Below are 143046 nucleotides of genomic sequence, written 5' to 3' on the forward strand. Positions count from 1 at the left end.
ATTGTCTTCCCACCACACGTGTCTGCTGGGAGTGAGAAACTCTCTTTCCAAGAAGTGACCTGTGCTGTTGCCCTTGTAGAAAGAGCAGGGGACATAGGACATTCAGAGACATCAGCATACAGTCTTCCCCTCAGAGAAGTTAGTGGGAAAGAGGGAATTAGACTCTGGATGTGGCAAAGATTTGAAAAAGGTGCCAGACCCTCAGTGTTTCCTGGCAGAAAAGCTCACTTCTGAGACTGAGCAGCTGATCCTAGGGCCCTGAGTAAATATAGGAAGAGGTGGAGGTGGACATAGTCCCTGAAACCCTCTACCACAAACACTCAGACAATCCAAATATTCAAGATAGGAGAGTGGTGACACACACTGTGATGCATTCATGGGTGGAATGCTGTCCAGCTGTTCAAAAGCACCATGTTTTAGAGACTGCTTAGTGGCATGGAGCAGTTTGTATCATCTAATATCGAGTGGAAAAAGTAGACTGTAGAACGGTGTACTCAATTTGATACTAATTCTGTTAAAGAAAAAGACAAGAACCAGAACAACCGTTTTATGTGACTCTTATTTTCACCTTTATCTTATCTAGTTTTTTCTATAATTGAAATGCATTCATTTTATAGGCAGAAAACAATTTAGGTCTTATGATTGTTATAAACAGCAAACACTATTAGGCATCGTGGTCGAGGTGAGCTAGCAGTTTAATAAAACAATTTCCTTTTCTTCCAGGGGACACAGGTCAGCCACACTGTGCAGCCTCACTTGAGGTCAGGTGTGGCTGTGTGACTGTCCCCACAAATGGGATGTGAGTGGAAATGCTGTGGGCACCTTCCAGACCAGGCCCCTAACACAGTCCTTTGCTGACCGGGTAGACTCCTTCCCTTCCAGGGTTTGATGCAGGTGAACATGGGGAACACGGATGCCATCTTCAAGGGACTGAGCCTAGTCCCTTAATCATGGGTTGACCATGTAATGATTGTCCAAAATGGGACACTTGAGAGAAAGAGGGGCACCACTCACCAGGAAACTCATTTTGGACTGTGTCTGAGCAAGAAATAGACTTCTGTTGTGTTAGTCACTGAAATGCTCAAGTTTATCAGTTAGAATAATTAAAGTTATCTTAACTAACACATGGACCATCTTACTGAAGGGTAACTTTTTCTGAATTGTAATATTTATAAAAATAAAATTATTTTAATCAGTATACAGTTTAAAATATAGAATAAATTAAAAAATAGAAAGAAGAAAAATATCATCCTTAATCCCACCCAACTGACCACTATTAACAGACGTTTCTCCATGTAGATTTTTTTCTATGTGTATTTTTATCTAGATGTGATCACAATATATTTAGTTTTTCAACCTGTCACTTAAATGATTCAGCATAAATATTTCCCTCATTTTATTAAAAATCTATTGCTGAAAATCATTTAAGGATATCATTCATATTTAATTAATAGGCTTTTAAGTTATCTAAATAATACAGAAAAGTTATGAAAATGAATATGTTGGACTAAAAAAACCTACAAGAAAAATATAAATATAAACAAAGATATGATTGTAGTATATATGGATCTTTAACTAATTAGGCTTAAACATACCTGGTGAATATTCTTCTCCACAAAAAAATGTAATTCAGTCTCAAAACTTTCAAGTTCCCATAGTGTTCACTGCTATGAAACTTTTCAAAAGCTCATCCCCAAATTGGTGCTGAATGTTGGCATTGTTTCGAAGGTTTGACTTTTGTAACAAATCTGTAAGGAATAACCTTCTCCGCTTCTCTCATTGTGCTTGAAGGCCAGGTGAAAGACGCCTTTGTTCCTTTTTTCTTATGAACCTTTGTGCACAAGGTCCGAAAATGCCATTTTCTCAATGTCCGTACTGAACGTAAGCATCATTATTTTTGTAAATCCCTCCTGATTAGCTAAACAAAAATTTATTAACATTTTAATTAGCATTGATTAATAAGTGAGCTTCTCCTTTTTTCCAAATGTTGATTAGTTCTTTTATAACTTACCTGTTAATGTTCTTAGCCCAGTTTTCTCCAGCAGTGGATACTGTCGACGTTAAGGGCTGAGGAATCCATAATGAGCAGGTGCCATATTGTACCATTTTCCTATTTTGGAGATTAATTCTGATTCCAGTTTGGGGTTAATTATTAAATAATGGTGTGATGAACATATTTATTAAAACACACACACACACTCCTCTACTTTAGACCTTGAGTAAGAATAAGTCCTAGAAGAAAAATGACTAGATCAAAAGAGAGAAATAGATATAAACTGACTTAGAATTCATTTTAAGGAAACAAGTACCATCAAGAACAACCCAGTCTTCCTGATACTACAGGCATCAGAAGGTCATCATTTTCCTTCCTAACGTGTGTCATACTATGTTAAGTGCTCTTATCAGGTGAGAAGGGGAATTGACCCACCAGCCACTGTCCTTCAAGGCCACACACCCAAGCCCCTGGTGGGGAATATCCCTGTCTACTCTCTCGCTGGCTCTGGCTTACACCCTGGGGCTCCATGGAGCTCCTCATGGCTGACGTTCTGGGGTCCATTTCTTTCTTGTGACGGCTTCTCCCAACAGTGTTCTTTTTATCGCTGTGACCTGAAGTTGTCCCCTGGCTCCTGCCCCTTCTACTATTCACTTGCTCATCTCCACACGTGCATTCAGCTCTTCCTTCGTGCCTCTGTGGCGCTTCTGCTGGTGCTGTGGGTCCCACAGAATGCTTAGTGGATGGACATGGGGAGTGTCTTGAAGGAAAAATAAGCTTTCTTTGCTTTTCATCTTAGTTTTCAATGTGCTGGATTTTCCTTTTCATGTCTGTGGGATTTGTTTGTTATTCTTCTCCATGATGGTTCTTCTCTTTTTGATGTTGGTCCCAACTGATTCAGTGTTTGTCCAGCTGTAACGAATTTGTTGCATTCTGTCACATGCAATTTATCGGTGGTGCTGTTTGCAGGATACGGGACACTAAAATAAGATCATCTGGGTCATAATTGGTGATGAAAATAATAAATGACCAATCTTTAGATAAGAAAGATAGAGCGATGTTTATTGAGCTGTTGCTGAAGACTAGCCCGGAAGTGCTGTCTCCATCAGGGAGGAAAGCTCGCCTGAGAAGTGTGGTCACAGCATGGCTATAGACCATTTCACAACCAAGAACATACATGAAGCAGGATAGGAATGCAATTTTTTCCAAGTCACAAGGATATGTTTTTCTGCAGTTTAGCACATACATAATAGGTCAACTTGACCTTGGACCTCTGAGAAGAAGAGATTATTTTCAAAGAACTGCTGGTATTGGAGTCAGAGAAAGGGAGACATTCATTCTTGTCTTTAAAGAATGCATTCTTGGGCCAGCCTGGTGGTGCGGTGGTTAAGTTCCCACGTTCTGCTTCGGGGAGCCCAGTTTGGATCCCGGGTGTGGACCTAAGCACCGCTTATCAAGCCATGCTCTGGCAGGTGAACCACATATAAAATAGAGGAAGATGGGTACGGATGTTAGGTCAAGGCCAATCTTCCTCAGCAAAAAGAGCAGGATTGGCAGTGGATGTTTGCTCAGGGCTAAATTTCCTCAATAAATAAGTAAATAAATAAAATAAAAAATGCATTCTTTGCTTTGGGAAAATGTTTGAAGCAGATGTACAATGTTTGGTGGGTCAGAGGTCAGGCTGCTCTGGGGAAAACAAGTTTTAGGTTGAATCATGGTTAAACCAGAACAGCTTCACCACATGCCTCAAGATGTGAAAGCTTCTTGTTATTCTTACTATTTTCATCACACTGAAGGATCTGGACTTGAAATGTGGCATTTTGTGCATTTGTGGACTGGGGCTCATGCCTTCTACATGTCAATAAATAAAGATACTGCTGCCCAGGTGGCTCTTTCCTCTCTCCCTCCATCCTGGCCGGTCATGGGATCCCCTGAGCACAGACTGGGAAACTCAGGACCTGTGGGTCTTGAAGTCTCCTCCAATTTCACACTGCCCTTCTCGAATCAAACAAGATGACTCATGTGACACTCTAATGTGCAATACAGATGAAATACAGAGAATTTAATTATTTTCAAGGCAAGATGTCTTGAGGATTCCAAATACCACTCCATCTGCCAAACTGACCTGCCTGGGGGAAGGGGAGGAACCAGGAGAATTTAGAGGAAATTCCCCTCCATGTAAGTTTCCAAGTATCAGAGACACATCCTGTTATGTGTCTGGCACAAAGAGAGAGATCAGTAATTGACTTATTGATGGACAGCCAAGTGGTACTTTCTGGCCCAATAGCCCTAGAGTCCTCAGGCTCACTGAGCTGCCATAACCCAGGTTGCCAGCATGGGGAGACAGGCTAGGCTGAAAGGGGCTGAGGCTGCTGAGCGACTCCACAGGACATTGTAGATATGGCCCTGGGAATGCTAGGCTTGATGGAGGACCTGAACTGTCTCTGCTCAGGTGGGAAGTGGGTACTGGGTCCTTTGATAGGCATCAGGTGGGCAGGCAGCTCAGGCATGACAGGGACAAGCCATAGAGGGGAATTCACATGGGACTTTGGGAACTCAGTTAAGGAGATGAGAGAGAAGCTGGCTCAAAACACGGTGGGCTGGAAGGGAAAGGAGCTGGTGGCCAGGGCAGTCACATGGAAAACAGACGCTGCTGTGGGACAGTCAGCCAGAGAGGAAGGTTGAGTGAGTTCAGTTCTGGGCCCAGGGTAGGGCAGGAAATGGGACCAGAGTGAGGCTGGAGGCCATCATGGCAGCATCTGAGCATCAGAAGCTGCAGGTGGTCCTGGCTTGGGAGAAGCTGCCCCACTGGAGACAGAAGCCCTGGAAACAGGAAACTCAGTGCCCACGGCCTGGCCCCCTGGCCTCCTGTCTCCCTGGAGTTATTCGCCTTCCACTGCCCTGCTGCTCTCTCTGCCAAATTGTCAGGGTGTCGGTGATGGTGGTTGATTTAGAGAAGGTAAGAACTTTCTAAAGCCCAGGGAGGAACATATTTTGGGGAAGAAGATCATCCTTTTATCATGGGCAGCCTTCAGACTCAGCCCTTGCACAGGGCTCAGCACCACAGATGTGTGACTGAGAAAGGATACAGCATGGGGTTTAGGGGGAAAGAGAGCTGGAGGAGATGGAGGAAGGACAGCCACAACTGACAGCAGAGGGCTGCCTAGAGCATGCTGTTGCGTGTTGAAAGTGGTTCAGTGAGTCAGTGAGACTTCAGTCACACTCGCTAGAGATCCATTTATTACGGCCCTGCAGTCCCACTGCCCGCCCCATGGGAGTCCTGCCTCTGCCCCAGGAAAGATGGTCAGGCACAGAGGAAGGTCAGCCTCCTGCCTGCTGTTAGAAGTGCTTCATTGTTGACTTTATCCAGGGCAGAAAGTGTGAGACCTTCACGAAGACTCCTGGTGGGGTCCTGTTGTTTTGTCCATAGGAGAAAATACCCTGAATCAGCTTGTTGCAGATGAGGGGGCCTCCGGAGTCCCCCTGGGGGCAGAGAAAGGAAGGACTGAGTTGGCCATCTCGTGGTCCTGCCCTACCCTCCCACCCAAGGGTCAGTGGTCTCCATTATGGGCTATGTTGGAGAGCAGGGCTTGGGCGGGCCTTGTCACCTCCCTCATCCCAGGCCTCCAGCCTGGTTCTGACTGTTACATGCAGCTCCACCCAAGCCAATGCTTTCTCTCTAATCCTTAGGGAAATTTGGGTGAGAACCCTACTGTGGGGTGACTGATCCTTCCTCACCCTGCAGCCCTGATCTGCTCTGGGGAAAAAAACTAAAGACTGCATTCGTGGACCCAGGCTGCCCAAGCTCTCAGGCTGAGGCTTGAAGATATGGCCACTCCCATCCCCCAGAGCTCCCCATTTCTTCTCTCCCCAGGTCTGTCTTGGTGGATGATGGAAACCCTACCTTGAAGCTGTTGTTCATCTTCTTCGGGTCCCCTACACAAATCTGGGTGGCCCGGTTGCAATGGTGGGGGAAGTGGGAGTAACAATCATCATCCTTCTGCACAGTCAGCTCCACCTCCTGCAGTGTGTTGGACACTCTGTCTACTGGGGAGACTTTCCCCCAACTGGCCACACTGCACTCCTGTCTAGGCTTCACCTGGGCCTTGCCCCTGGGCAGGCTGAGGGGCTGCACAGCTGTAGTCTACATGGCCTTTCTCTCCACTGATGGGAAGAGGCAAGAAAGTCCAGCTCAGCCATGGGCCTCCTCGGCCTGGACACTGTGATGAGGCTGCAGTGACTTCCCTCTCCCCTGAGCCACAGGGACTAGTCAGTGGGAGGGGAAGCAATCTGGACCCAGGGGAGCACGAGCAGTAGGGAGGTTCCCTTATCTTAGTAAAATGATGTCATTGGAGAGGTTCTTAGGATTATAGTCTGGGTGGCGGATGGCTTGTCTCACAGTCATGACCTGCTGGGTCTTCCCCTGCTTCTGGATGTTGTGGGCCCCAAGGGTGACACTGATTAATCTGCATAGAAAGTAGAGTGAGGTGGTGGGGTGCATGGAATCAAAAGAGATCCAGCCCTGGAGTCATAAAGGGCGGATGACATGGGGCAGGGCAGGGCTGCAGCCAGTGGAAATCAAAACAAGAGGAGGACTGGCACTGAGCGACTGTGTCCCCTGTGCTTCTCAGTGACATTGAGGGTAGGTCACCTGGATGCTTTCTCTAGCCCTCAAGTCATATTGTGAAAATACTCTGAGTATGCCTTTTCACACTAATGTATGCTTTCATCCTCCCCAGCTGCTTCATTTGGCCAGTGTGGTGTCTGTTCTCAACTGAGTCACTTGCTCTCACATCTGATCCTCTGACTCCAAAGCTTACCTGTCCTGTTTCTCACTTTCCATGGACCAGTCATGGTCTCAGATGGCTCGTCTCATCAGCTCTCATGGCTGTGAGTTACCAGGAGCTGGGGGAACTACCCTGGGCTGCAGTCCCTGGGCAGAGGGCAGGGGTCCCTGTAGGGGTCTCAGGAGGTGTCAGTTGTCTGCGGCCCTCACCTTCCCCGGCAGTGAGCAGCCATCAGAACAAAGTCCTCTCGCATGAGGACACCGCCACACCTCTTTTTGTTCTCAAGCAGAAACTGAACAAATGCCATGTAGGGGCAGGAGTGGGGCTTGGCCTCATGTCCTCTGATGATGTCCTCTGAAAGAAAAGACTGGAAGATGGGCTTTCTGGGAGCAGCTGTGGTCAGGAGAGAAGGCTCTGGAAGGTGATGATTGAGGGTGGGGTCTATAGTGCCCTGCTGCCACTGGAGAGTGTCCTCCCACGTTCTCCCAGTAGGAGAATAACCTTTTCTAAATGTCAAGCCTCAGAACCTCCTGTGAGAAAATGGACGACAGTGCTTGTTGTCCCTGTCCTACTTCAGACCATGCATGGAGGAGATCAGAGCTGTCTTCATGATGGTGGAGCCCAGCAGATCGTGGACAGGGTTCTTCTACGCCGTCTGTCTCAGTGAGTCTCCCAAGCCTGCTGAGCCTCTGCTAATGTCTCAACTGGTGCCCGTTTCTAATAATCTGTCCGTGAGCTTCTGGTGCTGGATTGTCTACAATCTTCATGTCCGAGGGTCTAACCCGTCCTAGGATCTCAGTAAGCCTTTTGTGGCTGCATGAATAAATGTCCTTCACTTAGCTTTCTGCTGAGGTTTGGTGGGGATCGTGCTGGTGGGATTGAAGGCCATTGGCCTGGAGAGGGGACACTGTGTGGAGCAGTCGATGGCCTGAGACGGCAGGGGGAGGTGGGGCTGAAAATGTGCTGCCCAGGACCAGGGCAGAGCCACGGCAACAGGGCGCCCTGCATGCAGTGATCCAGCAGCTTCAGAGATCAGCTGCTCCCTGGGCTTCTCTCCTTGGTGGGGGTGAGGGGGTGAAGTTTCCAGGAAATGAAACTGAATCTTAAGCTGGGTCCAGGACAACTCTCATTACCACACCCGATTTTTCTGAGCCGCCCTTTCTTGGGTTGGAGTGAAGGATTTTAGCTACTTGTCATTTGTAGCTTCCCATCCTCTGCCAAATGCCTTTCCATGAACAACCCACTTCCCAGGTGATAAGCGAGAGGCTTACACACTAAACCTTCTAGTGAACAGCCTTCCTTCCTGCCATCCTTTTTGAGTGTCTGTGAAGCATCGGAATTATTAGTGTAGGTTTGGGATAGAGGCTGGTGTCTAGAAACTTCTTGGGCTCAAACTGAGGAAAATCCCTGACTGTGCCGGGCAGAAGGGTGAGGAGTCTGGAGGGTTTTGTGAGATGGGCTGGGGTTTCCTGAATGGGGATGGTCACTCACCTGTCCCAGCCTCAGGAGGCAGAAGAAATGCTAAGAAAAGCAGGAGTGGCTGCATCTTTCCTGAAGGTGTACCAAAGTCACAGCTGTTGGTATTACTTCCTTCCAGACAAACAGTCCCCAAGGGGAAGTCAGGAGTGGTGGCTCAAGACCTCACAGACCTCCTACACCGGTGCTCCTCTAGTTTTCTTGTGTCATCTGCAAGGTGGTTTGTCAAGTTTCTCTGGCTTGGGATAGGTGACAGTAGCACTGTCACCAATGACACTTGCACTCCCAGTGCTGTGTCACAAAGTGAAAGCAAGAAGAAAGAACAAGAAAGTGAAGCCTGTGCTGCAGCCAGCAGAGGAGCTGGACCCCGGAAGCCCCTCAGTGACTGAATGAACAATGTCTCCATTTCTCAGCTCTTGGCTCTTTTTCCATCCTGACGAAGTCATGAATAACTACTTGGGAAGCTTGCTCTAAGGACATGAGTGAGATGTCTCCTGCCCTTGAGAAGATGGCGGTCGCCTTGAGTAGACTGAGACTCTGTGGTTAGAGTGTAGGCCAGGAGGGGCTGTGGTGGGGGTCTGCTTGGTGGTGGGAGATAGTCTGGACCTTCCTGAGGGGCATGTAGAGCTGGACACACACAGACCCCCCCAGTGGTAACCTCACTGCCTCTCTGCCCACAAGTCCAGCCTTGTATTTTGGAATATTTAGAATCCCCTCTTTAAATGTAAATATTCTGTGACAAAGAGAGCTTCATTTATCCCACAATTTTGAATAAAATCTTGGACTTGATATTCACTGGACCAAAACAAACCATCATTGAGTCCTTCAGAATTAAATGCCTAAGTAGTTTATGCTTGAGATATTGAGCACCCCTGGACCTGAGCGGGGGATTGTTCCACCCCAATCAGAGTGTCTGTTTTCTGAGGAGGGAGTTCCCCTTGAGAAATGCTGGTTCCTGGTGACAGATGATGGGGAAATGGGTGCTGATCATCCTAATAATCACTATCCACTAAGTACTCTCTGTCCCGGGTCCAGTGAATCATGGCTCTGATGTGCCTGGGCCTAACAGAAGTATTTGCCAACAGATTATCCCACCATCGTCTCCAGTATGATGACAGATGAGGAAGTAGTGGAAAAGAAGAGATTATGAATTCTAAACAGCCCAATCCCACTTCTGTTACAGCAATGGAATGTTATAAAGACAAAGAAAAAGAGGGGAAGGCAAGCTGCTTAAGCACTAATGATGATCTCGAGGAGGTGAAATTCTTGGGAATTTTAACCTTCTTATTTGTCTGTTCTGCCTTTAACTGTCTTTCTCTGATGAACATGTGTTACTTTTCTATCCAGTAAACATTGTGCCATAGTCGAAGCACACTCATCACTGGCAAACATTCAGCAGACGACTTCTTTCTAGTCCAGCCTTCTCTAAGGTGGATAATTTAAAAATGAGTTTACTTTTCTGAGTCCATTCTTATATACAAGATTCAGAGATTGTTGACAAATTTAATCCATACGCTATAGGCTCTAGCACATTTTGGTGAATAAAGAAAGAATTAATGATTTCCACTCTAAAGAAGGAAGTTTAGTAAGTCCCTGGCAGCCTCCACTCCATCCTCCTCTACCCAGTGCATTGCTGGCTTCTGCCCCAGAGAAGATGGATGGATCAATCCCGGAGGTAGTTTTTGCCTGGGGTAGAAAGCTCAAGGTCCTTGTGTGGACAGGTGAAAGTTTCCCATTCTTTTTTCCAAAGGAGACAATGTCCTGAGCCACCTTCTTTCACACAAGGGAGCCACTGGGCTCCCCCAGTGGGCAGGGGAGGAGGGGCTGAGCTGGGCCTTCTCCTGCTCCTCCCCTCCCTTATGCCCTGCTGTTAAGGGGACTCTGTTTGGGGGCTGTGAGTGAGATGTGGGCCAGGACAGCCTTTGTGCCCCTCTTTGGTTCTGGGAGCCCAGCCTGGCCCTGACAATTCCCTTCTTCTCTTTCCCCAGGAAGACTTTGACAATAAGTGGCTGTGGTAGAGTCTCCTATCCCTGCAGGGTAACAAGACACCAGACTGAGTTGGTGACAAGGCTGAGTACACAAGCATATAGCTAGTTCCCTCTGCCCCAGATCTCCTCAAGCTTGGCTGTATCCCAGGCTGGACATGGACAGTGCTGGGGATCTCACCTTAAAAAGAGTCTTCCTCTTTGTTGGGTCCCCAAACATATCTGGGTGACGGTGTTGTAATGGTCTTTGTAGTGAGAGATGCATTGCTCATCCCTTTGGATATCAAGCTCTACTTCCCACAGTTTTATGGCAGAGGGAGTGTTCCCACCAAGGCGCTCCCAGTCAGCCACACTGTACACCGTCCCTAGCTTTGCCAGCAATCTCCTCCTGGGCAGCCTGAGGGGGCTCACAGAGGCAGTCAGGTTGGCCATCCTCTTCAAGCTCAGGGCAGAGGAAAGGAATTCACAAAGACTCCAGGGACTGTCATGGGGTTGCCTTCTCCACAGCCCTGAGACAAGTGAAAGGGTCATACTGGGAAGGAGGGACAGGAATGAGGTCGTGGGGGATGCAAAACCTTAGGATTAAAGTGTGCAAGAACCAGCAGAGCAATGTGCCCTACCCTTAGTGACACAATGTCCTTGGAGAAATTCCTAGGCTTGTAGTCTGGGTGGGGGATGGCTCTTCTCACAGGGATGACCTGCTGGGTCCTTTCCTGCTCCTGGATGTTGTGGATCCTCAGGGAGAAGTGGGTTAAGCTGCACAGAGCAGAGTGGGACGTGCAGTCACAGGAGATGCACCCCAGGAGCCATGAAGGAGGCACGAAGGCTTGGGACACGGCAGGACTATAGTGGGGAGGAATTACAGGGGTGGGGCCCTGGGGCTGAGCATCCCCGTGTCCTCTGCTTCTTGGCATTCCATGCTGGGTGGCGGTTCCTGGAGCAGATCCCGGGTGCTCAGTCAGATGCAGACCTTGCCTGTGTCTAAGCAAAACTGTGAATTTCTCCCCTGTGTACTCTGGGCATGGAGCACAACCTCAGCCTCCTCCCGATGCAGCTTTGACCAGCCCGTCTCTTCCACAGGCCCCTTGAACTGACCTGTTCCTCTCTCCCCAAAGCTTCCCTGTCCTCTGAAGGGCTCTTCAGTCTTCCTAGTTGGCTCACTGAGAAGGCAGTTCTCTGTGAAGTGTCGCCAGAAGGGTGGGGCCACATGCTGCTTCTCACCTTCCTCGGCAGCGATCGGCTGTCAGCACAAAGTCCTCACACACAAGGAAACCCCCCGCAGCTTTTTCTTTTCTCTGGAGTCTGGATCAGAAGAAATGCCAGATAGGGACAAGAATAAGGATTGGCCACATGGCCCCTGATGGTTTTCCCTGAAAGAAAATTCTACCCTACTTGTTGTGCTCATGGAGTCACAGGGTGGAGCAGGGAGATGAGGACAAAGGAGACCAGGGCGGAAGGAGTTGGGGTGGCAGGTAGTGCGGTCTGCAGTATCCAGCACCAACCAAGTAGAGGGTCCTATGCGTTCCTGGAGTGGCAAGCCTGGCTTGCCTGGTGACCCTCCAGACTCAGATTCTCTCTCTGACAAAGAGAAGAGCAGTCCTCATTCCTTAATTCCTGCTGCAGACACAAGTGTGGCAGACAGGAATGGTGTTTGGAACAAGCGTGGAAGGCCTGTTGGATCCTGGAAAATCCTTTCCCTGATGTTCTCTGGGTCCTCTCCCCCTCTTATTTTTCAGACCTGACTGGGCTGCTGGTCTGTAATGTTCGGAACATGAGCTCAAGATGCTGGGCTGTGTTTGCTCTGTATCTGCTTGAGCCTGACAGGTTGTAGGTGCCCAGTAAATATCTTGTCTGCCGAAAGGAATGGCTCCCAGTTAGCCTCTGAGGAGGGTAGGTTGGGATAATCCTGGTAGGGTTCTGAGCAGCAGGAAAGATGGAGCCTGCCAAAGCTGTTGTGCCCATTGACTGAAAAATTCCCAGAGAGAACTTGAGAGTGATCCAGCCGAACATTAGTTTAAGGGAACTGAGATGCCGCCAACTCTGGGATCAACTGGATCCTTAGTTTCTTTCCTGGGCAGCATGGGAGTGACAAAGCTTGGAGAAGGGAGTGGATTTGGAGGATATGTTTTAGGACATCGAGTTAGAAAGCTAGTGGGACCTACTTTGATTTCAGAAGTCAGCCCCTTTCTCCAAGCTGCCCTTTCCTCGGGAATTAATTATTTCTCATTCCCAGCTTCCAATCTCCTTCCAGAGGCCTTTGTAAAAGAACCCACTTTCCAGATGACAAGGGTAGGGCCTGGGGAGGAACAGCACCCACTGGCCCTTGTGGAGAACAGTGTTCCGCCCTGCCATTCCTGCTGAGTTTTCATTATGCATCAGATTTGCTGGTGTTTGAGGGATGTTGGACCTGGAGTTCAGAAAGTTCCTGGGATAGACCAGCACTAGGATGTGTCTGAGTGCAGCATCTGAGCAGGGCTGAGCCAGTGTGGGATGCAGCTGGGCCTCTGTTAGTGGGGACAGTCACTCACCTACCTCTCCCCTGTAGGACAGAAGAAACGCCACCAGGAGTGGCAGTGGCTACATGTCCCTAGGAAGGCTGACCAGCTCACAGCGGCTGATGCTCCCTCTTTGTCATCAAACTCCAAGTGTCTCCTCAGTGTTGTGGCCATTATCACGTAAGCTTCCCTCTGAATGCCTCACACTGCTGTCTGATCAAGTCCTTGGGCCTGAGTGGAGCAAGAGCTTATCAGTCACCACACAAGCACTCGTAGCTCTTGTCTCAGTGCTGATCATAGTCACAGAAAGCAGGAACTGCCGGCTAGAAGTGGGGTGGTTGGAGATATTGATCAGCCAGTAGCAGGTCCCTGAGCCCCAGCAACCTGAGTCTTGTGATGATAGATCCAACACTATCTTCATTTCCTTGGCTCTCTTTGGCCCTCATTATCGAGGACGATCATTTATGGAGGCCCCTTTCTGTTCCATGTGAGACTTGGGAGTATTGAGATGAGATTCCTTGCTTCTAGTGGAGCAGACAAAACCATCAGTGATCAGACAAGCGTGGTGAAGATGGTGGTTAGATGCATGGACAGAAGGTGTGGCCATGGCTGAAGAGGGCTTGTTCCATTCCTAAAGAACTGAGTGGTTTAAAACAACAGCAACCACAGTGATTTTGCCCACGAATCTGTGTTTTGCTCTGGGTTTAGTGTGGATGGCTCCCCTCTGCTCCCCTTGGTGTCAGCGGAGGCTTGACGCTCGGAGGCCAGAATCACTTGAAGGCTCGTTCACATGTGCCCAATGGTGGTGCTGGCTGTCCACTAGGCACGTTACTTCCTATCCATGAGGGCCTCTCAAGTAGTCTCTGTGCATGGGACTCTCGGGTCTTCCTCGCAACGTGATGCTTGGCTTCCCCAGAGTGAGCATCTCCCAAAGAGCGAGCCAGGCAGAAGCTGTGTTCTTTTTATTACCTAGACTTTGAAGTCATAATGCATCCATTCTACCCTATTTCCCTGCTTGGGGCAATCAAAAGGCATCCCTGGCCCCAATTAAATAGGAAAGGGCATAGACCCCGCCTGTGAGGGGAGGAGGGTTGCAGTCCTTTAGGAAGAGCCTGTGGGATGGGAGATACACAGAGGCCGTCCCAGCAAAGCACAATGTGTCACACTGCTCTAGGTGCCTGTAGAGTTGTTCAGAGGCTCTGATGTCTCTAAGCCCAGGTCACAGCCTTTGATTGGCTGGAGTCTGCTCTGTCCAAATCCTGTGTCCTGAGAATGGAAGAGAACTGATTCTCCCCAAAGTTATACTCCTCAATGAATTACTGATACCACGTGAAATGGGAACGGATGCCAGGGAGTCACAGCAGTATTCTCTCACCACTGCCCAGAGAATGACATCTCTGATATCCCAGTACTGTTCTCTACAAGAGTTCTCTTGATTATCTCCCCATAATGGAAAAAGAGGAGTGAGTCATGGAATTGAAAATTCTGTTGGTTCTAAACATGTTCATCCCAATTCTCTTAAAAAGCAATAGAACCTTAATTAAAGAAACAAAGCACTATCTCAGTGGTGACTCTGGAATGGGAGCCACAGTGAACCAGAGTCAGGTATTCAAGCCATGCCTGTGTGGAGTTGGGAAGGTGCTCACACCCGGCCTCCCTCCTGTGTGGACACCTTACTCACCCCACATTAGCTTGGACACCCTGCACTGGCCTGTGTGGCTTGGGGAAGTCAGAATACATGTGAGATAAGGATGGTAGCCCAGTGCAGGGAGTGATGCCCAAGTTGGGTGCGCAGGGTGTTCACACAAGGGTCTGGCCTAGTAGGTGGTATCAGAGCTCAAGTGGGGAGACAAGGTCCTCTACAGGGGGGCAGGCTGGTGCAATTTGTCAGAGCAGGCTGCTTAGGGTGAGGTGGGCTTTGACATGAAGGTGCTGCTGATGTGGAATGTCAGAGCCTACACGGAGGAAGGAGGGGACCCACTTAGGGGAAGATGGGGATGTGAGAGATTTGTTAAATAAATCTCTGTGGGGATTAATCTAATAAGTGAACATAGTGAGGCTAATGATTAGATGTTTAGAAATTAGTTGGTATTGATAATATGAATGTTAATTTCCTGGGTTTCGTGGCTGGAATGTGGTTATGTACGAGTGTCCTTGTTTGTAGGAATTACACACCAAAGTATTCGGGAAGTGACAGAGCACCATGTCACTAACTTTACTCTCTAATGGCTCAAGGAAACAAAAGTTCTTTTTATTGAACTTGCAACTTCTCTGTAAGCTTGAGATTGTTTCAAAATTAGAAGGAAATCCTTAGCTTTCACATATACAAACAACCATCAGTTTGAAGATATAACTACAAAGAAAATCTGCTATTGTAGTAACAAAAACCCAAGATGCTAGGAAAAGCTTAACCAGAATTGTGAAAAATCTATTCTAGGAAAACTTTTAAATAGTCCTAAAAACACAGAAACAGACTTGAGAAATAGAAAGATAGTCATAGTTCTCAGATAGGATGGATCTACACCAAAAAAGTATAATTTCTCCCCAAAGTCATATATACATTTAAGGTGATTCCTATAAAAATATCATCATTTTTCCTAATGTTGCACAAGTTCTGGACAATTTCTAAATTTACCTGGGAAATAAGCAAGCAAGATTAGCTAGGAAAATTGTGACAAAAAGAAAAAGTACTAGTAATGGAGAGGATTAACCTTGTCAAATATTAAAAACATCTTATAAAACTTCTTTCCTGAAAACAGTGTGGCTCTGGCTCATGAAAAGACAGAGACCAATCAGACAGAACAGAAAATCCAGAATCATCCTCAAGCACATATGGAAATGTAGTTTTTCATAAGGTGGCATTTCAGATCATTGGGGAAATGATGGATTTTTAAATAAATGACACTGGAAAGACTAGACAGTGATTTACTAAGAGATTAAGTTGGAGTCACGTTTCATGTAAACCACCAGAGTAAACTCCAAATAGACAAGATATTCAAATATACAAAATAATACCGTACTTGCACTAGAAATAAACATGGGTAAATTCCTTTATAAACTTAGAAAATGGAAGTCCTTTCTAGAAATGACTCTAAATCCAGAAACATTAAAAGAAAAGATTGATAAATAAACTTTGATATATAAATAAAAATCTTTTTTAATTTGTACGTTGAAAAGCACTGTAAGCAAATTCAAAATACAGACAGCAAACTTGAAAAAAAAACTTTTGCAGCACATATCACAATTAAAGAGCTAATCTATCAATATATAAAAAAATCTGAAAGTTCAGAAGAAAAAGACCAAGACCTGATAGAAGAATGGGCAAAAGACAAGACAGTTCACAGTAAAATATAATTAAAACATAATGAAGTCTTAGCTCACTCATATTAAGAGAAATGGAAATAAAATATGGAAAAAATGGAAATAATAATTCTACCAAGACACTCTATTTTATCTCGTAGCTGGCCAAAATTCTAAAATTAAAGAGCGCACTCCATGGGCAAGGCTCTTTTCTTTGGATTGGTGTTGCAGGACATGTCTTTATTTTTCCTTCTATCATTTTACTCTCATCCTACCCATGTCTTTATATTTGAATATCTCCTGTGCACAGCACACAATTGGTCTTGCAGTTTTTATACAGACTGACAATCTCTGCTCTTCAGTTGGAGTGTTTAATCTGCTTACATTTAATGCAACTACTGATAGGGTTAGGTTGAAAAATATCATATTGTTATTTGATTTCTATTGTGTGATATTTGTTCTTTTGTCCTTCTTTTCCTGTCTTCTTTTGTTGTATCTGATTTTGCCTTTTTTATTGGTTTTTGGTTACATCTCTATATAGTATTTGAGTGGGTACTGTAGGATTGCAATACGCTTACCTCACATATCACAGTCTACTTTGAATTAATGTTATACCACTTCATATAAGAATATTGTAATAAAATATTTCCGTTTATCCTCCCTCCCATCCTTTGTGTTATTTTTGTCATACATCTTGCTACTATATTGGATAAACCTTAAAGCATTTTTGCCTTAAATAGTCGTTAATCTTTGAAAGAAATTTACATAAAGTATTTTACATTTGGTCACATTTACACTTCTTTATTCTTTTTCCTTCCTTCCTACGATGGGGATCGTTTCCCTTCAGCCTGAGGAAGTGCTTTTAGTCTGTCTTGCAGTGCAGGTCCGATGGCAACAAATTCTTATACCCTTGTTTTTCTGAAAATGTCTTTACTTTGCCTTTATTTTTCAACAATATATTCACTGATCATAGAGTTCCAGAAAGAGGTTGCCTATTTCTTTTTTCTTTCCAAACATTTAGAAATGCCATCTCACTGTCTTCTGACTTCCATCATTTCTGATGAAAGCTTATTGTTAGTCTTATTTTTGTTTCTGTAAAAAAGGACATTGCTTTCCTCCCTGTCTACTTTCAGCCTTTTGTCTTCATCTTTGTATTCTTTTTTTTCTGAAGAAGACTGGGCCTGATTTGACATCTGTGTCCATCCTCTTCCATTTTTTTGTATGTGGGACGCCTGTCACAGCATGGCTTCATGAGTGGTGTGTAGGTCCACGCCTGGGATCCAAACCAGCAAACTCAGGGTCACCGAAGCGGAGTGCAGAAACTGAACCACTGCACTGCTGGGTGGGCCCCTATCTTTGTTTTCTACCAGTTTGACTATTATATGCTTACACATGGATTCCTGTGCCCTCCCCCAGGTTCACTGAGCTTCCTGAATCTGTGGATGAGGAATATAGTCTAGCAATAGGCCTATGACGAAAATAAACCAGTGGCTGCACTTCTTTTATGGTGAAATGTGTTTGTTGGACAAAAGCAGTGCTGTGTGGGATAGTAAGACAGGAAAATAACCCTGTGAGTTCTGTAAGTCCGCAGGGGGAACCGGCATAAGTACGGTGGTGGGCAAGAAGGAAGAGCCATCCGAAGACATGATCCCAAACAAATTAGCAAGATCTCACTTTCCTTTGGGCCTCTCTGCCCCAGGAGCAGGTCTGGCGGTTTTCTCCCTGCCATCCTGGGACCCAGCTCTTCTGGTGGGTCTGGAGGGAAGGAAGGGAGATGGGAGTGACTTTTGGTGAGTAGCAAGGTCTCCTTGAGTTCATTACAGAGATATTTTGTTTATTTTTATTCTTAAATTTTTGTTACAGAGATGTTGAGAAACAGAAGGATAGTTTCCTCAAATGCAGGGGTGGGGCAGGGGATGCTTCCACAGACAAAGGAGGTTTGAAGGAATCAGCATGATTAGGGGGTTTCCCCACCCCCATCTAAATGTGCCCCTGAGCAGACTTCAGCTCACCAAGGGAGGCCTTGGAATCCTTGTCACAGAATGCCTGCACAGCAGCCCAGAGGTCTCCTCTCCAGGGAGGCATGTGAGCAGAAGCTCAGCTCTTGTTCAGGGATGCCAGGAAGTCATCATGGGGCGGGGGTTAGACAACATGTCAGGGCTCTTGCTGGCCTGGCTGTCAGGGCGCCTGGGCTCAGTCCAGGCTCTGTTCTAACTCTGTGGTCCCTTCAGTCGGCCACTGCGCCCTCCTGGGACTGTGTCCCCCCTCATCTCTCACAGGAGGAGGACCTGCAGCAGGGTCCTCAAACTTGTATCCAAACCACAGAAGCATTTCCTCAAGTAAATGTCATATCTAAACAAGATATGCATGTGGCTGGGCTACTTTTTTAAATATTATTTTTGTTTTGCTTTTGGCATTTTCTGTTTTGTCTTTTTCCATCAAGGAGCCAGGTTCTTAGTATGTCTTAGATACAGAGATATTTTTTCAGCTCCAGATCGGAAGCTGCGTGTCTTCACTGCTCTCCCCTTATGAAAGTGCCCTCAGTCATGAAGAGATTGTGTTGCTGCCTGTGTTGTGCACAACAAGGTGGGAAAGGTCGTGCCTGAGAGGATTACATGATCCCAGAGTATGTACCCCTTGTGGTGAGAGGGTAGTGCTGTGTGTGTTTGGAGCAGGAGCTCAGAGCTGGAACGTATGCTCAGCTCCCAGGTCGTGCCCCATATGAGCGGAAAGCCCTTGGAGAGGTGGGTGCTGGGTGTGTTTTCTGAGGTGAGCCCAACACAGGGAGATCCTCACTCAGCAAAGGATCCCGAACTCCATGTGTGGGCTCCAAGCCAAAAACCTCCTCAAGTCAAAAAATCTGGGTGGTCCGGAAACTACGGATGCAGCAATAACCACGGTGGCCCTAAGAGGAGAGGCCTTTCTCCATGTTTCCAGACCATGTGAATCTCCCTGATTCTGGTTTGATTCTCCGCAGGCAGGAGGTACAGTAACCACAGGGACCAGCTCTCCAGCCAGTCCAGTTGGATGGGTGTTTAGAGTCTGACTCTAGTTGCCTTCAAGCAAGTATGTAATGCAGTTTTTCCTATGATCTGAATCTGTACAATGACATTCCTACCTCTGACTTTAAAGGCAAATGAAGGTAAGGCTGCCCTCGCTGCCCTTCTCCCTCCCTACGGGCTGCCCTCTCCTCTAGGTGCAGACGATGCTCCACTGGACAGAATTGGGTGACTTCATCCCTAGAAACTGAATGACTGATGCAATTTCCAAATCCCACGCCCTGCTGTCCTAGAGTCACACGTGCTCATGCTCACACGGACTGTCACCAGCCATAGAAACAGAACGCAAGTACTTTATTCCTGTGGATTTCCCACGAGATCTAGGCCATGTGCACTCATGTGAAGAGGGAGAGAGAGTTACATTATTTGGGTGAAACTCCCACTATCAGTGTCCTCGGGTTCAGATGACAGAGTCTGTATTAGGTCCACTGTGGATCCCCAGTGCCAGGCACTTAGGAGCTCAATCAGTGTGTGTTTGTTTATTGATTGAAAATTTGTGCTTTCCAGTCCTACTGCAGAGAGGGTAGGGCTACTAACTCAAAAGGCTGAGACAGCTGTATGTGGGCAGTGAGGGGTCTTAGCCTAGAGGCCAGCAGTGAGTAAGAAGGACAGGCTGAAAGGGACTCAGTCTACCAAATGACCAGGTGGCCAATGCACCCTGAGCACTTGGGGGGTCACTGGGCTGGATGTGAGGGGTTGAGTTGGCCTTGCCAGGTGAGAGATGGGGCAGGAGTTCTGGAGAGACAGCCTGCCTGCTGTGTCCTGCATGAGTCCCGCCTGTTGCCAGCACAAGCCTGATTCCTTGTGGCACTCCTTGCCACAGCATGAGCTGGGCTGGCATCTCAGGGGAGAGACCCTGCTGGAACCACACGGAGCTCTGAGTGTCCTAGGCAGGAGGGCTATAAGGAAGGGGTCAGCTCAGATCAGGCTTGTGTGGAGGGGACAGAAGTTAGTGGACACTGAGATCTCTCAGTGGAAAGCCGGGATGGAGAAGAAGGGGCAGCCAGGAGACTGGAGGGCAAGCTGGGCTCCAAGGTCACAGGAGGGCAGGGAGGAAACTCAGGCTGGGTGAGAATGAGGAGCTTCTCCAGAGACCCACCCTGACTCCGCGCCACGTCCCTGGCTGTGGGAGAGCACTGTCCTTCTCAGGCAGCCTCTCCCCTCCCCAGTGTGGGGGTTGTGCCATTGAGCTTCAGCCCCAGGCTTGCGTGCTTGGTGTTCGGGACCCATGGTGTCATCCCCCTTCCTCTTTGCCATATAACACAGGGAAGCAGGTAAGAAGTTTGCCCTGAGCCACAGGACGAGAGAGGTTCATGTTTTCCCCTGATGATGCTCAGCTGCAGCCCTGGCAGAAGGGCAGGCCCAGAGAAAGGTGTGGGTCAGCAGGAGCTGGGGAACAGCTTTGCTTGAGGTTTGGGGAAGGTGGTGGGAGGGGCAAGAGGAGGAAGCAGAAAACAGCAGATTTGTGCCATTGGCCTTCTAAGGACAGAGTTAGTGCCTGTGACTGAGGGTCAATGAATAAACGAGAAACCAGCCCTTCCCGCTCAGCTAAGAGACTTTTATTTAGTTACTGGTGTCATTCTGGATCAGCTCCAGAGAAAGTGGGCTGGTTCCTACAGTTAGAGGCTTTTCATGGTTTTCTTTCTTTTTTTTTTTTTTTTAAAGATTTTAGTTTTTTCCTTTTTTTTCTCTCCAAAGCCGCCCAGTACATAGCTGTATATTCTTAGTTGTTGATCCTTCTAGTTGTGGCATGTGGGATGCCCCCTCTGCATGGCCTGATGAGCAGTGCCATGTCTGCGCCCAGGATTCGAACATGCAAAACCCTGGGCCGCCGCAGTGGAGCTCAGGAACTTAGCCACTCTGCCACAGGGCCCGCCCCTTCATGGTTTTCTTTATCCAGGGCAGGAAACTCGAGACTTTGGTGAAGGCCTGTGGAGGAATCCCGCCTATTCGTCCATAGGAGACAATGCCCTGGATCACGTTCTTACACACGAGAGGGCCCCCGGAGTCCCCCTGTGGAGAGAGAGCAGGGAGGACTGAGCCCATGCTCTCCTGGGTCCTGCCCACCTGCATCCCAAATGCCCTCTCAGTGAAGGCCACCTGGCCTGGCCTCCATGTGGGAGATCAGAGAGCAGGGCAGGCCCCTGTGGGCCCCTCAGCTGCCCAGTCCTGACCCTGGATGTTGTCAGGACTTCATTTCTCTCAGGGGGCGGCTCCCTCTCCTCCCCGCTCTCCTGGATCCTCCCCCATGAGGGCACTGTGGGACCGTGCTTCTGTCTACCATTTAAGGACATGGAAGCAGGGAGGTGAGGCCGACACTCAGCGTGGAAGGTGAGCCATTTAACCAAGATGGGAGCCAGCTCTGAGGAGCCACCTGCTTTGACTGCTGCACACCCAGGGAGCAGTTTTCTAACACCTGTGCCCAGTGTGGAGCAGAGTGTTGAAAATTCATCTTCCAGATGGAACATGATGTCTGGATGCATCTCAGGCTCCTCGTGGGCTCCCAGAAGGCCTGTGACTCCCCACTTTGGCTTCTCCCCGCTTCTCTTCCCAGGAGAAAGATCAAAGTATAGAGGGTGAAGGAGTGAACCCCTCTCACTGCTTGGGTTTGAAAGTTCCAAAACACCCCTCTCCCCAGAGCGAAGCTAGGTAGATGCCCAGTCTCACCTTAAAGGAAGACTTCTTTTCCTTCGGGTCCCCCACACACAGCTGAGTGGTACTGTTGTACTTTTGTAAGTAGGATTCGCACTCCTGGTCCTGCTGCACGGTCAGCTCCACCTCCTGCAGAGTGTCTGATGCTCTGCCATTTGGAGCGACTCTCCCCCAGCCGGCCACATGGCACACCTCTCCGGGCCTCACCTGGGCTGTGCCCCTGGGCAGGTTGAGGGGCCACACAGCTTCAGTAAGCTTGGCCCTTCTCTCCAGCTGATGAGAAGAGGCAAGAAAGTCCAGCTCAGCCACTGGTCTCCTGTCGCCTGGACACTGCGATGGGTCTGCACTGACTTCCCTCTCCCATGAGCCACTGGGACTAGCCAGGTGTCCGGGATGTAGAGGAGGGGAGGGACAGGTGCCAGTGGGAGGGGAAGCAATCTCGACCCAGGACAGCAAGAGCAGCGGGGAGGTTCCCTTACCTTTAGTAACATGATGTCGTTGGCGAAGTTCTTAGAATTATAGTCTGGGTGGGGGATGGCTTCCTTCACAGGGATGACCTGCTGGGTCCTCTCCTGCTTCTGGATGTTGTGGGCCCCCAGGGTCACCTTGATTGAGCTACACAGAAAGCAGGATGGGGATGCGGGGTCTTGGAATCAAAGGAGATCCAGCCCATGAGCCATGAAGTGCAGGTGACAGCTGGGGCAGGGCAGGGCTGCAGGTAGGAGATTGGAAACAACAGGAGTACTGGGCAGTGGGTGACTCTGAGAGGGGATTCTGGGAGTTTTCTCAGCCCTCAGGCAATATTGTGAAAGGACTCTGAGTTTGTCTTTTAACCCTAGTGCATGGTTTCATCCTCCACAGCTGCTTCATTTGACCAGTGTGGTCTCTCTTCTCAACTGGGCCACTAGCTCTCATCTCTGACCCTTTGACGCCAAGGCTTGCCTGTCCTATTTCTCACTTTCAGTCACCAGTCATGCTCTCAGATGGCTCCTCTCATGAGCTCTCATGGCCTTGAGTTCCCAGGAGCCGGCGGAACTCCCCTGGGCTGCAGGCCCTGGGCAGAGAACTGGAGTCCCTGTAGGGGTCTCAGGAGGTGTTCATGGTCTTTGGTGCCTCACCTTCCCCAGCAGTGAGCAGCCGTCAGAACAAAGTCCTGTTGCACGAGGACACCGCCACAGCCGTCCTTTGCCTCTTCAACCAGAAATTGAACGAATGCCATGTAGGGTGGAGAGTGGGGCCTGGCCTCATGTCCCCCGATGATCTCCTCTGAAGGAAAAGTCTTATCTACTTGTGCACACCCAGCGAGTCCACCAGGCATGTGTCACCTTGACGGCAGGACTGCTGGGCATCTGGGAGCCCGAGATGGCCTGGAGTTGAGAGGGGCTGGGGTGGGGCTTTCCCTCTAGAAAAAGGAAGAGGAGCAGGCTTGGCCTGTGAATCTGTCCTCCACAGATAATTGGAGGTGAGCATATGCATATTAGGGACAGCAAAGTCCTAGAGGCTCCTGAGAATTCCTCTCCTGACTTTGCTTTGTTTCAAGAGCCTTTCCAAGGCACTGTTGCCCTGTGATGTCTAGGATGATGCTGATTCCAGTGGACAGGACTTAAGTTTAGGGACCTAGATGTTGTCATAGCCTGTTTTCCATGGCCCGACACAGAGTGGGTGCCCAAAAGCTGTTTCTTGGCTGCATGAAGGAATGGCCCCCAATGGGCCTGAAGGAGAGTTTGTAGGGCCAGCGCTTGTGGGATTCTGGAAAGCAGAGAAGTTCAGGTCCACAAACAGTGGCTCCATCCTGGAAAGAAGGGAGCTGCTAAAGGCCTGGGAAGAAAAGCAGAGCTGGAGAAGGGACTGAGGGTCCTTGGGACTGAGCAAGGCATCAGCAGTCCTCTGGGGACAGTGGTCCCACCAACTCCGGGGTCTGCAGAGCTCAGACTTCTCTCCTAATCAGATGCTGAGGGGAGCATCTGTGTCATCCCAGACCTGGAGGCCAGGCCCACTCTGCCCTGTGCAGGGGAATTGATTATTTTCTCTTTTCCAGTTTCCCTCCCTCTGCCATGCACTTCCAGTTAAGTTCCACTTTGCAGATGGCAAACGTGGGGCCTAGGGAGGGAATAGCACCCACTGGCTGTTCTTGAGAACTGCCTTCTCCCCTGACATTCTTGTTGGTAGCTTATCCAGCATCATACATGGGATTCTGAGGTGGGACGGGAGCTGGGATAGAGAATGTTGCTGGTGGATAGATGGATCAGGGATGTGCAGAAGGGGCAGGAGATGTGTGCCCACTGTGTTTGGGGGGAGGGGTTGGGCATCTGAGGGTGGAGGTGGTCACTCATCTGCCTCTGCCCCAGGGGGCACTAAAATGGCCAGCAGGAGCAGAAGAGGCTGCATCTTTCCAGGAAGGTTGCCGAGGTCAGAGAGGCTGGTGCTTCCTCCTTGCTGTCCTTTAACCCCCAGGAGAGGAAGGATGTACAGATGGGATCAGTGACCTCAAGTCCCCCTGTGGTTGTGTGGTGCTTCATCAGAGATGGCTTTCTATGAAACCTTCCCCGCCCCCACTCCTGCTGCCTGATTATGTCCTCTGGATGGTTATGTGAGAATCATGCAGTGACCACACAAGAACCCACAGTGGATGACTCAGGGCGGACCACCTGTTGCAGCCTAGAGCAGGAACCCAAGGGTACAAAGTGGAGACTTTGGGCTGTGGTATCAACCAGTACAGGTATTGGAGCCCCTGAAACCTGAGTCCCCAGTGATAGAACCACCAATGCCTCATTTCTGTGTTGCTAAGTCCATCAGGATTTCTTCAGCAGATGTGTGTTTGAGTCCTTCTCTGTGCCATGACCAAACGTAGTGGAGATGTGTCTCCTTCCCTTAGAGAGCTGTCTGTCTGGTGGAGGAGAGAGAAGCATCAGTGACCAGAGCACAGTATGGGAAGGGCCATAGCAGAGGGATGCAGAAGATGAGAACAAAGCATGGCCACCATCTACCAAATCCATGTAGCAACCTATTCATCAGCACTGCTTCCTTCCTAGGGGATTTTTAACATCTTTTTTAAGTTACAAATGCTCAGAGTGATAGAGTCCGTCTCTCTTGTCCATGTCTTTAACAAAAGTCCTACACTTGACATTTATTGGCCTAAATTAACAAATCGTTATGACCCTAGGAATTGAACCCACTAATTGACTCAAGCCTGGGTCAGTTTCCTTTGGGTAGGCTGGAGTCAGTCCCACCCAAACCACACGGACTAAGACTGGGAAAGGGCTGAGTCCCCAGAGGAAGTTCAGATGACTACATTGCCGATACCATGTGAAGTGAGAAAGCTTACCAGGCAACCAAAGACCAGTAATTATCCTTTGAGGATTCTCTGTTCTCCGTCTAGAGAGCCACACTTCTGATGGAGCCGGCCCGACACGTAATAGACTCTCATTTGCTCAACAAACTCTGCCGATGATCTCGCTATGATGGAAGTGAAGGAGTGTTATTTCTAAACAGCCCAAGCCCAATCCTGTTCGGAGAACAACTAAGCATATCTGAGTGCTTAGGGCCTGGTGATTTAAGTTTCCCTCTGTACATTTTCTGTATTTTACAATTTTTGTACGAAGAATATTCTGTATCAAAATACCTTGATTCCAGTGTAAATATTCTGTTTATCAAACCAAGTACATTTATCAAACCTCTACCTTTTTGCACCTAGCTTACCCAGTAGCAGACATTTTAAAAATAAAATCACTTTTCTGATTATAGTGGTGATAAATGTTCATTAAGAAAATTTGGAAAGTAGAAAGGAACAATGCCACTCCTTTTCCTCTCACCAGCAGACAGCCTGTTACCATGAGCAGTGCATTTTAAATACTTGGGATCATATTATATATACAATACAGTTCTCTTTTTGTCCTCATTTAACTCAACAATTTAAGCATCTTCCTATGCTCCTAAAAATCTGGTAGTCAATATCACTATAGTACTTCTTTCCCAGATACTAAAGAATTCAACATGCAATTATTTCCTAACATTGTTGGAAAATTTTAAAAATAATTTAAGCTAAGAGGAAACAATTAACATTACCTCATTTCCCATCACTCATTGATAATCATCTTTAATGTCTTGAAGTATGATCTAACATATTTTTCTCTTGTGTACATCTGAATTTTTTAAAATTAAAAGGGAATTATGCTAAACATAAGTCTACGATGCTTTCTTAAAAATTGAGGTGAAATTCACATAACATACAGTTAACTATTTGAAAGTACAACTCAGTAGCAGTTAGTGCATTCAAAATATTGTGCAACTACCACCTCTCCCTACTTTTGAAACTTTTTTTAACACCCAGAAGAACAACCAACCGTACCTGGTAAGCTGTAGGTCCACAGCACAGTGAGTACCGAATCACTTTCCCTCCTCCCTCTCCCACCCCCGGCCCCGCCCCCTGGCAGCCTGTAATCTTCTATCTGTCTCTATGGATTTACACATTCTGGATACTTCATATAAAAGGAATCAGGCGGTATTTAACCTGTTGTATCTGGCTTCTTTCACTTAGCATAATGATTTTGAGGTCCATCCAAGCTGTGGCATGTATCAATATTCAATCTTTTTATAGGTAAATAATATTCCTTTGTATACATATACTCCAATTTATCCATGCATCTGTGGGTAGACATTTGGGTTTTTCTCACCTTTTGGCTATTATGACTAATGCTGCTATAAATATCTGTGTAGACATTTCTGTGTGGATCATATGTTTTCCTTTCTCTTGGATACACACCTAGGAGTGGAACTTCTAGGTCATATGGTAATCCTATGTTTACATTTTTGAGGAACCATCAAACTTTTTACCTCAGTGGTTGCACCATTTTACTTTCCCACCGGCAATGTACAAATGATCCCATTTGTCCATTTCTTCGCCAAAACTTGCGATTTTTCTTTCTTTCTTTTTGAATATAGCCATTCAGGTTGTTATGAAGTGATATCTCACTGTAGTTTTGATTTACATTTCCTTAATAATTAATGATGTTTGTATCTTTTCCTCTGTTTGCTGGTCATTTGTATATGTTGGAAAAATGTTGGTTCAAGACCTTTGCCCATTTCTTAATTGTTTCTCTTCTTGTTGTTGAGTTGTAAGAATTCTTTACATATTCTGGATACTAAACCTTTATCAGATACCTGATATATAAACATTTTCTCCCATTCTGTAGATTGTCTTTTCACTTTCTTGATACTGTGTTTAGTACACAAAATTTTTTAATTTTTATGAAATCCAACTGATGTATTTTACCTTTTGTTGCTTGTGCTTTTGGTGTCAAATCTAAGAATCCAGTGCCAAATCAGAGGTCATGAACATTTACTCTGTTTTCTTCTAAGAGTTTTATGGTTTAAGCTCTGATATTTAGGCTGTTGATCCATTTTGAATTAATTATTGTGTATGGAGTTAGGCAGGGATCCAACTACATTCTTTTCATGCAGTTATCAGGTTGTAACAGCGCCATTTATTGAAGATATTATTCTTTCCCCACTGAATGGTCTTGGCACCCTTGTCTAAAATCAATTGGCCAAAGATGTTCAGGTTTGTTTCTGGGTTCTCAATTCTATTGCATTGGTCTATATGTCTATCCTTATGCAGTACCACACTGTTTTCAATTGCTGTAGGTTTGTAGTAAGTGTGTTTTTTTTTTTTTTTTTGAGGAAGGTTAGCCCTGAGCTAACACCTGCCGCCAATCCTCCTCCTTTTTGCTGAGGGAGACTGGCGCTGAACTAACATCTGTGCCCATCTTCCTCTACTTTATACCTGGGATGCCTACCACATCATGGCTTGACAAGTGGTGTGTAAGTCCACACCTGGGATCTGAACTGGTGAACCACAGGCCACCGAAGCAGAATGTGAGAACTTAACCACTCTACCACCTGGCCAACTCCAGCTTTGTAGTAACTTTGGAAACCAAGAAGTATGAGTCCTCCAACTTTGTTTTCCTTTGCCAATGTTGTTTTGGCTATTTGGGGCCTCTTGCAATTCCATATGAATTTTAGAATTGGCTTTTCCAGTTCAGCAAAAATGGCCTTCAGAATTTTGATAGAGATGGCATTGACTCTGTAGATGGCTTTGAAGAGTATTGTCATCTTAACACTGTGTGTCTTCCAGTCCATGAACCTGGGATGTCTTTCTATTTAATTATTCTGTCTTCAATGTTTTTCAGCAATGTTTTGTAGTTTTCAATGTATGATTTGTTTACCTCCTTGGATAAATTTATTCCTAAGTATTTTATTCTTTTAGCTGCTATTGTAAATGGAATTGTTTTCTTAGTTTCCTTTTTGTATTGTTCATTGCCGGTATACAGAAACACAGCTGATCTTCTACCCTGCACAATTTTTAATATATTTGTTAACTCCTATTCAATTCCACTCCCTTTTATGTTGTTAATGTCACATATTCCATCTTTATACATGTGTGCCCATAAGTTTTACAATTATTGCTTGATGCATTTATTATTTGATAAGTGTTTATTATTATGCATTTATGTATTTTAAATCATATAGGAAACAAAAGGAAGAGCTAAAAACCCAGAATAGACTAATGCTAGCTTTTATATTTATCTTTGTAGTTCTTTTTACCATTTGGACTCAAGTTGCCATCTAATGCCCTTGTTTCTGCCTGAAGGACTCCCTTTAGCATTTCTTGTGGGGCAGGTCTACTAATGATGAATTCCCTTAGCTATTGTTTATCCGGGGATACCTATATTTCTACATTTTTTTTGCAGGGAAATTTCACCAGATATAGAATTCTTGGGTGACAGGATTTTTTTCCTTTCAGTACTCTAAATATATCATCCCACTGCCTCCTGGCCTCCAAGATTTCTGACGAGAAATGGGCTGTTAATCTTATTGTGAATCATCTGTCCATGATAAGTCACTTCTTCTTGCTGCTTTCTAGATTTACTCTCTGTCTTTGGCGTTTGACATTTGATTACAGTGTATCTCAGTGTGGATCTCTGAGTTTACCCTCCTTGAAATTTGTTCAGCTTCTTGGATTTGCATATTCCTATGTTTCATGAGATTTAGGACGTTTTGGGCCATTATTTCTACAAATATTGTTTTTCTGATCTTTTCTTTTTTCTCCTTCTGGGACTCCCATAATGCATCTGTTAGTATTCTTGATAGTTTCCCATGGGTCCCTTAGGCTCTGTTCATTTTCTTCATTCTTTTTTTCTTTCTGCTCCTCAGACTGGGTTAATTTCTTTGGCTTGAAAGTTCATTGATTCTTTCTTCTGCCTGGTCAATCTATTGTTGAATCCCTCCAGTGGAATTTTCATTACAGCTATTGTACTCTTTAGCTTCAAAATTATAATTTCTGTATATCTATGGATATTATCCACTTTTTCATGCTTTGTTCTTGATTCTCTTTAGTGCCTTTCATAGTTTCCTTTAGTTCTTTGATATTTTAAAGACAGTCAATTTACATTTTGTCTTATATGAACAATGTCTGGGCTTCTTCAAATTATTTTCTGTCAATTTATATTTTTCCCCCTGTGAATGGATCATATTTTTTTTGTTTCTTTGTATTTGCAATTTTCCAGTGAAAACTGGGAATTTTGCATATTGTAATGTGGGAGCTCTGGAAATAATGCTGTCCCTCTGCTCCAGGGATGGGCATATTTCTTGTAGAGTGGTACAGTTATCCATTTGTTTAGTGACTTTTCCAAACTTTTTTGCAAGGACTATATTCCTTTTTTGTGTGGTCACTGCAGTCTCTGTTACCTTACCTCTATCTAGTTGTGTCTGAGAAAACTGCTTCAATCTCTGTCAAGACAAGAAGCAGAGAAATATTTCAGAGTACAGTTCATGGCTTTAGGTGGTGTTTGAAGTCTCAAGTAACAAGTCAGTCCCTTGATAAGACAAGGCATGACAGGGTCAACAGAGCACAGCATTAAGGAACGTTTATTTGCTCTGTGTCTGTGGGGTTGTTGCTCATTCTCCTGACTTGAAGCTAGAAAACTTCAGGGCTTTATGTGCACTCCAGCCCAAGACGCCTCTCCTCGGAATTGCTAGAGATCCTATAATTTCACTAATTACTCCCTTGCTTTAGTATATTTGGAAAGCACCAGCTCCTCACACAGGAAGGAGAGTTTAGAGGAGGACATGAAACCCCTGAGTCTCAGGCCCTGCCCTTTCCCATCTTCCTCATTCCTGGCCCTCACCCTATTTGGGTTGGTTCTTCAAGAGTCAGGCTAGGGCCCTGAACAAAGCCACCTTGACATGCTAGACTGATTAGGCAGAGAATGGAGTGAGTGGGAAATTCAAGGAAAATTTTCTTTTAACCTCAATGGCTAGTCAAATGGCCAAGGTCATGGAGGAACACCTCCCAAATCCAGAAGTAGTAATACAAATTTAAGGGAGTGGAAAGATTACTGAGGTGGCAGACATGTGGAAAAGCGTATAATACAGGTGTCTTCCCAGAAAGAATCCTACCTGGAAGAAGCCTCAGTGGAGAGACTAAATTTCTTCTCAGATTTGACCAAATAGAGACAAACTAAAAGATGGTGAAAAGCATTTGTGACTTGTAATTTTAAGAAGCTGTGTTGAAGTGAAAGTTGATAATAAAAATATATCTAGAAAAGAAGATATGATTCTTCAGTTTGTTGAACAAATGAGATAATAATAGCCAGTGTCATAATGTCGGCTAATATTTATTGATCACCAACCACAGATCCTCACCCCACCATCTGAGTTCCTACCAATGTTTCTTCCATTTCTCAAATGAGAAAGCTAAGACCCTGAGGAGCTAAGGGACTTGTTCCACATGACTCAGCTCATGAGAATGGAGGGGGACTTGGCATGAGAATGCAGGGATCTGATTCCAAAGTCTGGGATCTTGCCCACACCTCTACAAGCTTAACCATTTCATACAGTGTTCAAGGAATCCAGGGGAAATTTAAGGAGGTGCTGAGGAGTAAAATTTCTGTGTATATCTTTACTATGTGGCTCTAGTTCTCTTAGAAAAGAAAGGTCCCTCAGTGTCCACCATACTGTGATGGAAATTCCATCATATTGTGATGGAAAAGGTCCTTGAGATCACACACTCCCTTTGCTTTTAGTCTTCATTCTCCTGATTTTCTTCCCCAATATGTAGGAGAATGTCATGCTTGGCCCATGAGGGGCAATCCCCTTGGGCCTTAGCCTCTTACCAAATCACATCTAGTACTTATTGGACATGGGCAAGGCCATTCCTTGCAGCAATGACAATGGCACAACGACATGACATTCCTGCACTCATACATGGCATTTGAGTCTGCTGCTATAAACCACTTTCCCTGAGTCTGATCATTCTCTTAAGTTCTGCTTGAAATCAGAACCTACAAGCGTAAAGGGCCGTAGCTGATTTCTTTTGACCATGAGACTCAGCCATGCTGTTGAGAAGAGATTCCTGCCTCAGGTAGGAGTTGTCTCTACTTAACTATTAGGAAGCTGGGATGATAGTCAGAATTTCTGGGGTGTTTACAGGGCATCAAAAAGAGTTTTCAGGGAAAGACATGTCAGTAAAGGAGAACCTAGGTTATGTGTGGGAGTGGGGAAGATTGTACTTCTCTTTTGCCTCTGTAGTGATAAGGGTAAGGGAGAGAGGGCAGGATTGGGGAGAGAAAAATGTCTATTAGACAGACATAAATTTATGATATTTCCAGAGTTTTGGTAACCACTAGAACACCCTTCAGTTTCTGCTTGTTGCCTACTCTAATCATTGCCCAGCCACCAACAAAGAACAACGTTTCGATGTTGGGTTGGGGATAATTCAGTAAAAATCTGGTGTGGTTCAATGTCCAGGGTGATGAGTAGACAGAGGACTATAGAGGAAGGGGGAGGAGAAGTGGGCTTGGGTGAGAACGGTGTGCCCACCCCCTCCCAACTGGGGACAGGTGTTGACCGCACTTCTGGGTGGGAGCAGGTTGGAAGGGAGTGATGTTCTGGGTTGCGATGTCACTTTTAATGTGACCTTGGATCACACTCAAGACTTCTCTCCCCCAAATCCCCACCTGAGGGTCTTTAGCTCCCCAGGAACTTTGCCCGCCAAGGCCATTTCCCTTCCCCAAAGCGTTCGTTCCCACAGGGCCTAAATGTCACACCTTGCCCTTCTGGAGTGAACGAGTTCTTTTTTCTCCCATCTCTCTCAGGAGCTAGTGCTGTGAGCTTTCTTACCACATCTGTGCGGGATGTGGCAAATGGTTTGGTTTGGGGTAGGTAAGAGTGGTGCTGCTGAATCATTTACCAGAACCTCTAGTATACAACTGCAAAATTGGTGGGTCTTTCTCTTTCTTTCTGTCTCATAGTTCAGAGTAGGTATAATTAAGTGTTGGGTTTGCAAAATATAACTCACACCTAAGAATTCTTGTGTCACATCCCCTATCTGTCCTCCAGTCTTGATATGACATCTCCTAGTAGTAGGGTCCCCACCCCCCACTGCTATTAAACTTCTATTTCAGACCAAGTACTAGGAAGTAGCACTGGAACCACATGCGGGCAAAGCAGAAGATCTGGACCATTCTAGCCAGCCCTCCAAAGGCTGCACATGAGAAATCAGGCATTGCAGAAACCTTCTGGGCCACTGAGAGCATTTTACCAATGGAACTGCAGAAGGATAATTTACTGAGATACGAAAGACTATTGTTCTGTCTGTACTCTCTCTGGCTTAATTTGCCAGAACCTCCAGTATATGCATGCCAAACTCTAAACATTTTTAATGTTGCCTTGTCTCAGGTTCCTAAGCCTGGAAAATGGAGGATGGATCTGTTACTGGACCACAGTTAATTCATCAAGGCATTGAACTTCACCATTGATGTTTTTAGGAGTCAGCCTTCTGGCCCCCCTGGGCTTCAAATGTTAAGACTTTGTGCAGCTATGAGCATCTTAAATGCCTACACATAAATACCCACTCATGAGTGACGCTCGATAACTCCTGAGGAGATAATGGGGACCAGAATGAGTGTGCTTAGGATTGGCTTGTGTCTTTGGCTGGGCCCTTGCCTCCCAGAAATCTCATCTTTCCTGAAGTCTCACGGGGGCAGGGAAGTTAGACTTTTTTCTTGACCCCATGGAGGATATAACAGATAAGGGGAGGAAAGCCTTGTCCCAAGAGGGTGCCAACCCTGGGCTCTGCTGAGTGTCCCAAAAGAGAGGGTCCCCAGTGGTAAACCAACTCCCAGCTGACGCGTGTATGAAAAAGATGGGGGGGGGGGCGGTGTGTGCATCATGCTATCTGCAAATGGGTCTTTATTTGGTAGGTGCTTTTTAACACAAATACAGTTTGGGGTACATCAGGGAAGAGAGAAAGCCAAGGGCATTACCATGAATCCACACCTCACTATGTTCCCAGGCATATGTGATTCATATATGTGATCTCACTGAATTCTCCACTTTTGGCATGGGCATTCTCAGGAATCACATTGTAAAATGAAACAGACCCAGAGGAATTAAGTGGTGTGCTCAAGGTCACATGGTTACCGAAAGTGTGTACACACACATACACACACAGCACGCGTGCCTGCCCAGCTGCAAACTCTCTTTTGTATCACTCTAAGAGGTGGTGGAAGCCACAGCGGGCAGATGTTAGCTCAGGAAAGGAGAGTGTTCTGACAATCAGAGTTCTCCTAGAATGGCTGCTCAGGTGGCCCAGGAGCTTCCTCTCCAGGGAATTGTTGCAAGAGAGGCTGGCAAACATCTTCATCAGGGGCCAGTGAGGTGATCTTGGTCAGAGACATAAGATCAGTTTTAAGACTTCCCAGCTCTGAGCCTTTATCTCTCAGTTGGGAGCGACCTGACCTGCAGGTTAAGAGCCTTGAGTTGCTGCTCAGTTATATCAATTTCTGGCCTCATTGTCCTCCTCTAACATAAGAACATCAGGCTACAGCAGAGGCTTTGTAAGCATTGTTAGCCATAGAAATCTCTCCTCAAATGGGTATGTATGTGCCAGGGTAGCTTTTCAAAATCATATATCCATACCTATACCTGTATGTATACGTATGTACATAGACACACGTATGCATATTTCATATATGATACACAATAAAATATATGCCTGTCTGTGTGCATATATATTTGTGTGTGTTTGTGTGTATAATCCTATATTTTTGTTTGTTTTCTTCCCTTCCTTTTCTCTTTCTGAACATGATCTTGGAACATCTTTGCTTCTGGAGGATTTTCGTCCCTCGAACAAAAGCTGTGTGAAGTCAACTGTTCTCCCTGTGTCACGAAAGTGGCCACGATCATTAAGATATTCTGCTACAGAGGTCTTTGTGGCAATAAGATGTGAGAAGGGATGCCTGCCAGGGTGACAAGAACCCAGAGGGAGACCTTTACCGCATGTGAAAATGAGTCTGGTGTGCGTGTGTTTTGGTCGGGGGACGTTCATCTGCCGCTGTGACTGGACTGAACTCTACAGCCAGATAAGCATCAAGATAAGGCACCCAGATAAGCATCAAGATCTGGGAGGGGACGGCTGGCCTGCATGCCCGGCTACACGGACCAGGCCCATAGGACCCAGCATCAACACAGAGGCTCTTATCACACACGTGGCCTCCAAGTTAAGAGCTAGCCAATTTTGAGGGTCACTGTGACCTTGAATTCTAAGGGTGGAGCATTTACCATGGTGGCCTGTGGGTTGGAGGCTGTTCTTCATTTTTCTGGCACCATGTGAGCTTCCCTGATCTGGTGTGATTTAAGGAAGCTGAGGAACTGGGGTATGTCATCCATGTCAGAGTTTGTACTGAACTTTTTACCCATAGTGCACCCTAGATGTGAACCATAAAGAAATGGCGGCCCTGGTTGTGTTTTTCCCCCTTGTATCTCTCCTTCATCCAGAGGTGGGGCTCCACTGACCACAGAACTGGAAACTTCATTTCCAATCCCAAACACTGCTGTTCTAGAGACAAATGTGACAGTTCACGTGAAAACTGGAAGTGGTAAGACACGTGAATTTTGTTATTCTCCGACAAGATGATTTTCACTTGTTTGGATTTCCCCCACAGATTCAGGACAATCTGACCAGCCTGGACAAGGAAGGAGACTTGGAAAATTCTGATGAAAGTCCTTTGGGCTGTAAGTTTCATGGGGCTATGAGTGGTGTGTGCCACGTCCGCTTCTGAGCCTCCTTTGTCTGGCACATAGCGGGTGCTCGATATTCCCTTGTTTGTTGATTGATGGCAATAGTAGTGATGTTCAGCCCCTCTGCAAAGACTCCCTCCCTTATTCAACTGGCACCTATAGCCCAAGTGGGCAGCAAAGTCCTAGGCCAGAAGCCAGGTTACCACAGGTGAACAAGAGACAGGCTGAAAGGGGCCGAGGCTGTGAGTGAATGGTCTATGAGTCAGTTCTAGCCCATAGGGGCTGTGGGCTGGATGTGAGGAGTTAATCCAGGAAGAGGTGTGGAAAAGCATCAATCTGGGTCATAACCCAGCAAGGGTTTGTGAGTAGGTGGAGGGAGGTGGGAGAGAGGAGGATGCAGAAAACAGCGGAGAAACGTAAGCAGAGGCTAGCCTGCGCACAGCTGCTACCCAGTGACTGTTGTTCAACAAATAAAAGAGAAATCAGTCATTTCCATCTAGTTATTAAGGCCGTGGCAGCCTCCATGCAGGGAGGTCTGCACTCTTCCCCAAGAAAACGGTCAAAGATGGGGCTCTCATTGATCTCTTTCTCCAGGACAGGAAGCTCGGGATCTTGGTGAAGACTTGAAGGGGTTCCATTTTTCATCCAAAGGAGACAACGCCCTGGTTGACATTGTTACACAGGAGGGGCCCCCAGAGCCTCCTTCAGGCAGAGGAAGGGAGGACTGAGCTGGCCTCCATGTGTTCCTGCTCTCCCCGTCTCCCTGGCGTGGGTGGTCTCTGTTTGGGTCTGCATGGGAGATCAGAGGCAGTCCTGGTGTCCAACCCTGGCCTCGAGTGTTCTCCCAGCCTGACCCTGGTCTATGCCCTGCCCACTTCTGTGAGGCTGTACCTCTGGAGCTGCTGCCTGGCTTTGGGTGGCCATGCTCTCACACAGGCGCGAGCCTGAACTCTGTTCTCTGGGACTAATCCCTAGCTTGAGGCTGAAGAGCCTTGGAGGAATGGCCACCGTTCTCTTCACGCAAAGGCGTAGTTTAATACCCAGTAGCCACATGAGTGACAGTCCTGAGTGGGTGCCTGTCTGTACTTACTTCTGTCAGAGGGGGCGGCTTTTTCTGAGGCAGCTACCCCAGGGGACTTGATTTCCAAATGCAAACTTCCAGATGAGGCGCTGTGTTAGTTTCCTATGGCCACTGCAGCAAATTCTCACCAACTTGATGGCTTAAAAGGGTGGAAATTTATTCCCTCACAGTTCCGGAGGCCAGAAATCCAACATCAGTTTCCCAGGGAATCTGTTCCTTCTTCCAGCTTCAGGAGGTGCATTTCTTGGTCCATGGCCTCTTCTTTCATCTTCAAAATATACTAAAATATAATTGAAGGAAATACAAATAAGCCAAGATAACAGGAAAAGAATAGCATTATCTAATATTCACCAGCTAGTTATAACCACCAACAACCATTTGGTGTACATTTTAATAGGCTTTTTACTATGCAAATTTGTATACTTTGTAAAATAAAAAAGGGATAATGCTACACATAAGATTTCTTCCCTTGTTTTATTGAGATATAATTGACATATAGCATTGCATATGTTTAAAGTATACAGCATAATGACTTGACTTGCATATACTGTGAAATAGTCATCACAATGAGTTTAGCTACCATCCATCATCCTTCTAAGGTGATTTGTCTTGGTCTCTGTGGTACAGGGGGTGCTTCAGCCTTGGTCCTCTGTTCTAAGATTTTCTCAGTGGTGTCTTGTCTGTGAATAGTTGTTAGTTGTTCATCTCGTGAGGGGGAGCAAAGTCGGGAATGACCTATGTTGCCATCTTGGTGACGTTACTCTCCCGCACATGAGATTTTGTACCTGCTTCTGTTACTTGGTCATCTATGACTGTCAGGAAATCCTAGTCATCATTTCAACAGCTGCTTCTATTTTGTCATTTGCATGTGATATATGAACTTACAACAATTTACTTACTGATGCTCTTTTTGCTTTATTTCAAGGTAGCTCTCATTTTTAAATTTTTGCTAGTATATACCATACTGCAATGAACAACCTTTAAGTACTTGTCCTATTTTCCAAGAATAAGTACGTAAAGTGAGTTTGCTAGTTCAAAGCATACTTGTATTTTTTTTAACTTATTGCACACATTAGCAAATTGCTATCTAAAAGGATAGTACCAATTTATGTACTCTATATCAAGAAATTTCTACAGCAGTTTCTCTTCACCTATGCCCAAACAGAGTATTGTCATTTTTTAAATTGTTGCTGGTTCTAATAATTTTCTCTTTTGGGAGTGAGAGGATGCAAATTCCCAGTTAAGGTTTTTAGCATGGTTTTCTGTAATGTTCCTAAAAATCATATTTATGTTTATATCATACTCCATTATGTGGATTTACCATAGTTAATGCTTTCCACTTTGTTAATTAAGTTGTTTCTCATTTTTGACAATTTTAAATAATATTGAGATGAGCATCTTTGTGCTCAAAGTTTGTTGTAGAAACGTGTGAACGTGTGAGGGTGTGCATGTTGGTTTGTGTGTGTGTGTTTCACACTGTTTTCAGGACATATTCCCAGTAGCAGAAATATTGTGTCGTATTGTTACCGGCCAAGTTAGGGTCCTCTGCTCACTGCAAGACATGCCAATAGTCAGGAGGCAAAGTGGTAGGAGAGAAAAGATTCCTTTATTACAGCTTGCTAGCAAGAGGGAAGATGGAGGACTAATGTCCAAAAGAATCATCTTACAGAACATAGACTACAAGCTGCTTATATAGGGGATTGGTCTCCAGGTGGGGAAGGTGACTGGTCTCTGGGTGGGACTGCCATCTGATGTCCAGGTGGGGGCAGACATGTGGTCCCAGTTCCTCACACTCCTTTGTTTTGTTGGATATGCATTAGAGAATGGAGCCGTGCCCTATATCCTGATCTTTCAGTTGTCATTGATGATGGCTATCAGCATAGGCTCTCTGTCTGGGGCTCATCATATTCCTAAGGAACTCAAAAGAACAAAGTTATCATCTTTTTTTTTTGTTTTTGAAGATGTTTAGCCCTGAGCTGACTACTGCCAGTCCTCCTCTTTTTGCTGAGGAAGCCTGCCCCTGAGCTAACATCCGTGCCCATCTTCCTCTACTTTATATGTGCGACGCCTACCACAGCATGGTGTGCCAAGTGGTGCCATGTCCGTACCCGGGATCCTAACCGGCAAACCCTGGGCCGCTGAGAGGCGGAATGTGCGCACTTAACTGCTACGCCACTGGGCCGGCCCCCCACAGTTATCATCTTAAAGCGTCAGGAAGGGGCCACAAAATCTAGAGAGTATGCCTGGGCTAGTGAGTCAGAGGTCATTCATAGTTACAATGTGGTTTCTTTTCTACAATATGGCTTCCCTTATGTCAACCTTGTGTTGACCTGGTATCAATATAATATAAACATTTTAACGAATGATATTGAATAATTGAACTGTTTCTCCTTGCTGCTGGGAAACTTGCTAAGGAAAGAAGAAGACATCCAGAATCCTGGCCCATTAACCACTCTCTGGTTTTTGCCCTGCCACGGTCATTACCACAGTGAAATACCATTTCATCATTGTACTTCTCATCCCTGGGATCTCACCTTTACACAGGTAGATGGGGCCAGGCTTCCCATCAGGTGCTAGCAATCTATGGGGAGGAATAAGAGGCTCAACCCCTCCTCATGAGGACCAAGGTGTGGGTGGGGGCATTTCCGTCCCCTCTCCTGCTCCAACCTTGGTCCCACGTCTACTGGGTCAGAACACTCCCCTCAGCAGGTTTCTCAGGCCTTTCTGTTTCCCTTTTCCATTGCTTGTTGCCCTGGCCAGGAAACGGTAGTGGTTTTAAATGGAGTTAGCCCCTTGGATACTCATAGATTTTTCTAAGTGGTACAAGATTGCCCCTAATCCAGAAAAGGGAATTTTTGACATTCAGGAAGAGGATAGGATCCCAAAGTCAGGAAAGTGTTTGCACACCAGATTAGATTAGCTTTTTGCAGGAATCCTCCTCTGAAGAAAACCAACCTGGGATGAATTTGAAGATTGCTCACTCAGGTTAAACTATCTTTTCTTTCAGTGGCAAGAGTCCACTAAAATGTAGTCATTGAACTATTTTTGGTGATTTTGTGAGGTAAAGAGTAACTGGCAAAATGATAGGGCAGTGATGAGGTGAAATAGTTTTAATTATGTCCTTCACAAGAGAAACCGAATCAAGGTTGGTTGAATAAATACAAAAGTAACACCCTGACTTCCATCTTTAGTGATAGCAGGCCAGGTTATTTGGACCAACCCTCTGAATCAAAAAAATTTAAGGGAAAAAAACTTTTTATGGCATTGACAAACTGAAGACACTGAGGGACTGTCAGGATAAATTTTGGATTTAATTCTGACACCCGGAATGGTAAGCAGAAGTCAAGACAACCCAAGCTGGTTTTGTCATGAAGGTATTTGCAATGTAAACAATTGGGCCTTCTGTTTTGGTGATTTCTTGGGGTAAGAGGGATAAAAGTGAAGGCCCTGGGTTCAACCAATATGGAGACTCAAGTAAGAAACTCTCCTCATGTTAATCTGGGGCCCCCACTGGCTGTCCTTTAGCATAACAGTGAGCAGAACTAAATCTACCCTCCACAGATAAGAGAGCCTTGATACTGAACAATGCAGAAAAATGGAGAAAAGGGAAAAACAACCAGTTTCTGAGAAGTTGTGACCATGGGCAGCCTTCCTGAAGATTTACAGCCTAGGGTCTCATTGGGTCTCCAGCACTGGTCTTGATTTTCAGGTGCTTTGGAAGGGAAATGCCTCCAGGGGCCAGGCAGAAGCTATTGCAAATCCTCTCTGAAGACGATACCTTTATTGCAGGCCTTGAGAAGCCTGCCACCCTTGGCCTCTACCCACTACACATGTAAAATCTTTTAAAAAGTATCAAGCTGCACATAATCAAAATATCAAAGAACACATGAAAACGTGACACCGCGAACGACAGCCAGCAGAAATAACTCTTAGTAGGGACAGATCAGCAACTGTGTACTTGAGATTTTGGAATTATCTTGCACATATTATAATACAAACTTAAAAATGACTGGAGCAGGCCCGGCCTCATGGCCGAGTGGTTAAGTTTGGGCGCTTCTCTTCAGCGGCCCAGGGTTTCACTGGTTTGGATCCTGGGCGCGGACATGGCACCGTGCTTCAGGCCATGTTGAGGTGGCATCCCACATGCCACAACTAGAAGGACCCACAACTAAAATATACAACTGTGTACTGGGGAGATTTGGGAAGATAAAGGAGAAAAAAAAAGATTAGCAACAGTTGTTAGGTCAGGTGGCAACCTTAAAAAAAAAAGAAAAAGACTGGAGGGAACAGGGAAATATGAAGTGTCATTCGTGATTGGATAAAGATCCAGATAGATTTTCTAAATATAAAAAACGAAATTGTTACCGAAACCAAAGTGGGTTTCCTCCTGGCAAGTGAAATCAGACTCTTCACCAGAAGGAATTGACTCACACAGTAAGGTGTATTTGCAGCAAATGGGAGACCATGAGGAATCATTTCTGGAGTCATGGCAGCCATCCCTGAACAAAGGGAAGCAGGGACTTTTATTTCAGATGGAGAACGGGAGTTTCAAAGGGGAGAGGTGGATGGGGAGGCCCGGGTGGTACAGCAGTTAAGTTTGTGCGTTCTGCTTTGGGGGCCTGGGGTTAGCCGGTACGGACCCCGAGTGCAGACCCGAGTGAGCACCATTTGTTAAGCCATGCTGTGGCAGGTGTCCCACATATAAAGTAGAGGAAGATGGGCACGGATGTTAGCACAGGGCCACTCTTCCTCAGCAAAAAGAGGAGGATTGGTGGCAGATGTTAGCTCAGGGCTAATCTTCCTCAAAAGAAAAAATAAGGCAGAGGAGAGTGTTCACTTGTGCAGGCTCAGATGGAAAACATGCTTCCGCATACTGCAGGTTAATAAGGCCTAAGCTCCTCCTGGAGAGCTCTTAGCACTTCAAATAAGGCCAAGGTCATAGGCATAGGTCTCCTAGTGAGGCTTGGTCTGGTTCAGGGTGATTGGTTGCATCTCCTTAACATAACAAAAGGGAAGAAAAACGATTTGGAAAAACAGTTAAATGCTTTCAACTCCCCCTCAACCCTGGAATTCCTCAGGGTAATTAGTCCTGACAAAATAACAACATTAAACAGGAAGTGGGTAGATTTGCTTGCACATTGAAGACAACAGAAAAGAGGATTCTTAAGTGGAAGAAATATCTGAAGAAATTATTAGAGTACCATACAGCAAAAACAAAACTAGCCTAGTAACTAGACACTATTAAAGAAAAATCAACATTCTTTGTGTAAAATGATAATCACAATTTCTAATGTGTTAACAAAACAGGGTAGAATTAAAATCCAAAATTTGGGGAGAAGGTAAATGAGATTAAAAGTTCTGCATTTCCTGCATTTTCAGGGAGAAGGGTAAACCTGTGATTAAATTAAGTCTTTGATAAGTTGTGGAGACATCCTGAACTTTTATGTAACTGCTAAAATACTACGAACAATGCGCAACTTCCAAATGGTAGAAGGGAAAAAAGGAAACGCAAAAAGTAGTCCATCCAAGAAAAGGTAAGAAAGAAGAGGGAAAAAACCCACAGAATAGTTGGGAGAAATGCAAAACATAAAGTCAGAGTAGACTTAAAATCAAATGTATCCATAACTACGTCAAATGTAAGCATCCTGAATTCAAAGAATATCAAGTCAGCTGTGAAAACAGACATAAATGTCTGCTTTGTGCAATAGACAGGTGTAAAATGTTGAAAGTCAGAGAAAGGAAATGGATCTACCATCATTGACAGTAACCGTAGAAAACCATTGTAGGTGTATCAATACCAGAGAAAAGTGACTTCAAATCAAAAGTGTCTGTGAAGAGAAATGGGGTCCTTTCACAACGATAAACAGATCAATCATCAGGAAGATGAAATGATTTTAAATTTTAATGCACCTATTATATGGCCAGAAAATCTATAAAACGAGAATTGAAAGAACTCCAAGGAGATAAATAAACCTACCATCACCTCAAGAATTACGACGGTAAGTTGACCATAAAAGAATTCCATAAGGATATGGATGATGTAAAAAGAACAAGGAACCAACTGGATCTAATAGCATATTTAGAACATTGCATCCAATATTAAGATATTTTTAAAATACACACAAAACTTTTGCCAAAATTGATCATATATTGAGCCCTAAAGCAAATCTTGAGAAACTCTCAAAATGCAAATCTTTGGAATATTTTCTGGCCACAACATAATCAAGCTAGAAATCAATAAAATGGTAACTATAAAAATCCTCATAATACTAGAAAAAAAGAAATACACTTTTAAATAACCCACAACTCAAAATAAAATTTAAAAAGAAGTAGAATGTTATGAGTTGAATAATACCGATAACAGTACTTATTAAAAATTGTAGCATGCAGCTAGAGCAGGTAGAGAAATCTTATAATCTTAAAACTCACATATTATGGACAAATTGAAATGGCAAGCCATAGGATATATTGGAGTATCTGAGGAAGCCATTTGGTATAAACCTAATTCGACCTGACCTTGTTTTTTCCAAAAGGGCCTGACTGTGACTATTGAGTACGCATTGCATATCTGCCTTAAAACATTTCCTATGGCAAGAACAAAGGCCCTTGAGATAAAGGTGCAACTTCCCCCCACATTGGCATTTCCTTAAGGATAAGAATCTTTCCTTAGGCTAGGAACTGATTGCTGCACTCACCTTTGGCTACCCAGCTCACCTGTGACCACCCAGTTCCAGACAGCAGACCTGCCACCCTGCTGTGTTCACCAAGACAGCAGACCTACCTGCTGTTTCCATTAATCGCTGTGCTGACAGAGCAGTATCACGACTATTGTAAAAGGGACATTTCAATCACATGTGAAACATCCTGTATGGGTGTATATAACCACTCTGTGAACCCCACTTCTTTGGTACCCTTTCTTACTTTGGGAAGAAAGGCCCCCGGCTATGGTCCTCAGATTTCAGCTCAGAATAAACTCACCCAAATTTTCATTTATAGATTGGTTATGGATTATTTTCATCGACAGTTCAAAAAACTGAAATTATTGGGGTGATCATATATCCTCAGAAGTTAGGAATTAACACATGAATAAATTCAATGAAGCGGGAAAAGCAATAAAAAGTAGCAGAAGTTAATGAAATAGTAGGGCAACATACAACAGAGAGATTTAATAAACAAATATTAATGATTTGAAAAGGCTGATAAAATTGACAAGCCTCTGAAGAAACTAATCATGAAAAAAAGAAAGGAAGTGCGAATATTTAAGATCAGGAACTAAAAAGGGAATATTTTTACAAAGCTGCAGACAATTAAAAGATAAGGCAAGAATATTATGAAAAACTTTATGCTAACACATTTTAAATTTTAGACAAAATAGAAATATCACTGCCTAACACATTCTCGAGAAGGAATTGCCACATTAGGTAATACTGGAGTTATCAGAGAAATTGCATCAGCCATCAAATACTTTCCACATAGGGAACTGACCTAGACAGCTTCCCTATTAATTTCTACCAAAATTCAAGGAAGGAAAGCTATTAATCTACAAATGCTTCCAGAAAAGAGAAAAAGAAGGAACGCTACCATCTTGTTTTATAAGGCTGGCATAACCTTGACACAAATAACAGGAAAAGAAAGAAAACGTGCAGGTCAACCTCATGCACGATTCATAGACAGAAAACACTAACAATATCAACTCTCAAAACTAGTCCAACAATACGCAAAAAGCTTAAAGCATCACAGGCAAGTTAAGTTTACACTAAGAGTGCAGATGTCACTTAAACTTAGAAAGATCGACTAATGCAATTTCCCACTCAAACAGATATAAGAGAAAAATCATATCGTTATCTCAATAGGCAGAAAGGCATTTGATGAAAAACAACATCCACTCATGATAAAGATAACCTTTTATCACATCAAAACAGAAAGAAATTTGCTTAATCTAATAAATGGTATCTGTAAAACCTACAGAAACTGTTTAACCAACCCCTCATCTAATAAGATAACCAAGGTTTCCATCCTTCCCGCAAGACTGTGAGAAAGCCCTTCCCTCTTGGCTGCTTTGCACACAGTGTGCCATCCTGGTGTTCGCCCAGCTCTTTCCCTTGGGCAGGCTTGATTCTGGAAATGACCCCAAGTGGGATCCTTTCAGGAAGTGTATGGAGATTCAGGGGGGAGATTATGAAGAGTTGATCCGAGGGAGGGAGCAGGGCTGGGCTGCAAAGGGGAGGGTTTGCAGCACTGCTGGCTCTTTTTCTACCTTTAATGCCCCTTCCCTGGGCCTGATGCTCTGACTCTCATGTTGTTCCTGTATTTGGGGCCCTGGGTTCCCTTGTTCAGGGAAGATCATCAGGGCACAGAGGCCGAGCTCCTCTCCTGCCCTGAGAGGGCACACCTGCAAATGACGCTAAGTACTGGGTCTGGGAGTGAGAGAGGTCATTGTGATGGTTGCTCACTGAGCTGGATGGAGAAAAAGCTTTGGCTTCTCCAGGTTTTGGGCAACAAGAGTCAAAAATTGACGGATACAGTGTTGGGGTAGCAGTTTGAGCTCAAGGGATCTGTTCATTTTCAAGGAAAACTGAGAAGGGAGAACTGATATTCCCAGTTATTCTGGGATATTGTTCCCTGTGGATAACCCCCTTTAGGCCCTCTCCCCAGGAAGAGTTTGTTCCTTAGTCCTTACTGGCCTGGACCAGACTCTCTCAGTCACTCTCTCACTTACTGATAAAGCCCCTTTTCCTTTCATGACTAAACCAGCTGTGCCCACTTTCTCTCTCTCTCTCTCACTCTCTCTCTCTCCCCTTTCTTACTCTTGTTGATGCCCCATCTTTACCAGTTGCCCCTCCAGTTTTGGTCTGAATAAAAGAGTAAGTCCCATGAGGCATGAAACTTGGTTCCCTGAGGGACAACTGAGGAGCCAGATCATATCAGCCAGCCAGCTACAACCTCATCCCAATGTCCATCATGCAACAGATGAAAGACAGCAAATGCCAAAACATTTACACTGCTGAAAGCCCACTAATTTCTGGATTTCACACTTCCAAATCCTATACAAGATTTGCTCTTGCTTGGTTCAGAGACACTGTTCTTCACAAATGCAGCTCTGTCTTAGCAAGCACTCCATTCAGATTTGTTTCAGACATTGAATGCTCTTCTCTTCCTGTGACACACCTTGCAATTGTTCTGAGAACTTCCATTGTGTTGACTAAGCTTGCTGAGAAACTTGCCATTTTTTCTTAGCAGCTTGCTGTGAAGTAGTGGCCAACTGTCATAATGTCACATATCTCATTGCATTGCATCTTTCCTTGACCTAATCCTTTTTCCTCACAATCGTTGTCAGCCTTGCACCTCCCAAATAAATTGTTCCCACATAATCTTTGCTTCAGGCTCTGCTTTCTATAGGAGTTACAACAGAACAAAGTGGGAAAGTACCATTTTTGGCATTTCTTCCTTGTATCTCAGGCTGGAAGTTCAAGTTCAGAAGGAGCCTTCTCACAGATAACAAGGAAAATAATCCTCCTGGGTATCCTTCCATTACACTGTTTTCTCCACATGGGATTCCTTTCTGGCAGTCTTGGGATATTTCTCCCCTCTGTTTAACCATAGTTTATGATGGAAGGTGTTTTCCTATTCCTTTTACGAGGAGTTTCTGGGAAATGAACCAGAAATTTCACCTAAGTGCTTTCTATTTAGGTAGAGTAAAGCCAGCATGGCAGCCTTACAAAGAGCAATCTGAGATTCTCAGCCTCACTGAGGGAAGGAAGCATTACTTGGGCCTTCTAAAGGCAAAGCATCCATGGGGAAAATGAGACATCTATATTAGCAAATACTTTAGTAACAAGAGAAGAGTGGGGCTCAGTCGTACAAAGTCACCAGACAAAACTATTGGCCTCAAAAGGAAGCCCCTTTGTGTGTGAGAGTTGGGGGCATTGAGATGAGATTCCTTGCTTCTGATGGAAAGCCAAAGCCATCAGTGATCAGATAACGGTGGTGCGTTGTGGTCAGGTTTTAGTGTGGACAGCTCCCCTTTGTTCCCCTTGGAGTCAAGGGAGGCTTGATGCCCGGAGACCAGAATCACCTGAAGGCTCGCTCACACATGCCCAGTGCTTGGTGCTGGCTGTCCGCTTGGCGTGTCCCTTCCTCTCCACAGGGCCTCTCAAGTAGTCTCTGTGCATGGGATTGTTGAGTCTTCCTCGCAACGTGATGCTTGGCTTCCCCAGAGTGAGCGTCTCCCAAAGGCGAGCCAGGCAGAAGCTGTGTTCTTTTTGTTTCCTAGACTTTGAAGTCATAATGCATCCATTCTACCCTATTTCACTGCTTGGGGCAATCAAAAGGCACCCCTGGCCCCAATTAAATAGGAAAGGGCACAGACCCCGCCTGTGAGGGGAGGAGGGTTGCAGTCCTGTAAGGAGAACCTGTGGGATGGGAGATACACAGAGGCCATCCCAGCAAAGCACAATGTGTCACGCTGCTCTAGGTGCCTGTAGAGTTGGTCAGAGGCTCTGATCTGCCTAAGCCCAGGTCACCGCCTTTGATTGGCTGGAGTCTGCTTTCTCCAAAGCCTGGGTCCTGACAATGGAAGAGTGCTGATTCTCCCCAAAGTTATTCTCCTCAATGACTTACTGATACCACGTGAAATGGGAACAGATGCCAGGGAGTCAATGCAGTATTCTCACACCACTGCCCAGAGAACGACATTTCTGATAGCTTGGTACCATTTTCTAAACGAGTTCTCTTGATCATCTCCCCATGATGGAAAAAGAGGAGTGAGTCACGGGATTGTAAATGTTCTAAACATGTTGTCCCAATTCTCTTAAAAAGCAATAGAACCTTAGTTAAAGAAACAAGCACAATGTCAATGGTGAGTCTGGCAGGGGAGCCACAGTGAACCAGAGTGAGGTGTCCAAGTGGTGCCTGTGTGGGGTGGGGAAGGTGCTCATGCCAGGCCTCTCTCCTGTGTGGACACCCTCGTCACCTCACGTTGGCTCAGACACCCTGCACTGGGCAGCACAGCTTGGGGTGTCAGACTACCTGTGAGGTGAGGATGGCAGCCCAGTGCAGGGAATAGGTGCCCAAGGGGTGAGCAGGGTGTTCACACTAGGGGCTGGCCTAGTAGGTGGTATTGGAGCTCAAGTGGGGAGACAGACAGGAGGCCAGGCTGCTGCCATTTGTCAGAGCAGGCTGATTAGGGTGAGGTGGGCTTCGGCATGAAGGGGCTGATGATGTGGAATGCCAGAGCCTACATGGAGGAATGAGGGGACCCACATAGGGGACGATGGGGATGTGGGAGATTTGTTATATAAATCTCTGTGGGGATTAATCAAATAAGTAAACATATTAAGCGTAATGATATGAAGAATATCTTAGAAAGCTTCTTTCTTGAAAACAGACAGGCACTGACTCATGAACAGACAGAGAGACCAATCAAACAGAATAGAAAATCCAGAAACATTCCCAAGTACATATGGAAATGTAGTTTTTTATAAGGGGGCATTTCAAATCATTGGGGAAATGACAGGCATTTTAATACATGATACTGGATCAACTAGATAGTGATTTGCTAAGAGATGAAGTTGGAGTCACATTTCACACAAACCACCCGCAGAAACTCCAAACAGATAAGAGATTCCAATATAAAAAATAACATCATGCATGCATTAGAAATGAACATGGGTAAATTCCTTTATAAACAGAAAGGGGAAAGCCTTTCTAGCAATGACTCTAAATCCAGAAACATTAAAAGAAAAGATTGATAAATAAACTTCAATATATAAACAAAAAAACTTTTTTAATTTGTACGTCAAAAAGCACTTTAAGCAAAATCAAAAGACAGACAGAGACCTTAGAAAAAAAACTATTGCAACATATACCACAATTAAAGAGCTAATCCATCTAATATATAAAGAACTCTGAAAATTCAGAAGAAAAAGATCCAGAACCTGATAGAAGAATGAGCAAAAGACCAGATAGTTCACAGTAAAATATAGTTAAAACATAATGAAGTCTTAGCTCACTCAGATTAAGAGAAATGGAAATAAAATGTGGAAAAAAATGGAAATAAAAATTCTACCAAGACAGTCTATTTCATCTCATAAGTGACCAAAAATTCTAAAATTAAAGGTCACACTCCAGGGGCAAGGCTGTTTTCTTTGGATTGGTGTTGCAGGATATGTCTTTATTTTTTCTTCCATCATTTTACTCTCATCCTTTCCGTGTCTTTATATTTGAGTGTCTCCTCTAACAGCACAAAATTGGTCTTGCATTTTTTATCCAGACTGACTATCTCTGCCCTTCAGTTGGAATGTTTAATCTGCTTACATTTAATGCAACCACTGATAGGTTTAGGTTGAAGAATATCATATTACTGTTTGATTTCTACTTGTGTGATTGATTTTTTGTTCCTTTCTCCTTCTTTTCCTGCCTTCTTTTGTTGTATCTCCTTTTATCTTCTTTATCAGCTTCTGCTTAGACCCGTATATAATGTTTTAGTGGTTACACTAGGATTGCCATATGGCTCCTTCACATGCCACAGTCTACTTTGAATTGATGTTATACCACTTCAGTAAGAACACTGTAGTAATGTATTTCCATTTCTCCTCCCTCCCACCCTTTGAGTTATTTTTGTCATACATTTGGCTACTATATTCCATAAATCCTAAAGCATTTTTGCCTTAATAGTCATTCATCTTTGAAAGAAATTTATATAAAGTCTTTTATATTTGGTCACATCTTACACGTTTATTCCTCTTTTGTCCTTCGTGCCTGCAATGGGGATCGTGTCCCTTCAGCCTGAGGAACTGCTTTTAGTCTTTCTTGCCCTGCAGGTCCGATGGCAACAAATTCTCGTACATTTGTTTTTCTGAAAATGTCTTTACTTTGCCTTCATTTTTAAATAATATATTCACTGAGGATAGAATTCAGATATAGGTTGCCTTTACCTTTCAACTATTTTGAAATATCATCCTGGTGTCTTCTGACTTGCGTCGTTTCTGATGAGAGTTCATTGTTACTCTTACTGGTGTTTCTCTTAAAGTAAGGTATATTGTTTTCCTGTCTGTCTACTTTCAGCACTTTGTCTTTATCTTTGTTTTTTTTTTTCCTGAAGAAGATCAGTCCTGAGCCAACATCTGTGCCAGTCTCTTCCATTTTATATTTGTGGGACACCTGCCATAGCACGGCTTCATAAATGATGTGTAGGTCCATGCCTGGGATCCAAACCTGCGAACCCTGGGCCACCAAAAGAGAGTGCATGAACTTAACTGTTGCACCAGTGGGTGGGCCCCTATCTTTGGTTTTTACCAGTTTGAGTATTATGTGCTTGCATGTGGATTCCTTTGCCCTCCCCGAGGTTCACTGAGCTTCCTGAGTCTGTGGATGAGGAATGTCGTCTAGCAATAGGCCTATGATGAAAAGGAACGAGTTGGTGCACTTTTATGGCGAAGTGTGTTTGTTGGACAAAAGCAGTGTTGTGTGAGATACCAAGACAGGAAATCAACCCTGTGAGTTCTATAAGTCCACAACGGGGGAACCAGCAGAAGCACGGTGGTGGGCAGGAAGGCAGAGCCATCCTGAGACATGATCCCAAAAGAAATTAGCAAGGTCTCACTTTCCTTTGGGCCTCTCTCCCCCAGGAGCTGGCCTGGCAGTTCTTTCCCTGCCGTCCTGGGACCCAGCTCTTCTGGTGGGTCTGGAGGGAAGGAAGGGAGATGGGGGTGGGTTTGGGTGAGTAGAGGCATTTCCAGGAGGTCATTCCAGAGATATTTTATTGATTTCTATTTAAATTTTCATTACAGAGGTACTTGAGGAACAGAAGGATTGTTTCCTCAAAGGCAGGGGTCGGGCAGGGGACACTTCCACAGGCAAAGGAGATTTGAAGGAATCAGAATGATTAGGGTGCTTACCACTACCATTCAAATGTGCCCCTGAGCAGACCTCAGCTCACCAAGCGAGGTGCTGGAATCCTTGTCACAGAATGGCTGCACAGCAGCCCAGAGGTTTTCTCTCCAGGGAGGAGTCTGAGCAGAAGCTCAGCTCTTGTTCAGGGATGCCAGGAAGTCATCACGGGGGGCGGTTAGACAATACGACAGGCCTTTTGCTGCTCTGGCTGTCAGGGTGCCTGGGCTCAGGTCAAGCTCTGTTGTAACTCTGTGGTCCCTTCCCTCGGCCACTGCCCGCTCCTGGGACTGTATCTCTCCCTCATCTCTCACAGGAGGAAGACCTGCAGCAGGGTCCTCAAACTCGTATGAAAACCACAGAACCATTTCCTCAAAGTACATGTTACAGTGAAACTAAATATGCGTGTGGCTGGGCAACTTTTTAGATATCTTTATTTGCTTTCAGCATTTTCTTTTTTGTTTATTTCCACCAAGGAGCCAGGTTCTCAGTATCTCTTAGAAGCAGAGATATTTTTTCGGCTCCAGATCAGAAGCTGTGTGTCCTCACTGCTCTGCCCTCATGAAAGTGCCTGCAGTCATGAAGAGATTGTGTTGCTGCCTGCTTTGCACACAACAAGGTGGGAAAGGCCATGCCTGTGAGGATTACATGATCCTAGAGTATGTGCCCCTTTGGTGAGAGGGTAGTGCTGTGTGTGTTTGGAGCAGGAGCTCAGAGCTGAAACATATGCTCAGCTCCCAGGTTGTGCCCCATATGAGCGGCAAGCCCTTGGAGAGATGGCTGCTGAGAGTGTTTCCTGAGCTGAGCCCAACTCAGGGAGAGCCTCATTCAGCAAAGGAGCCTGTACCCTACCTGTGGGCTCCAAGCCAAAAACCTCCTCAAGTCGAAAAATCTGGGTGGTCTGGAAACTATGGATGCAGCAGTGACCATAGTGGCCCCAAGAGGAGAGGCCCTTCTCCTCTTTTTCCAGACCTGTGAACCTCCCTGATTCTGGTTTGATTCTGAGCAGGCAGGAGGTCCAGGAACCACAGGGATCAGATTTCCGGCCAGTCCAGTTGGATGGGTGTTTAAAGGCTGACTCTAGTTGCCTGCAAGAAAATATGTAATACAGTTTTTCCTACCATCTGAATCTCATGAATGTCATCTTATCAGTACAATGACATTCCTACCTGCTACTATTCTTTTTTTAAGATTGGCACCTGAGCAAACATCTGTCACTAATCATGTTTTTTTTCTTCTTCTTCTTTCCCTCGAAGCCCCCCTGTACCTAGTTGTATATTATAGTTGTGGTCCGTCTGGTTGTGCTATGTGGGATGCCACCTCAGCATGGCCTAATGAGCAGTGCTATGTCTGCACCCACAAGGCGCACAGGCAAAACCCTGTGCTGGGGAAGCTGAGCCTGCAAACTTAACCATTTGGCCCTGGGGCCAGCCCTCCTACCTCCCACTTTAAAGGGAAAGAAATGTAAGGCTGCCCTCAATGCCCTTCTCCCTCCCATCGCGCTGCCCTCTCCTCTAGGTGAAGACGAGGCTCCAGTGGACAGAGTGAGGTGACTTCACCCCTAGAAACTAAAGGACTGCTGTCATTTCCAAATCCCACACCTGCTGTTCTAGAGTCACACGTGCTTACGCTCACACGGACTGTGACGAGCAATAGAAACAGAAGGCAAGTACTTTATTCCTGTGGATTTCCCACGAGATCTAGGCCATGTGCACTCATGTGAGGAGGGAGAAAGGGTTACATGATTTGGGTGAAACACTCTGTCACTGTCACCCAGGTTCAGATGACAGAGGCTGTATTAGGTCCACTGTGGATCCCAGTGCTGGGCCCTTAGGAGCTCACTCAATGTGTGTTTGTTTGTTGATGGAAAAATTGTACTTTACAATCCTACTGCAGACAGGGCTAACTGCAAAAGGCTGAGACAGACTAGGTGGCCAGTGAGGAGTCTTAGCCTAGAGGCCAGCAGTGAGTAAGAGGGACAGGCTGAAAGGGACTCAGGCTATTGAGTCACCAGGTGACCAATGCACTCTGACCACTTCGGGGGACACTGGGCTGGATGTGAGGAGTTGAGCTGGCCTTGCTAGGTGAGAGATGGGGCAGGGGTTTTGGAGAGACAGCCTGCCTGCTGTGTCTTCCATGGACCACACCTGTTGCCAGCACAGGCCTGGTCTCTTTTGCCCCTTTCCAACAGGGCATGAGCTGGGCTGGCATCTCAGGGGAGAAACCCTGATGGAACCACAGGGTGCTCTGGGTGTCTTAGGCAGGAGGGCTAGAAGGAAGGGGCCAACTCAGATCAGGCTTGTCTGGAGGGGACAGGAGTTGGCAGACTCTGAGAACTCTCCGTGGAAAGCAGGGATGGAGAAGGGACAGCCAGGAGACTGGAGGCCAAGCTGGACCCCAAGATTACAGGAGGGCAGGGAGGAAACTCAGGCTGGGTGAGAAGGAGGAGCTTCTCCAGAGACCCACCCTGACTCTGCATCAGCTCCCTGGCTGTGGGGGACAAAGCTCCTACTCAGGCAGCCTCTCCTCTCCCCGTTGTGGGTGCCTAAGCAATTGAGCTTCAGCCCCAGGCTTGCCGGCTTGGTGTCCGGGACCCATGATGTCATCCCCCTTCCTCTCTGCTGTATAACACAGGGAAGTAGGTAAGAAGTTCACCCTGAGCCCACGACCAGAGAGGTTCATGTTTTCTCCTGATGGTGCTCAGCTGCAGCCCTGGCAGAAGGGCAGATCCAGAGAAAGGTGTGGGTCAGAAGGAGCTGGGGAACAGCTTTGCTTGAGGTTTGGGGGAGGTGGTTGTGGGAGGAGGAAGCAGGAAACAGCAGATTTGTGTCACTGGCCTTCTAAGCACAGAGTAGGTGCCTGTGAATGAGGGTCAGTGAATAAACAAGAAACCAGCCCTTCCTGCTCAGCTCAGAGACATTTATTTAGTTTCTGGGTGTTTCTGGATCAGCTCCAGAGAAGATTGGCTGGTTCCCAGATTTAGAGCTTTTTCATGGTTTCCTTTATCCAGGGCAGGAAACTCGAGACTTTCGTGAAGGCCTGTGGAGGAGTCCCGTCTCTTCGTCCATAGGAGACAAGGCCTTGGATCACGTTCTCACACACAAGAGGGCCCCCGGAGTCCCCCTGTAGAGAGAAAGCAGGGAGGACTGAGCCTCTGCTTCGCGGCTCCTGCCCACCTGCATCCTAAATGCCCTCTCAGTGAAGGCCGCCTGGGTTGCCTCCATGTGGGAGATCAGAGAGCAGGGCAGGTCCCTGTGGGTCCCTCAGCTGCCCAGTCCTGATCCTGGACATTGTCCCAGCTTCATTTCACTCAGGGGGTGGCTCCCTCTCCTCCCCCAGGTCCCAGATCCTCTCCCATGAGGGCGCTGTGGGACTCTGCTTCAGTCTACCATTTAAGGACATGGAAGCAGGCAGGTGAGGCTGACACTCAGCATGGAGGATGAGCCATTTAACCAAGATGGGAGCCAGCTCTGAGGAGCCACCTGGTTTGACTGCTGCACACCCAGGGAGCAGTTTTCTAACACCTGTGCCCGGCGTGGGGCAGAGTGTTGCAAATTCACCTTCCGGATGGAACATCATGTCTGGGTGCATCTCAGGCCCCTGGTAGGTTCCCAGAAGGCCTGTGACTCCCCACTCTGGCTGCTCCCCTCTTCTCTTCCCAGATGAAAGATCAGAGTCTAGGGGGTGAAGGAGTCCCTATTGCCTGGGTCTCCAGGTCCCGAAACACCCCTCTCCCCAAAGCTGACCTAGGCAGATTCCCTGCCTCACCTTAAAGGAAGACTTCTCTTCCTTTGGGTCCCCCACGCACAACTGCGTGTTACTGTTGTAATTGCGTAAGTAGGATTCGCACACCCGGTCCTGCTGCACGGTCAGCTCCACCTCCTGCAGAGTGTTTGACACTCTGCCATTTGGGGTGACTCTCCCCCAGCCGGCCACACTGCACAGCTCTCCGGGCCTCACCTGGGCTGTGCCCCAGGGCAGGCTGAGGGTCCTCACAGCTGCAGTCAGCTTGGCCTCTCTCTCCAGCTGATGAGAAGAGTCAAGAAAGTCCAGCTCAGCCACTGGCCTCCTGGGCCCGGACAGTGTGATGGGGCTGCACTGACTTCCCTCTCTCCTGAGCCACCGGGAATAGTCAGGCAGACAGGATAGGAAGCAGGGAAAGGACAGGTACCATGGGAGGGGAAGCAATCTGGACCCAGGACAGCAAGAGCAGCAGGGAGGTTCCCTTACCTTTAGTAACATGATGTCATTGGAGAACTCCTTACGTTTATAGTCTGGGTGGCGGATGGCTTGTCTCACAGTGATGACTTGCTGGGTCTTCTCCTGCTTCCGGATGTTGTGGGCTCCAAGAATGACATTGATTAATCTGTGTAGAAAGTAGAGTGAGGTGGTGGGGTGCATGGAATCAAAAGAGATCGAACCCTGGAGCCAGAAAGGGAGGGTGACAGGCTGTAGGGCAGGGCTGCAGTCAGTGGAAATCGAAACAAGTGGAGGACTGGGCACTGAGTGACTGTGTCCCCTGTGCTTCTCAATGACATTGAGGGTACGTTTCCTGGATGCTTTCTCTAGCCCTCGAGTAATATTGGGAAAATACTCTGAGTTTACATTTTGAACCTAATGCATGCTTTTATCCTCCACAGCTGCTTCATGTGGCCAGTGTGGCCTCTCTTCTCAACTCAGCCACTTGCTCTCACTTCAGACCCTCTGACCCCAAAGCTTACCTCTCCTATTTCTCACTTTCCATCACCCAGCCTTGCTCTCAGATGGCTCCTCTCAAGACCTGTCATGGCCCTGAGTTACCAGTATCCAGGAGAGCTCCCCTGGGCTGCAGCCCCTGGGCAGAGGTCCCTGTAGGGGGTCTCAGGAGGTGTCAGTTGTCTGCAGCCCCTCACCTTCCCCGGCAGTGAGCAGCAGTCAGAACAAAGTCCTCTTGCACGAGGACACCGCCACACGTCTTCATTTTTTTCCCCCGCAGAAACTGAACAAACACCATGTAGGGGCGGGAGTGGGGCTTGGCCTCCTGTCCTCCGATGATGTCCTCTGAAAGAAAAGGCTCAAAGATGGGCTTTCTGGGAGCGGGTGTGGTCAGGAGGGAAGTCTCTGGAAGGTGGTGATTGAGGGTGGGGTCTATAGTGACCTGCTGCCACCAGGGAGAGTCCTCCCAGGTTCTCCTAGTAGGAGAATAACCTTTTCTGAATGTGAAGCCACAGAACCTCCTGTTAGAAAAGGGAGGACAGTGCTTGTTGTCCCTGTCCTACTTCAGACCATGCTTGGAGGAGATCAGAGCTGTCTTCATGATGGTGGAGCCCAGCGGATCGTGGACAGGGTTCTGCTACGCCTTCTGTCTCAGTGAGTCTCCCAAGCCTGCTGAGCCTCTGCTAATGTCTCAACTGGTGCCCGTTTCTAATAATCTGTCCGTGAGCTTATGGTGCTGGATTTTCTACGATCCTCATGTCCGAGGGTCTAACCCATCCTAGGATCTCAGTAAACCTTTTGTGGCTGCATGAATAAATGTCCTTCACTTAGCTTTCTGCTGAGGTTTGGTGGGAATCGTGCTGGTGAGATTGAAGGCCATTGGCCTGGAGAGGGGACACTGTGTGGAGCAGCCAAAGGTCTGAGACAGCAGGGGGAGGTGGGGCTGAAAATGTGCTGCCCAGGACCGCAGCAGAGCCATGGCAATGGGGCGCCCTGCATGCAGTGATCCAGCGGCTTCAGAGATCAGCTGCTCCCTGGGCTTTTCTCCTTGGCAGGGGTGAGGGGGTGAAGTTTCCAGGAAATGAAACTGAATCTTAAGCTGGGTCCAGGACAACTCTCATTACCACACCCGATTTTTCTGAGCTGCCCTTTCTTGGGTTGGAGTGAAGGATTTTAACTACTTGTCATTTGTAGCTTCCCATCCTCTGCCAAATGCCTTTCTATGAACAACCCACTTCCCAGGTGATAAGCGAGAGGCTTACACACTAAACCTTCTAGTGAACAGCCTTCCTTCCTGCCATCCTTTTTGAGTGTCCATGCAGCATCAGACTTGTTAGTGTAGGTTTGGGCTAGAGGCTAGCATCTAAAAAGTTCTTGGGTTCCAACCGAAGAAAATCCCTGACTATACTGGGCAGAAGGCTGAGGAGTCCAGAGGGTTTTGTGAGATGGGCTGGGGTTTCTGGAATGGGGATGGTCACTCACCTGTCCCAGCCTCAGGAGGCAGAAGAAACACTAACAAAAGCAGGAGTGGCTGCATCTTTCCTGAAGGTCTGCCGAAGTCACAGCTGCTGGTGTTACTTCTTTCCAGACACACAGTCCGCAAGGGCAAGGCAGGAGTGGTGGCTCAAGACCTCACAGACCTCCTACAGCGGTGCTCTTCTGGTTTTTGTGTGTCATCTGCAAGGTGGTTTGTTGAAGTTCTCTGGCTTGGGCTAGGTGACAGTAGCATTGTCACCAACCACACTTGCACTCCCAGTGCTGAGTCACAAGGTGAAATCAAGAAGAAAGAACAAGAATGTGAAGCCTGTGCTGCAGCCAGCAGAGGAGCTGGACCCCAGAAGCCCCTCGGTGACTGAATCTAGATTGTCTCCATTTCTCAGCTCTTGGCTCTTTTTCCATACTGATGAATTCATGAATAGCTATTTAGGAAGCTTGCTCCAAGGAAATGAGTCAGATGTCTCCTGCCCTTGAGAAGATGGCGATCACCTTGAGTAGACTGAGAATCTGTGGTTAGAGAGTAGGACAGTTGGGGCTGTGGTGGGGGTCTGCTTGGTGGTGGGAGATAGTCTGGACCTGCCTGAGGGGCATGTAGAGCTGGACACACACAGACCCCCCGAGAGAGGTAACATCACTGCCTCTCTGCCCACAAGTCCAGCCTTGTATTTTGGAATATTTAGAATCCCCTCTTTAAATGTAAATATTCTGTGACAAAGAGAGCTTCCTTTATCCCACAGTCTTGAATAAAATCCTGGACTTGATATTCATGGGACCAAAACAAACCATCATTGAGTCCATCAGAATTGAATGCCTAAATGGTTTATTCTTGAGTCATTGAGCACCCCTGGACCTGAACGGGGGATTGTTCCTCCCCAATCAGAGTATCTATTTTCTGAGAAGGGAGTTGCCCTTGAGAAATTCTGGTTACTGTGAAAGATGATGGGGAAATGGATGCCGATCAACCTAATAATTACTATCCATTAAGTACTCTCTGTCCCGGGTCCAGTGAATCATGGCTCTGATGTGCCTGGGCCTAACAGAAGTATTTGCCAACAGGTTATCCCAACATCCTCTCCAGAATGATGACAGATGAGGGAGTATTGGAAAAGAAGAGATTATGAATTCTAAACAGCCCAATGCCAATTCTGTTAAAGCAATGGAAGGTTATGAAGGCACAGAAAAAGAGGGGACGCCAACGTGCTTAAGCACTAATGATGATGATCTCGGAGTGGTGAAATTCTCGGGAATTTTAACCTTCTTATTTGTCTGTTCTTCCTTTAACTGTCTTTCTACTATGAACATGTGTTACTTTTCTACCCAGTAAACTTTTTCCTATAGTTGAAGCACACTCATCAATGGCAAACGTTGAGGAGACTACTTCTTTCTAGTCCAGCCTTCTCTAATGTGGATATTTTAAAAATGAGTTTACTTTTCTCAATCCATTCTTATAGACAAGATTTAGAGATTGTTGACAAATTTATTCAATCTAATATAGGCTAGAGGACATGTTGGTGAATAAAGAAAGAATTAATGATTTCCACTCTAAAGATGGAAGTTTAGTGAGTCCCTGGCAGCCTCCCCTCCATCCTCCTCTACCCAGTGCATTTCTGGCTTCTGGCCCAGAGAAGATGGATGGATCAATCCTGGAGGCAGTTTTCCCCAGGGTAGAGAGCTCGAGGTCCTGGTGTGGACAGGTGGAGGTTTCCCCTTCTTTTTTCCAAAAGAGACAATGTCCTGAGCTACCTTGTTTCTCACAAGGGAGCCACTGGGCTCCCGCTGTGGGCAGGGGAGGAGGGGCTGGACTGGGCCTTCTCCTGCTCCTCCCCTCCCTTATGCCCTGAGGTTAAGTGGTCTCTATTTGGGGACTGGGAGTGAGATGTGGGCCAGGAAAGCCTTTGTGCCCCTCTTTGCTTCTGGAGCCCCAGCCTGGCCCTGACAATTCCCTTCTTCTCCTCCTCCAGGTAGACTTTGCCTATAAGCGGCTGTGTGACAGGCTCCTATCCCTGCAGGGTGACAGGACACCAGACTGACTTGGTGACAAGGCTGAGTACATAAGGATATAGCTAGTTCCCTCTGTCTCAGATCTTCTCAAGCTTGGCTGTACCCCAGGCTGGGCGTGGATAGTGCTGGGGATCTCACCTTAAAAAGAGTCTTACTCTTTGTTGGGTCCCCCACACATATCTGGGTGACGGTGTTGTAATGGCCTTTGTAGTGAGAGATGCTTTGCTCATCCCTTTGGATATCAAGCTCTACCTCTCGCAGTTTTATGGCCGAGGGAGTCTTCCCACCACGGCGCTCCCAGTCAGCCACACTGCACATCGTCCCTGGCTTTGCTAGCTCTCTCCCCCTGGGCAGCCTGAGGGGGCTCACAGAGGCAGTCAGGTTGGCCGTCCTCTTCAAGCTCAGGGCAGAGGAAAGGAATTCACAAAGCCTCCGGGGACTGTCATGGGGTTGCCTTCTCCACAGCCCTGAGACAAGTGTAGGGGTCATACCGAGAAGGAGGGACAGGAATGAGGTTGTGGGGGATGCAAAACCTCAGGATTAAAGTGTTCAAGAATCATTGGAGAATGTGCCCTACCCTTAGTGACACAATGTCCTTGGAGAAATTCTTAGGTTTGTAGTCTTAAGCTTGTAGTCTGGGTGGGGGATGGCTCCTCTCACAGGGATGACCTGCTGGGTCCTCTCCTGCTCCTGGATGTTGTGGAGCCTCAGGGAGAAGTGGGTTAAGCTGCACAGAGCAGAGTGGGACGTGCAGTCACAGGAGATGCACCCCAGGAGCCACAAAGGAGGCAGGACGGCTTGGGACACGGCAGGACTAGAGTGGGGAGGAATTACAGGGGTGGGGCCCTTGGGCTGAGCATCCCCGTGTCCTCTGCTTCTTGGCATTCCGTACTGAGTGGAGGCTCCTGATCAATGTCTGGGTTCTCAGTCAGATGCAGAGCTTGCCTGTGTCTAAGCAAAACTGTGAATTTCTCCCTTGTGCACTCTGGGCTTCAGAGCATAACCTCAGCCTCCTCCCGATGCCGCCTTTGACCAGCCCGTCTCTTCCACCGGCCTCTTGCACTGACCTGTCCCTTTCTCCCCAAAGCTTGCCTGTCCTTTGAAGGGTTCTTCATTGTTACTAGGTGGTCCAGGTCTGCAGCCCCTGAGAAGGCAGTTCTCTGTGAAGTGTCGCCAGAAGGGTGGGGCCACATGCTTCTCCTCACCTTCCTCAGCAGCGAGTGGCTGCTGTCAGCACAAAGTCCTTACACACGAGGAAACTCTCACAGTTTTGTCTTTTCTCTGGAGTCTGGATCAGAAGAAATGCCAGATTCGGACAAGAATAAGTATTAGCCTCATAGCCTGGGATGATTTTCCCTGAAAGAAGAATTCTACTCTGCTTGCTGTGCTCATGCAGTCACAGGCTTGACCAGGGAGATGGGACAAAGGAGAGCAGGGTGGGAAGGACTTGGGGTGGCAGATAGTGGGGTCTGTAGTAGCCAGAAGCAACCAAGAAGGGGGCCCTGCAGGTTCCTGCGGTGGCAAACCTGGCTTGCCTAGTGACCCTCCAGACTCAAATTCTCTCTTTGACAAGGAGAAGAGCAGCCTTCGTCCTTAATTCCTGCTGTAGTCTCATATGTGGCAGACAGGAATGGTGTTTGGAACAAATGATGGAGGCCTGCTGAATCCTGGAAAATCCTTTCCCTGACGTTCTCTGGGTCCTCTCCCTGCTCTTCTTTTCCAGACCTCACTGGGCTGCTGGTCTGTAATATTCAGAACATGAGCTCAAGATGCTGGGCTGTGTTTGCTTTGCATCTGCTTGAGCCTGACAGGTCGTAGGTACCCAGTAAATGTCTTTTCTGCCCAAAGGAACGGCTCCCAGTTAGCCTCTGAGGAGGGTAGCTTGGGATAGTCCTGGTGGGGTTCTGAGCAGCAGGCAAGATGGAGCTGCTAAAGCTGCTGTGCCCATCGACTGAAAAATTACCAGAGAGACCTTGAGAGTGATCCAGCTGAACATCAGTGTTAAGGGAACTGGGATGCCGCCAGCTCTGGGATCAACTGAGTCCTTAGCTTCTTTCCTGGGTGGCATGAGAGTGACAAAGTTTGGAGAGGGGAGTGGATTTGGAGGATAGATTTTAGGTCACTGAGTTAGAAAGCTTGTGGGCCCTATTTTGATTTCAGAAGCCAGCCGCTTCCTTCAAGCTGCCCTTTCCTGGGGAATTAATTGTTTCTCATTCCCATCTTCCAGCCTCCTTCCAGAGGCCTTTGTAAAAGAACCCGCTTTCCAGATGACAAGGGTAGGGCCTGGGGAGGAACAGCACCCACTGGCCCTTGTGGGGAACAGCGTTCCGCCCTGCCATTCCTGCTGAGTTTTCATTATGCAGCAGCTTTGCTGGTGTTTGAGGGAGTTTGGACCTGGAGTTCAGAAAGTTCCTTGGATGGACCAGCACTAGGATGTGTCTGAGTGCAGCGTCTGAGCAGGGCTGAGCCAGTGCAGGATGATGCTGGGCCTCTGTTACTGGGGATAGTCACTCACCTGACTCTCCCCTGTGGGACAGAAGACACGCCACCAGGAGTGGCAGTGGCCACATATCCCCAGGAAGGCTGCCCAGGTCACAGCTGCTGATGCTTCCTCCTTGTCATCTAACTCCAAGTGTCTCTTCAGTGTTGTGGCCTTTATCATATAAGATTCCCTCTGAATGCCTCACACTGCTGTCTGATCAAGTCCTCGGGCCTGAATGGAGCAAGAGCTTATCAGTCACCACACAAGCACTCGTACCTGTTGTCTCAGTGCTGACCATACTCACAGAAATCAGGAACTGCTGGCTGCTCTCAGGATGGTTGGGGATGTTGATCAACCAGTAGCAGGTCCCTGAGCCCCAGCAACCTGTGATGATAGATCCAACGCTATCTTCATTTCCTTGGCTCTCTTTGGACGTCATTATTGAGGATGATCATTATGGAAGCCCCTTTCTGGATGAGACTTGGGGGCATTGAGATGAGATTCCTTGCTTCTGATAGAAAGCCAAAGCCAGCAGTGATCAGATAATGCTGGTGTAAGCCATGGTTAGAGGCATTTACACATGGAGTGGGAGTATTGCTGAAGAGGGCTTGTTCCAGTTACTAAAGATTGAGTGGTTTAAAAGAACAAACCACACTGATTTTGCCCACAAATCTGCGTTTTGGTTAGGTTTTAGTGTGGACAGCTCCCCTTTGCACCCCCTGGAGTCAGGCGAGGCTTGAAGCCTGGAGGCCAGAATTTGAAACCTTCAGAAACTTGAAGGCTCGCTCACATGTGCCCAGTGGTTGGTGCTGGCTGTCTGCTCGGCACGTCCCTTCCTCTACATGAGAGCCTCTCAAGTAGTCTCTGTTCATGGGATTATCAAATCTTCCTCGCAACGTGATGCTTGGCTTCCCCAGATTGAGTGTCTCCCAAAGGCGAGCCAGGCAGAAGCTGTCTTCTTTTTATTTCTTAGACTTTGATGTCATAATGCATCCATTCTACCCTATTTCACTGCTTGGGGCAATCAAAAGGCATCCCTGGCCCCAGTTAAATAGGAAAGGGCATAGACCCTGCCTGTGAGTGGGAGGAGTGTTGCAGTCTTGTAAGAAGAGCCTGTGGGATGGGAGATATACAGAGGCTGTCCCAGCAAAGCATAATCTGTCATGCTACTCTAGGTGCCTGTAGAGTTGGTCAGAGGCTCTGATCTGTCTAAGCCCAGGTCACAGCCTTTGACTGGCTGGAGTCTGCTTTCTCCAAATCCTGGGTCCTGAGAATGGAAGAGTGTTGATTCTCCCCAAAGCTATCCTCCTTAATGAATTACTGATACCTCATGAAATGGGAACAGATGCCAGGGAGGCAAAGCAGTATTCTCACACCACTGCCCAGAGAAGGACATTTCTGATATCCTGGTACCATTCTCTAAATGAGTTATGTTGATTATCTCCCCATGATGGAAAAAGAGGGGTGAGTCATGGAATTGAAAATACTGTTGGTTCTAAACAGGTTGATCCCAATCCTCTTAAAAAGCGATAGAACCTTAGTTAAAGAAACAGAGCACAATCTCAGTGGTGACTGTGGCAGGAGAACCACAGTGGACCAGAGCGAGGTGTCCAAGTCTTGGCATTGTGGGGTGGAGAAGGTGCTCACGTCAGGCCTCTCTACTATGTGGACAGCCTCCTCACCTCACATTGGCTCAGACACCCTGCACTGGGCAGCACAGCTTGGGGTGTCAGACTACCTGTGAGGTGAGGATGGCAGCCCAGTGCAGGGAGTGGATGCTGAAGTGGGGTGAGCAGGGTGTTCACACTAGGGGCTGGCCTAGTAGGTGGTATTGAAGCTCAAGTGAGGAGACAGGGGCCTCTACATAGGGCAGGCTGTTGCAATTTGTCAGAGCAGGCTGATTAGGGTGAGGTGGGCTTTGGCACGAAGGGGCTGCTGATGTGAAGTGTCAGTGCCTCCATAGAGCAAGGAGGGGACCCACATAGGGGACGATGGGGATGTGGGAGATTTGTTATAGAAATCTGTGTGGATTAATCCAATTAGTAAACATAGTAGGGCAAATGATTAGATGTCTAAAGATTGGATGGTATTGATGGTATCAGTGTTAGTTTCCTGGGTTTGATGCCTGGATTGTGGTTATAGAAGAGTGTCCTTGTTTGTAGGAATCACACACTAAAGTATTTGGGAAGTGACAGAGAGCCCTGTCAGTGACTTTACTCTTTAATGGCTCAAGAAAACAAAAGTTCTTTGTATTGTACTTGCAGCTTCTCTGTAAGCTTGAGATTGTTTTTAAATTAGGATGAAATCCATAGCTTTCTCATATACAAACAACCATCAGTTTGAAGATATAACTGAAAAGAAAATCTGTTAGTAGCAACCAAAATACCAGGATGCTAGGAAAAGCTTAACCCGAATTGTGAAAATTATGTTCGAGGAAAACTTTTAAATACTCCTAAAAACACAAAAATAGACCTGAGTTATAGAAAGCTAGGCTTAGTTCTCAGTTAGGACAGATCTAAGTCAAAAAGGTCGAATTTCTTCCCAAAGTAATATATACATTTAATGTGATTCCTATGAAAATATAAAATCTTTTTCCTAATGTTGCACAAGTTCTAGACATTTCTAAATTTACCTGGAAAATAAGCAAGGAAGATTAGCTAGGAAAATTGTGACAAAAAGAAAAAGGACTAGTAATGGAGAGGATTAACCTTGTCAGATATTAAAAACATCTTATAAAACTTCTTTCCTGCAGTGTGGCTCTGACTCATCAAAAGACAGAGACCAATCAGACAGAACAGAAAATCCAGAAACATTCCCAAGTACATATGGAAATGTAGTTTTTCATAAGGGGGCATTTCAGATCATTGGGGAAATGACGGACTTTTTAACAAATGATATTGGATCAAGTAGACAGTGATTTTCTAAGAGATGAAGTTGGAGTCACATTTCACGTATACCACCAGAATAAACTCCAAATAGATAAGAGATTCAAATATACAAAATAATACCATACATACACTAGAAATAAACATGGGTAAATTTCTTTATAAACTTAGAAAGGGCAAAGCCTTTCTAGCAATGACTCTAAATCTAGAAACATTGAAAGAAAAGATTGATAAATAAACTTTGATATATAAATAAAAACTTTTTTAATTTGTATGTCAAAAAGCAGTGTAAGCAAATGCAAAATACAGACAGCAAACTTGGAAAAAAACTAATGCAACATATACCAAATTAAAGACCTAATCTACCTAATATATAAAGAAATCTGAAAATTCAAAAGAAAAAGACTAAGACCTGATAGAAGAATGGGCAAAAGACAAGACAGTTCACAGTAAAATATAATTAAAACATAATGAAGTCTTAGTTCACTCAGATTAAGAGAAATGGAAATAAAATATGGGAAAAAGTCGAATAATAATTCTATGAAGACACTCTATTTTATCTCATAGGTGGCCAAAAATTCTAAAATTAAAGAGCACACTCCATGTGCAAGGCTGTTTTCTTTGGATTGGTGTTGCAGGACATGTCTTTATTTTTTCTTCCATAATTTTACTCTCACCCTATCCACGTCTTTATATTTGAGTGTCTCCTCTAAACAGCACAAAATTGGTCTTGCAGTTTTTATCCAGACTGACAATCTCTGCCCTTTAGTTGGAGTGTTTAATCTGCTTACATTTAATGCAACCACTGATAGGGTTAGGTTGAAGAATATCACATTGCTATTTGATTTCTATTTGTGTGATAAACTTTTTGTTCCTGTGTCCCGCTTTTCCTGCCTTCTTTTGTTGTATCTCTTTTTGTCTTCTTTATCGGCTTTTGGTTACATCTCTATATAGTATTTTAGTGTGTTTTGTAGGATTGCAATATGGCTCTTTCACACATCACAGTCTCCTTTGAATTAATGTTATACCACTTCATATAAGATAATTGCAATAAAATATTTCCATTTATCCTTCCTCCCACCCTTTGAGTTATTTTTGTCATACAATTTGCTACAATATTCCATAAATCCTAAAACATTTTTGCCTTAATAGTCATTAATCTTTGAAAGAAATGTATACAAAGTCTTTTATATTTCATCACATTTACACTTTTATTTCTCTTTTGTCCTTCCTGCCTACGATGGGGATCATTTCCCTTCAGCCTGAGTAACTGCTTTTAGTCTTTCTTGCAGTGCAGGTCCGGTGGCAACAAATTCTCATCACTTTGTTTTCCTGAAAATGTCTTTACTTTGCCTTCATTTTTCAACAATATGTTCAGACTTCCATCATTTCTGATGAGAGCTTATTGTTACTCTTATTGTTGTTTCTCTTAAAGCAATGTATATTGCTTTTCTCTCTGTCCACTTTCAGCCTTTTGTCTTCATCTTTGTTTTCTTTTTTTTCTGAAGAAGATTGGGCCTGACTTGACATCTGTGTCCATCCTTCTCCGTTTTTTGTCTGTGGGATGCCTGCCAAAGCGTGGATTCATGAGTGGTGTGTAGGTCCACGCCTGGGGTCCAAACCAGCAAACTCAGGGCCACCGAAGCGGAGTGCACAAACTGAACCACTGCACTGCTGGGCGGGTCCCTATCTTTGGTTTCTACCAGTTTGACTGTTATATGCTTACATGTGGATTCCTTTGCCCTCCCCGAGGTTCACTGAGCTTCCTGAATCTGTGGATGAGGAATGTTGTCTAGCAATAGGCCTATGATGAAAAGGAACCCGTTGGTGTACTTCTTTTATGGTGAAATGTGTTTGTCGGACAAAAGCAGTGCTGTGTGGGATAACAAGACAGGAAATCAACCCTGTGAGTTCTGTAAGTCCACAAAGCGGGAACCGGCAGAAGTACGGTGGTGGGCAGGAAGGCAGAGCCATCCCAAGACACGTTACCAAAAGAAATTAGCAAGATCTCACATTCCTTTGGGCCTCTCTCCCCCAGGAGCTGGCCTGGCGGTTCTCTTCCTGCCATCCTGGGAGCCGGCTCTTCTTGTGGGTCTGGAGGAATGGAGGGTAGATGGGAGCAGGTTTGGTGAGTAGAGGCATTTCCTTGAGGTCATTCCAGAGACATTTTGTTTATTTTTATACATAAATTTTCATTACACAGTTTTTTGAGGAATAAAAGGATCATTTCCTCAAAGACAGGGGTGGGCAGAGGACACTTCCACAGACAAAGGAGATTTGAAGGAATCAGCATGATTAGGGTGATCACCCACCCCCATCCAAATGTGCCCCTGAGCAGACTTCAGCTCACCAAGCGAGGTGTTGGAATCCTTGTCACAGAATGGCTGCACAGCAGCCCAGAGGTTTCCTTTCCAGGGAGGGGTCTGAGCAGAAGCTCAGCTCTTGTTCAGGGATGCCAGGAAGTCATCACGGGGCAGGGGTTAGACAACATGTCAGGGCTCTTGCTGTCCTGGCTGTCAGGGCTCCTGGGCTCAGTCCAGGCTCTGTTCTAACTCTGTGGTGCCTTCAGTCGGCCACTGCCCCCTCCTGAGACTGTGTCCCCCCTCATCTCTCACAGGAGGAAGACGCACAGCAGGGTCCTCAAACTTGTATCCAAACCACAGAACCATTTCCTCAAAGTACATGTTACAGTGAAACTAAACATGCATGTGGCAGGGCAATCTTTCAGATATTGTTTTTGTTTTGTTTTAGACATTTTCCTTTTTGTCTTTTCCATAAAGGTGCCAGGTTCGTAGTATGTCTTAGACGCAGGGATATTTTTTCAGCTCCAGATCAGAAGCTATGAGTCCTCACTGCTCAGCCCTTGTGAAAGTGCCCGCAGTCATGAAGAGATCGTGTTGTTGCCTGGTTTGTGCACAACAAGGAGGGAAGGGCAGTGCCTATGTGGGTTACATGATCCCAGAGTACATACCCCTTGTGGTGAGAGGGTAGTTCTGTGTGTTTGGAGCAGGAGCTCCGAGCTGGAACGTATGCTCAGCTCCCAGGTCGTGCCCCATATGAGCAGCAAGCCCTTGGAGAGATGGTTGCTGGGAGTGTTTCCTGAGCTGAGCCCAACACAGGGAGATCCTCATTCAGCAAAGGATCACATACTCTATATGTGGGTTCCAAACCAAAAACCTCTTCAAGTCGAAAAATCTGGGTGGTCTGGAAACTGTGGATGCAGCAGTAACCACGGTGGCCCTAAGAAGAGAGGCCTTTCTTCAGTTTTCCAGACCATGTGAACCTCTCTGATTCTGGTTTGATTCTGCGCAGGCAGGAGGTACAGTAACCACAGGGATCAGGTTTCCTGCCAGTCCAGTTGGATGGGTGTTTAGAGTCTGACTCTAGTTGCCTTCCAGCAACTACGTAATACAGTTTTTCCTACCATCTTAATCTGTGCAATGACACTCCTACCTGCTACTTATATGCAAATGAAGTAAGGCTGGCCTCGCTGCCCTTCTCCCTCCCTTCGGGCTGCCCTCTCCTCTAGGTGGTGAAGTTGATGCTCCAGTGGACAGAGTGTGGTGACTTCACCCCTAGAAACTAAATGACTGATGTCATTTCCAAATCCCACGACCTGCTGTTCTAGAGTCACTCGTGCTCACGCTCACACGGATTGTGACCAGCAATAGAAACAGAACACAAGTGCTTTGTTCCTGTGGATTTCCCACGGCGATCTAGGCCATGTGGGCTCATGTGAGGAGGGAGAGAGAGGTACATGATTTGGGTGAAACTCTCATTGTCAGTGTCTCTCGGGTTCAGATGACAGAGTCTGTATTAGGTCCATTGTGGATCCCCAGTGCTGTGCACTTAGGAGCTAAATCAGTGTGTGTTTGTTTATTGATGGAAAAATGGTGCTTTCCCGTCCTACTGCAGAGAGGGTAGGGCTAACTCAAAAGGCTGAGACAGACTAGGTGGCCAGTGAGGAGTCTTAGCCTAGAGGCCAGTAGTGAGTAAGAGGGACAGGCTGAAAGGGACTCTGGCTATCAAGTGTCCAGGTGGCCAATGCATCCTGAGCACTTCGGGGAACACTGGGCTGGATGTGATGGGTTGAGCTGACCGTGCCAGGTGAGAGATGGGGCAGGGGCTCTGGAGAGACAGCCTGCCTGCTGTGTCCTCCATGGACCCTGCCTGTTGCCAGCACAAGCCTGGCCCTTGTGTCACTCTCTGCCAGGGCATGAGCTGGGCTGCCATCTCAGGGGAGAGGCCCTGCCGGAACCGCATGGAGCTCTGGGTCTCCTAGGCAGGATGGCTAGAAGGAAGGGGCCAGCTCAGATCAGGGTTTCTGGAGGGGACAGGAATTGGTGGACTCTGAGAACTCTCAGTGGAAAGCAGGGATGGAGAAGAAGGGGCAGCCAGGAGACTGGAGGGCAAGCTGGGCCCCAAGGTCACAGGAGGGCAGGGAGGAAACTCAGGCTGGGTGAGAACGAGGAGCTTCTCCAGAGACCCACCCCCACTCCACATCTGCTCTCTGGCTGTGGGAGAGAAATCTCCTCTCAGGCAGCCCCTCCCCTTCCCAGTGTGGGGGCTATGGCGTTGAGCTGCAGCCTCAAGCTTGCCTGTTTGGTGTTCAGGACCCATGGTGTCATCCCCCTTCCTCTCTGCCATATAACACAGGGAAGGAGGCAAGAAGTTCACCCTGAGCCCCAGGACCAGAGAGGTTCATGTTTTCTCCTGATGGTGCTCAGCTGCAGCCCTGGCAGAAGGGCAGGCCCAGAGAAAGGTGTGGGTCAGAAGAGGTGGGTAACAGCTTTGCATGAGGTTTGGGAGAGGTGGTGTACGGAGGGGGAAGAGGAGGAATCAGAAAACAGCAAATTTGTGCCATTGGCCTTCTAAGGACAGAGGAGGTGCCTGTGAATGAGGGTCAGTGAATTAACAAGAAACCAGCCCTTCCCGCTCAGCTAAGAGACATTTATTTAGTTGCTGGGTTGTTTCTGGATCAGCTCCAGAGCTGGTGGGCTGGTTCCCACACTTAGAGGCTTTTCATGGTTTTCTTTATCCAGGGCAGGAAACTCGAGACTTTGGTGAAGGCCCGTGGAGGACTCCCGTTATCCAGTCCATAGGAGACAATGCCCTGGAGACCGTTCTCACAGATGAGAGGGCCCCCAGAGTCGCCCTGTGGACATAGAGTGGGGAGGACTGAGGCCGTGCTCCCCCTGGTGCTGCCCACCTGCATCGCAAGTGCCCTCTCAGTGAAGGCCACCTGGCCAGGCCCCTGTGGGCCCCTCAGCTGCCCAGTCCTGACCCTGGACATTGTCACGGCTTCATTTCACTCAGGGGGCAGCTCCCTCTTCTCCTCCAGCTCCCACATCCTCTTCCATGAGGGCACTGTGGGACTGTGCTTTGGTCTAATGTTTAAGGACAGGAAAGCAGGCAGGTGAGGATGACACTCAGCACGGAAGGTAAGCCATTTAACCAAGATGGGAGCCAGCTCTGAGGAGCCACCTGGTTTGACTGCTGCACACCCAGGGAGCAGTTTTCTAACACCTGTGCCCGGCGTGGGGCAGAGTGTTGCAAATTCATCTTCCGGATGGAACATCATGTCTGGGTGCATCTCAGGCCCCTGGCAGGTTCCCAGAAGGCCTGTGACTCCCCACTCTGGCTGCTCCCCCCTTCTCTTCTTGGGAGAAAGATCAGAGTCTGGGGAGTGAAGGAGTCCCCACTGCTTGGATCTGTAGGACCCAAAACACCCATCTCCCCACAGCCAAGCTAGGCGGACACCCAGTCTCACCTGAAAGGAAGACTTCTTAACCTTCGGGTCCCCTACACACAGCTGAGTGGTACTGTTGTAATAATTGCGGAAGTAGGATTCGCACACCTCATCCTGCTGCACAGTCAGTTCCACCTCCTGCAGTGTGTCTGGGAACCTGCCCTTTGGGGCAAGTTGCCCCCAGCCGGCCACACTGCACACCTCTCCGGGCCTCACCTGGGTCTTGCCCCTGGGCAGGCTGAGGGGCCACACAGCTGCAGACAGCTTGGCCCTTCTCTCCAGCTGATGAGAAGAGGCAAGAAATTCCAGCTCAGCCACTGGCCTCCTGGGCCTGGACAGCGCGATGGGCCTGCACTGACTTCCCTCTCCCCTGAGCCACTGGGACTAGTCAGGAGGCCTGGACGAGAAGGAGTGGAGGGACAGGTTCCAGTGGGAGGGGAAGCCATCTGGACCCAGGACAGCAAGAGCAGTGGGGAGGCTCCCTACCTTTAGTAACATGATGTCATTGGAGAGGTTCTTAAGATTATAGTCTGGGTGGCGGATGGCTTGTCTCACAGTGATGACTTGCTGGGTCTTCTCCTGCTTCCGGATGTTGTGGGCCCCAAGGGTGACATTCATTAATCTGCATAGAAAGTAGAGTGAGGTGGTGGGGTGCATGGAATCAAAAGAGATCGAGCCCTGGAGCCATGAAGGGAGGGTGACATGGGGCAGGGCAGGGCTGCAGCTAGGGGAAATAGACATAAGTGGAGGACTGGGAACTGAGTGATTGTCCCCTGTGCTTCTCAATGACATTGAGGTTAGGTTTCCTGGATGCTTTCTCTAGCCCTCAAGTAATATTGTGAAAATACTCTGAGTTTGCATTTTGACACTAATGCATGCTTTCATCCTCCCCAGCTGCTTCATTTGGCCAGTGTGGTCTCTCTGCTCAACTCGGCCACTTGCTCTCACCTCTGACCCTCTGACTCCCAAGCTTACCTGTTCTATTCTCACTTTCCATCACCCAGTCATGCTCTCAGATGGCTCCTCTCATGAGCTCTCATGGCCTTGAGTAATCAGGAACCAGGGGGAGCTCCATTGGGCTGCAGCCCTTGGGCAGAGGACAGGTGTCCCTGTAGCGGTCTTAGGAGGTGTCAGTTTCCTGCGGCCCCTCACCTTCCCCAGCAGTGAGCTGCCGTCAGAACGATGTCGTGTCGCACGAGGACACCACCACAACTGTGCAGTATCTCTTCAAACAGAAATTGAACCAATGCCATGTAGGGTCGAGAGTGGGGCCAGGCCTCATGTCCCCCGATGATCTCCCCTGAAGGAAAAGTCTTGTTTACTTGTGCACTCCCAGTGAGTCCACCAGGCATGTGTCACCTTGACGGCTCAGGACTGCTGGGCATCTGGGAGCCCAAGATGGCCTGGAGTTGAGAGGGGCTTGGGTGGGGCTTCCCCTCTAGGAAAAGGAGGAGGAGCAGGCTTGGCCTGTGAATCTGTCCTCCACAGATAATTGGAGGTGAGCATATGCGTCCTAGGGACAGTGAGGTCTAGAGACTCCTGAGAATTCCTCTCCTGACTTTGCTTTGTTTCAAGAGCCTTTCTAAGGCCCTGTTGTCCTGTGATGTCTGGGATAGTGCTGCTTTCCAGTGGCCAGGACTTAAGTTTAGGGACCTAGATGTTGTCATAGCCTGTTTCCCATGGCCTGACACATAGTGGGTGCCCAAAAACTGTTTGTTGTCTGCATGATGGAATGGCCCCCGATGGGCCTGAAGGAGAGTTTGTAGGGCCAGTGCTTGTGGGATTCTGGAAAGCAGAGAAGTTCAGGTCTGCAAACAGCGGCTCCATCCTGGAAAGAAGGGAGCTGCTAAAGGCCTGGGAAGAAAAGCAGAGTTGGAGAAGGGACTGAAGGGCCTTGGGACTGAGCAAGGCATCAGCAGTCCTCTGGGGACAGTGGTCCCACCAACTCCGGGGTCTGCCGAGCTCTAGACTTCTCTCCTAAGCAGACGCTGAGGGGAGCATCTGTGTCATCCCAGACCTGGAGGCCAGGCCCACTCTGCCCTGTGCAGGGGAATTGATTATTTTCTCTTTTCCAGTTTCCCTCCCTCTGCCATGCACTTCCAGTTAAGTTCCACTTTGCAGATGGCAAACGTAGGGCCTAGGGAGGGAATAGCACCCACTGGCTCTTCTTGAGAGCAGCCTTCTGCCCTGCGGTTCCTGCTGGTAATTTATCCAGCGTCATACATGGGATTCTGAGTTGGGATGGGAGCTGGGATTCAGAATGTTGCTGGTGGATGGATGGATCAGGGATGTGCAGAAGGGGCAGGAGATGTGTGCCCACTGTGTTTGGGGGGAGGGGTTGGGCATCTGAGGGTGGGGGTGGTCACTCACCTGCCTCTGCCCCAGGGGACAGTAAAAAGGCCAGCAGGAGCAGGAGAGGCTGCATCTTTCCAGGAAGGTTGCTCAGGTCAGGGAGGCTGGTGCTTCCTCCTTGCTCTTTTAGCCCCGAGGAGAGGAAGGATGTACAGATGGGATCAGTGCCCTCAAGGCCCTCTGTGGTGTGTGGTGCTTCATCAGAGATGGCTTTCTATGAAACCTTCCCCGCCCCTACTCCTTCTGCCTGATGACATCCTCTGGGTGGTGGTGTGAGAATCATGCAGTGACCACATGAGAACCCACAGTGGATGACTCAGGGCGGATCACTTGATCCAGCCTAGAGCAGGAACCCAAGGGTACAAAGTGGAGACCGTGTGCTGTGGTATCGACAAGTAGAGGTACTGGAGCCCCAGAAACCTGATTCCCCAGTGATAGAACCACCAATACCTCATTTCCATGTTGCTAAGTCCATCAGGATTTCTTCAGCAGATGTGTGTTTTGGCCCTTCTCTGTGCTATGACCAAACATAGTGGAGATGTGTCTCCTTCCCTTAGAGAGCTGTCTGTCTTGTGGAGGAGACAGAAACATCAGTCATCAGAGCACAGCATGGGAAGAGCCGTAGTAGAGGGATGCACAAGATGAGAAGAAAGCATGGCCACCATCTACCAAATCCATGTAGCAACCCATTCATCATCACAGCTTCCTTCCTATGGGATTTTTAGCGTCTCTTTTTAAGTTACAAATGCTCAGAGTGATAGAGTCCATCTCTCTTGTCCATGTTTTTAATACAAGTCCTGCACTTGACCTTTATTGGCCTAAATTAACAAATCCCTATTACCCTAGGAATTGAACTCACTAATTGACTTCAGCCTAGGTCAATTTCCTTTGGGTAGGCTGGAGTCAGTCCCACCCAAACCACATGGACTAAGACTGGAAAAGGGCTGATTCCCCAAAGGAAGTTCAGGTGACTAAATTTTGGATTTATATAACCTGGCATATAATAGACTCACATTTGCTCAACAAACTCTGTCGATGTTCTCTCTATGATGGAAATGAAGGACTGTTGTTTCTAAACACCCCAAGACCAATCCTGTTCGGAGAACAACCAAGCATATCTGAGAGATTAGGGCCTGGTGATTTAAGTTTCTCTCTTTATATTTTCTGTACTTTAAATTTTTCTACGAGGAATATTGTGTATCATAATACATAATTCCAATGTAAATATTCTCCAAATCAAACCAAGTACATTTATCAAACCTCTACCTTTTTGCACCTAGCTTACCCAGTAGTAGACATTTTAAAAATAAAATCACTTCTCTGATTATAGTGGTAATAAATGTTCGTTAAGAAAATTTGGAAAGCAGAAAGGGAAAATGTCACTCCTGTTCCTCTCACCAACAGAGAGCCTGTTACCATGAGCAGTGCATTTGAAATACTTGCCATCATGTTATATACACAGTACAGTTTTCTTTTGTCCTCATTTAACTCTACAATTTAAGCATGTTCCTCATGCTCTTGAAAATCTGTTAGTCAATATCACTATAGTATTTCTTTCCCAGATACTAAAGAATTCAGCATGCAACTATTTCTTAACATTGTTAGAAAGTTTTTGAAATAATTTAACTGAAGAGGAAACAATTATCATTACCTTATTTCCCATCACTCATTGACAACCATCTTTAATGTGTTCAAGTATGGTCTAACATTTTTCTCTCGTGTATATCTGCATTTTTCAAAATTAAAAGGGAGTTATGCTAAACATAACTCTATGACCATTTATTAAAAATGGAGGTGAAATTCACATCACATACAGTTAACTATTTTAAAGTACAACTCAGTGGCATTTAGTGCATTCAAAATATTGTGCAACTACCCGCCTCCCTAATTTTGAAACTTTTTCATCACCCAGAAGAACAACCAACCGTACCCGGTAAGCTGTAGGTCCACAGCACAGTGAGTACCGAATCACTTTCCCTCCTCCCTCTCCCACCCCGGCCCCGCTCCCTGGCAGCCTATAATCTTCTTTCTGACTCTATGGATTTACATGTTCTGGATACTTCATATAAAAGGAACCAAGTGGTATTTGACGTGTTGTATCTGGCTTCTTTCACTTAGCATAATGATTTTGAGGTCCATCCAAGCTGTGGCATGTATCAATATTCATTCTTTTTAAAGGTAAACAATATTACTTAGTATACTTATACTACAATTTATCCATTTATCTGTGGGTAGACATTTGGGTTTTTCCTACCTTTTGGCTATTATGACTAATGCTGCTATAAATATTTGTGTAGACATTTCTGTGTGGATCATATGTTTTCATTTCTGTTGGATACACACCTAGGAGTAGAGCTTCTAGGTCATATGGTAATCCTATGTTTACATTTTTGAGGAACCACCAAACTTTTTAGCTCAGTGGTTGCACCATTTTACATTCCCACCAGCAATGTACAAGGCTTCCCATTTGTCCACATCTTTGCCATCATTTGTGATTTTCTTTCTTTCTTTCTTTTTGATTATAGCCTTTCTGGTTGTTATGAAGTGACATCTCATTGCACTTTTGATTTACATTTCCTTAACAACTAATGGTGTTTGTACCTTTTCTCTGAGTGCTGGTCATTTGTATATCTTGGGAAAATGTTGGTTCAAGTCCTTGCCCATTTCTTAATTGAGTTGTTTGTCTTTTTGTTGTTGAGTTGTAAGAATTCTTTATATATTCTGGATACTCAACCCTTATCAGATATACGATTTTTAAGTATTTTCTCCCATTCTGTAGATTGACTTTTCACTCTCTTGATACTATCTTTAGTACACGAAACTTTTTAATTTTTATGAAATCCAATTTATCGATTTTATCTTTTGTTGCTTGTCCTTTTGGTGTCAAATTTAAGAATCCAGTGCCACATCAGAGGTCATGAAGATGTACTCTATATTTTCTTCTAAGAGTTTAATGATTTAAGCTCTGATATTTAGGCTGTTTATCCATTTGGAATGAATTATTGTGTATGGTGTTAGGTAGCGATCGAACTACATTCTTTTCATGTAGGTATCAGGTTGTACCAGCACCACTTATTGAAGATATTACTCTTTCCCCACTGAATGGTCTTGGCACCCTTGTCAGAAATTAATTGGCCATAGATGTTCGGGTTTATTTCTGGCTTCTCAATTCTATTCCATTGGTCTATATGTATATCCTTATGCAGTACCACTCTATTTTTGACTGCTATAGCTTTGTAGTAAGTTTTTTGTTCAGTAAGCTTAGCCCTGAGCTAACATCAGCCGCCAATCCTCCTCCTTTTTGCTGAGGAAGACTGGCCTTGAGCTAACATCTGTGCCCATCTTCCTCTACTTTATACGTGGGATGCCTACCACATCATGGCTTGACAAGTGGTGTGTAGGTCCACACCTGGGATCCGAAACGGTGAATCCCAGGCCACCACAGCAGAATGTGTGAACTTAACCACCGCACCACCTGGCCAGCCCCAGCTTTGTAGTAAGTTTTGCAACCAAGAAGTATGAGTCCTCCAACTTTGTTTTTCTTTTTCAATGTTCTTTGGGCTGTTTGGAGCTCCATGCAATTCCACATAAATTTTAGAATTGGCTTTTCCAGATCAGCAAAAATGGCCTTTGGAATTTTGATAGAGATGGCATTGACTCTGTAGATGGCTTTGAAGAGTATTGCCATCTTAACACTATATGTCTTTCAATCCATGAACATGGGATGTCTTTCTATTTAATTAGTCCTTTAATTTTTCTCGGCAATGTTTATTGTTTTCGATATATGATTTGTTCACTTCCTTGGTTAAATTTAATCCTAGGTATTTTATTCTTGTTGATGTTATTATAAGCGGAATTGTTTTCTTAGTTTCCTTTTTGGATTGTTCATTGGCGAAAGTTTATAATAAAAATATATCTAGAAAAGAAGATACGATTCTTCAGTTTGTTGAACAAATGAGACAATAATAGCCAGTGTCATAATGTCGGCTAATATTTATTGATCACCATCACAGATCCTCACCCCACCATTAGAGTTCCTACCGATATTTCTTCCATTTCGCAAATGAGAAAGCTAAGACCCTGAGGAGCTAAGGCACTTGCTCCACATGACTTAGCCCATGAGAATGGAGGGGGACTTGGCATGAGAATGCAGGGATCTGATTCCAAAGTCTGGGATCTTGCCCACACCTCTACAAGCTTAACCATATCATACAGTGTTCAAAGAATCTGGGGGGAAATTTAAGGAGGTGCTGAGGGGTAAAGATTTCTCTCTATATCTTTAATATGTGGCTCTAATTCTCTTAGAAAAGAAAGGTCTCTCAGTGTCCACCATACTGTGGTGGAAATTCCATCATATTGTGATGGAAAAGGTCCTTGGGATCACACACTCCCTTTGCTTTTAGTCTTCATTCTCCTGATTTTCTTCCCTGACATGTAGGAGAATGTCATGCTTGGCCCATGAGGGGCAATCCCCTTGGGCCTTAGCCTCTTACCGATCACATCTAGTACTTATTGGATGTGGACAGGGCCATTCCTTGCAGCAATGACAATGGCACAACGACATGGCATTCCTGTACTCGTACATGGCCTTTGAGTCTGCTGCTATAAACCACTTTCCCTGAGTCTGATCATTCTCTTAAGTTCTGCCTGAAATCAGAACCTACAAGCATAAAGGGCCCGAGGTGATTTCATTTGACCATGAGACTCAGCCATGTTGTTGAGAAGAGATTCCTGCCTCAGGTAGGAGTTGTCTCTCCATTCCTATTAGGAAGCTGGGATGATAGTCAGAATTTCTGGGGTGTTTCCAGGGCATCAAAAACAGATTTCAGGGAAAGACGTGTCAGTGAAGGAGAACCTAGGTTATGAGTGGGAGTGGGCAAGATTGTACTTCCTTTTTGCCTCTGTAGTGATAAGGATAAGGGAGAGAGGGCAGGATTGGGGAGAGAAAAATGTCTATAAGACAGATATAAATTTATGAGATTCCCAGAGTTTTGGTAACCACTAGAACACCCTTTAATTTCTCCTTGTTGCCTTCTCTAATCATTGCCCAGCCACCAACAAAGAGCAACGTGTGGATGTTGGGTTGGGGATAATTCAGTAAAAGTCTGGTGTGAGTCAATGTCTGGGGTGATGAGTAGACAGAGGACTATAGAGGAAGAGGAAGGAGACGTGGGCTTGGGTGAGAACAGTGTGCCCATTCCCTCCCAACTGGGGGCAGGTGTTGACCGCACTTCTGAGTGTGAGCAGGTTGGAAGGGAGTGATGTTCTGGGTTTGATGTCACTTTTAATGGGACCTTGGATCACAGTCAAGACTTCTCTCCCCCAAATCCACACCTGAGGGTCTTTAGCTCCCCAGGAACTTTGCCCGCCAAGGCCATTTCCCTTCCCCAAAGCATTCATTCCCACAGGGCCTAAAGGTCACACCTTGCCCTTCTGGAGTGAACGAGTTCTTTCTTCTCCCATCTCTCTCAGGAGCTAGTGCTGTGTGCTTTCTTACCATGTATGTGCGGGATATGGCAAATGGTTTGCTTTTGGGTAGGTAAGAGCTGTGCTGCTGAATCATTTACCAGAACCCCTAGTATATGACTGCAAATTTGGTAGGTCTTTATCTTTCTTTCTGTCTCATATTTCAGCATAGATATAAGGTAGTGTAGTGTTTGCAAAATATAATTCACACCTAAGAATTCTTGTGTCATGTCAGCTATCTGTCCTCCAGTCTTCACATGACATCTCCTACTAGTACGGCCCCGTCCCCCACTGCTATTAAACTTCTATGACTGACCAAGTACTAGGAAGTAGCACTGGAACCACATGTGGACAAACCAAAAGATCTGGACCATTCTAGCCAGCCCTTCAATGGCTCTACATGAGAAATCAGGCATTGCAGATGCCTGCTGGGCCACTGAGAGCGTTTTACCAATGGAACTGCAGCAGGATAACTTACTGAGATACCAAAGACTATTGTTCTGTCTGTATTCTCTCTGGCTTAATTTGCCAGAACCTCCAGCATATGATTGCAACACTCTAAACATTTTTAATGTTGCCTTGTCTCAGGTTCCTAAGCCTGGAAAATGGAGGATGGATCTGTTACTGGACCACACTTAATTCATGATGGCATTGAACTCCACCACTGAGGTTTTTAGGAGTCAGCTTTCTGGCCCCCGGGGCATCAAATGCTACGACTTTGGCTGAGCAGCTATGAGCATCTCACATACCTACACATAAATACCTAGTCATGAGCGACACTTGACAACTCCTGAGGAGATGATGGGGACCAGAATGAGTGTGATTAGCATTGGCTTGTGTCTTTGACTTGGCCCTTGCCTCCCAGAAATCTCATCTCTCCTGAAGTCTCACAGGGGCAGGGAATTTAAACTTTTTTCTTGACCCCATAAAGGATATAACAGATAAGAGGAGGAAAGCCTCGTTCCAAGAGGGTGCCCACCCTGGGCTCTGCTGAGTGTCCCAAAAGGGAGGGTCCCCAGTGGTACACCAACTCCCAGCTGATGCGTGTAGGAAAAAAATGGGTGGGGGAGGGGTGTGCACCATGCTATCTTCAAATGGGCTGTTATTTGGTAGCTGCTATTTAACACAAATACAGCTTGGGGGAAATCAGGGAAGAGAGAAGGCAAAGGGCATTACTATGAATCCACACCTCACTATGTTCCCAGGCATATGTGATTCGTATATGTGATCTCACTGAATTCTCCACTTTCTGCATGGGCATACTCAGGAATCACATTGTAAAATGAAACAGACCCAGAGAAATTAAGTGACGTACTGAAGGTCACATGGTTACAGAAAGTGTGTAGACACACATACACACACAGGACGCATACTTGCCCAGCTGCAAACTCTCTTTTGTCTCACTCTAAGAGGTGGTGGAAGCCACAGCGGGCAGATGTTAGCTCAGCAAAGGAGAGTGTTCTGACAATCAGAGTTCTCCTAGAATGGCTGCTCAGGTGGCCCAGGAGCTTCCTCTCCAGGGAATTGTTGTAAGAGAGGCTGGCAAACATCTTTGTCAGGGGCCACGAGGTTATCTTGGGCAGAGACATAAGATCACTTAAGACTTCCCAGCTCTGAGCCTTTATCTCTCAGTTGAGAGTGAACAGACCTGGAGATTAAGAGCCCTGAGCTCCTGCTCAGTTATATCAATTTCTGGCCTCATTATCCTCCTCTAACAAAAGAGCATAGGGCTACAGCAGAGGCTATGTAAATACTGTTAGCAATAGAAATCTCTCTTCAAATGGGTTATGTATGTGCCAAGGTTGCTTTTCGAAATCATATGTCCATACCTATACCTGTATCGATACATATGTACATAGACACACACATGCATATTTCATATATGATACACACTCAAATATATGTCTGTGTGTGTGCATATATATTTGTGTGTGCTTGTGTCTTTAATTGTGTATTTTTGTTTGTTTTGTTCCCTTCCTTTTCTCTTTCTGAGCATGATCTTGGAACATCTTTGCTTCAGGAGGATTTTTGGCCCTCAAACAAAAGCTCTGTGAAGTCAACTGTTGTCCCTGTGTCACGGAAGTGGGCAAGATCATTAAGATAGTCTGCTACAGAGGTCTTTGTGGCAATAAGATGTGAGAAGGCCCCCCTGCCAGGGTGACGAGAACCCAGAGGGAGATCTTTACCACATGTGAAAATGAGTCTGGTGTGTGTGAGTTTTGGTTGGGGGATGTTCATCAACCGCTGTGACTGGACTGAACTCTAAAGCCAGATAAGCATCAAGATAAGGCACCCAGATAAGCATCAAGATCTGGGAGGGGATGGCTGCCCTGCATGCCCGGATCCACTGACCTGGCCCATGGGACACAAGGTCAACACAGAGTCTCTTATCACACATGTGGCCTCCAAGTTAAGAGCTGGCTAATGTTGAGGGTCACTGTGATCTTGAATGCTAAGCATGGAGCAGAAGCCATGGCGGCCTGTGGATTGGAGGCTGTTCCCCATTTTTCTGGCACCATGTGAGCCTCCCTGATCTGGTGTGATGTAAGGAAGATAAGGAAGTGTGGTATGTCTTCCATATCAGAGTTTGTACTGAACCTTTTACCCATAGGGGACCCTAGATGTAAACCATAAATAAATGGCAGCCCTGATTGTGTTTTTCCTCCTTGTATCTCTCCTTCATCCAGAGGTTGGGCTGCACTGACCACAGAACTGGAAACTTCATTTCCAATCCCAAACACTGCTGTTCTAGAGACAAATGTGACAGTGTATGTGAAAACTGGAAGTGGTAAGGCACATGAATGTTGTTATTCTCCGACAAGATGATTTTCACTTGTTTGGATTTCCCCTGCAGATTCAGGACAATCTGACCAGCCTGGACAAGGAAGGAGACTTGGGGAAATTCTGATGAAAGTCCTTTGGCTGTAAGTTTCATGAGGGTAGGACTGGTGTCTGCCACGTCCACTTCTGAGCCTCCAGTGCCTGGCACATAGTGGGTGCTCGATATTCATTCCTTTGCTGATTGATGGCAAAAGTAGTGCTGATCGGTCCCTCTGCAAAGACTCCCTCCCTTATTCAACTGGCAGCTATAGCCCAAGTGGCCTGCAACATCCTAGGCCAGAAGCCAGGTTACCACAGGTGACCAAGAGACAGGCTGAAAGGGGCAGAGGCTGTGAGTGAAAGGTCTATGAGTCAGGTCTAGACCATAGGGGGCGAGGGGCTGGATATGAAGAGCTCATCCAGGAAGAGATGTGGAAAAGCATCAAGCTGGGTGATAACACAGCAAGGGTTTGTGAGGAGGTGGTGGGAGGTGGGAGAGAGGAGGATGCAGAAAGCTGGGGACAAACGTAAGAAGAGGCTAGCCTGTGCATAGCTGGTACCCAGTCACTTTGTTCAATAAATAAAAGAGAAATCACTCATTTCCATCTAGTTATTAAGGCCATGGCAGCCTCCATGCAGGGAGATCTGCACTCTTCCCTAAGAAAATGATCAAAGAGGGGGCTCTCATTGATCTCTTTCTCCAGGACAGGAAGCTCGGGATCTTGGTGAAGACTTGGAGGGGTTCTGTTTTTTACCCAAAGGAGGCAAGGCCCTGGGTGGCATTTTTACACAGGAGGGGCCCCCAGAGCCTCCTTCAGGCAGAGGAAGGGAGGACTGAGCTGGCCTCCATGTGGTCCTGCTCTCCCCGTCTTCCTGGCATGGGTGGTCTCTGTTTGGGTCTGCGTGGGAGATCAGAGGCAGTCCTGGCGGCCGGCCCGGGCCTCGAGTGTTCTCCCAGCTTGACCCTGGCCTAGGCCCTGCCCACTTCTGTGAGGCTGTACTCTGGAGCTGCTGCCTGGCTTTGGGTGGTCATGGTCTCACACAGGTGCGAGCCTGAACTTGGCTCTCTGGGGCTAATAACCAGCTTGGGGCTGCATAGCCTTGGAGGAATGGCCACGATTTTCTTCACACAATGGCATAGTTTAATACCCAGAAGCCACATGAGTGACAGTTCTGAGGGGGTGCCTGTCTGTACTTCTCTTGTCAGAGGGGGTGGCTTTTTCTGAGGCAGCTACCCCAGGGGACATGATTTCCAAATGCAAACTTCCAGATGAGGCGCTGTATTAGTTTCCTATGGCAACCGAAACAAGTTCTCACCAACTTGATGGCTTAAAAGGGTGGATATTTATTCCCTCACAGTTCCGGAGGCCGGAAATCCAACATCAGTTTCCCAGGGAATCTGTTTCTTTCTTCTTCCAGCTTCAGGAAGTGCATTTCTTGGTCCATGGCCTCTTCTTTCATCTTCAAAATATACTAAAATATAATGAAAGGAAATACAAATAAGCCAGGATAACAGGAAAAGAATAGCATTACCTAATATTCACCAACTAGTTACAACCACCAACAAACATTTGGTGTACATTTTCATAGGCTTTTTAGTATGAAAATTTGTATACTTAGTAAAATAAAAAAGGGATAATGCTACACATAAGACCTTTTCCGTTGTTTTATTGGGTATAATTGACATATAGCACTGCATACGTTTAAAGTATACAGCACAACGACTTGACTTGCGTATATTGTGAAACAGTCATCACATGAGTTTAGATAACATCCGTCATCATTCTACCGTGGTTTGTCTTGTTCTCTGCAGTGCAGGGGGTGCTTCAGCCTCGGTCTCCTGTTCTCGGATTTTCTCAGTGGTGTCTTGTCGTGAATAGTTGTTGGTTGTGCTTCTCGTGATGGGGAGCAAAGTCGGGAATGACCTATGTTGCCATCTTGGTGACGTTACTCTCCCACACATGAGATTTTGTACCTGCTTCTGTTACTTGGTCATCTATGACTGTCAGGTCATCCTAGTCATCATTTCAATGGCTGCTTCTATTTTGTCATTTGGATGTGATATATGAAGTTACAACAATTTACTTACTGATGCTCTTTTTGCTTTATTTCAAGGTAGCTCTCATTTTTAAATTTTTTGCTAGTATGTTCCATACTGCAATGAACAACACTGAAGTACTTGTCTCATTTTCTGAGAATAAGTACATAAACTGGGTTTGTTAGTTCAAAGCATACTTGTATTTTTTAACTTACTGCACGCATTAGCAACTTGCTATCTAAAAGGATAGTGCCAATTTATGTACTCAATATCAAGAAATTTCTATGGCACTTACTCCACATATATGCCAAAACAGAGTATTGTCATTTTTTTAAATTGTTGCCAGTCCAATAGGCTAAAGTGTTAACTTGATGTTTTAATACTTTTCTCTTTTGGGAGTGAGAGGATGCAAATAGCCAGTTAAGGTTTTTTGCCTGGTTTTCTGCAAGGTTCCTAAAAATCATATTTATGTTTATATCGTACTCCATTATGTGGATATACCCTAGTTAATGCTTTCCACTTTGTTAATTAAGTTGTTTCTCATTTTTGACAATTTTAAATAATATTGAGATGAGCATCTTTATGCTCAAAGTTTGTTGTAGAAACGTGTGAACGTGTGGGTGTGTGCATGTTGGTGTGTGTGTGTTTAACACTGTTTTCAGGATGGATTCCTTGTAGGAGAGTTCTTGTGTCATATTGTTACCAGCCAAGGGAGGGTCCTCTGCTGACTGCAAGACATGACCATAGTCAGGAGGCAAAGTGGTGAGAGAGAAAGGATTCCTTTATTACAGCTTGCTAGCATTAGGGAAGATGGAGGACTAACGTCCAAAGAATCATCCTACAGAACAAAGACTACAAGCTGGTTATAAAGGGGATTGGTCTTCAGGTGGGGAAGGCAGCTGGTCTCTGGGTGGGGCCGCCATCTGATCTCCAGGTGGGGGTGGACATCTGGTCCCAGTTCCTGATAGTCCTTAGCTTTGTTGGATATGCATTAGAGAATGGAGCCCTTGCATACTCATAGATTTTTCTAAGTGGTACAAGATTGCCTCTAATCCAGAAAAGGGAATTTTTGAAATTCAGGAAGAGGATAGCATCCCAAAGTCAGGAAAGAGTTTGCACACTGGGTTGGATTAGCTTTTTGTAGGAATCCTCCTCTGAAGAAAACCAACCTGGGATGAATTTGAAGATTGCTCACTCAGGTTAAACTATCTTTTCTTTTAGTGACAAGACTCTACTAAAATGTAGTCACTGAACTATTTTCGGTGATTTTGTGAGGTAAAGAATAAATTGTAAAATGATAGGTCAGTGATTAGATGAAATAGTTCTAATTATGTCCTTCATAAGAGAAACTGAATCAAGTATGGTTGAATAAATACAAAGGTAACGCCCTGACTTTCATCTATAGTGATAGCAGGCCAGGTTATTTGGACCAACCCTCTGAATGAAAAAAATTTAAGGGAAAAACAGGGGAAAAAAATCCTTTTTAAATCATTGACAAACTGAAGACACTGAGGGACTGTCAGGTTAAATTTTGGATTTAATTCTGAAACCCAGAAAGATAAGCAGAAGTAGACACAACTCAAGCTGGTATTGCCCTGAAGGTATTTGCCATGTAAACAATTGGGCCTTCGGTTTTGTTGATTTCTTGGGGAAAGAGGGATAAAAGTGAAGGTCCTGGATCCAACCAATATGGAGACTCAAGTAAGAAACTGTCCTCATGTTAATCTGGGGCCCCACAGGCCGTCCCTTAGCATAACAGTGAGCAGAAGTAAATCTACCCTAGAAAGAGAAGATAGCCTTGGTACTGAACAATGCAGGAAAAATGGAGAAAAGCGAAAAACAACCAGATTCTGAGAAGCTGTGACCAGGGACAGCCTTCCTGAAGATTTACAGCCCAGGTTCTCATTGGGTCTCCAGCACTGGTCTTGATTTTCAGGTGGTTTAGAAGGGAGATGCCTCCAGGGGCCAGGCAGAAGCCATTGCAAATCCTCTCTGAAGAAGATACCTTTATTCCAGGCCTTGGGAAGCCTGCCACCCTCGGCCTCTACCCACTACACATGCAAAATCTTTTAAAAAGTACCAAGCTGCACATAATCAAAATGCCAAAGAACACATGAAAACATGACCCCGTGAACGAGAGCCACCAGAAATAACTCTTAGTAGGGACAGATCAGCAACTGTGTGCTTGAGACTTTGGAATTATCTTGCACGGATAATAAGACAAACAAAAATGACTGGAGGGAACAGCAAAATATGACGAGTCATTATTGATTGGATAAAGAACTAGATAGAATTTCCAAATACAAAAAACGAAACTGTTACCGAAAGCAAAGTCGGTTTCCTCCTGGCAAGAGAAATCAGATGGTCCCCCTGAAGGAGTTGACGCACACAGTAATGTGTATTTGCCGCAAATAGGAGACCATGAGGAATCATTGCCGGAGTCATGGTGTCTCCAAATGAAGGGAAGAAGGGACTTTTATTTCAGTTGGAGAATGGAGTTTCAAAAGGGAGAGGTGGATGGGTGGGCCCGGTGGTGCAGCAAACTTTGCATGTTCTACTTTGGTGGCCCAGGGTTTGCCGGTTCAGATCCCGCCTGCAGACCTATGCACCATTTGTCAAGCCATGCTGTGGCAGGTGTCCCACATATAAAGTGGAGGATGATGGGCACAGATGTTAGCTCAGGACCACTCTTCCTGAGAAAAAAGAAGAAGATTGGTGGCAGATGTTAGCTCAGGGCTAATCTTCCTCAAAAAAAAAAAAAAAAAACACAAAGGGAGAGGAGGGTGTGCACTTGCACAGGCTCGGATGGAAACCATGCTTCCACGTACTGCAGGTTAATAAGGCCTAAGCTCCTCCTGGAGAGACCTTAGCACTTAAAATAAGGCCAAGGTCATAGACGTAGCTCTCCTAGTGAGGCTTGGTCTGGTTCAGGGTGGTTGGTTGCATCTCCTTAACATAACAAAAGGGAAGAAAAATGATTTGGAAGAACAGTTAAATGCTTTCAACCACCCCCCCCCCACTTGAATTCCTCAGGGTAATTAGTCCTGACAAAATAACAACATTAAAAAAGAAGTGGGTGGATTTGCTTGCACATTGAAGACAACAGAAAAGAGGATTCTTAAGTGGAAGAAACATCTGAGAAATTATTAGAGTACAAAACAGCAAAACCAAAACTAGCCTAGTAACTAGACACTGTTAAAGAAAAATGAACATTGTTTATGTAAAATGATAATCACAATTTGTAATGTACTTAAGAAAATAGGATAGAATAAAATCCAAAATTTTGAGAGAAGGTAAATGAGATGAAAAGTCCTGCGTTTCCGGCATTTTCAGGGAGAAAGGTAAACCTACTGACTAAATTTATTCTTTGATAAGTTGTGGAGACATTCTGTACTTTTATGTAACCACTAAAATAATATAAGCAATGTATAACCTCCAAATAGTAGAAGGGAAAAAAGGAAAGGTAAAAAGGAATCCATGCAAGAAAAAGTAAGAAAGAAGAGGGAAAAGACCCATAGAATAGTTGGGAGAAATACATAGCATAAAGTAAGAGCAGACTTAAAAGCAAATGTATCCATAACTACGTCAAATGTAAGCATCCTGAATACTCCAGGTAAAATTCAAAGAATATCAAGTCAGCTACGAAAACAAACATAAATGTGTGCTCTGTGCAATAGACACGTCTAAAAAGTTGAACGTAAGAGAAAGGAAATGGATCTACCATTATTGACACTAACCATAGAAAACCATTGTAGGTGTATCAATACCAGACAAAAGTGACTTCAAATCTAAAGTGTCTGTGAAGAGAAGTAGGGTCCTTTCACAATGATAAACAGATCAATTCATCAGGAAGACAAAATGATTTTACATTTTAATGCACTTATTATATGGCCAGAAAGTCTATAAAACGAAAATTGAAAGAACTCCAAGGAGATAAATAAACTTACCATCACCTCAAGAATTAGTACAGCAAGTAGACCATAAAAGAATTCCATAAGGATATAGATGATTTAAATAAAACAAGGAACCAACTGGACCTAATAGCAGATTTAGAACATTGCATCCAATATTAAGATATTTTTAAAATACACACAGAACATTTGACAAAATTGATCATATATTGGGCCGTAAAGCAAATCTTGAGAAACTCTAAAGTGTAAATCTTTGGAATATTTTTTGGCCACAACATAATCAAGAAAGAAATCAATAAAATGGTAACTAGAAAAATCCTCATAATATTAGAAAAAAAGAAATACACTTTTAAATAACCCACAAGTCATAATAAAATTTAAAAATAAATAGAATATGTTGTGAGTTGAGTAATAATAATAACAGTACTTATTAAAAATTGTAACATGCAGCTAGAACAGGCAGAGAAAAATTTATAGTCTTAAAACTCATATATTACAAAAACCCAAAATTATTGGGGTGATCATATGTCCCCAGAAGTTAGGAATTAAGTGAAAAATTGAATGAAGTGGGAGGAAGAAATAATAAGTAGCAGAAGTTAATGAAATAGTAGGCAAAGATACAACAGAGAGGTTTAATAAAGCAAATATTAATTATTTGAAAAGGCTGATAAAATTGACAAGCTTCTGGAGAAACTAATCATGAAAAAAAGAGAAGAAGTGCGAATATTTAAGATCAGGAACTAAAAAGGGAATATTTTTAGAAAGCTGCAGACCATTAAAAGATAAGCCAAGAATGTTATTAAAAACGTTATGCAAACACATTTTAAATTTTAGACAAAATAGAAATATCACTGCCTAACACCTTCTCGAGAAGGAACTGCCACCTTAGGTAATACTGGAGCTATCAAAGAAATTGCATCAGCCATCAAAAATTTTCCACACAGGGAACTGACCTAGACGGCTTCACTGCTAATTTCTACCAAATTTCAAGGAAGGAAAACTTTGAATCTACAAATGCTTCCAGAAAAGAGAAAAAGAAGGAATGCTACCATCTTGTTTTATAAGGCTGGCATAACCTTGACACAAATAACAGGAAAAGAAAGGAAACGTGCAGGTCAACCTCATGCACGATTCATAGACACAAAACCCTAAACAATATCAACTCTCAAAACTAGTCCAACAATACATAAAAAGGTTAAAGCATCACAGGCAAGTTAAGTTTACACTAAGAGTGCAGATCTCATTTGAACTTAGAAAGATCCACTAATGCAATTTGCCAACAAACAGATCTAAGAGAAAAATCATATCACTATCTCAATAGACAGAAAGGCATTTGACAAAAAACAACATCCACTCATGATAACAAAGATAACCTTTTATCAGACCAAAAGTGAAATAAATTTCCTTAATCTAATAAATGGTATCTGTAAAACCTACAGAAACCGTTTAACCAACCCGTTGTCTAGTAAGATAACCAAGGTTTCCATCCTTCCCGCAAGATTGCAAGAAAGCCCTTCCCTCTCTGCTGCTTTGCACACTGTGTGCGATCCTGGTGTTCTCCTTTTCTTTCCCTTGGGCAGGCTTGAGTCTGGAAATGACCCCAAGTGGGATCCTGTCAGGAAGTCTATGGAGACTCAAGGGGGAGAATATGAACAGCAGACCCCAGGAAGGAAGCATGGCTGGGCTACAAAGGGGAGGGTTTGCAGCCCTGCTGGCTCTTTTTCTACCTTTAATGCCCCTTCCCTGGGCCTGATGCTCTGACTCTCATGTTGTTCCAGTATTTGGGACCCTGGGTTCCCTTGTTCAGGGGAGATCATCAGGGCACAGAGGCCAAGCTCCTCTCCTGCCCTGAGAGGGCACACCTGCAAACCACTGCTAAGTAGTGGGTGCAGGAGAGAGAGAGGTCATTGTGATGGTCCCTCACTGAGCTGGACACGGAAAATGCTTTGGCTTCTCCAGGTTTTGGGCAACAAGAGTCAGAAATTCACGGATACAGTGTGGGGGTAGCAGTTGGGCTCAAGGGATCTGTTTATTTTCAAGAAAAACTGAGAAGGAAGAACTGATATTCCCAGTTATTCTGGGACATTGTTCCCTGTGGATGACCCCCTTTAGGCCCTCTTCCCAGGAAGAGTTTGTTCCTTAGTCCTTACTGGCCAGGACCAGACTCTCTCAGTCATCTCTCACTTACTGATAAAGCCCCTTTTCCTTTCATGACTAAACTAGCTGGGTGCACTCTTTCTCTCTCTCTCTCTCCTCTTTCTTCCTCTCAGTTGATGACCCATCTCTACTACTTGCCCCTCCAGTTTTGGTCTTGAATGAAAGAGCAAGTTCCCTGAGGCATGAAACTTGGTTCCCCGAGGGACAACTGAGGAGCCAGATCATATCAGCCAGCCGGCTACAACCTCATCCCAATGGCCATTGTCCCACAGACGAAAGACAGCAAATGCCAAAACATTTACACTGCTGAAAGCCCACTAATTTCTGGATTTCACACTTCCAAATCCTATACAAGATTTGCTCTTGCTTGGTTCAGAGACACTGTTCTTTACAAATGCAGCTCTCTCTTAGCAAGCACTCCATTCAGATTTGTTTCAGACATTGAATGCTCTTCTCTTCCTGTGACACACCTTGCAATTGTTCTGAGAACTTCCATTGTGTTGACGAAGCTTGCCGAGAAACTTGCCTTTTTTTCTTAGCAGCTTGCTGTGAAGTAGTGGCCAACTGTCATAATGTCACATATCTCATTGCATTGCATCTTTCCTTGACCTAATCCTTTTTCCTCACAATCGTCGTCAGCCTTGCACCTCCCAAATAAATTGTTCCCACCATAATCTTTGCTTCAGGCTCTTCTTTCTATAGGAGTTACAACAGAACAAAGTGGGAAAGTACCATTTTTGGCATTTCTTCCTTGTATCTCAGGCTGGAAGTTCAAGTTCAGAAGGAGCCTTCTCACAGATAACAAGGAAAATAATCCTCCTGGGTATCCTTCCATTACACTGTTTTCTCCACATGGGATTCCCTTCTGGCAGTCTTGGGATATTTCTCCCCTCTGTTTAACCATAGTTTATGATGGAAGGTCTTTTCCTATTCCTTTTACAAGGAGTTTCTGGGAAATGAACCAGAAATTTCACCTAAGTGCTTTCTATTTAGGTAGAGTACAGCCAGCATGGCAGCCTTACAAAGAGCAATCTGAGATTCTCAGCCTCACTGAGGGAAGGAAGCATTACTTGGGCCTTCTAAAGGCAAAGCATCTGTGGGGAAAATAACATGTATATTAGCAAATACTTTAGTAACAAGAGAAGAGTGGGGCTCAGTCGTACAAAGTCACCAGACAAAACTATTGGCCTCAAAAGGAAGCCCCTTTGTGTGTGAGAGTTGGGGGCATTGAGATGAGATTCCTTGCTTCTGATGGAAAGCCAAAGCCATCAGTGATCAGATAACGGTGGCGCGTTGTGGTCAGGTTTTAGTGTGGACAGCTCCCCTTTGTTCCCGTTGGAGTCAAGGGAGGCTTGATGCCCGGAGACCAGAATCACCTGAAGGCTCGCTCACACATGCCCAGTGCTTGGTGCTGGCTGTCCGCTTGGCGTGTCCCTTCCTCTCCACAGGGCCTCTCAAGTAGTCTCTGTGCATGGGATTGTTGAGTCTTCCTCGCAACGTGATGCTTGGCTTCCCCAGAGTGAGCGTCTCCCAAAGGCGAGCCAGGCAGAAGCTGTGTTCTTTTTGTTTCCTAGACTTTGAAGTCATAATGCATCCATTCTACCCTATTTCACTGCTTGGGGCAATCAAAAGGCACCCCTGGCCCCAATTAAATAGGAAAGGGCACAGACCTTGCCTGTGAGGGGAGGAGGATTGTAGTCCTGTAAGGAGAACCTGTGGGATGGGAGATACACAGAGGCCATCCCAGCAAAGCACAATGTGTCACGCTGCTCTAGGTGCCTGTAGAGTTGGTCAGAGGCTCTGATCTGTCTAAGCCCAGGTCACAGCCTTTGATTGGCTGGAGTCTGCTTTCTCCAAAGCCTGGGTCCTGACAATGGAAGAGTGCTGATTCTCCCCAAAGTTATTCTCCTGAATGACTTACTGCTACCACGTGAAATGGGAACAGATGCCAGGGAGCCAAAGCAGTATTTTCATACCACTGCCCAGACAGCGACATTTCTGATATGCTGATAGCATTCTCTAAACGAGTTCTCTTGATTATCTCCTCATGATGGAAAAAGAGGAGTGAGTCATGGAATTGAAAATACTACTGGTTCTAAACATGTTGATCCCAATTCTCTTAAAAATTGATGGAACCTTAGTTAAAGAAACAAAGCACAATGTCAATGGTGAGTCTGGCAGGGGAGCCACAGTGAACCACAGGGAGGTGTCCAAGTCGTGTCTGTGTGGGGTGGGGAAGGTGCTCATGCCAGGCCTCCCTCCTGAGAGGACACCCTCGTCACCTCACACTGGCTCAGACACCCTGCACTGGGCAGCACAGCTTGGGGTGTCAGACTACCTGTGAGGTGAGGATGGCAGCCCAGTGCAGGGAGTGGATGCCCGAGTCGGGTGAGCAGGGTGTTCACACTAGGGGCTGACCTAGTAGGTGGTATCGGAGCTCAAGTGAGGAGACAGACAGGGGCCAGGCTGGTGTCCTTTGTCAGAGCAGGCTGATTAGGGTGTGGTGGGCTTTGACACGAAGGGGCTACTGCTGTGGAATGCCAGAGCCTACATGTTGCAAGTAGAGGACCCACATTGGGGACGAGGGGGATGTGGGAGATTTGTTATAGAACTCTCTGTGGGGATTAATCAAATAAGTAAACATATTAAGCGTAATGATATTAAGAATATCTTAGAAAACTTCTTTCCTGAAAAGAGACAGGTACTGATTCATGAACAGACAGAGAGACCAATCAAACAGAATAGAAAATCCAGAAACATTCCCCAGTACATATGGAAATGTACTTTTTCATAGGGGGCATTTCAAATCATTGGGGAAATGATGGACTTTTTAATACATGATACTGGAGCAACTAGACAGTGATTTGCTAAGAGATTAAGTTGGAGTCACATTTCACACAAACCACCAGCAGAAACTCCAAACAGATAAGAGATTCAAATATGAAAAATAGTATCATGCATGCACTAAAAATAAACGTAGGTAAATTCCTTAATAAACTTAGAAAGGGGAAAGCCTTTCTAGCAATGACTGTAAATCCAGAAACATTAAAAGAAAAGATTGATAAATAAACTTCAATATATAAACAAAAAAACTTCTTAAATTTGCATGTCAAAAAGCGCTGTAAGCAAATTCAAAATACAGACAGCGAACTTGGAAAAAAAACTATTGCAACACATATCACAATTAGAGAGCTAATCTATCTAATATATAAAGAACTCTGAAAATTCAGAAGAAAAAGATCTAGAACCTGAAAGAAGAATGAGCAAAAGGCTAGACAGTTCACATTAAAATATACTTAAAACATAATGAAGACTTTCAGCTGACTCAGATTAAGAAAAATCGAAATAAAATATGGAAAAAAATAGAAATAAAAAGTCTTCCGAAACACTCTGTTTCATCTCATAAGTGGCCAAAAATTCTAAAATTAAAGAGAACACTCCATGGGCAAGGCTGTTTTCTTTCGATCGGTGTTGCAGGACATGCCTTTATTTTTTCTTCCATAATTTTACTCTCATCCTATCCATGTCTTCATATTTGAGTGTCTCCTCTAAACAGCACAAAATTGGTCTTGCAGTTTTATCCAGACTGACAATCTCTGCCCTTTAGTTGGAATGTTTAATCTGCTTGCATTTAATGCAACCACTGATAGGGTTAGGTTGAAGAATATCATATTACTGTTTGATTTCTACTTGTGCGATTTTTTGTTCCTTTCTCCTTCTTTTCCAGCCTTCCTTTATTGTATCTCATTTTGTCTTCTTTATTGGCTTCTGCTTAGATCTGTATATAATATTTTAGTGGCTACTCTAGGTTTGCAATTTGCCTCCTTCACATATCACAGCCTACTTTGAATTAATGTTATACCACTTCATGAAAGAACACTGGAGTAATGTATTTCCATTTATCCTCCCTCCTACCCTTTGAGTTATTTTTGTCATACATTTTGCCACTGTATTCCATAAATCCTAAAGCATTTTTGCCTTAATAGTCATTCATCTTTGAAAGAAATTTATATAAAGTCTTTTATATTTGGTCACATCTTACACGTTTATTTCTCTTTTGTGCTTCATGCCTACAATGGGGATCATTTCCCTTCAGGCTGAGGAACTGCCTTTAGTTTTTCTTGCCCTGCAGGGCTGTTAGCAACAAATTCTCGTACATTTGTTTTTCTGAAATGTCTTTACTTTGCCTTCATTTTTAAATAATATATTCACTGAGGATAGAATTCAGATATTGGTTGCCTTTTCCTTTTAACTATTTAGAAATGTCATCCCAGTGTCTTCTGACTTGCGTCGTTTCTGATGAGAGCTCATTGTTACTCTTATTGGTGTTTCTCTTAAAGTAAGGTATATTGCTTTCCTGTCTGTCTACTTTCAGCATTTTCTCTTTATCTTTGTTTTTTTTTTTTTCCATGAAGATTAGTCCTGAGCCAACATCTGTGCCTGTCCTCTTCCATTTTGTATTTGTGGGACACCTGCCATAGCACAGCTTCATAAGCAGTGTGTAGGTCTGCGCCTGGAATCCAAATCCGCAAACCCTGGGCCACCGAAAGAGAGTGCATGAACTTAACTGCTGCACCAGTTGGTGGGCCCTTATCTTTGGTTTTTACCAGTTTGACTATTATATGCTTACATGTGGATTCCTTTGTCCTCACCAAGGTTCACTGAGCTTCCCGAATCTGTGGATGAGGAATGTAGTGTAGCAATAGGCCTATGATGAAAAGGAACCAGTGGCTGCACTTCTTTTATGGTGAAATGTGTTTGTCGGACAAAATAAGTGTTGTGTGGGATAGCAAGACAGGAAATCAACACTGTGATTTCTGTAAGTCCACAGGGGGAACCGGCAAGAGTATGGTGGTGGGCAGGAAGGCAGAGCCACCCCAAGACATGTTCCCAAATTAGCAAGATCTCACATTCCTTGGGGCCTCTCTCCCCCAGGAGCTGGCTTCACAGTTCTCTCCCTGCCATCCTGGGACCCAGCTCTTCTGGTGGGTCTGGAGGGAAAGAGGGGAGATGGGAGTGGGTTTGGGCGAGTAGACGCATTTCCTTGAGATCATTCCAGAGATCTTTTATTTATTTCTATTTAAATTTTCATTGCAGAGGTATTTCAGGAACAGAAGGATCTTTTCCTCAAAGGCAGGGGTGGGGCAGGGGACACTTCCACAGATAAAGGAGATTTGAAGGAATCAGCATGATTAGGGTGCTCACCCACCGCCTTCCAAATGTGCTACTGAGCAGACTTCAGCTCACCAAGCGAGGTGTTGGAATCCTTGTCACAGAATGGCTGTGCAGCAGCCCAGAGGTTTCCTCTCCAGGGAGGGTTCTGAGCAGAAGCTCAGCTCTTGTTCAGGGGTGCCAGGAAGTCATCACGGGGCAGGGGTTAGACAACATGTCAGGGCTCTTGATGGTCTGGCTGTCAGGGTGCCAGGACTCAGTCCAGGCTCTGTTCTAACTCTGTGGTAGCTTCAGTCAACCACTGTCCCCTCCTGGGACTGTGTCTACCCCTCATCTCTCACAGGAGGAAGGAGACTTACAGCAGGGTTCTCAACGTGTTTTAAGCCACAGAACCATTTCCTCAAGTACATGTTACATCTACACTCAATATGCATGTGCCAGGGAAAATTTTTTAAATATTATTTTTGTTTTGCTCTTGGCATTTTCCTTTTTCTTTATTTCCATCAAGGAATCAGTTTGTCAGTATGTCTTGGAAGCAGGGATATTTTTTCGGCTCCAGATCAGAAGCTGTGTGTCCTCACTCCTCTGCCCTTGTGAAAGTGTGCACAGTCATGAAGAGATGGTGTTGCTGCCTGGTCTGTGCACAACAAGGTGGGAAAGGCCATGCCTGTGATGGTTACATGATCCCAGAGTACGTACCCCTTGTCATGAGAGGGTAGTGCTGTGTGTTTGGAGCAGTAGCTCAGAGCTGGAACGTATGCTCAGCTCCCAGGTCGTGCCCCATATGAACAGCAAGCCCTTGGAGAGATGGCTGCTGGGAGTGTTTCCTGAGCTGAGCCCAACACAGGGAGATCCTCATTCAGCAAAGGATCCTGTACTCTATGTGTAGGCTCTAAGCCAAAACCATCCCAAAGTCGAAAAATCTGGGTAGTCTGGAAACTGCGGATGCAGCAGTATCCACAGTGGCCTAAGAGGAGAGACCTTTCTCCAGTTTTCCAGACCATGTGAACCTCCCTGATTCTTGTTTGATTCTGCGCAGGCAGGAGGTACAGTAACCACAGGGATCATGTTTCCGAGCAGTCCAATTAGATGGGTGTTTAGAGTCTGACTCTAATTCCCTTCAAACAAATACATAATACAGTTTTTCCTACCATCTGAATCTGTACAATGACATTCCTACCTGCTACTTTTAAGACAAATGATGGTAAGGCTGCCCTCTGTAGTGGAGGAAGACATTTCCTCTACCTTCTCTGGGTTCATCTGGCTGGATAACGAATTAAATTCACATGAGACAGAATAGCAGGAGAAAATTAAACAAAGTTTTATAACATGTATACATGGGAGTGGCTCAGGCAAGCTGAGCAACTTGCCAAAATGGCTGAAGCCCCCACCTTAAATATCATATCCTGCTAAAGACAAAGGAAGATGTTGGGGGTGGGGGGAGTCAGTTACAGGAGGTTACCAGACAAGCACAATAAACAAATGCAGATTTAAGTCCTTGCCTTCCCCACTGATTAAGAGTTTCTAGTGATAAGCTCATCCCCCATTCTTTGGGTAGAGAGGGAGATATCCTTACAGATGGAGATTTCCTTTACAATGTAAATGTCTCTTACAAAGGATAAGTAAATTCTACTTTTCAGTTGCTTCCCTGTCTGCAAAGTAACCAGTGCCAAATAATCATCATGCCAAAGAGAGATATGTTGGTGTGGCCAATTCCAGGCCCCCACACCTCGCTGCCCATCTCCCTCCCTATGGGCTGCCCTTGCCTCTAGGTTAAGATGATGCTCCAGTGGACAGAGTTTGGTGACTTTACCCCTGGAAACTAAATGATGTCATTTACAAGTCCCACCCACGAGATCTAGGCCATGTGGCCTCATGTGAGGAGGGAAGGAAATTTACATGATTTGGGTACAACTCACACAGTCAGTGTCCCTTGGTTTCAGATGACAGAGTGTGTTAGGTCCACTGTGGATCCCCAGTGCTGAGCACTCAGGTGCTCAATCAGGGTGTGTTTATATATTGATGGAAAAATTGTGCTTTTCAGCCCTACTGTAGAGAGGGTAGGGCTAACTCAAAAGGCTGAGACAGCCCTAGGTGCCAGTGAGGGGTCTTAGCCTAGAGGCCAGCAGTGACTAAGAGGAACAGGCTGAAGGGGACTCAGGTTATCAAGTGACCAGTTGGCCAATGCACTCTGAGCACTTGGGGGACACTGGGCTGGATGTGAGGGGTTGAGCCGGCCTTGCCAGGTGAGAGAGGGGCAGGGGTTCTGGAGAGACAGCCTGTCTGTTGTGTACTCCATGGGTCTGCCTGTTGCCAGCACGACCCTGGTCCCCTGTAGCCCTCTAGGACAGAACATGAGCTGGGCTGACCTCTCAGGGGAGAGGCCCTGCTGGAACCACACAGGGCTCTTGGTGTCTTAGGCAATGAGGCTATATAGAAGTGGCCAACTCAGATCAGGCTTGTCTGAAGGGGACAAGAGTTGGTGGACACTGAGAACTCTCCATGGAAAGCAGGGATGGAGAAGAAGGGGCAGCTGGGAGACTGGAGGGCAAGCTGGGCCCCAAGGTCACAGGAGGGCAGGGAGGAAACTCAGGCTGGATGAGAACGAGGAGCTTCTCCAGAGACCCACCCTGACTCTGCGCCAGCTCCCTGGCTGTGGGAGAGAGTGTCCTGCTCAGGTCGCCTCTCTCCTCCCCAGTGGGGGGGCTATGTCCTTGAGCTGCAGCCCCAGGCTTGCCTGCTTGGTGTCTGAGACCCATGGTGTCATCCCCCTTCCTCTCTGCCATATAACACAGGGAAGGAGGTAAGAAGTTCACCCTGAGCCCCAAGGCCACAGAGGTTCATGTTTTCTTCTCATGGTGCTCAGCTGCAGTCCTGGCAGAAGGGCAGACCCAGAGAAAGATGTGGGTGAGAACGAGCTGGGTAACAGCTTTACTTGAGGTTTGGGGGAGGTGGTGGTGGGATGGGGAAGAGGAGGAATCAGAAAACAGCAGATTTGTATCATTGGCCTTCTAAGGACAAGTAAGTGTCTGTGAATGAGGGTCAATGAATAAACAAGAAACCAACGCTCCCCACTCAGCTAAGAGACGTTTATTTAGTTGCTGGTGACATTCTGGATCAGCTTCAGAGAAGGTGGGCTGGTTCCTATACTTAGGGGCATTTCATAGCATTTCATGGTTTCCTTTATCCAGGGCAGGAACCTCGAGAGTTTGATGAAGACCCGTGGAGGTGTCCCGTCAATTCGTCCACCGAGGGCAATGCCCTGGATCATGTTCGCACAGATGAGAGGGCTCCCAGTGTCCCCCTGTGGACAGAGAGTTGGGAGGACTGTGTCCGTTCTCCCCGGTCCTGCCCACCTGCATCCCAAGCGCCCTCTCAGAGAAGGCCGCCTGGCGTGGCCTCCATGTGGGAGATCAGAGAGCAGGGAAGGCCCCTGTGGGCCCCCTCAGCTGCCCAGTCCTGACCCTGGACATTGTCCGAGCTTCCTTTCACTCAAGGGGCGGCTCCCTCTCCTCCACTAGGTCCTGGATCCTCTCCCCATGAGGGCGCTGTGGGACTCTGCTTCGTTCTACCATTTAAGGACATGGAAGCAGGCAGGTGAGGCTGACACTCAGCAAGGCAGGTGAGCCATTTAACAAAGATGGGAGCCAGCTCTGAGGAGCCACCTGGTTTGACTGCTGCACACTCAGGGAGCAGTTTTCTAACACCTGTGCCCGGCGTGGGGCAGAGTGTTGCTAATTCATTTTCCAAATGGAGCACCATGTTTGGATGCATCTCAGGCCCCTGTTCGGCTCCCAGAAGGCCTATGACTCCCCACTCCAGTTTCTCCCCCATTCTCTTCCCAGGAGAATGCTCAGAGTCTAGGGGATGGAGGAGTCCCTACTGCTTGGGTCTCCAGGTCCTGAAACACCCCTCTCCCCAAAGCCGAGCTAGGCAGATGCCCAGTCTCACCTGAAAGGAAGTCTTCCTTTCCTTTGGGTCCCCCACGCACAGCAGAGTGGTACTGTTGTAATGATCATGTAAGCAGGATTTGCACACCTGTTCCTGCTGCACAGTCAGCTCCACCTCCCGCAGTGTGTTGGAAATTATGCCATTGGGGCCGATTAGCCTCCAGCCTGCCACACGGCACACCTCTCCGGGCCTCACCTGGGCTGTGCCCCTGGGCAGGATGAGGGGCCACACAGCTGCAGTCCGCATGGCCTTTCTCTCTAGCTGATGAGAAGAGGCATGTAAATCCAGCTCAGCCACTGGCCTCCTGAGCCAGGACACAGTGATGGGGCTGCACTGACTTCCCTCTCCCCTGAGCAACTGGGACTAGCCATGTGGCCAGGAAGGAAAGGAGAGAAGGGACAGGTCCCAGTGGGAGGGGAAGCAATCTGGACCCAGGACAGCAAGAGCAGCAGGGAGGATCCCTACCTTTAGTATCATGATGTCATTGAAGTATTCACTAGGAATATAGTCTGGGTGGCAGATGGCTTCTTTCACAGGGATGACCTGCCAGGTTCTCTCTTGATTCAGGATGTCGTGGGCCCCCAGAGTCACCCTGATTGAGTTGCAGAGAAAGGTGGGGATGTGGGGTCAATCAGTCACAGGAGATCCAGCCCTGGAGTCATGATGGGAGGGTGCCAGCGGGGGCAGGGCAAGGCTCCAGCTAGGGGAAATCGAGACCACTGGATGACCCGGTTCTGAGTGACTGTGTGTCCCATGCTTCTCAAGGACACTGAGAGGAGGGCTTTTGGAAGCTTTCTCTTGCCCTCAGGCAATATTGTGAAAGGACTCTGAGTTTGCCTGTTGACCAGAATGCATGCTTTCATCCTCCACAGCTGCTTTAGTTGGCCATTGTGGTCTCTCTTCTCAACTGAGCCACTTGCTCTCACCTCTGACCCTCGGACTGCAAAGCTTCCCTGTCCTATTTCTCACTTTCCATGGCCCAGTCATGCTCTCAGATGGCTCCTCGCAAGAGCTTTTCTGGCACTGAGTTACCAGAAGCTGAGGGAGCTCCCCTCGGCTGCTGTCCATGGGCAGAGGACAGGGCTCCCTGTTGGGGTCTCAGGAGGTGTCAGCTGTCTGCGGCTCCTCACCGTCCCCAGCTGTCAGAACAACGTCCAGTTCCACGAGGACACGGCCACAAGTCTTGGCCATCCTCTTCATGGAAACCTGAACCAATGCCGTGTAGGGGCGAGAGTGGGGCCTGATCTCATGTCCTCCGATGATGATTCCTGAAAGGAAAAACTGGAAGATGGCTTTCTGGAAACAGCTGTCGTCAGGAGGGAAGGCTCCAGAATGTGGCGATTGAAGGTGGGGTCTACAATGCCATGCAGAAACCAGGCGAGAGTCCTCCCAGGTTCTTCCTGGAGCAGAATAACTTTTTCGGAATGTGGAGCCTCCAAAGCCCCTGTGAGAAAGCAGAGGATGGTGCTTCTTGTCCCTGTCCTGCTTCAAACCATGTATGGGAGGGATGAGAGCTGTCTTCACAATGGTGGAGCCCGAAGGGATTGTGGACAGGGCTCTGCTGACGCCTTCTGTGTCAGGGAGTCTCCCAACCCTTCTCAGTCTTTGCTAAGGTCCTGACTGGTGCCCGTATCTACCAATCTGTCCATGAGCTTATGGAGTTGGATTTTCTACAATCCTCATGTCCTGTGGGCTAACCTGTCCTGGGATCTCAGTAAACATTTTTTGACTGTGTGAATGAATCGCCTTCACTTAGCTTTCTGCTGCGGTTTGGTGGGGATCGTGCTTGTGGGATTGAAGACCATCATCATGTAGGGAGGGCCCTGTGTGGAGCAGCCTATGGCTTGGGAAGGCGAGGGAGATGGGGTTTAAAATGGGATCCCTGGGCCTCTGGCAGAGCCAAAGCAACAGGAGAGCCCTGCATGCAGTCACCCAGCCCCTTCTGACATCCACTGCACCCTGGGGTCCTCTCCTGGGAGGGGTGAGGGGATGAGGGCACCAAGAAGTGAAACTGTTTTTTAGCTGGTTCCAGTGACAGTTCCACTACTGCAGCTGGTTTGTCTGATCTGCCCTTTCCTGAGTTGGACTGAGGGATTTTAATTACTTATCTTTTAGAGCTCCATTTCCTCTGCCAAATGCCTTTCTATGAATAGCCCACTTTCCAGGTGATAAGAGAGAAGCTCACACACTAAATCTTTTAGTGAACACCCTGCCTTCCTGCCGTCCTTGTTGTGTGTCTATGTAGCATCAGTCTTGTTAGTCTGTTTGAGCTGGGAGCTGGGTGCTAGAAAATTTTTGGTCTGAAATTGAGGAAAATCAGTGACTGTGCTGGGTAGAAGGGTCAGGAGTCCAGAGGGTTTTGTGAGATGGGCTGGAGCCTCTGGCATGGGGATAGTCACTCACCTGTTGCAGGCTCAGGGGGCAGAAGAAAGGCCAACAAAAGCAGGAGTGGCTGCATCTTCCTTGAAAGTCCACCCAGGTCAGAGCTGCTGGTCGCTCTTCCTTCTAAATACTTGGTCGGGGAGAGGAAGGCAGGGGTGTGGCCCAGGAACTTACAGACCTCCTCCACCTGTGCTGCTGGTTTTCCTGTATCATCTGCAAGGTGATTTGTTGAAGTTCTCTGGCTTTGGGTAGGTGACAGAAGCAGTCTCATCAGACTTGCACTCCCAGTGCTGAGTCACAAAGTAAAAGCAAGAAGAAAGAGCAAGAAAGGGGAGCCTTTGCTGCAGCCAGCAGAGGAGCTGGACCCTAGGAGCCCCTCAGTGACCAAAACAAGAACGTTTCTTTTTCTCACCTCTTGGCTCTTTTTCCATCCTGATGAAGTCATGAATAATTATTTAGAAAGCTAACTCCAGGGAGATGAGCGTGATAGCTCCCCCACTTGAGAAGATGGCAGTCAGCTGGGGTAGACTGAGAATCAGTGGTACCAGCTGGTAAAGGCTGTAGTGGGGGGTCTGCTTGGTGGTGGGAGATAGAGGCTGGACCTGCCTTAATAGCATGTAGAGCTGGACACACCCAAACCCCAAATGGTAAGCCCACTTCCTCTCTGGCCACCAGTCTAGGCTTGTATTTCGGAATATTTAGAATCCCCTCTTTCATGTAAATATTCCGTGACAAACAGAGCTTCTCTTATCCCACGATTTTGAGCCAAGTTCCCGGACTTGATATTCCTTGAACCAAAAGAAACCATCAGCGGGTCTGTCAGAATTGAGGGGCCTGATTGGTTTATGCTTGGGTCTTGTAGCCCGAGGTGGGGACTGTTACCCATATCATAGTGCCTGGTATCAGGGGAGAGGGTTCATCTCAACAGATGTGGGTCACTTTTGCCAGGCAATGGGGAAATGCATGACAATTGTCCTAATAATTCCTATGCACTAAGGAGTCTGTCTGGGGTGCAGTGAACCACGGCTCTGATGTCCCTGTGCCTGATAGTTACAAATATTTGCAAACAGATTATCCCAACACTCTCACCAGCGTGATGAGAGGTGAAGGAGTCATGGAAAGGGAGGCATCATGAGTTCTAACAGCCAAACCCCAATTCTGCTGAAGGAACAGCATGCTATGAAGACATGGAAAACAGAGGAAGGCAACCTGCTTAAGCATTAAGGATGAAGATGACTGGGTGGTGGAATTCTCAGGAATTTTAATGTTCTTATTGCTGTTTTCTGCCTCTACTGTTTTTCTCTATGAGTATTAATAGTTTTCCACTCAGTGTACATTTTCCCATAGTCAAACACACTCATGAACGGCAAGCATTCAGCAGACTACTTCTTTATGCTCTACCTTCTCTAAGGTGGATATTTTAAAAATTAGGTTACTTTTCTGAATCCATTCTCACAAAAAACAGACATTCTTGATAAATAGAAGACATATTTACTCAATATGCTATAGGCTCTAGCATATTATGGTGAATGAAGGAGGAATCAACGATTTCCACTTTAGAGATGGGAGTTTATTAATACCCTGGCAGCCTCCCCTCCCCTCCACTCTGGCGGGGGCAGTGCTGGCCTCTGCCCCTGAAAAGATGGACGGATCAATCCTGGGGGTACCTGAGTCTGGTCATGCTGTCTGAAGTATTGTGCTTCTCTCCAGGTGTAGAAGGCTGAAGATCCTGGTGAAGCTATGTCAAAGCTTCCCATTCTTTCTTGCGTAGGAGCCAATGCCCTTGGGCATATTGTTCCACATGAGTGTGCCCCTGGAGTCCCTCTGTGCACAGAGAAGGGTGAAGTCTCAGTCAGAGCCCTCTGGCTTCACACTGCTCTCAGCATCCTTTTCTCCCAGGGGCTCTCCTGACCACCTCTCAGGGCCCAGCTGTTCAGAGAGGTAGTGGCTGAGTGTTCACCATTTACCTTGGCTCTGAGTTTCAGGGGGATTGCTGGATCCCCTGTGATCTACCTGCACCATGAACCTGTGTCCTGGCTGTGTCCTCTCTCCAGCTTCACCCAGTCCCAGGCCCTCATCTTATTGTCCTTGGACAAAGGTCAAGTGATTGGCTTGAGGGAGATGCCTGGGTTAAACCTTCTGGGAACAGCAAGCCTCCACCCATGAGTGGACCCAGGTCAACCATTGGTTGTTGAGTGAGAGAAGTCCTGGCAATGTCACCCCAGCATCACTGTGTCCCTGGGGCAAGGATGGGAAGATTCTTTTCTCCTTAGGCTTGCAATGGCCTTCTTGTCCTTAGGCTTCCCCACACACAGCTGGATGGAGTTTTTGAAGAGGTCCTTGCACTTCTGCTCATTCTGCACGTCTACATCCACCTCCTGGAGTGTGTTTGCCTTTTTACCACTTGTCACTTGTCCCCAGACTGCCACACTGCACCCCTGCCCGGGCCTCACCTCCTCTTGTCTCTGTGGCAGGATGATGGTCTTCACAGCTGAGTTGAGGTGAGACTTGCTCTGCAGCTGGTCAGAAAGGAAAAAGATGGCAGTTTGGGTCCAGCCGGGCTCAGATCCACAGGTGAGGTTGCCCCCACTCCCTGCCCGAAGTCTCCCAAGCCCCCTCCTATTACACAGGCCCAGGAGAGCAGACAGGGTGGAGGAGAGGGGGGGACTGAGACCCTGAATGAGTTATCTGCTCCCTTGTGAACTGTGCAATTGCACCTGAAATTCAGCAAGATGGTATGTTCAGTAGCATGATGTCGTTGACCTTTGAATAATTATTATAATCCTTGTTGAGAGAAGGCTTTGAGCACAGGAATGACCTGCTGGGTATGTTCCATTTTTCTGATATTGTGAGCACCCAGGATCACACTTCTTTTTCTCTAAAGAAAAGCTGGATTGGGTAAATCACCGGAGCTACAACTCAGTCTCTGAAAGGCAGGTTGAAGTTCCAGCCTAAGGCACACCTGCAGCTGAGTCAGATAAGGAGCAAGGGAAAAGTGGACAGTGTCACCTTTCTTGGCTGGACAGCAGTGACCCAACCTGGTTCTTCAGCAGCCTGTTTTCCATCCAGATGTCTCTCCATGCAGTCCACCCCTGAGTCCCACAGTCACTGTGTCCTGGTCTCAGCAGATCAGGTTGCTCCTCTGATGGGTCATTAGCTCTGTGTGTTCAGTGATTCTGCTGAGTTCCAGGCCTTGAGACGCTACCATGGAATCCCAGGAAGACAAGGACTCATCTGTGCTCCTCACCTTCCATTGCAGTGGGCTATGTCACAATGTTGTCTTGTACCAGGACCCCCCACATCTACTCCCACCATCTACATTATTGTAGGAAAGTACAGACGCCATGTAAGGCAGGGACTGTGGTCTGGTCTCTCTGCCCCATCTGATCTTCCCTGAAAGAGAAAATTGCCCTGGATCTCTGTGTTCATGGCAAACATGGGCCAAGCACTGCCTCGTGGCCTAAACCCATGGGATGTTCAGAGGCTGAGGTGGTTTGAGTGTCCTCAGGGACCAACACAATGAGAGGGGGCTGCAGGCTTCAGAGGGCAGCTGGCGGGCTTGCAGCATGACTTGTTTCCTGGCTTAGTTCTCTGTTTCCTCCTGTAGAGATGAGGCGCTCAGCCCTTGTTCTGGAGCAAACACACTTCAAATACATGTTAATGGGACTCTCCTAGAAGACATGCAAACTGATATCTCTGACTTAGCCTGGTGAATTGGTCCTCAAGCTGTTTAGACCTCTGTGATCCGCTTACCTCTAGAATGGATCTGGTCCTAGACTTGAACATTTCATGCTCATGGAGCCGAATACTCTGGTTTCTTTCTTCCCCATGTGGCTCAGGCACATACTAAAAATCCCATAAATGCTTGCTGGGTACATTAATGAACAGTCCTCAAATATGCTTTGGTCAACAGCAGTGGAGGAGTGGTTTTAATCCAATCTGAACTTCATCACAGCTTTAACTTTCTAAGTCACCCAGAAAGCAGAATACAAATGATGGGAAATCAGAGGGAGACGGGGAAATGGGCTAGAGGGGCCTGGGTGGCAGCCAGTCTCCCCTAGGAAGGTGGGAGCAGCAGTGAGGCAACATTCTGATGGTTCTATTAGGTTCTGGATATCTGCCCTGGGAGAGCTGAGTGGCTCCGAAGAATAGGGAGAAGGTGAAAGTGACACCTAGGAAATGGAGTATTAGCTAGCTCTTCTGTTCTTGATCCATACAATAGCTCCAGGCATACATTACCACTGGTAGTTTTGGAGAGCGGAGAATGTTATAACACTCATTTTCAGCTTTCCCCTTCCACTAGAATCATGTCTTATCCTAATACTAAGTCATTTTCCAGGTGACAAGGATGTGACCCTTAGGGGGAGAAGACCCACCAGGTGTTCTTAGGAGGAGCTTTCCTTTCTGTACTTTCTCCACACTGCATAGCCAGTGACAGATCTGGAGATCTGCCAATTTCTGGGAATGGACTGAGGCAAGGAAGGATATAATGGCAGCCTCACTGGGACACTGTGAAAGTGTCAGTGTTGGAATAAGCCAGGCCTCTGATTCTCTACAGGGGCACTTACCTCCTTCAGCCCTGGAGGGTGGGAGACCGACCAACCAGAACAGGGCAGCAGCATCTTCTCGGAAAGGTTGATCAGGCCTGAAGTGCTCTGTGCCTTCTCCTCTCAGGCTTTTCAATCCTAGAGGTGAAGGAAGAAGGAGCCAGCTCTGTGACCACGAATTTCCACCCAATTTTATTGATTCTCAAGGTAAGAGCTTTCATTACATCCCTATTGCCCTCACTCAGACAGGGCTGTTCGGTGAGGGTTTTGCAAGAGCCACAATCTTAGGAGACCACATTCTCTAGGAGAAAATTCTGGAATCCTTTAGAGGAGATCGGTCTTTCTGGAGGCTTTGGGATTAGCCAGAAATGCTATCCCTTTCCCCTAAATGAGACCTTCCAAAGTATGAATATGACAACAGTATGCCTTGAATTTGTAATTAGGCAACTGTGTACTTCCTAAAACAACATGCATCTATCCAATCCTACTCTTTGTAGAGCTTCATTGTTTTTTTAACTGAAGAACATTTCTTCTTGTACAAATGCCAAAGTACTAGCACTGGTCTCTCGTAAAACACACTAGCTAAGAGCCGAGTCACTCATCAACTTCTTGGTAGTTTTGGGCAACTTCAAACTGTTAGGCATGAGAGTGAGGAGCAGAGATTGGGGATGAAGTACAGATGGGGCATTGATGAGAGTTCTAGGAAGAGAAGGTATTGACAGAATAGGAGAGCTTGAGAGGAGGGCTTTGACTGAGAAATGCACTTGAGGTCGCTCTGTGGTTGCAGGTTGACCTGATAAAGCTAATGTTGTTCTCAACTTCTTGATATTTCAAAGCTTTAAAGGCCCCACTGTTAAAGTAGGTGGGGTCATGTAGATAGAGACTGAAAGAGGAGAAACAAAGCTTTGCCTCTCATTCTGAGTTCCCTTAGTCACTCCTGTCCCACCAGGCACAGGTATTCTGATGCCCCATTGAAGACCGTGATGTAGGCAAAGTTTCTGCCCCCGAGGCTGCCCATCCCTGGTGAGGAACCTGGCATGGTTCTCTCAGAGCTCTGTGCACACAGATGCTTGGAGGCTCTTTCCTTTCAGACAGGTGAAATTTCGTTATGATGCTACTTAGAATACAAGCATCGAGCATGAAAGTTTAAATTCTTTTTCTTTGTGCTTATATAATTTAATATAGATATGAGAATACTTCTCACGTCTTTCTCACACTGGCATAATGCTTATGCTGCTTTTGCATCTGTTGGATCAGTCATTCCCCAGAAGGTGGAACATGTCAAGTGTCTTTTCGTTTTCCTTCTCTATCCCAGATGTGGCTGTAGCTTTTAGGAGATATCACTGTTTCCTACATTTGATGACTTGGGCCTCCTCCTCACCCTCGATTTGGAAACCCCAGTCTGTTTAGCAATGTTGAAGTGATTTATTAATGAATTGCATGTTAACACATTGGGTTATTAAGTACCTATTAAATAATATTTATGACGTCTTGGAAGCATAGAAAATCAAAGATGATAGAATGTAATTTGGCCCAAAGTAGGTATTTATCATTTGAGTGCATCTTGTCAAGAGATCCATGAGAGTTCTCACAATTGCTGTAGCTGGTTTCTTGCATGTTTGGCTGCGCTATCACATTTTTTCTGATAATTTTCCTCTAAGCTATTGGGACACTACCTTGGGCTGCATGTCTACTCCACAAGTGACTCAGACCCCGGGTCTCCCAGGGTACCCCCTGGATCCAGATCATATTGCCAAGCAGTTGCCCCTCTCTGCTCTCCTTCTGCCCCTCTTGGCCCCCTGTCTCATTGGACCCACACGTAGCTGATCATGACTCTGCTGCTCTGGCCAAGGGCAGGAGGCACCTGTGCCTCTGCTTAGCCATAGTGTCTGGAGAGAAGCTCGGCTACTCTTGTGAGGTTCTCATTACTAAATTTGTAATGGCTTTAGAACTTTTCAGTGAACAGAAAGAGAAAAGAAAGAAGAGAAGTGAACAGAGTGTCACGGATGTGTGGGACACCACATGCAATATGCATGTAATGGGAGTCCCAGAAGGAGAGAAGAGAGAGAAAGGAGAAGAAAAAAAATTTGAAGAAATAATGGCTGAAAATTTCTCAATTTTGGTGTAAATAGACCCCAAACAAACCATAATCATTACTGTACACCCAGAAGACGCTCAAGAAACTTCAAGGACAATAAAGTACCATAGAAGAATGGGCCAGATCTCCCGCCTTCCTCCCTCCCTTCTACCCTAGATCTCATGGTCTCATTTCCAGCCGAGCCCTCTTTCCAGACAGACCTCTGGCTCCTTCTCCCCACAGCTGCTGCTTCTATGTCATGTTAGTGGGGGAAATGCTGGTGTGCAGCTACTTGTGAGTCTGTGACATCAACCAGACATTATACCTTTTCTACTTGGCTTAGAAACCTGAATGCTCAAAAGGAAAATGTAGCTCCAAAGATGCCATATATGCACAGAGGACATCACTGCCCACTTTCTACAAGAAGTGTTTTTGACCATTAGAGCTTTATTCCTTTTGTATTACAAGAGATTCGTTTTTATGACTACTTTTTAAATCGTGGTAAAATACATTGAACATAAAATTTAGCCATCAACGTTTTTTTGTTTATGTGAAGAAGATTGACCTTAAGCTAACATCTGTGCCAATCTTACTCTATTTTGTATGTGGGATGTTTCCATTGCATGGCTTGATGAGAGGTGTGTAGGTCCATGCCCAGGATTAGAACCTGTGAACTCTTGGCTGTTGACACAGGTGATTGACCCTAACCACTATACCACTGGGCCAACCCCTATTAACCATTTTTAAGTGTACAGTTCAGCGGCATGAGGTGCATTCACATTCTTGTGCAACCATCACCGCAATCCATCTCCAGAGCTTTTCCATCTTCCCAAATTGAAACTCTGAACCCAAGACACAGGAACTTCCCATTGCCCTCTTCTGATAGTCCCAGGGAATCGACATTGTCCTTTGTGTCTGCATCAATTTCCAAGAGATCCTTATGTAAATGCAAGAACTTTGAGCATGGTCTCATCTTCAGATTTACCTGTTTTTTAGGAATTGGACCTTACTAGGAAGTAGATAAACTAATAAGGAGAGTTATTATTTTAACTAGTAATGCAAGCAGAGTTTTGAAGAGAAGTGGAAGGAGAGAGGAAGAGCTGGGCAGGGGCAAGCGATGGCACACAAGCCTGCCTGAATTCATCCTTCTGCCCCTGACCACCAAGAGGAAGCTGAGGTTCCTCCTAACGTCTCCTGAAGGTGTTCAGGTGGGAAAGAGAGGCCTGGGTCTCCACACTTTTGAGTATTTTGGAAGACAAAGAGAAAGGTGAGAAGTAAATTTCCTCATCTGGATGGGGTATTAAAGTCATCAGGGAAACGGAAAGGTGCTTGAGCCTCATGAGGGCCTTTGTTCTTATTTCCAAGGAAAGACTAGCCCAAACAAAGAGTGACTGTGCACTGCTCCTATGGTCTTTCTACAAAACTCCCTGCCCTGAGAAATGGGAATATAAGCGGCATTGCCTCCAGAAACCACATCCCTGGTGCTGATCCTCAGTGGAGATGCACAGTAGGGTGGAGGATGGGATCTTCCTCCACTTATCTGGTCTCATTCACTACTTGACAGGTTAGCTTGGCATTAGGTCTGAGAAATCTCAACTTGAGGATAGGTCTGTGGGGTCCTGGTCTGGTGCTCTGAGAATTCTAGAAACAAGAGGAAAAGTTTGGTGACCAGAAGACACGATATTTAGGGCCTGGGATAGTCTGGGGAGGTGGACATGGTGGGGAAGGGAGCTGTTTATCAGGCCTACTATACACTGAGATGGGGCTCCTGGCTTTGATGGACAGCATGGCGGCCTTGTGGCATGGCCCGTGTCCTTCCTTAGTTCTCAGTTTCTCCCTGTTGTGATAAGGAACTCACCTCTGGTCTGTATCAAGCATACTTCAGATACATCTCACAGGGAAAGGTTCTATCTTTAGGGTAGACTGTCCAGAAGAAATGGAAAACACTTTCTCTTGCCTATGCTGGTTGCTTCTTTGTCCTTGACTATCTCAGACCCCTGTGTCCTGCTCTCTTCCAGGATGAGGCTGGTCTCTAAGACCTGAATATTTGGACCTGATCAAGCAGAATAGTCTAGTAGCTTTCTCTTCTATCCTGAGTTGGACACATATGAAATATTCATAAAGTGTGTTTGATGCCTGAGTGAATAATATACAAATTTGCTTTGGCTTGCATGTGTGTGGGAGATGGTCACATGGGTTTCTGAACTCCTGCATGGATTTAACTTCCTAAGGCATTGAGATCTCAGAAAAATCAGTGCAGATAGAAAGGAAGGGAAATCAGAGTGAGATGGGGAAATTGGCAGGAAGGGTCTGGGTGGGATCCATTCTCCACCTGGGCCACTGGAGTAGTGGTGATGGAATACTCTGATGGCTCAGTTAGGTTCTGGGTATCGGACCTGGTAGGGCTGTATGGCACAGCAGTAGAGGGACAAAGTAAAGGTGATACCTAGGAAACTCTTCACAAGCTCTCCTATTTTTGATGTAGACAATAACTCTTGGGATAGAAAATCATTCTTAGCATTGGAGGATGGAAAGTTATATCGCTCCCTTTCAGCTTTCCTTCCACTAGAATCATGTGCCATCCTAATACTTTATCCATGTCCTGGTTACCAGTGAGCCGGCCATGAAACGGAGAGGCCCACCATTGCCCCTTGGAGAAGTTTCTATCCTTTCAGTGAATTGTTCTCAACAATAGCGCTGGGGTCAGCAAATTCTGTGGTAGGACTGAGACAAGGATGGGTCACAGAGATAGCCTGGCTGGGGCTCTCTGCCAAGTGCTGAAGGTGTTGTAAGAACCCCCTTCTTAGGCGTTGCTGAGTCAGCGTGACCACACTCACCAGGAGGAGATACTGGCAACTCTGAAGGAATGAATAGGGCTTTGGGGGACTCTGGCCTGAGTCAGAAGTGATGCTCCCCACCTTGGTCAAGTTCTGGGTGTTCAAAGAACCTGACTATCACCACACATTACCTTGGGTGTGATTAGCATCAAGCTACTTCCTAAAATATCATCACTCGACCTAATCCTTTCCCTTTTAGTCTTTCACTATTTGAAGCCTGAGCCCTTTTTCCGTATTCATGCAAAAGTGCCCTTGGGGCCTGTCCCTTGGTCAAGTGGTTAAGTTCACGGGCTCCACATTGGTTGCTCAGGGTTCACCTGTGTGGCTTTTGGGCACGGACCTACACACTGCTCCTCAAGTCACACTGTGGCAACATCCCACATGTAAGGACTAGAAGGACCTACAACTAGGACATATGACTATGTACTGGGACTTAGGGGAGAAAAGAAAAAAGAGGAAAATTGCCAACAGATGTTAGCTTGGGGCCTAATTTCCTCACCAAAGAGGATACTTAAAAAAAAATAATAGTGCCTGGCTCTGGTCTGACCTGAAACATGCTAGCCAAGAGCCCAGTCATCTGTCAACTTCTGGGTAGTTTCAGACTGCAGCAGAGTCTTGGGTGTGCGGCTGCTGAATGGAGATAGGGGAGGGGTGGAGTCGGGGTGTTAAGGAGAGTAGTAGAATGGGAAGGAGAGGCCAGAAAGGGAGCCTTAGAGGACAGTTGATGACAAATGTGCTTGAGTTCAGTGTGTGCTCCCTGCAGACCGGAAATCTACTTCAGTTCCAGGTGAGGTTGCTAAGCATGAGCTCGTCATGGTTTTACAGCTTCCCAGTCTAGTCCGTAGTGACTTTAATGCACAGTCTGCACCTGGAGAAAGAGTGGGAGGAATTGTGTCCTTTTGCACTAGACGTCAATGTGCAAAACACTAATTCCAGAGCTCTGCTGCCGAGGTTTGCTTAATAGAGAAGAGTGCAGAGCAATGCAAGGTGGTGGGGCTGGCCTCTGGGATGGTCAGGAAGGAATTGTCTCCTGGAGGTGAGCACCATGATGTCCAGAAGCCTTTCCAGCAGAACAGCTGGAGGCAGAGAGCTGCCTGGGAAGTGCTGACAGGCAGAGAAAGACATGGGAGTGGAACATGTCTGCCCTGGGTGTTTCCTGGGGACTGAGTCCTGAGGCTGGGCGGTGCTCTGGGGCTCTAAGTAATTGTTTCAGAGAGGAAGGGCTGAATGGGGGACTCTGTGACTGCTCTCTCCCCCACATCAAGGATTCTTTCCATTTTGCCAGTGCAAACATTTAGTAAAGAGACTTTTCTCCTCCTAAGCACACTAGTAAAGGAGAATTCCTCTGGGTAGATGATAACAAATACAGAGATTGCCTGGGTATTCTCAAAGAGGTATTGTTGATTAAAATTTTGTTGATACATGGCTTACATTGAATGTTAGGCTAATGAATTTCTGATAAGCAAAACCCATAAAATAATGTTCACATTTACAGGAGAATTTCTGTGTATAGTCACTCGGATTTGACAAAATATGTCCAAAGTGATTATTCCACGTAAGATCACGGAAACTGCGAAAGTGAAGATGGTAAATGTCACACTGCAAAGAGTAACTTACTTTTTCTAAAAAATTATTTTATAAATAATTGAAATAATTAGTTTTGAAGTCATCATGGTGTATAACATTGTGTAATTTCAGATGTACATTATTATTGATCAGTTTCTGTAAGAATAATTCACATTTTGATGGAGCTAGAAAAATCTGACAGCTCATTCTGTATACTTACCTTAAGAAAGTTTTTAAAGCATGATTTTAAATTAAGTGACTTACGTAATCTTTTCTTTGAATATGGGCTAATCTGTAGGCTAAACGTCATTTTGTTTTGGCGAGCATTTTGTGTGGAGTTTTGTGTATCTTCAGAGCATCCAAACAAGAAGCAGACCCTCCTCACATTGACGATGAGAGCTTTGGTCCACAGTACGGTGGGGATGGTGTGGTGCAGGGTTCAGAAGAAGGACTCTGGGTGTGATGGACACGTGGGTTGCTTCCATCTCTTGGCCATTGAGAATAGTGCTGCTGTGAACATGGTAGGTTGCTAACTATTTGTAAGCAAACATATCTTTTTTCTTTTCTTTCCTTCTAGTGTTGTAATTTTTTTTTTTCCATTTAGATGTCTGATACATGTGAGAGCTATTTTAGATTATGGTGTGAAGAGTGGATCCAACATTCTCGTTTTCCCCAAATAACTACCTAGTTGTACTATCACCATCTACCAGAAGTTTATTGTTTCCCAGTGATTAGGGATGCCTCCTGTACCATGTATTAAATTAGGCCTTGTATGGCATTTCAGTTCTGCCCTTTGTTCTGCCTGTCCCACACACACCAATGGCACACAGTTTTAGAGCATACAGTCGTCCCTCAGTATCCAAGGGGGATGGGTTCCAGGATGCCAGTGGATATCAAAATCTGCAGCTGTTCAATTCCTTGTACAAAATGACAAATTATTTGAATGTAACCTATGTGCATCCTCCCTTTTATATATTTCAACTTATCTTGAGATTACTTACAATACCTAATACAATGCAAATGCTATAGTTGTTAATACTGTAGTTATTGTTTAGGGAATAATGACAAAAAAAATCTGTGCATGTTCAATAGGACGCTACGATCATAGGCTTTTTGATCCCCATTGGTTGAATCCGTGGTCAATATGGAATTTGGATTGTACTTGAATATCTATTAGGGGGTCGCTGGTAAGGGGTGGAGTGGGGAGCCTCGCCCTAGGGAGAGAGATGTCCTTCTATCCCTTCCCAAGACCATGCAGAGAGGGGAGATGGGAGAATGGATGGTTTTGAGGAGGGAAGAAGCCCATACTGATCTCCAAGACATTGACTGGGCTTGATTTGTCCTGAGGAAGAGATTCCATAATCTTGGATTTGTTGAGACTCAGTCCTGGCATATATTGGTTGTGTCCTGAATCATGTTGACTAAGCAAATGAGAAATTGGATATTTCCTCTCTAGATGTGGTCATCTGTTTAGGTTCTGGCAACCCCCTGGAGCTGGCCTCTGTCCCATAGAAGAGTGAGTCACCAGGGGGGATCTCAGTCTCACCCCTCTGTATGAAGCATCTCATTGTTCTCGTTATCTGGAGCAGGAAGCTACAAACCATGGTGAAGACTGCTGGAGGAGTCCCCATCCTATTTCCATAGGAGCCAATGCCCTGGGCCTCCTAGTGACACACCCGGGAGCCTGTGGCATCCCCCTATGAATGACGAGAGGAAGGGACATGAAGTCAGGCCTCCCCACTCCTGCTTCCCTAAGTCACAGCCCTCAGAGGAGATATGGACAGCTGCGCTCCTTGAGTGTGGGATGTGTGAGATAGAAGGGTGGTGAGGTGCAGAAGTAAAGCTCCTAGATTTTCCATCACTGGGCTTTGCTTCTGACTGTGGTTACGGTCTGTAGCTCAACCCAAGTCAGGGTATGTTTCCCTTCCTCAGGACAAGGCTGCACATGTGTATCTTTGCATCTGGTGCTCCTCAAATCCCCTAGAGATCAGACTCCTCAGAAAAGGCCCCCATGTCACTCAGGTCTGGGCCCTGCACTGAGGCTGTGGGGATGTAGTCTGTTTGGACTGGTCAGTACCACCCGGGCCCGTCTGCTTTGGGCCATGTTGGCTGATGCCTGGGGCCTTACCAGCAAGGTGGACTTCCTCTTCCCCTGATTCCCCATACAAATCTGCATTGGGCGGATATAGAAATTGAAGCAATTGCTGCACTCCTGATCCCTCTGCCCTCTCAGCCATTCCTCCTGGAGCATGTCTGTTCTACAATAGAGGCCAACCAGGTCCCAGCCCACCATGGTGCACTTGGTCCCAGGACTTGACCTGACCTGAGTCAGAGGCAGAGCGCTGTCCTCAGACGCGGTTCAGTCTGGTTCTATTCTCCAGCTGGTAGGAAGAGTGAAGTCCCTCAGGGACTCCTGGGCAGAGCTTGCCTCTTGCCCTCACCATTATCTGCAACTCTGTGCCTGCCTCATCCTCCTTGGCCCCAAGACAGGATGGAGCCTCCATGCTGGGAGAAAGCCAGCTGGGCTGGGGAAACAGAGCATCAGGTAGATGGTGCCTGCAGTAACACGATATCATTCAGGCTGTTCTGCTGATCATATTCGGGGTAGCGGATGCTCTGAGCACAGATATGCACTGCTGGGTGCTTTCCTGATGCTCTGGGCCCCAGGATGACATTTACAGGGCTGTGAAGGAAAAGTGGCCTAGAGGTAGGTGTGAGCAGCCGCAGCTTGGTCCAACAGCGCTGTAGGGAAGGAGGATGGTGAGACAGTCGCTGAGGGAATTTACGGGATGAGATGGCTCTGGGGCTGAGCTCTCTGTGCCCTCCACTCCTCAAAGCCCTGAGCTTGGGATGGTGGGGTACACAGGGACCTTGAGTTTTACATCACCCAGAATATATTGAGAGAGAGCTTCAATTCATATTTTGGGCCCCAGTGGAGCCTTCATTTTCCCCCTCACTCTTCTTGATCATGTCCTTCTTTTCTCCTCATTAACACTGGCCTGTTTCTGCCCCCAGACCTACTTGGTCTCTTTCTCACCCCTTCATTGCTACCACCCTGGTTTTCACGGTCCCCTTATGAACTCTTCATGGACCATGTGACTGGTTGCCCAGGAGGCTCCTTGGTTCCTTCTGTTCCCCAGCAGAGAGCTGCCATCAGCACAGTCTTCTTATACCGGGAACACCCTTCAGCTGCCAGGACTTTCTCTGAAGTATGTTCTTGGCTCCTTTAGTTAAAAAAAATTAGCTGTTCTCTCATTTCTTTCTTGAAGTTGTCCATGGAGAATGGAACGTATGTGAGTAGATATGGATATGAATTTTTTTTTTCCATTTTAGTAAAAATTGTAATATTAGATCAAACATTAGTGTGAAACCTTTCACCACATCCAAAGCTGGTTACGTGTACTTTGGACTGTTTTATTACATTTCTGTCAGTTACATCTTTTTCTCTTCTCTGATGCTGGGACATTAAAGTTGCATGTTCCCACCTCCTCCCTGGGAACCCTAGGCTGCCAACAATGCAAATCTTCTGGGCAGGCTGCTGCTGGGTCCCTTCCCCTTCATCCCTCTGGTGCTGCTGTGGTCAGAAACCAATCTCGTGGCTCTTGGCTCTGTAGGACAGCAGTGTACTACTGAGCCGTTCCAGACGTCCTCAGGGCTGCCTTAATGTCACTCTCAGAAGGACGTTCTGGAAGCTCCTTGGGAAGTTTCTACTGATGAGCCTGTGATGTTTCATGGAGTGTCAGTGCTGGGAGAAGGCTGTGCCCATGCCAGTGTCTTCCCACCACGTGTGTCTTCGGGGAGCAAGAAACCTTCTTTCCAAGAAGTTGCCTGTGCTGTTGTCCTTGTAGGAAGGAGCAGGTGACATAAAACCTTCGGTGACGTCTGCATTCAGTCTTCCCCTCAGAGTAGTCAGTGAGAAAGAGGGACCCAGACCCTGGATGTGACAGAGAACAGTTTAAATGAACTTCAAGACCCTCAGTGTTTCCTGTCTGAAAAGTGTACTTCTGAGACTGAGCTTCTGACCCTGGGGCCCTTGGTAAACGTAGAAAGATGTGGTGGTGGACACGTTCCCTAAGACCCTCTTCCACAAATCATCAGAAAGTCCGATGATCCAAGAGAGGAGAATGGTAATAGAGCTGTGATATATTCATGGGATGGAATGCTGCCCGGCTGTTAAAAAGCATCATGCTTGGGGCATGGGGCGGTTTGTGTCATTCAGTTTTAAGTTGAAAAAGCAGATTGTCAAATGCTGTATACAATTTTAACTCGCTTTTTTGTAATGTGAAAGACAAGAACCAGAACAACCATTTTGTGTGGCTTTAATTTCCACCTTTATATTATGCAATTTTTCTCTATAATAGAAATATATTAGTTTTATAAGCAGAAAAAAAATGTAGGGCTCAAGATTCCTATAAACAGCAAACACTATTGTGCACGGTGGTCCAGATTAGCTAGCTGTTTAGTGATACAGCTTCTTTTTTTTCGGGGGACACAGGTGAACCACATTGTGCAGCCTCACTTGAGCTTGGGTGTGGCTGTGTGACTGTCGCCACAAATGGGATGTGAGTGGAAACACTGTGGGCACCTTCCAGACCAGGCCACAAATACCATCCTGCGCTGACCATGTAGACTCCTCCCCTTCCAGGGTTTGACGCAGGTGAACATGGGGAACACGGATGCCACATTTAGGGGACTGATCCTGGTCTCTGATCATGGAGTGACCACATAATTACTGCCAAACAAGGACACTTGAGAGTAAGAGGGGCACCACTCACCACGAAACTCCTTTTGGACTGTGTGTGAGCAAGAATTAGACTTCTATTGTGTTAGTCACTGAAATGCTAGAGTTTGTCAGAATAATTAAAGTTAACTGACACATGGACCATCTTACTGCAGCCTACCTTTTTCTGAATTGTAATATTCATAAAAACAAAATTATTTTAATCATCACACCTTTCAAAATTGTAAATAAATTGAAACATAGAAAGAAGAAAAATGTCAGCTCTAATCTCACCGCCCAACTGACCACTGTTAAGAGATGTTTTTCCATGTAGGTGTTTTTCTATGTGTATTTTTATATAGGCGTGATCACAATATATTTAGTTTTTCTTCCTATAATTTAAATTATTCAACATAAACTTAACCTCATTTTATTAAAAATCTATTATTGAATATCATTTTATGATCTCATTCGTATTTAATAAATACACCTTAAAGTTATCTAAATAATACAGAAAACTTATGAAAATGAATATGTAGGAGGAATGAAAGCCAAAAGGAAAATGTACTATTAAGCAAAGATAAGATTGTAGTCTATACTGACCTTTAACTAGTGTTGACTTCAACAGACCAGATGAACATTCTTCCATGTGACAAAATGTAATTCTATCTCAAAACATTGAAGTTTCCATAGTGTTTGATGGTATGAAACTTTTCCAAAAGTAATCCTCAGATTGCTGCTGAACATTGGTACTATTTAGAAGATTTGACACTTGTAACAGGTCTATAAGGAATAACATTGTCCACTTTTCTCAGTGTGGTTGATCACTAGGTGAAAGACACTTTTTGTCCTGTTTTTCTTTTAAGGAGCTTCGTGTACAAGGTGTGAAAAAGCCATTTTCTCAATGTCCATACTGAGTGTAAACATCATGGGTTTTGTAAATCCTTCCCAATTAGATAAGCACAAAATTATTATTTTAATTTGCATGATTCTTTAGTGAGCTTTTATTTTTTTCCAAATGTTTATTAGTCTTTTTATCACTTGCCTATTAATGTTCTTAGTCAAGTTTCTTAGACCCATAGATAATGTGGATGGTAAGAGCTATAGAATCAATAATGAGCATGTACCATATGTTACCATTTTCCTCCTTGGAAATTAATACTGATTCTAATTTATTATTGAATAATATAAATTATTCATCCATTATTGAATAATAGTGTGATGATCATCTTTATGAATAACACACAAATACGTACACACACACACGCTTTTAGATCTCATGTAGGAATAAGAAAAATCACTAGATTGAGTGAGAGAAATAGATGTAAAATAACGTGGAAGCCGTTTTAAGGAAACAGGTGCCATCAGAAGCAGCCCAGTCTTCCTGATGCTACAGGCATTAGAAGGTCATCGTTTTCCTTCATCATGTGTGTCATTCAATATCAAGTGTTCCTGTCAGGTGTGAGGGGAAAGTGACCCACCAGGCACTGTCCTTTGAGGACACACATGCATGTCCCTGGTGGCGTATTTCCCTGGGTACTCTCTCGCTGGCTCTGGCTTACACTTTGGGACTCCGTGGAGCTCCTCATGGCCGACTTTCTGGGGTCTCTAATTCTGTAGTGTGATAGCTTCTCCTAAGAGTGTCCATTTCTATTGCTGTGACCCAAAGTTGTCCACTGGCTCGTGCACCTTCTGCTATTCACTTGCTCATCTCTGCATGTGCATTCAGCTCTTCCCTCCCCTGTGCTTCTGCCAGTGCTGTGAGCCCCAGGGGAGGCTTAGCAGATGATCATGGGGACAGTATTGAATGACAAATAAGTTTTCTTTTGCTTTTCATCTTAGTTTTCAATGTGCTGGACTTTGCTTTTCATATCTGTGTGATTTATTTGTTATTCTTTTTAATGAAGGTGCTTCTCTTTTTGAGGTTAGTCCCAGTTGATTCAGTGTTCGTCCAGCTATCATGAATTTGCTGTGTTCTGTCACATCCACTTCACTGGTGGTGCTGTTTGAAGGATACACGATCCTAAAATAAGGTTGTCTGGGTCATAATTGATGCAGAAAATAATCAATGGCCAATCAGTAGATAAGAAAGATGGAGTGATATTTATTGAGCCAATTTGCTGCAGACTAGCCTGGAAGTGCTGTCTCCCCCAAGGAAGAAAGCTCTCCTGAGAAGCATGGTCACCTCATGGCTGTAGACCATTTCACAACAAAGAACAGACAGAAAGCATGACAGGAATATAATTTTGGTCCACGTCACAAGGATCTGTTTTGCTGCAGTTTAGCATGTACGTAGCAGGTCAATTTGACGTTGGTCCTCTGGGAAGAAGAGCTTACCTTGAAAGAAGTGCTGGTATTGGTGTCAGAGGAAGGGAGACATTCATCCCTGTCTTTAAAGAGTGCATTCTTGTCTTTGGGAGAATGTTTGAGCAGATGTACAGTGTGTGTTTAGTGGGTCAGAAGTGAGGCTGCTCTGGGAAAAACAAGTTTTAGGTTGAATCATTGTTGAACCAGAATGCCTTCCCCATACACCTCAAGATGTGAAAGCTTCTTGTTATTATTTCATCACAATGAAAAGGCTTGCACTCGAAATGTGGCACTTTGTGGGTTTCTGGACTGAGGGTCATGCCTTTCACATGTAAATGAGCAAAAGTAAGGATGCCCCAGGTCCCTCCTCCCTCCCTCCCCTCCATGCATGGACACCACTGAGCACACACTAGGAACCTCAGGACCCGTGGGTCTCGAAGTCTCTTCATTTTCACACTGCCCTTCTGGAATCAAACAAGATCACCCATGGGAAACTCTAATGTGCAATCGAGATAGAATACAGAGAATTTAATTATTTTCAAGGCAAGATGTCTTGAGGATTCCAAACACTGATCCATTGGCCAAACTGGCTGGCCTGGGGAAAGGCGAGTCACAAGGGGAGTTTAGAGGAAATTTCCCCTCACTGTAAGTTTCCCAGTGTCAGGGACAGAGCCTGTTATGGGGCTGGCACAAAAACTCAGGTTGTCAGCAGGAGGAGTCAGGACAGTCTGCCAGGGCCTGAGGCTCTTGGAGTGAATCCACAGGCCATTATGGCGGAAGGCCCGGGGATGCTGGGCTGCATGGAGGACCTGAACTGTCTCTGCTCAGATGGGAAGTGGGTACCGGGTCTCTAATAGGCATCAGGTGGGCTGGTGGTTGTGGTATGACAAGGACAAGCTATAGAGGAGAATTCACAAGGGGCTTTGGGAACTCTGTTAAGGAGATGAGAGAGAGGCTGACGCAAAACAGGGTGGGCTGGAGGGAAAGGAGCTTGTGGGCAGGGCAGTCAGATGGAAAACAGGGGCTGGTGTGGGACAGTCAGCCAGGAGGAAGGTAGAATGAGCTCAGTGCTTGGCAAGTTGCGGGGCAGGAAATGGGATGACAGTGAGGCTAGAGGCCATCTAGGGAGCATTTGAGTGTGTAAAGCTGCAGGTGGTCCTAGCTGTGGGAGAAGCTGCCCCCACAGCAGAGAGAGGTCCTGGTATAACTGAAAGTTCGGTCCCTGAACCTGATGCCAATCCAAATAACGAGAAGAGACACTTGAGTGGAAGAGGAAAGGTTTTTACTATGCCAGGCACAGGGAGCAAAGCAAGGGCTCATGCCTCGAAAATTGCTAGCTTCCCCATGAGGAATGGGTAGGGATTTTCATTTGGGGTTTTGGGAAGGGGAGGGGGACCCTGTAGCTTGTGCAGCTTGATGCTTTTCCACCAACCTGCTTTTGGCCTTGAGAGGCAGGGGGGATGGTGAGATAGGAGAATGGCAGGTGGGTGTCCTTCGCTGTTGTCCTGTCTTCCTGTTTGAGGCTGGTTCGCGCCCTGGAAGTTAGGAGTTGAGGTCTGGGAAGCCTCCGCTCCTTGATATTCTTGAGACAGCAGCTTTCCTGGCAAACTTCAAGGACACATGATTGGCTAAACTTTAATGTGCCTCCAACTTTAGGCCACCTGGGCTTTTAACAATTTGTAACTCCCATTTAGTCCTAAAGCTCAAGGAGCCCAAGTTTAAAGAAACACGTATTTACATATGAGTGGAGCTAGAGAAGCAGGAAAGGGGGTGGTGAGTTTTAGTTTTAACCCCATATACGCTGGGTTCAATGTGGGGGAACTGATATCAGAGCTGATGTTAAGAGCCTGTAACACTGGAAATAGGAAGCTCAGTGTCCATGGCCTGGGCCCTGGCCTCCCGGGTCCTTGGAGTTACTCCCCTTCCACTGCCCTGCTCCTTTTCCTGCTGAATTGTTGGGTTAGTGATGGTGTTTGGCTTAGAGAAGGTAGGAATTTTCTATGTCCCAAGGAGGAATATATTTTGGGGAAGAAGTTTGTCCTTTTATAATGGGAACCCTTCAGATTCAGCCCTTGCACAGGGCCAAGCCCCACAGAGGTGTAACTGAGAAACTATTCAGCATGAGGTTTAGGGGGAAGTAGAGCTGGAAAAGAAAGGAGGAGGGACAGCTCACAACTGACAGCAGAGGGCTGCCTGGAGCATGCTGTTGCGTGTTGAAAGTGGTTCAGTGAGTCAGTGAGACTTCAGTCATGCTCGCTAGAGATCCATTTATTATGGACACTCAGTCCCACTGCCCGCCCCATGGGATTCCTGCCTCTGCCCCAGGAAAGATGGTCAGGCACAGAGGAAGGTCAGCCTCACACCTGCTGTTAGAATTCTTTCATTGTTCTCTTTATCCAGGGCCGGTAGTATGAGTCCTTCATGAAGAATCTCGGAGGGTTCCCGCTCTTTTGTCCATAGGAGGAAATGTATGTCCTTCCCTACTTTTTCACAGACGAGGGGGCCCTGGAAGCCCCCTGGCGGCAGAGAGAGGAAAGACTCTCCTGGCCTCCTCGTGGTCCTGCCCTTCCTACCGCCACAGTGGTCAGTGGTCTCTATTTGGGGCTGTGTGGGAGATTAAGGCCAGAGTGGCCCTCCCTCATTTTGGGGCTCCAGCCTGGCTCTGACTGTTCTTTGTAGCTCCACCAAAGCCAAGGCTTTCTCTTCAATCCTCAGGGAAATTTTGGTGAGAACTGTGCTGTGGAATGACTGATCCTTCCTCAGCCTGCCCACCTGATGCACTAGGAGTAAAAACTAAAGACTGGATTTGGGGACCCAGGCTGCTGAAGCTCTCAGGCTGAGGCATGAAGATACGGCTACTCCCATCCCCCACAGCTCCCCATTTCCTCTCTCCCAGGCTCTGTTTAGATGGATGCTGGAAAAGTTATCTTGAAGCTGTTCTTCATCTTCTTTGGGTCGGTCCCCTACACAAGTCTGAGTGGCCCCACTATAATAGTTGAGGAAGACGGATTCACACTCCTGATCCTTCTGCACGGTCAGATCCGCCTCCTGCAGAGTAGTTGCTAAAGTGTCCATTGAGTGTTGCCCCAAGTAGACCACACTGCACACCTGTTCAGGCCTCACCTGGGCCTTGCCTCTGGGCAGGATGAGGGGCCTCACAGCTGCAGTCCACTTGGTCTTTCTCTCCAGCTGATAGGAAGAGGCAAGAAAGTCCAGCTCAGCCACTTGCCTTCTGGGCCTGGACACTGCGATGGGGCTGCAGTGTCTTCCCTCTCACCTGAGCCATTTGGGACTAGTCAGGGGGCCAGAACGGGAAGGAAGGAAGGGATAATTTGCACTGGGAGGGGAAACAATCTGGACCCAGGACAGCAAGAGCAGCAGGGAGGTTCCCTTACTTTTATTAACATGATGTCATTGGAGAACTTCTCACAAATGAAGTCTGGGTGGTAGATGACTTCTTTCATGGGGATGACCTGCTGGGTCCTCTCTCGCTTCTGGATGTTGTTGACTCCCAGGGTCATGCTGATGGAGCTGCACAGAAAGTAGAGTGGGCATGTGGGGGCCGTGGAGTCACAGGAGATCCAGCCCTGGAGCCTTGAAGGGCGGGTGACAGCCGGGGCAGGGCAGGGCTGCCACTAGGGGAAATCAAGACAACACGAGGGCCAGGTGCTGAGTAACACTCTGCCCTGTGTTTCTCAATGATACTCAGAGGAGGGCTTCTGGAAGCTTTCTCTTGCCCTCAGGCAATATTGTGAAAGTACTCTGAGTTTGCCTTTTGACCCTAATGCATGCTTTCATCCTCCACAGCTGCTTTATTTGGCCAGTGTTGTCTCTCTTCTCACTGGGGCCACTAGCTCTCACCTCTGACCCTCTGACCCCAAAGCTTCCCTGTCCTATTTCTCACTTTCCCTGGCCCAGTCATGCTCTCAGATGGCTCCTCTCAAGAGCTTTTCTGGCCTTGAGTTACCAGGAGCCAGGGGAGCTCCCCTGGGCTGCAGCCCTTGGGCAGAGGACTTGGGTCCCTGTAGGGGTCTCAGGAGGTGTCAGTTGTTTGCAGCCTCTCACCTTCCCCTGCAGTGAGCGGCCATCAAAATAAAGTCCTTTCTCACGAGGACACTGCCGCACCTCTTGGGCTTCTTCTCACCCAGAACCTGAATCACGGTCATGTAGGGGTATGAGTGGGGCTTGGCCTCATGTCCTCTCATGATGATTCCTGAAAGAAAGGACTGGAATATGGGCTTTCTGGGACTGGCTGTGGTCAGGAGGGAAGGCTACGGAAAGTGATGATTGAGGGTGGGGCCTACAGCACCCTGATGACACCGGAGAAAAGTCCTCCCAGGTTCTCCTTGCAGCAGAATAACCTTTTCTGAATGTGAAGCCTCAGAACCCTCTGTGAGAAAAGAGGGGACAATGCTTGTTGTCCCCGTCCTACTTTCATACCATGCATGGAGAAGATAAGAGCTCTCTTTAAGATGGTGGAGCCCAGGGGATCATGGACAGGGCTCCCCTGACGCCTTCTGTCTCAGTGAGTCTTCTGATCCCTCTGAGCATCTGCTAATGTCCCGCCTGATGCCCATATCTAATAATCTGTCTGTGAGCTTATGGTGCTGGATTTTCTAAAATCCTCACGTCCTAGGGTCTAACCCATCCTAGGATGTCAGTAAACATTTCTTGGCTGTGTGACTGAATCGCCTTCACTTAGCTTTAGGTTGAGGTTTGGTGGGGATCATGCTGGTGCGATTGAAGACCATCGGCCTGTGGGGAGGGCACTTAGTGGAGCAGCCAAAGGCCTGGGATGGCAGGGGGAGCTGGAGTTGAAAATGGGGTTCCCAGTTTCTCTGGTAGAACCCAGGCAACAGGGGAGTCCTAGATGCAGTCATCCATCCCCTTCCGAGATCAACTCTTCCCTGGGTGCCTCTCCTGGACAGGGGTCAGGGGGTGACGGCACTGAGAAATGAAACTGGTTCTTTTTTTCTTTAAGTAATTTTATTGGGATTATAATGGTTTATAACATTGTGCAATTTTGGGTACATTATTGTTTATCAATTCCTGAGTACACTTCATTGTGCTCGACACCAGTCGTCTAATTTTTGTCCATCACCATACATATGTGTCCCTTTGTCCTTTCACACACCTCCCAACCCCCTTCCCCTCTGATAACCACCAATCTGTTTTCTTTATCAATGTATTTGTTATCTTCCATGTATGAGTGAAATCATGCAGTATTTGTCTTTCTCTGTCTGGTTTATTTCACTTAACATCATACCCTTAAGTTCCATCCATGTTGTTGCAAATGGGACAGTTCTGTCTTTTTTTGTGGCTGAGTAGTATTCCATTGTGTATGTATATATATACCACATGTGAGATATATATATATATATATATATATATATATATGTATATATATGCCACATCTTCTTTATCCATTCATCTGTAGAAGGACATTTGTGTTGCTTCCACATCTTGGATATTGTGAATAATACTGCAATGAAGATAGGGGTGTATAAATCTCTTTGGATCATTGATTTCAAGTTCTTTGGACAAATACCCAGTAGTGGGGTAGCTGGATCATATAGTATTTCTATTTTTAACTTTTTGAGAAATCTTCATACTGTTTTCCATATTGGCTGCACTAGTTTGCATTCCCAACAGTGGTGTATGAGCTTTCCTTTTTCTCCACATCCTCTCCAAGTTTTGTTATTTTTTGTCTTGGTAATTATAGCTACTCTGACCAGTATAAGGTGATATCTCACTGTAGTTTTGATTTGTATTTCCCTAATAATTAGTAATTTTGGGCATCGTTTTATGTGTCTGTCGGCCATCTCTGTATCTTCCTTAGAAAAATGTCTGTTCATGTCCTCTGCCCATTATTTTATCATTTTTTCTTCGTTGTTGTTGAGTTGTATGAGTTCTTTATATAGGTTGGAGATCAACTCCTTGTCTGATAAATGATTTGCAAATATTTTATCCCAGTTGGTGGGTTGTCTTCCCATTTTGTTCATGGTTTCCTTTGCTTTGCAGAAGCTTTTTAGTCTGATGTAGTCCCATTTGTTAACTTTTTCTTTTGTTTCCCTTGCCCAAGTGGACATGGTATTTGGAAAGATGCTGCTAAGATCAATGTCAAAGAGTGTACTGGCTATATTTTCTTCTAGGAGTTTTATGGTTTCAGGTCTTACATTCAAGTCTTCAATGCATTTGGAGTTAATTTTTGTGTATGGTGCAAGATAATGGTCTACTTTCATTCTTTTGCATGCAGCTGTCCAGTTTTCCCAACACTATTTATTGAAAAGACTTTCCTTTCTCCATTGTATGCTCTTGGCTCTTTTGTCAAAGATTAACAGTCCCTAGATGTGTGGTTTTATTTCTAGGCTTTCGAGTCTGATCCATTGATCTGTTTGTCTGTTTTTGTGCCAGTACCATGCTGTTTTGATTACTATAGCATTGTAGTATGTTTTGAATTCAGGAATTGTGATGCCTCCAGCTTTGTTCTTTTCTCAAAATTGCTTTGGCTGTTCAGGGTCTTTTGTTGTTCCATATAAATTTTTGGATTCTTTGTTCTATTTCTGTGAAGAATGTCATTGGGATTCTGATTGGTATTGTATTGAATCTGTACATTGTTTTGAGTAGTATGGGCATTTTAACTATGGTTATTTTCCCACCCATAAACATGGAATATCTTTCCATTTCTTTATTTCTTTCAATAATTTCTTATAGTTTTCAATGTACCAGTCTTTCACCTCTTTAGTTGAGTTTATTCCTAGGTATTTTATTCTTTTTGTTGTGGTTGTAAATGGGATTGTATTATTGATTTCTCTTTCTGCTAGTTCATTGTTAGTGTATAGGAATGCAACTGATTTTTTAAATTGATCTTGTCCCGTGCAACTTTGCTGTAATTGTTGATTATTTCTTGTAGTTTTCTGGTGGATTTCTTAGGATTTTCTATATATAGCATCATGTCATCTGCAAATAACAAAAGTTTCACTTCTACCTTTCCAATTTGGATTCTTTTTATTTCTTTTTCTTGCCTAATTGCTCTAGCCAACACCTCCAGTACTATGTTGAATAGGAGTAGAGAAAGTGGGCATCCTTGTCTCATTCTTGTTCTCAGAGGGATGGCTTTCAATTTTTCACCATTAAGTATGATGTTGGCTGAGGGTTTGTTGTATATGGGCTTTGTTATGTTAAGGTACTTCTCCTTCTATGCCTGTTTTATTGAGAGTTTTTATCATAAATTGATGTTGGATCTTGTCAAATGCTTTCCCTGTATCTACTGAGATGGTATGTGATTCTTATTCCTCAATTTGTTAAAGTTGTGTATCACGTTGATCGATTTGCAGATGTTGAACCATCCCTGCATCCCTGGAAGAAATCCCACTTGATCGTGGTGTACGATCCTTTTAGTGTATTGCTGTATTCGGTTTGCCAATATTTTGTTGAGGATTTTTGCATCCAAGTTCATCAGCGATATTGGCCTATAGTTTTCCTTCTTTGTGATGTCCTTGTCTGGTATTGGTATCAGGGTGATGTTAGTCTCATAGCATGTGTTAGGAAGCATTCCATTTTCTTCAATTTTTTCAAATAGTGAAACTGGTTCTTAAGGTGGGTCCAGGGACAGGTCTCACTATTGCATTTGGTTTGTCTGATCTGCCCTTTCCTGAATTGAAGGGAGGGATTTCAATTACTTGTCTTTTGTAGCTTCACATCCTCCACCAAATGTCTTCTATGAACAACTCCCTTTCCAGGTGATAAGAGAGAGGCTCACACACTAAATCTTTTAGTGAACACCCTTCCTTCCTGTTATCCTTGTGTAGTGTCTATGCAGCATCAGACTTATTAGTGTAGGTTTGGGATGAGCTGGGGCCTAGAAAGTTCTTGGGCTCAAATTGAGGAAAATCCCTGACTGTGCTGGGCAGAAGGGTCAGGAATACAGAGGATTTTGTGAGATGAGCTGGAGCCTCTGGAATAAGGCTGGTTATTCACCTGTCCCAGGCTTGTGGTGCAGAAGAAAGGCCAACAAGAGCAGGAGTGCCTGCATCTTCCCTGAAGGTCTGCTGAAGTCAGAGCTGCTGGTGTTTCTTCCTTCCAGACACATAACTCCTGAGGGCAAGGCAGGGGTGTAGCTCAGGACCTCACAAACCTCCTAGACCTGTGCTTCTGGTTTTCCTGTATCATCTGCAAGGTAGTTTGTCAAAGTTCTCTTGCTTGGGGCAGATGATAGTAGCACTGTCATAACACTTGCATTCCCAGTGCTGAGTCATAAGGTGAAAGCAAGAAGAAAGGACAAGAAAGCGAAGCCTGTGCTGCAGCCAGCAGAGGAGTTGGACACTAGAAGTCCCTCAGTGACTGAATCAAGAATGTCTCCATTTCTCAGCCATTGGCTTTTTTTCCCATCCTAATGAAGACACGAATAATTACTTAGCAAGCTAGGTCCAGGGAGATGGGCATGATGGCTTCTGCTCTTGAGAAGCTGGTGGTTGGCTGGAGTAGACTGAGAATCTGTGGTTAGACTACAGACTGGTAAGGGCTGTGGTGGGGATCTGCTTGGTGGTGGGAGACAGAGGCTGGACTTGCCTTAGGGGCATTTAGAGCTGCACACACCGAAACACCCCCAATGGTTATCCCGCTTCCGATCTGACCATCAGTCAAGCCTTCTATTTTTGGAATATTTGGAAGCATCTCCTTAAATGTAAATATTCTGCAACAAAGAGAGCTTCTCTTATCACAGCATTTTGAACAAAGTCCTCACTTGTTGTTTGTTGGACCAACACAAACCGTCATTGTGTTCATTGGGATTGAGTGACCTCATTGGTTTGTGCTTGAGTCATTTAGCATGCCTGGACCTGAGGTGGGGACTGTTGCACCCCAATCATAGTGCGTGCTTTTTTGGGAGGTGTTTCTCCTCTAGGAATGTTGGTCACTGTTACCAGGCCATGGAGAAATGGATGCCGATCGTCCTAATAATTACTACCCACCAAGTATTCTCTGTCCAGTGTCCAGTGAACCACAGCTCTGATGTCTCTGGGCCTAACAATTATAAGCATTTGCAAACAGATTATCCCAACACTGTCATCAGTGTGAGAGATATGAAAGAGTAATGGAAAGGAAGGCATTATGAGTTCTAAACAGCCCAGTCCCAATTCTGCTGAAGGAACAGTATCTTATGAAGACATAGAAACAGAGGGGAATGCAACCTGCTTGAACATTAATGATCATGATATCTGGATTTTGGAGTTCTCAGGAATTTTAATGTTCTTATTGATATGTTCTGCATTTAACTATCTTTCTATGATGAAATGTATTACTGTTCTACCCAACACATATTTTCCCCCAGTTGAAGCACACTGATCAATGGCAAACATTCAACAGACCACTTCTTTCTAGTCTAGACTCCTCTAAGGTGGATGTTTTAAAAATGAGGTTATTTTTTTTTTTTAAGATTTTATTTTTTCCTTTTTCTCCCCAAAGCCCCTCCGGTACATAGTTGTATATTCTTCGTTGTGAGTCCTTCTAGTTGTGGCATGCGGGACGCTGCCTCAGCGTGGTTTGATGAGCAGTGCCATGTCTGCACCCAGGATTCGAACCAACGAAACACTGGGCCGCCTGCAGTGGAGCACGCGAACTTAACCACTCGACCACGGGGCCAGCCCCAAAAATGAGGTTATGTTTTCAGTCCATTCTTAGATAGGAGATTTACAGATTGTTGCAAAATAGATAATTTTACTCAGTAAGCTATAGCCTATGGTCCATTTTGGTGAAATATAGAATAATCAATGATTTGCATTCTAGTGATGGACATTTATTAACTGTCTGGCAGCCACTTCACCACCTTGTTCTGCCCCGTGCAGTTCTGGCCTCTGCCCCAGAGAAGTTGGACAGATCAATCCTAGGGGAACCTCAGTCTGGTCCTTGTAGTCTGAAGTATTATGCTTTTATCCAGGGCAGAAAGCTTGAGGTCATGGTGAAGACAGCTGGAGGTTTCCCATTGCTTTTTCAAAGGAGACAATGTCTGAGCCATGTTATTACACATTATGGGGCCCCGGAGTCACCTTGTGCACAGAGAAAGGAGAAGTCTCAGTAAGATCCCTCTGGCTTGCCTTTTACCAGCTTCATTTTCTCCCAGGTGCTCTCTTGCCCCCGTCTCAGGGCCCAGCTGTTCAGAGGGGTAGTGGTTGTGTTGTGACCATTTACCTTGGCTCTGAGTGTCAGGGAAGTTTAGTGGATCCTCTGTGATCTACCTGCCCCATAAGCCTGTGTCCTGGCTGTGTTCTCTCTCCAGCTCAACCCAGTCCCAGGCCCTCCTCTTGTTGTCCCATGGACAAAGACCAAGAGATTGGCTGGAGGAAGGTGCCTGGATCCCACATATCAGGAAGAGTATGCCTCCACCCTCGAGTGGACCCAGGTCCACCATTGGCTATGGGTGGGAGAAGGCCTGGCCATGACACCTCAGCATCACTGTTTTCCTGGGGCAAGGCTGGGAAGATTCTTATCTCCTTTTGCTTGCAGTGGCCTTCTTGTCCTGAGGGATCACCCACACACAGCTGGATGGAGTTGTAGTTTTTGAAAAGTTCCTTGCACTTCTGCTCATTCTCTACTTCTATATCCACCACCAAGAGTGTGTCTGCATTTTTGCCACTTGCTTGTTGTCCCCAGCCTGCCACACTGCACACCTGCCCCAGCCTCACCCAGTCCTGGCTCTGCAGCAGGGAAATGATCTTCACAGCTGAGTTGAGTTGAGCCTTGTTTTGCAGCTGGTCAGAAAGCTGAGAGATGGCAGTTCACGTCCCTCGTCCTGCTGGGCTCAGAGCAAGGGGTGAGGTTGCTTCTAACCCCGTCACCTGGAGTATCCCAAGCCTCCTTCTATTAAATTGACTGAGTAGAGCAGACAGGTTGGAGGAGAGAATGGGTCTGAGACCGTGAATGAGTTGTCTGCTCCCTCGTGACCTGTGCGAGTGCTCCTGAAATTCAGCAAGATGGTACCTTCAGTAGCATGATGTCATTGACCTTTGAATTATCATTATAATCCTTGTGAGGGAAGATTTTGAGCACAGGAATGACCTGCTGGCTGTTTTCCAGTTTTCTGATATTGTGAGCACCCAGGATGACACTTAGTTTTCTGTAAAGTAAAGGTGGATTGGGTCAGCCACAGGACCTACAGCCCAGTCTCTGAAAGGCAGATTGAAACTCCAGCCTAAGGCACACAGGCAGCTGAATCAGATAGGGAGGAAGGGAAAAGTTGATGGTGTCACCTTCATGCTGTGTGGCAGCGACCCAGTCTGGTTCTTCAGGAGCCTTTCTGTCACTCAGGCCTCTGTCCACACGTTCCACACCTGAACACCACACTCACTGTGACCTATTCCGAGCAGATCACATGGTTCCTGTGATTAGTCATTGGCTCTGTGTCCTCAGAGATATTCCTGATTTATGGGCCCTGGGACCATACTAGGGGTTTCCAGGAAGACAAGGACTCATGTGTGCTCCTCACCTTCCATTTCAGTAAGCTGCTGTCAGCAAGAAGTTGTCTCGTACCAAGACTGCTCACGTTTTCTACGGACTTCTATGTCATTGTAGGAAAGGACAGACGCCATGTAGGGCCAGGACTGTGGTCTGTACTTTCTGCCCTATCTGATCTTCCCTGAAAGAGAAAATTTCCCTGGGTCTCTGTGTTCATGGAAAACAGGGGACGGGCACTGCCTGGTGGCCTAAACCCATGGGATGTTCAGAGGCTGGGGTGGTTTTAGTGTGCCCAGGGACTCAACACAATGAGATGGGGCTGCAGGCTTCAGAGGGCAGCTGTCGGGCTTGCAGCAGACTTGTTTTCTGGCTTAGTTCTTAGTTTCCTCCTGTAGAGAAAAGGAGCTTAGCCCTTTTTCTGGAGAAAATACACTTCATATCCATGTTTAGTGGACTGTCCTAGAAGATCTGGAAATTTCTCTCTCTGACCTATCCTGTTTGCTTCTTTGTCTCGAGCTTCTCAGACCCCTGTGTCCTGCTTACTTCCAGGATGGGTCTGGTCTGAGATCTGAACATTTTGAGCTCATGAAGCTGAATACTCTGGCTTCTTTCTCCCCCATCTTGGGTCAGGCACATAGTACATACCCCCAAAATGCTTGCTGGGAACATGAATGAACAGTTCTCAAATTTGCTTTGGTCAGCAGCCAGGGTGGTGTTGTCCTAATTCAATCTGAACCCAGCATAGATTTATCTTTCTAAGGTATTGAGCCCTCAGGACAAATAGGGCAGAGTACAAAGGATGGGAATTCAGAGTGAGACTGGTAAATGTGAGGGATGGGGCCTGGGTAGGAGCTAGTCTCCACTAGGGCTGGGATGCAGTGCTGTGACAATACTCTCATGGCTCAATTAAGTTCTGAGTATCGCTCTGGTACAGCTGAGTGGCTCAGTAGAATCAGAACAAGGTGAGGGTGACACCTAGGGAACTATTAGCTGGTTCTCCTATTCTTGATCCAGAGGATAGCTCCTGGGATAGATAATCACTCTTAGCTTTGTGGAATGGGGCATTATTTCCCCCTTTGTGAGCTTTTCCCTTCACCAGAATCATGTGCTATTATAATATTGTCAATTTCCAACTTACGGGACTGTGACCCATGGAAGGGATGGGATTCACCAGGTCTCTTTGGGAGTAATTTTATTTTCTATAATTTCTCACACTGCATATCCAGTGACAGATCTAGGGTTCAACAAAGTTCTGAAATGGAGTGAGGCAAGGAAGGATCATAATGTAGGGACACTGTAGAAGTGTCACTGTTGGAATAAACCAGGCCTCTGAGGATCTTCACGGGCACTTACCTCCTTCAGCCCTGGAGGGGATGAGATTGGCCAACCAGAACAGAAACAGCAGCATCTTCTCTGAAAGGCTGATCATGTCTGAAGTGGTGTGTGCTTTCTCTTTCCAGGCTTTTCAATCCTAGAGGTGAAGGAAGAAGGAGCCGGCTCTGTGACCACCAATTTCCTCCCAGTTTTATTGATTCTCAAGATTAAAGCCTGTGTCATCTCGCTCTTCCCCTCACTCAGAAAGGGCTGTGTGGTGAGGGTTTTGCAAGAGCCACAATCTTAGGAGGCCACATTCTCCAGGAGAAAATCCTGGACTCCATGAATGTAGATAGGGCTTTGTGGGGGCTTTGGGATTAGCCAGAAATGTGGCCTTTTCCCCTAAGTGAGACCCTCCAAGAGCATGAATATGACCCCACCATGCCTTGAATTTGTGATTAGGCAACTGTCTACTTCCTAAAACAGCATGCATCTATCCAGTCCTACTCTTTGTAGAGCTTCATTTTTTTGATAACCCAAGAATCTTTTTTTAATTTCTTTTTTTGGCATAATTGCCAAAGTACCAAGTGCTGGTCTCTCATAAAACACACTAGCCAAGAGCCTAGTCATCCATCAACTTCCTGGTAGGTTTAGGCAAGTGCAAACTCTTGGGGCTGGGGGTGAGGAGCAGAGATTGGGGATGAAGTACAGATGGGTCATTGATGAGAGTGCTAGGAAGAGAAGGTAATGACAGAATAAGAGAGTTTGAGAGGAGGGGAATGACAGACAAATGCACTTGTGTTCGCTGTGTGGTCCCAGGTTGCCTGATAAAGTGAATGTTGTTCTCAAATTTTTGATATTTCAAAGGTGTAAAAGACCCCAGTGTAAAAATAGTTGGGAATATGCAGATAGAGAATGAAAGAGGAGAAGCATTGCTTTGCCACTCATTCTGAGTTTTCTTGATCACTCTTGTCCCACCCGGCACAGGTAACCTGGTGCCCCAGTGAGGACCATGATGTAGGCAAAGGCCCTGCCCCTGAGACTCCCTGCCCTTGGTGAGGAATCTGGCAGGGTTGCTCTCAGAGTTCTTTGTGCACAGATGCCTGAGGGCTGTCAGCTTTTAGACAGGAGAAATTTCAAGTTATGGTCCTCCTTAGCATGCAAGCATTCAGCCTGACAGTTTAAATTGTTTTTCTTTGTTCTTATATAATTTAATATAGATATGAGATGAGTTCTGAAGTCTTATCTCAAACTGGGCATCATGCTTATGCTGCTTTTGTATCTGTTGGATCAGTCATTACCCAGAACGTGGAGTAAGTCAAGTATCTTCTCATTTTCATTCTCTATCTCAAATGTGACTATTGCTTTTAGGGGTTATCACTGTTCTCCTATCTTTGATGACCAATACTTCCTCCCCAAGCCTCAATTTTGAAACCACAAGTATGTTCAGCAAGGTTGTAGTGATTTATTAATTAAATGTGTGTTAACACATTACATTATGAAGTACCTATTAAATAATATTTATGCAGTTTTGCAAGCCTAGAAAATCACAGATGATAGAATGTAATTTTGGCCCATAGCTGTCATTTATCATTTGAGTGTATTTTGTCACAGAGACCCATGAGAGTTTTCACAATTTCCATAGCTGATTTGTTGTATGTGTGGCTGTGCTATGACATTTTTTTGATAGATAATTTTCCTCTGAACTATTGGAACACTACCTTGAGCTACATGTCTACCACAGAAATGACTCAGTCCTCGATTCTCCGAGGGATCTCCCTGAATCCAGGTCATATTGGCAGGCAGTTGCCTCTTTCTGCTCTCCTTCTGCCCCTCTTTGCCCCCTGTCTCATCTCACCCACACCTAGCTGATCATGACTCTGCTGCTCTGACCAAGGGCAGAAGGCACCTGTGCCTCTGCTTAGCCATCGTGTCTGGAGAGAACTTGGCCGCACTTCTGAGGCTCTCATTACTAAATTCATAATTGCTTGAGAACTTTTCAGTGAACAGAAAGAGAAAAGAAAGAAGGAAAGTGAACAAAGCACCTGAGATGTGTGGGGCACTGCATGCAATATATGTGTCATGGGAGTCCCAGAAGGAGAGGAGAGAGAGAAAGGAAGAGAAAAAATATTTGAAGGAATAATGGCTGACAATTTATCAATTTTGGTGGAAATAAACCCCAAACAAACCATAATCATTAATGTACACACAAAAGAAGCTCAGTAAACTCCAAGTAGAATAAAGTATCATAGAAGATTGGGCAAGATTTCCCCCATTCCTTGTTCCCTTCTACCCTAGATCTCATGGTCTCATTTCCAGACCACACCTCTGGCTCATTCTTACCACAGCTGCTGTTTCTATGTCATGTTAGTGGGGAGATATGCTGGGATGGAGACAATTCTGAGTCTGTGACATCAAACAGACATGATACCTCTTCTGCCTGACCAATAAACCTGAGTGCTCAAAGGATAATGTAGCTCCAATGATGCTACACATGTGCAGAGGAGATCGTTGCCCACTTTCTCCAAAAAGTGTTTTCTACCATTAGAGCTTTACTCCTTTTTTATTACAACAGATTCATTTTTACTACTACTTTTTAAATTGTGGTAAAATATACGTAACAAAAAAAATTTAACTATCAACTTTTGTTTTTTGTTTTTGTGAGGAAGATAGGCCCTGAGCTAATATCTGTGCCAATCTTCCTCTATATTGTATGTGGGATGCCACCACTGCATGGCTTGATGAGAAGTGTGTAGGTCCACCCCCTGGATTAGAACCTGCAAACCCAGGCCGCTGAAGTGGAGCACAGGATCTCAACCACTATGACACTGGGCCCGCCCCTATACACCATTTTTAAGTGTACATTTCAGTGGCATGAAGTACATTCACATTTGTGTGCAACCATCCCCACTCTCCATCTCCAGAACTTTTTCATCTTTGCAAGTGGGAACTCTAAACCCAATAAACAGTAACTTTCCATTTCCCTCTCCTCCTCTTCCCAGGGAATCACCGTTCTCCTTTTAGTCTCCATAAATTTCCAAGAGATTCTTATGTAAATGCAAGAGCCTTGTGCATGGTCTCATCTTAAGATTTACCCGTTATGTATGAATTGGACCTTACTAGGCAGTAGATATGCTAGTAAGGAGTGTTATTAGTTTAACTAGTATTGTAAGCAGAGATTTGAAGAGAAGAGAAGGACAGAGGAAGAGCTGGGGAGGGGCAAGTGATGGCACAGAAGCCTGCCTGAATTCATCCTTCTACCTCTGTCCACTAGGGTGAAGCTGAGGTTCCTCCTAACTTCTCCTGAGTGTGTTCAGGTGGGACAGAGAGGCCTGGCTTTCCACATTTTGGGTATCTTGGAAGATAAAGAGAGAGATGAGAATGACATTTCTTCATCTTAATGAGGTACTGATGTCATCAGGGACAACTGAGAGTTGCTTGAAGCCTAGTGAGGGCTTCTGTTCTTGTTTCTAGGGAAAGGACAGTCCCAATGAAGAGTGACAGCCTCCACCTGGGCTCTGCTCCTCTGCCTTTTCTACACAACTCACTGTCCTGAGAAGTGGGAGTGTAAGCGACATTACCTCCAGAAAGCACATCCCTATCCTCATCCTCAGTGGAGCTGCTCAATAGGGTGGAAGATGGGATCTTCCTCTACTTGTCTTGTCTCTTTCACTACCTGGCAGGTTAGCTTGGCATGAGGTGTGAGAAAGCTCAACTTGAGGCTAGGTCTGGGGAGTCCTGGCCTGGGGCTTTGAGGAGAATTCAAGAAACCAGAGGACAGGTCTGGTGGTCAGAAGACAGGATGTTTAGAGCCTGCAATAGTCTGTGGAGGTGGAGATGGTGGGGAAGGGAGCCCTTTGTCAGGACCGCTACACACTGAGTTGGGGCTCCTGGCTTCTGTGGGCAGCATGGTGGCTTTGTGGCCTGGCCTGGCCCCTTCCTTAGTTCTGAGTTTCTCCTTGTTGTGATGAGGAGCTCAGCCTTGGGCTGTATCAAGCATGCTTCAGATACATCTTAAGGGAAAAAGTCCTGTCTTTAGGGTAGACTGTCCAGAAGACCTGGAAAACACTTTCTCTTGCCTATGCTGGTTGCTTCTTTGTCCCTCAGCATCTCAGATCCATGTGTCCTGCTCCCTTCCAGGATGAGTCTGGTCTCTGAGACCCGAATATTTTGAGCTGATTGGCAGATATTTGGCAGAATACTGTGGTATCTGTCTCTTCCATCCTGAGTCAGCCACATGTGAAATCCCCGTAAATGTTTGATGCAGGAGTGAATAGTATACAAATTTGCTCTGGCTTGAGTGTGTGTGGGAGATGGCCACATGGATTTCCAAACTTCTGCATGGATTTATCCTCCTAAGGCATTGACCTCTCAGAATAACGAGGGCAGATACAAAGGATGAGAAATCAGAATGAGTGGGGAAATGGGCAGGAGGGGTGTGGGTGGGAGCCAGTTTCCACCAGGGCTGTCGGAGCAGTGTTGAAGCAATACTCTGATGGCTTATTTGGGTTCTGCATATCTGCCCTGGTAGAGCTGGGTGGCTCAGCAGTAGAGGGATAAGATGAAGGTGACACCTAGGAAACTGTTAGCTAGTTCTTCTATTCTTGATACAGACGAAAGCTCCTGGGATAGATAAGCACTCAGCTTTCTAGAATAGAAAGTTATATCCCCCATTTTCAGCTTTCCCTCCACCTGGATCATGTATCATCCTAATACTGGATCAGAGTCCTGGTTACAAGTGAACAGGCCCTGAAACAAAGAGGCTCACCATTGCCCTTCAGAGATGATTTCATTTCTGTGCCATAGTAAATTGTCAACAATAGTCCTGGGGTTCAGCAAATTCCTGGGTAGGACTGAGACAAGGATGGGTCACAGAGATAGCCTGGCTGGGGCTCTCTGCAAGAAGTAAAGTTGTCGTAAAAATCACATTCTTAGGCAGTTGCTGAGTCAGCCTGACCACATTCACCAGGAGGAAATACTGGGCTCTCAGAAGCAATGAATAAGGCTTTGGGGGTCTCTGGCCTGAGTCAGACATGATATTCCCTACCTTGGTTTGAGTCTGGGTGAAGAAAGAGCCTGAATATCACCCCACATTGCCTTTCATGTGTGGTTAACACCTGCATGCATACTTACAACAACATCATCACTTGACCCAATAATTTCCCTCTTAGACTTTCACTGTTTGAGGCCCTGAACCCTGTTTTAATATTCATTCCAAAGGGCAAAGCTTTGATCTCACCTGAAGCATGCTAGCCGAGAGATCAGTCATCCTTTAAGTTCTTGGTCATTTTAGACAACGGCAGAATCCTGGCTGTGCGGGTGCATCATGGAGACTGAGGATGAAGTGGTAATGGGGTGTTGGAGAGAGTAGTAGGAAGGTAAGAACAGACCAGAAGGGGAACCCTTAGAGGATGGTTGATGATAAATGTGCTTGAGTTCAGTGTGTGTTCCTAGATCCCCCAGATAAAGCCAATGTTGCTCCAAATATCACGATGTTTTCAAAGGGTCACAGTTTCCAGTTGCACAGTATTTAGAACAGGCAAGTAGAGGTATAAAGAGATGAAATCAGACTTCTCCATAAATTTCCCCTGTACCCATCACTCCTGTCTCAGTGTGCCTGGGCCACAGGGCCCCATTGAAGACTGTCAGGTAGTCAAAGTTTCTGCAGCTCATCATTCTGTCCCTGGCGAGAGCCTCTGCGTTCATTTTTATGGAAAGAAGACACATTCCAAATTACGGGAGACTGCCCCAACCTGGTTGTTGTTTTCTGCCCTTTGTCCAACACTCAGTGTCCTTAGAGGAATGGTGGGTGCAGTGGAAATTCTGTCCACTTTCCCTTCTAAAAACACATTCCTAGACCAAAGCTTCAGAAGAGCAGCTCACTAGGGTGGAAGATAGGGTCTTCTCCAAACTGGCCAGTTTCCTTTATTCCCTGGGATGTCAGCTCAGCACAGTGGAGTGAATCCAAGAGAATCTGGCCATTGGATCTTCCAGATTTGGCCTCTTAGGTGAATTTCCACATGACAGGATCCTGGGAGTTGAATGGGCTTCCAAGTACCTTAGGAGAATGGATGAGAAACTGGAGGTGTTTAGCTTGTAAGAGAGTACACTTGGGCTGAAAAGATGGTATGTTTGATAGTTGTCCTAAACTAAGGACTGTAAGGTGGGCCTGGGTGAGATTTTCTCCTTGAGGTTCCAGAACTGGGTGGTTGAGTAACTTGGTGACTCACACTAATAGAGGGATTCCAGAAGATACTCAGATAACTTAGATTCTACCATTTGAGAAATACAGATGTCTGGAAGCCCCAGTGGGGCTGATTAGTGTTTACAAGCAGGAGATGAGATGGATCACATGGTCCCATGTGGTGCATCCTCTCCCGTAGGTGTCAGAGCAGTGTGGATGGCCACATGGCCAGGGGTTTTGCAGGTTGGAGAGTGTAAGGAGTAAAATCTCCTATATGGAGGAGCCCAGGCCTGGCAGTGGAGACACCAGGCACCCTGTTCCTGTGGAGTTCTTGCTGAATGGCTATGCTGGTCCTCTTTCTTTCTTGACCTTGTATCTCAAAGGAACAAGACAATCTACATCACTGTGTATCCATATTTTCCTTTTGTAATATTGGGATATTTTTCTCACAGGAAATAATTTCACCCATTGCAAATATTTAAAACACATGAGCAACTCTGCTTTAACCTGGTGGGGTGGAGACCTTGATTCCTTCCTTCTTGTCTTCTAGGTGCTCCAGGACTTGAAACCATGGGAGATGATGATGTATAAGATTCCCTTAGCTACTATCATCTGTATTTCTAAGATGATATGAAATGATACAAGCAGAGTGCACTGTGATAAACAAGGGAAGTTGTGGTGTTTATTGGAACTGGATGCTCTTCCATTCTTGTTGAGTTTCACCTAGATCTGGGTCACTGAGGATCTCTGAGCACAGAGATCTATGGAATGCAGGCCAAAGTCACTCTGATGCCGGATTGTTAGGCATTTGTCATTCTCACCATTGTATTTCCAGGGCACTGCACCAGGCCTGGCAGTTGGCTGATCCTCACTAACCATGTATGTATTGATGGGTGGCAGGAGCAGAGCCAAACTGCCAGTTGTGACCTGAAGTGATGGGCTGATGTGTCCTGTTGCTGCTGAGTGACTGGGCTGTGGGTGGCCCCTGAGGCTGGGGCGGATACTGCCACTTTGTCCTCCAGGACTCAGTATAGAGCCCAGCTGAGCATCCAGTCTACCAGGAACTTTGTCACCACAAGGAGGAGAGACATGGACAACCTCTTCCTCCTTTGTTGAGGAGAGATGCTCTGCTGTTGGATGGCATCCTGCTGGAGTGGCCTCTTCCTGAAGTCCCTGGTACTTCCTTCCTCAGGGAGCTTCCCAGTTCCCTCTGAGTCCAGCTCATGGTCAGCTCATGACTAGCATAGGGCTGGTTTTAAGATTCTAGATTTGAGCTGGTGGGACTGCTGTTGCTGTTTCCTTGTATCCTAGGCTCTGACACACGGACGACTGAATGAATTTAGAGAGCACATTCATATAGTATGTTTTAGGTGCCAGGGGCAATTCCAAGAATTTTATGTACACTAACTAATTTAACTTTATAGGAGCTGTATGAGGTAGGCATTGAAATGATTCCTATTTTATGGTAGGAACTGTGATTTTAAATAACTTGCCTAGTGATCCTGAGTTAGGAAGTGCTTAGGCAGACTGGCTCCAGGGTCTAGGAGAGGGGTCGGTGTCTGTGGTTGGGGGCAGTCGCTCACCTGCCGCAGCCCTGTGGGGTAGGAGAAAGGCCTGTAGGAGCAGGAGTGGCTGCATCTTCCTATGAAGGTGGCCCAGTGAGTTGCTGCTGGTGCTTTGTCCTGCCAGACATTTAGCTCCCAAGAGAGGAAGGAAAGGTGGGGATAGGGGTCAGAATTCACAGTCCCATTCTCCTGTTGGTGCAATAGGTTTTATCATCTAAGCTCCCATGAGACTTGCCCACCCACTGCCAGTGATTTGTGGAACAGAGAGTCATCCCAGCCAACACTGTGATCCCCCCTACAGTTGCTGAGTCAGTGCTGGCACCAGAAATGGGTGACAGGAGGGACACTCAGGGCTTGTGTCCCAGAACCCTACATCCACCAAATTCAATAATTTCAAACAACACATGAAAGCTAGTGGCTGCCTATTTCCTCTGTTTCCTGTGTCTCTGGGATTAGAGCTCAGTCATTTGGCATTTGCATTTCTCTAAATGAATATAAGTTTCCTGGATTCCTTATTCATTTCTACTTGGTAAGGCATGGACAAGGGTGAAAGAATCTCAGGTGTGGTGTGAGGTGGGATGTGATGAGGACACCAGGAAAAAGTTGAAGGAGATGAAAGAGGAAAGGGGAAGCCTGCCTGTCTTCACCCTCTGACCTCTGGCCACCTTGCTGAGACCCTGGGTGCTGCCACTTCCTATTTGTTTATTGATTTATTTATCTTTATTTCATTGTGGTCACACTAGTTTATAACATTATGTAAATTGCAGGTGTACATCATTATATTTCAGCTTCTGTATAGACTGCATGGTATTCACCACCAAAAGTCTAGTTTCCATGTGTCACCATACATATGTGCCCCTTTACCCCTTTTGCCCTCCACCTACCACCTTCCCCTCTGGTAACCACCAATCTCTTCTTTGTATCTGTCTGTTTGTTTTTTTTTGTCTTCCACATATGACTAAAATCATACGCTATTTGTTTTTCTCTGTCTGACATTTTGTTTAGCAAAATACCCTCAAGGTCCACCCACATATTCACAAATGGTAGGATTTAGTCTTTTCTATGATTTAATAATATTCTGTTGGGTATGTAAACAGTGTCTTCTCTATCCATTCATCCACTGATCGGCACTTTCATGCTTAAAGGTCTGAGTTTTTGTGAATAATGCTGCAATGAACATAGGGTTCCAGATATCGTTGGAATTAGTGTTTTCATGTTCTTTGGGATAATACCCGGAAATGGAATAGGTGGATCATGTGATATTTCTGTTTGTAATTTTTTTGGGGAATCTCCATACTGTTTTCCATAGTGGCTGCACCAGTTTGCATTCCCACCAGCAGTGTATGACGGTTCCCTTTAATCCATATCCTCTCCAATACTTGTTATCTCTTGTCTTTTTAATAATAACCACTCTGCAGTACGTGAGGTGATATCTCATTGTAATTTTGATTTGCATTTCCCTGATTATTAGTGATGTTGAAGACCTTTTAATATGGTTGTTGGCCACCTGTGTATCCTCTTTGGAAAAATGTCTGTCCATATACTCTGCCCATTTTTAGATTTAGTTGTTTGTTTTTTTGTTGTTCAGTTATAAGAGTTCAATATTTTGCAAATTAACCTCCACCACTTATATGATTTGCAAATATTTTTTCCAAGTTGATGGGTGGTCGTTTTGTTTCATCAATGGTTTCATTTGCTGTTCAGAAGCTGTTTAGTTTGGTGTAGTTCCATTTGTTTATTTTTTCTTTTGTTTCCCTTGCCTGAGGAGACAGCATATTCAAAAAGATACTGCTAATGCTGATGTCAAAGAGTGTACTGCCTGTATTTTCTTCTTGGGGTTTTATGGTTTCAGGTATTACATTCAAGTCTTTAATCCATTTTGAGTTAATCTTTGTGTGTGGTGAAGATAATGGTCTACTTTCATTCTTTTGCATATGGCTGTCCAGTTTTCCCAACACCATTTAATGAAGAGACTTTCCTTTCTCTACTGTATGTTGTTGGCTCCTTTGACAAAAATTAGCTGTCCTTCCATTTCTTTCTAGGAGTTGTCCATCAAGAATGGAATGTATGAGAGTAGATAGGGACACGTATGTTTTTATTTTCTATTTTAGTAAAAAATTGTAACATTAGATCAAACATGTGTGTGAAACGTTTGATGACATCCATAGCTTGTTTACATCTAATTTGGACTGTTCAGTACGTTTCTGTCAGTTACAACTTTATTCTTCTCTGGGATGTTGGGACATTAAAGTCCTGTGCTTCCCACCTCCTGCCTGGGCCCCCTAGGCTGCCAACAATGCAAATCTTCTGCACAGACTGATGCTGGGGCACTTCTCCTTCCCTCTGACGCTGCTGAAGTCAGAAACCAATCATGGCTCTTGGCTTTGTAGGAGAGCAGTGTACTACTGAGCCATTCCAGACGTCCTCAGGGCTGCCTTAATGTCACTCTCAGAAGGACGTTTTGGAAGCTCCTTGAGAAGTTTCTACTGATGAGCCTGTGTTGTTTTATGGAGTGTCAGTGCTGGGAGAAGGCTGTGCCCGCGCCATTGTCTTCCCACCACATGTGTCTGCTGGGAACGAGAAACTTTCTTTCCAAGAATTTGACTGTGCTGTTGTCCTTGTAGGAAAGAGCAGGGGACATAGCACATTCAGTGACATCTGCATACAGTCTCCCCGTCGGAGTAGTTAGTGGGAAAGGAGGACCCAGAGCCTGGATGTGGCAGAGAACAATTTGAAAAAAGGTGCAATATCCTCAGTGTTTTCTGGCAGAAAAGCTTAGTTCTGAGACTGAGCGTCTGGCCCTGGGGCCCTGGGTAAACGTAGAAAGATGTGGAGGTGGACATGTTCCCTAAGACCCTCTTCCACAAATCATCAGAAAGTCCGATTATCCAAGAGAGGAGAGCGGTAATAGAGTTGTGATGTATTCATGGGATGGAATGCTGTCCAGCTGTTAGAAAGCATCATGATTTAGAAGACTGCTCAGTGTTATGGAGTGGTTTGTGTTATCCAGTATTAAGGGGAAAAAGTAGATTGTAGAACAGTGTATACAATTTGATACTAATTTTTTTAATGTGAAAGACAAGAACCAGAGCAACTATTTTATGTGACTCTTATTTTCACCTTTACATTATCCAATTTTTTCTGTAATGGAAATACATTAGTTTTATAAGCATAAAAAAATTGGGGGCGCATAATCCTTATAAACATGAGCTAGCAGTGTACCAAAACAATTTCCTTTTCTTCCAGGCAACATAGGTGAACCACACTGTGCAGCCTCACTTGAGGTCAGGTGTGGCTGTGTGAGTGTTGACACCAATGGGATGTGAGTGGAAATGATGTGGGCACCTTCCAGACCTGGTCACAAACACACTCCTGTGCATGACTTGTAGACTCCTCCCCATTCAGAGTTTGGTACAGGTGAACACAAGGAACACAGAGGCCATCTTTAGAGGACTGAGCCTGGTCTTTGATCATGGATTGATCATGTAATTATTGTCCAAACAAGGACATCTGAGATTAGGAGAGGGCACTAGTCATCAGGAAACTCATTTTGGACGGTGTGTGAGCAAGAAATAGACTTCTCTCGTGTTACTCACTGAAATGCTAGAGTTTATCAGTTAGAATAGTTAGGGTTATCTTAACTAACACAAGGACCATCTTACTGAAGCCTGCCTTTTTCTGAATAGTAATATTTATAAGAATAAAATTATTTTAATAATTATACAGTTTAAAATATTGAATAAATTAAAAAATAGAAAGAAGAAAAATGTCAGCCTTTAACTCACCGCCCAACTGACCACTGTTAACACACGTTTTTCCATGTAGATTTTTTCTATGTCTATTTTGATGTAAGTGTGATTACAATATATTCAGTTTTTCATCCTTTAATTTAAATTATTCAACATAAACTTATACCTCATTTTATTAAAAATCTATTATTGAATATCATTTTATGGTCTTATTCTTATTTAATAAATACACTTTTAAGCTATCTAAATAATACAGAAAAATTGCAAAAATGAATATGTAAAAGAAATAAAAACAAAAAGGAAAATATACGTATAAGAAGGATATGATTGTAGTATATACTGATCTTGAACTACTTTTGACTTCAACAGACCAGATGAACATTCTTCTGTGTGACAAAATGTAATTCTATCTCAAAATATTAAACTTTCCATAGTGTTCAATGTATGAAACTTTTCAAAGACTAATTCCCAAATTCTTGCTGAACATTTGCATTATTTCGAAGATTTGACATTTGTAACAAATGTATAAGGAATAACATTGTCCACTTTTCCCAGTGTGGTTGATGGCTAGGTGAAACCCTACTCTTTTCATTTTTTTTTAAGGACCTTTGTGTACAAGGTGTGAAAATGGCATTTTCTCAACGTCCATACTGAATGTAAGTAGTTTTGTAAATCCTTCCCCATTAGATAAGCAAAAAATTATTAATATTTTAATGTGCATTGATTATTTAGTGAGCTTTTACTTTTTTCCAAATTTTTATTAGCTTTTTAAAAACTTGCCTATTAATGTTCTTAGCCAAGCTTCTTAGAGCCACGGATAATGTAGATGGTAAGAGCTGAAGAATCTATAATGAGCATGTACCATATTTTACCATTTTCCTTTTTGGAAATTAATACTGATTTCCAATTTGGGGTCTATTATTAAACAATGATGTAATGAACATCTTTATGAATAATGTGCACACGCACGTGCACACACACACTTTAGACCTCATTTAGGAATAAATCCTAGAAGAAAAATCACTAGATCAAGAGAGAGAACTAGGTGTAAGCTAATTTGGAAGACATTTTAAGAAAACAGGTACTAGCAAGAGCAGCCTAGTCTTCCCTGATGCTACAGATAATAGAAGGTCATCATTTTCCTTCCTAACGTGTATCATTCTACGTCAAATGCTCCTATCAGGTGTGAGGAGAAACTCACCCATTAGGCACTGTCTTTCAAGGCCACACATCCCTAGTGGCAAATATCCCTGGCTACTCTCTTGTTGACTCTGGCTTACACCCTGGGTCTCCATGAAGCTCATTGTGGCTGACTTTCTGAGGTCTCTATTTCTTTAGTGTGATGGCTTCTCCTAAGACTGTCCCTTTTTATT

At 45.8% G+C, this 143046-nt stretch overlaps 2 protein-coding genes and 1 pseudogene across 5 annotated transcripts; all 3 read right to left on the minus strand.

The window, feature by feature from the left end:
• Positions 1-5218: 5218 nt before the first annotated feature.
• LOC100053234 (granzyme H-like) lies at positions 5219-13667 on the minus strand (annotated as a pseudogene).
• Positions 13668-20632: 6965 nt separating this feature from the next.
• On the minus strand, positions 20633-71695 carry LOC111768996 (granzyme B-like). Of its 3 annotated transcripts, none has more exons than XM_023623185.2 (5): positions 71478-71665; positions 22866-23013; positions 22227-22362; positions 21763-22020; positions 20633-21108 (listed from the first exon to the last, which is right to left on the minus strand). In XM_023623185.2, the coding sequence occupies exons 1-5, from the start codon at positions 71530-71532 to the stop codon at positions 20947-20949; spliced, it is 759 nt and encodes a 252-aa protein (XP_023478953.2). In that variant the 5' UTR covers positions 71533-71665; the 3' UTR covers positions 20633-20946. The 3 variants fall into 3 exon arrangements, with proteins under 3 accessions (XP_023478953.2, XP_070129789.1, XP_070129807.1); XM_070273688.1 differs by lacking the exon at positions 71478-71665 and adding an exon at positions 24080-24177 and having other exon boundaries at positions 22866-23012; XM_070273706.1 differs by lacking the exons at positions 20633-21108; positions 21763-22020; positions 22227-22362; positions 22866-23013 and adding exons at positions 68273-68513; positions 69129-69389; positions 69594-69729; positions 70260-70407 and having other exon boundaries at positions 71478-71695.
• Positions 52697-61454, minus strand: LOC100146634 (granzyme H). Of its 2 annotated transcripts, none has more exons than XM_070273676.1 (5): positions 60778-61454; positions 55976-60704; positions 54691-54838; positions 54029-54164; positions 52697-52921 (listed from the first exon to the last, which is right to left on the minus strand). In XM_070273676.1, exons 2-5 carry the CDS (start codon positions 56028-56030, stop codon positions 52778-52780), a joined length of 483 nt encoding a protein of 160 aa, XP_070129777.1. In that variant the 5' UTR covers positions 56031-60704; positions 60778-61454; the 3' UTR covers positions 52697-52777. The 2 variants fall into 2 exon arrangements, with proteins under 2 accessions (XP_070129777.1, XP_001915648.3); XM_001915613.5 differs by lacking the exon at positions 60778-61454 and adding an exon at positions 53567-53824 and having other exon boundaries at positions 55976-59089.
• Positions 71696-143046: the final 71351 nt, after the last annotated feature.

The sequence above is a fragment of the Equus caballus genome, chromosome 1 (assembly GCF_041296265.1).
Source record: "Equus caballus isolate H_3958 breed thoroughbred chromosome 1, TB-T2T, whole genome shotgun sequence".
Lineage (NCBI taxonomy): Eukaryota > Metazoa > Chordata > Mammalia > Perissodactyla > Equidae > Equus > Equus caballus.

Coding starts and splice junctions, on each gene's coding strand:
- LOC100146634 (XM_001915613.5), bottom strand. CDS start 56,030: ATGCAGCCACTCCTGCTTTTGTTAGTGTTTCTTCTGCCTCCTGAGGCT. Junction 53,825..54,028: donor ATGACATCATGTTACTAAAG/GTAAGGGAACCT, acceptor TCTTCTCATCAG/CTGGAGAGAGAGGCCAAGCT. Junction 52,922..53,566: donor AAGAGAAGTCTTCCTTTAAG/GTGAGGCAGGGA, acceptor TTCTCTCTACAG/GGGGACTCCGGGGGCCCTCT.
- LOC111768996 (XM_023623185.2), bottom strand. CDS start 71,532: ATGCAGCCTCTCCTGCTCCTGCTGGCCTTTTTACTGTCCCCTGGGGCA. Junction 22,363..22,865: donor GCTGCTCACTGCTGGGGAAG/GTGAGGCACCAA, acceptor CTTTCTGTGTAG/CTCAATCAAGGTGACCCTGG. Junction 22,021..22,226: donor ACGACATCATGTTACTAAAG/GTAAGGGAACCT, acceptor TCTTCTCATCAG/CTGGAGAGAAGGGCCAAGCT.